This window comes from Macaca thibetana, chromosome 7 (assembly GCF_024542745.1).
Source record: "Macaca thibetana thibetana isolate TM-01 chromosome 7, ASM2454274v1, whole genome shotgun sequence".
Lineage (NCBI taxonomy): Eukaryota > Metazoa > Chordata > Mammalia > Primates > Cercopithecidae > Macaca > Macaca thibetana.
This window is the reverse complement of record NC_065584.1, coordinates 83,238,960-83,357,874: the sequence shown is the minus strand read 5'-3', so window position 1 is coordinate 83,357,874 and position 118,915 is coordinate 83,238,960. Positions and strand designations below refer to the sequence as shown.

Genomic DNA, 118,915 nt, shown 5'->3' with positions numbered 1-118,915 from the left:
CACATTGGCCAGAACTGAGGTTGGGGAGAAGAGATAAGCTCTTGAAAGGGGGAACTAACATATATTGGGTATCTACTCTGTGTCAGGCACTGTGCCTGGCGCTTTACCTGTGTGGTCTGATTTCTACCCTCTGCTGTATGTATTATCATCCCAGTTTTCATGAGTTAAGGAAATAGGGATGCAAGAGTTTAAATAAATTGTCTGCTTTTGTCCATTTATACATAACTTGACTCCTAAGCTTGACCTCTTCTGACCCTCAACATGGCCTCTTTAAACATAGAATTAAACCCCGGAGTTCTCCATGAAGATGGCCACCATGCTTGGGGTTCACGATCAGATAGAGGAGGGCAACAAGAGTTAAGTATTCATTCAGGGAAAGTGCAGGGAACAGGGGTATGTAACTCTCATCTTGCTTTGTAACAGAAACTGAAGCACAATCAGGCAGGAGCCTCTTTTGATAAAAGGAGAGCAGTCAGAGGTGGAAAGAGGGCCAGAGATGGAGATTCACCCCAAAGGCCTTCTGCTTCAAGGTACTGTAGAGGGGCAGGACAGGGGGACCAGGCAGGATAGAGTAGAAGGCTTTGGAGCCAGAAGTAACACAGATGACTTTTTCCTTTTCTGGATTCCAATCTAGGGAGAAGAATCAGGTGTGTGGGATGAAGCGTGGTCCGGTGAGACCAGGAGTAGCATGAGCCCCTCCCTGCCCCCAGTTGGGCCCCTTCCTTGCAGTGGGGTGCTCCTGGTCCCTTGCCTGCACACAAACATATGATGACCCTGCAGCCCAGATGTTCCAGGGCAGGCCTAATTTAAACTCTGATGCCTTTTGACCCCATAGGTATACTTGTGTCTATCAGACTGTGGCTCTTCGTTTTAATCTGGAAAATAAGGTCACTGAGGCCGAGACATAGGCCCTGCCCTCCAGAGGGCCAGGTTCTGTTCAGGCCCAGGGCTGTATAAGGTGTTCTTTGTGCTGGGGATGTGACCAGAGCCTGGGTGTTGAAGGTGGCCCCCTAGCCCAGGGCTAGTCCCAGAGCACTCATGCCAATTGGCTGGCTGGTCAGGTGTTGCAGGAGACCTCGGAGGTTACATTACTGCCTGGACCCTCTATCTCCTTCCCCTCACAGCATAACTCAAACGTGCTAAAAAGGGCTTTCATAAACAACTCAAGTCTGAAAACTCTGGCAGCTTTCCCGCCCCTCCAGCCCTGGGGGGCTTCAGGAGGGTCTGGGCTGCCCGCCAGCTCCAGGCTGTCCCTAGACTTCAGTGGGGGGTGGGGAGTCAGTGCTGTTACCCTTTCCTTCCTGCTTGGTCTCCAGCCCAGAGTTTCCTTAGGCCCCGGCCTCCCTGGGCTCCCCACCCTACTCTACCTTAACCCTTTCCTCCCAGGGAAGGAGTGGCCGAGGTCCCCGTTCTCTTGGGACGCCTGGGAGAGGCGATTAGGGGTTCGGGGGGGAAGGTGAGGGTAAAAGGGAGAGATCCCTGTTCCAAATCTCAAAAAAGGGTCCCGGAAACCAATCTTCCCCTCCTTCTTCTTCCCCCGTCCTTCCACTAGCAAGAGGGGAACGTGGAAGGAAACTAACTTTGACCCCTGGATTCTGGCTGTGGGCCCAAAACTTGGGTGGAAGGCAGAGGCCTCCGGGACCCTCCCCGCCCCCTCCTCCCCGCCCCGGCTCCCCCTCCCTCTTCTCCGCGCCCCTTTAAGCTATCCAGCAGACGCAGACAGAGTTGATCCAGGAGGGGCTGGCGGAGTGCTGGAGGGGGAAGGCTGGGGGCGGAGGAAAGGGCGGCAGGAGCCCGACCGGTCCCACCCCTCCTACAACCCCGGGCAGGAAGAGCTCGACGCGGGAGCGGCGGTCGAAGGGGACCAAGCTCCAGAGGGCGGGCGCCCGAGCCGTGCCGGGTGGGTCCGGCAGCCTGGAGGAAGGAGGCCGTGCGGGGGGCGCGCCGCGGGAGGAGGGGGCGTGGCTTAGGCGCCTGGGGCTGGGGGCTGGGGCGCCTGCGGCGCCGAGACCAGGGTGACACTATCTTCTCCTTCGTTCCAGGAGCAGGCGGGGCAGCCATGCTCCTGTCGGGGGGCGATCCTCCGGCGCAGGAATGGTTCATGGTGCAGACAAAATCGAAGCCTCGGGTGCAGCGGCAGCGGCTGCAAGTGCAGCGCATCTTTAGGGTCAAGCTGAACGCCTTCCAGAGCCGCCCGGACACCCCCTACTTCTGGCTACAGCTCGAGGGGCCCCGAGAGAACATGGGCAAAGCCAAGGTAAACAGCTTCTCCCCACCCCCACCCATCTCTTCCAGCCAGATCACTCTCTCCCCTTCCCCTGGGGAAATGGTGGTCCTCAGAGGCACCACCCACCCTGCCCCCGCCTGGATTTGGCAGTGTGGCGGGCAGGTACTGGGCCTTCCTCCTGCCTCGCCAGATCAGCCTGCTCTCCTTCCATGCCCTCTCTTTCCCTCTGGTTCCTTCCTTTCCTGCCCCACCCCTTCCCTACGTGTCACCTCTGTCCCTCAAGTGCACTGAGAGCACCTCCTCGGTGTGTGTCCCCCCATGAGACTTCCCTGGCTAGGGCCCCAGCATCCGCAGCCCCACTTTTCCATCTGGGCAGCAACTCAAGGCGCTGTATTTCTGTGGCCTCTGCAACACACCTCTTTGTTCTCCACCAGGACTGAAAGGCCCAGGTCCTTCTGTCTCCTCTTAAGTCTCCTTAAATCCTGGGCGGCCCCTTGGAGCCTCTGAGTATTAGGACTGGAGGGGCCTTCAGAGATCCTTCTAGAGTGATACTGGCATTTTACAGATGAGGTACTGGTGGCCAGAGAGGGTAAGGGGCCTGGCTGAGTGCTCAGCGTCAGGTAGGTGAGGTGGTGGGGGTTGGACCAGAAGCCAGGGCTCTGGGCTCCTTACCCCACACTCTTGATGCCACTCAGCCTCTTGCAGGGGTTCTGAGTGGCGTGCAGCCCTCTTCCCAGATTCCCACCCATCTCCAAGGGCTGGGAATCTGGGAGGAGGGCTGTGGGCTTTCAGATGAAAGGGCTTGCTATGTGGGGCTGGACCTTGGACAGGCCAGATCACAGCACACCTCTCTTGCAATCTCCCTGGCTTCTCTCACAAGCTTTTCCTCCCCTTGGGCCTGTTAGATTCCCCTGTCCCCCAAGGTTTACCTCTTCCCTTAGATTCCTTTATCTTACTTCTTTGTGGAAATTCGACAGTCTCCCTCTGCCCCAGACCACCACCACCTTCCCCTTCAACACACACACCTACTTAATTGGTCAAGGCCTTGGGTAGACAGGCCCAGAACTCAGCCAGCCAGGCTGGTAGGCATGCAGGCTGGGAAGTTCCTCCCTCAACCCCCCTGTGCAGCTGCTGGGTCAGCAGTTTTTCCAATTTTGACAGAGGTGCTAGGAGAGGGAAGTTCCGGGTGGGTGTCTTTCCAGAGAACAGATGTGCAGGAGGCCTTGAGAGGAAGATGTTTCAGAAGCCTGGGTAGGGTACGCTAACAAGAGGAGTGTTTTGGGTTCTTTGGGTTCTTAATCTTTTTGTTACTTTGAAAGGCAGCAGCTCACCCTCTTAGGGGACTCGCACTTTCTTTTTCTCTTTCTTTCTTTCCTTCTTTCTTTCTTTCTTTCTTTCTTTCTTTCTTTCTTTCTTTCTTCCTTCCTTCCTTCCTTCTTTTCTTCCTTCTTCCTTCCTTTTCCTTCCTTTCTTTCTTTCTTTCTTTCTTTCTTTCTTTCTTTCTTTCTTTCTTCCTTTCTTTCTTTCTTTCTTTCTTTCTTTCTTTCTTTCTTTCTCTTTTTTTTTGAGATGGAGTTTCACTCTGTTGCTCAGGCTGGAGTGCAATGATGTGGTCTTAGCTCACTGCAACCTCTACCTCCACCTCTCGTGTTCAAGTGATTCTCCTGCCTCAGCCTCCCGAGTAGCTGGGATTACAGGCACCTGCCACCATCCCCAGCTAAGTTTTGTATTTTAGTAGAGATGAGGTTTCACCATGTTGACCAGGCTGGTCTTGAACTCCTGACCTTAGGTGATCCACCCGTCTTGGCCTCCCAAAGTGCTGGGATTACAGGCATGAACCACTGTTCCGGGTCAGGACTCACACTTTCGGAGGTGCTCCACACCCCCCTCCTTGCTCAAATCCTGGATTGGCTTCTCCAGGCCTACCTGCTCCCTCTCCCTCCGCTGCTTCAGGGTTCTTCAGGCCACAGATCTCACACCTCAGGCTCCCACTGTAGGCCCTGGTAATGGAATCAGTGGCTCCCTTGATTCCTAGCCCTGTTCCTCCATTTCCCTTTGTCTTCCCTTTGGGAAAGGCATTGTTGAAAAGTGGGAACCTAGCATGTGGGGATTCTGGGTAGCTCCCTGACATATATATTTTTTTTTTTTTGAGACGGAGTCTCGCTCTGTCGCCCAGGCTGGAGTGCAGTGGCCAGATCTCGGCTCACTGCAAGCTCCGCCTCCCGGGTTTACGCCATTCTCCTGCCTCAGCCTCCTGAGTAGCTGGGACTACAGGCGCCCGCCACCTCGCCTGGCTAGTTTTTTGTATTTTTTAGTAGAGACAGGGTTTCACCATGTTAGCCAGGATGGTCTCGATCTGCTGACCTCGTGATCCGCCCGTCTCGGCCTCCCAAAGTGCTGGGATTACAGGCTTGAGCCACCGCGCCCGGCCTCCCTGACATATTGTACACAATGAGCAGAAAGGAAACTTTGTTGGCAATTTGGAGGAGGACGAAGGGAAGTTGGAGGGGGATAAAGTTTTGTCTCGGGGCTAGGGGATCTGGGTTTGATATGCTGTCACCAAGTTACAACCAAGATAGGAAGGGTATGGTGATTAGAGTATGAGACTGGGGTTTGCTACCTGTTAACTGGGTGACCAGATCAAATAATTTATCCTCTCTTGAGCCATTTCCCTCATCTGTGGAACAGACTATAATAATACCTGGTTCATGAAGAGGTTGTGACAGTCTGCGGAAATCATGCATGTTACAATACTTTCATAAAATGTGGAGAGCTATAGAGTATAGATGTTAGCTACTATTGTTTTTAACTAGCTGCGTAACTTTGAGCAAGTCCTTTTCCCTCTCTGAGTCTCGATCTCCCTGTTTGTAAAGTGGAAGTCTTGGATTAAATGCTAAGGTCCAGTGATCTGACACATGAACATTTCCCAAGTGTAAGGATCTCTTGTGGTTCTCATAGGGAGGTAGTGTGGCTGGCTCCAATCTCAGCTGTAGGGATGCAGAATTATGCACTTTGTTAATGGCCCATTGAACATAAGCCAACAGGCAGAGAGGACTCTGGGAGACCACAGGTTGCAGGATGCTGGGAGGGCTGACGGTGAGGGTGGCCTGCTGGGGTCTAAGGGAGGAGGGATCGAGAAGGATACAGGCTCATCTGGAGAAGGGCCTGAGTGTGTTTCTACGTGGTTGGTTTCTCAGGAAAATCTCTGTAAAACTTGAGTGCTTTAAATTGTTTTGTTTGGTGGGATTAAAAAACATTGAAGACATTACTGTGAAACACATTCCCAGGCAGCAAAACAAACACTGGGGAGGACTCTCTGAGGTGAAATCAGTGAGTGGGGAGGCGGGTTTTAGTAATGATCAGAAGAGGCCCAGGACAAGCCCTGCTCCGCCCTTCTGCCCTTTGGCAATGAGGTGAGGATGGGGTGGGCGGCAGAGAAGAGAGGTGACCACCGCGGGAGGTGATGGGGAGCCTAAAGGCAGTGGTAGTGGGCAAGAGTACCTTCTGGAGCCTGGGTTCTGGAGCTCTGGGACAGGGTGTGGCCTGCTGACATCTGGCTTGGCTGTCAGATGGAAGTTGAACTATCTTTGCTGCACACTAACTGTGAGAAGTACCGTGAGAGTTGGTTGTGGTCAGTGCCTGCAGTTGGCTCCTATGGACCCACTGTTAAAATTTCGGGAATTGTGCAAGCGAGTGGAGGAGTATTTGCAGCCATGGTGGGAGTATTTATGCCACAAAAATTGGCAAACGTGACAAATCAAGGTTATCCCACACCCCCAGCTGATTGTTAAACATTTACCAGGACACCTACTTGTGTTTGGGCACTGAATGCTTCTTTTTCTTTAAACTTAAATTTTCTTTTATCAAAGTCATACACATTTGGAAAGTCCAATTATTACCAAAAGGCTTAGAAGAGCACACAGTGGTTCCCTGCCCTGGCCCTCCCAATTCCTCCTTCAACAACTGTCCCCATTGACAGTATTTGCTCTGGCATTTACGCATCTCCACATTTCTAAAAGAATATGTAGACACTGTTGTCTTTTAATTAATCGATTTTTGGTGTTACCTTTTTTTGGTCCCATTATTGTATGTGAGGATTTAGCTCCCTTTCCCTGCCAGTCCCTCTTCTCAAGATAGTTCTATTTCAATTATCTGCTAAATCTACATTTAGCATTGCCTCATTATGCCTGTGCACATAGCGTTCACATTGAAGCACTGAAGTGTACTATGATTTTGTTTTCCTTCTTACTTTTTGGTTTCACTGAGGTCATTGAGGTTAAGTACTCCTTGTTTTTCAATTTGCCTTTCTTTGTACCTATTGTTAATTCTTGCCACTTCCAGTAGCCTCTCAGTACAGTTTTCTACAAGGTCAGTCTATCAGTTCAAGGTGTTCTTTTGGTTCTACATTTTTTCTTGGCGCCATCTCTCCTGTCTGGTCAGTTGCTTTCCAGGCTGACACAGCTGTCGTTCTTGGCATCCTTTGCCTTTTTTCTTTGCTAAATACTCATGTCCTGGACCTTGAAACTTTTTCTTTCTTGGGTTGATGGAACACATCCATCTATAGCCTCAAGTTAAAAAGATGGCGCAGCAGCAAAGTGTATGCAGATGCCTGCTTTCAACATGCCTGCTTTCAACATGCCTGTTTCTTGAGTCATACCCTCCAATCTGAACTAGTTGTCCTGTGTAATGACCATTGTCACCCTAAAACAGTGCCTGGCATGTAGTGAAGAATGATTTATCAAATGGATGAATAAATTCTGAGATTTCTCTTCACTGTCATCCTGGAGATGGTCTTTGCTTCTTTCCTATTTGGTTTGCTGGAAAACTGCTCTCCAGTGGCTTCCTGGGAAAGGTTTTACAGGAGGAAAAATGCTGAGGTTGCATGTCTACGTTGCATAGCCAAAGGATACTTGATTGATAGCTTGGCTGATATCGAATTATAAAAGGAAAATTATTTTCCTTCAGAAATGTGAGGGTTGTGCTCCATTTGGAGGAGCCTGAAGCTATTCTGGTCCCTGGTCATTTGCGTCAGATGTTTTTTTCTCTCTGGAAGTTGTCAGTTTTCCCCGGTGTTCTGCAGTCTCCCAGTGAGGCCCCTTTGTGTGGGTCTGTTTTCCTCCATTGTCAGGCACTCTTGTTGTACTTAGGGGGCCTTCTATCTGGACGCTCATGTTCCTCAGATCTGGGAAATGTGGGGGAAATATTTAGTGGATGATTTCCTCTCCTATGCTATCTCTGTCCTCTCTTTCTGGAAGTCCTCTACTTTTCTTATGTTTTCTCCTCTTTTTCAACTTCTTGTTCTGCTTTCTGAAGATTTCCTTATTTTTATCTTTGAAGCCTTTTCTTGGGTCTTTCGTTTCTGCCATCAAATTTTTAATGTCTAGAAGTCACTTATATTCTGTCTGTTAAAAAGCAGTATCCTATGCTTTTTAAATAAAATTTGAAACTTATGTATTCTATTCTTGTTTAGTGTGTACCATATTCTCTGTTATCTCTCTGAGGAGAGAAATGACAGTAAGCTTTTTGAAGTTTTCTTCTCCCCACCTAGTTTCTCTTCTTTCAGGTTGCTTTTTTTTTTTTCCCCTGTATGGTTTGGTCTCTGTGTTTCACATTAGAAGTTTTTCTCATAAGCCTGATAATCCTTGCATGATAAAGAGTGAAGGACAAAAAGCTGATTGGGAGTGGAGGCTGTGGGCAAGACTTGTTGATTTTGAACTTGATTGTACAGAGATTTGCAGGTGTTGTCGGTTAGGGACCCTGTTTTGTGATCTTTAAGTCTTTGCTCTTGGGCTGGCCAGGTTTTCCAGAATGTATGCCTCTCTTCTCTGTCCTGGAGGGTCAGGGTCTGGCTGCCAAGCGAATCTCTGAGTGGGCAGAATGAGTTTCTCTGCATTTAGCTTGCACTGTATACATCATTCTTTGGCCGTCCTCAGTCCCTCCATGTTTTTTGTGTGGTACTCACACCTTTGATTATGCTGATCAACCTTTACTCCTAAGACCTTGTTTTGTACTCCCTGGAGAACAGCCCTCCAGTGAGTGGGAAGGTACTTGCCAAGCCTATGTGTGTGTGTGTCTGTGTGAGAATGTCAGTGTGTGTGAATGTGTGTGAATGTGTGTGTGTGTGTGCGTGTGTGTGGGGAGTGGTTGGGCTCCCAGGTCTAACTGCTCCTCAAAGAACCTGGTTTTTCATGTTCCCCTTCACTTCCAATTCCAGAGTTTCTTGTTGTTGTTTTCTGAGTCTTTTGAGTATCATGCAGTGTAAATTGGGGTGGTTCTGGAAGGTAGACAGTGAATGATAACTGACTTATGAGAAAGGAGAACCCTAAGTTAGGCGTTAAGTAATGAAGCACCTTGACAAGTATAGAATAGTATTAAAATAGGTCATATAAATGCTTTTATTTAACTTACAAGTTGACTAACGACCTGCCGGTATTGGACAATATATTCTTACAAATACAGTGCACTTTTTCTGTGCCCCTTTCTCTTCAGTCGTATCATCTTTCTACCTAGTTGTTAGTTGTTCCTGCCTCTTCTCTACTTTTTCTCCTCTTGGAGGAAGAAGGTCTGGGTTAGCTTTAGGCAGAAAAGCTGTTCAGGTATTTTCAGGCTGTAAATGCCTGTTGTTTCCTTATCTTCTCTCCCTCTACAGTGTAGACGGCATCATGGTGAAGACCCCTGACTATGGAGCTAGAGTGCCTGAGTATCCCAGCCTACCAACTGTGTGATCTGGGACATATGGCCTTCCTTGCTCATCTAAAATGGGGATAATAGTGTTTCCTTAAAGGGCAGAGAGAGGAATAAATAAGACAATGTGTGCAAAGTGCCTGACACATAATAAGCTCTCACTAAATATTAGTTCAGATTTATTATTTTAAAAATTATCACAGTTCCTATATATTTCTTAATTTTAAAATATCGGGCCGGGCACAGTAGCTCACACTTGTAATCCCAGCACTTTAGGAGGCCGAGGAGGGTGGATCACATGAGGCCAGGAGTTCGAGACCAGCCTGACCAACATGGCGAAACCCCATCTCTACTAAAAATACAAAAATTAGCAGGGTGTGGTGGTGCACGTCTGTAGTCCCAGCTACTCGGGAGGCTGAGGCAGGAGAATTGCTTGAACCTAGGAGGCAGAGGCTGCAGTGAGCCGAGATCGTGCCACTGTACTCCAGCCTGGGTGACAGAGTGAGACTCTGTCTCAAAAAATAAAATAAAAAAATAAAATAAAATAAAATATTGAACAATTGTTGGAACCATAACTATTCTAAGCTCTCTGCAGAAAGAGAAAGAAGCCTCCCATAATCTTCTTCCCCAGCACATCTCTCCATGTTTCATGTTGTTTTCAGGTCATTGAAATGGGGGTGCATGGGGTGGGGAATATTTGTTAAGGTCTGAGACAGCCCACACCTGCTCAGATTTAACCTTGCTAGGCAGTGGGACCAGATGAGGTTGGCATAGGAGGGGTTAGCTTGGGATGTCCATCAGGTTTTGAGCTGGTTTTGGACTGACTGAAAAGGGATTAGACATGTATTTCAGGCTCTGAGGAAGACGTTGCAGGTCTGTGGCCTTGGCCAGGTGGAAGAGGGACACGTAGGCCTGAGCAGGGAAGGATGGCCCAGGGACTGAGCAGAGGCACCTGGGTGGTCTTCAGGATGGCTGTTGGAGATCCAAAATGGAGTATGGGACTGCCAGGGGAAAGCAGGAAGAGGGATGAGAGGGATGACTGTCAAAGAAAGGAGATGTGGAGGGGCATGGGGGCATATGAAGTCTACATGGGGTGGCTGATCGGAGAGAGAGCTCATGGGACCACACTGATGGAACTCAGCCAGAGTGGAGGAACCCCAACCTCACCCACCCCAGCCACTGCTAAAGATGGCGAGTGTGTGCCTTGTGAGCTCTGTGAACTCTAGGACTTGGTCTGCCCAGAAAGCCAGAGGTCTTCCTTCTGGTTAGCTATTGCGTATATGTGCGGGTGCAGGGGTTCCCCTGGACACTGGCCCAGTGGCTTATCTCCTCCTCTGTCCCCTCTGGGCAACACAGTTACTATGATTGGGGGTACAGGTTGTGCTAGAGGCATTCTGGAGAGGGATGAAGCTCGAGTCTCACATGATTACCCTGTAGTCACTGTGGTCAGCCAGAGCAGGTGGAAAAAACTCTGGTATCAGAGCCTCTAGCTATGTGCCCTTGGACAAGCTGCACAGCTCTTCTCAGCCTGCAAAATGGGAACAGGTTGTGCCAGGTGTCATCCTCAGTACTTTCTGCATATTAATTCACTGAAGCTTCACAGTGGCCCAATGAGGCAGGAACTATTACTGTTCCCATTTTACAGATGAGGAACCGCAGGCATGGGGGCAGGCGTGTTGTGTGATTAATAACTTGCCCCACATTGCATCAGTTCTTAGCTTATGGAGGGTGCTCAGAAGTGTGCAGCCACTTTCCCCCCAGCTGTCACACTATTCAGGAATGCCAGACTGGGACTAGACCTCAGGAGCATCCAGTTCAATCTTCCTTTTTCTCGGTGAAGAGACTGAGATGCTGAGAAGGTGATAAATGCCCCACAATTAACCTAATCAGTTGAGGTTGAGTTGGAGCTGCAACCTGGGTTCTTTCCCTCCTCCCTCCCAGGCTTCCCTGTTCTGTTGGTGTTCCCTGGAAAGAAATGGGTGTGTGAGGGTGCAGGACCAGGGAAAGAGTGGCTGGCCATGGTGGAGTCATTTGGCTCATGATGGATGGGGGGTGGTAGTGGTGGGGCCACATGGTTAGTGAGGGACTGGCCTTTTGGGTGGCAAGGGCAGATCCCAGGACAGGCCCCTAACGGGCTGACTTCATTGTGTTCTCCCCGCTGTGCCCAGGAATACCTGAAGGGCCTGTGCAACCCGGAGCTGTGGAAGGAGGTTCGCTACCCACCGATCCTGCACTGTGCCTTCCTTGGGGCCCAAGGCCTCTTCCTGGACTGCCTCTGCTGGAGCACGCTGGCCTACCTGGTGCCGGGCCCCCCTGGCTCCCTGATGGTGGGCGGGCTGACTGAGTCTTTCATCATGACACAGAACTGGCTGGAGGAGCTGGTGGGGCGACTGCGCTGGGGCCCTGCCCCTCTGCTGACCCCCCGGGGGATCTGGGAGGCTGAGGTGACCCGGGCCTTTGGGGCCCTGGTTTGGATCCGTGGTGACCAGCATGCAGGGGACCTACTGCAGCTGCCCCCAGCAGTCCAGGAACTGCTGCTGAGCCTGGTGCGGGATGCTGCGGGCAAGGAAGACATCATCGAGTGGCTCAGCCGCTTCGGCATCTCTGACTCCCACTCTGATCCGGAGGTTCTAATCTGCCCTTCCCAGCAGCAGAAGGAAGCCCCAGCCATGGTGTCTGTGGGAGAGAGTCCTGGACCCTTTGTGGACATGGGGACCCTCCAGAACAGGGTCCCAGAAAATTCAAAGAGATTATCTAGCCTGGGAGCCACTGGGTCCCTGATCCCAGCCCAGAGTACACCGCAGGAGGCAGCAAACCAGCTGGTACGGTAAGTTCTGGAGAATGAGCCTGGCTTCTCTGATCCTACCCCTGCTCCCCTACCCCAAAGAAATAGTAGTAGTTTGGGACCAAACTGGCCTTCCACCTTTTCAATGAACTTGGGCTTCCTCCAGGGTCGGTTCCAACAGCCAAGGTGGTATGGACAGTGCTCAAGAGGAAGGGCCAGTGCAAGCCACCAGCAGCCAGGACTCCACGAACCACACACAAGCCTTGTTGAAGCAAAAACAGGTCCAGAGGATAGAAGATAAACTCCTCTTCCAACCTCCAGTATCAGCCCTGGGTGTGTGCCCATCCTGGAAGGCCTGGACCCCGGGGCCAGCCTTTGGGCCATTGTGGCCGGGGGCTATTGCTGCAACCTTCTGGAGGATCAATGAGCTGCATTCTCTCCATCTGGCCTGGCTCCTGTCCCAGGCATGCTTCAATTTCCCCTTCTGGCAGAGGCCTCTGGGCCCCATTCAGTTGAAGCTGCCAGGGCAGAATCCTTTGCCCTTAAATCTGGAGTGGAAGCAGAAGGAGCTGGCTCCTCTGCCCAGTGCAGAGAGCCCAGCTGGTAGACCAGATGGGGGGCTGGGAGGAGAAGCAGCCCTGCAGAATTGCCCAAGGCCAGAGATTCCCCCAAAAGTTACGAGTTTATTGGTGGTGCCTGGGAGCTCAGATGTAAAAGACAAAGTCAGCTCGGATCTTCCACAGATAGGGCCACCCTTGACCTCTACACCCCAACTACAGGCTGGAGGTGAGTCGGGAGATCAAGGGAGTATGCAGTTGGATTGTAAGGGACTGGAAGAGGGACCCGCTCCAGTCCTGCCAGCAGGGCAAGGGAAGCCCATGGCTCAAGGGGGACTGACAGATCAGTCAGTACCTGGAGCTCAAACAGTGCCTGAAACTCTCAAAGTGCCCATGGCTGCAGCAGTGCCCAAAGCTGAAAATCCCCCCAGAACTCAAGTGCCACCTGCAGCTCCCAAAGTGCCTACATCCCAAATGATGCCGGCAGCGCACACAGAGCCTGCAGCTCCCAAAGTGCCTTTGGCTCCTACAAAGCCAGCAGCTCAAATGATGGCCACAGCTCAAAAAACAGTTGTGAATCAGCCAGTGTTGGCAGCTCAAGTGGAACCCACAACTCCAAAAACTCCCCAGGCTCAGAAGATGCCTGTAGCGAAAACATCACCTGCAGGTCCCAAAACACCCAAAGCTCAAGCCGGGGCTGCAGCTACAGCTTCCAAAGCATCTGCAGCTTCCAAAGCACCTGCAGCTCCCAAAGTACCTGTGACCCCCAAAGTTTCCAGAGCTCCCAAAACGCCTGCAGCTCAGAAGGTGCCCATGGATGCAGGGCCAACCTTGGATGTAGCCAAACTTCTGAGTGAGGTCCAACCTACATCAAGGGCTAGTGCCTCCTTACCGAAGGGCCAGGGGCAGGCTGGAAGGCAGGGTCCCCAGCCCAGCGGCACCTTGGCCCTCAGCAGTAAGCACCAGTTTCAGATGGAGGGGCTCCTGGGGGCTTGGGAGGGGGCCCCAAGGCAGCCGCCTCGCCACCTGCAAGCGAACAACACAGTGACCAGCTTCCAGAGGTACCACGAGGCCCTGAATACACCCTTCGAGCTGAACCTGTCAGGGGAACCTGGAAACCAGGGGTTGCGGCGAGTGGTCATTGATGGCAGCAGCGTGGCCATGGTGTGAGTAGTGACGGGCGCGGGGCGGGCTGGGGATGCTGTGGAGCTGGGGCAGGACATCCCAGGGGGACAGAATGTGGGCATCCCTTCCCATCCTTCTGATGGGTGACATGGGGAAGAAATGGGAGGGAAGTGGTCCCTGTTGAATGGCTCCTGCATGCCAGGCAGTGTGCATGGAATCCTCACCGCAGCCCTCAAGGGCAGGTTTCTGGTTTCCCTCTCTGATAGATGCTGAAACAGGCTCAGAGGTGAGAAATCCTGCCCAAGGTCCCTGAGCCAGCAAGGGGTCCAGCTGGCCTTTTGGCTCAGATGTGTCCACTGCCAAGGTCTATGCCCTTCCCAGGCCAGCTTTTAAACTTTTAGCCCAAACTTCAAGGCCCAGCATAGATCTCTGGTGTGAAGCTTTTCCTGACCGTGCTGGCCCTTAGCGATTGCCCTTCCTGCACAGCACTTACTGCTGTAGAGGTGTTAGCATAAACACGTGCATGCCACTGAATTTGCCACATGATAGAGTAGTTATCTGTGCAGAGCACACTCCCAGCACACAGTCGGTGGCCAGGGAATTTTTGTTTGCTTTAAGCTCTCAACTGAGCGCTCTGAGTGGAGGGGCTGCCTTCTTCCTCTTGCCCTCAGTGTCCCTACACACATGCTTGCACACAAGTACATGCACACACACACACATGCACACACACATGCGTGCACACACACACATGCGTGCACACACACAGAGTTTCTGGCAGTGCCCCGCACCCAGTAGATGCTCACAGAATGAGTATGGAGGGAAGGGGAGAGGGCATCATTAGTGTCCTTGGTGCTGGCATTGCCTGCTTGCTGCCCCAGGGCTGGCTCTGAGGGAGGAGTGGTGAGGCAGGGTGTTTCCTTGTCCCGCAACCCCACAGGCACGGCCTCCAGCACTTCTTCTCCTGCCGAGGCATTGCCATGGCAGTGCAGTTTTTTTGGAACCGGGGACACCGAGAGGTCACTGTGTTTGTACCCACCTGGCAGCTGAAGAAGAACCGGAGGGTGAGAGGTGAGGTGTCCGCTGCCTGCCCAACCTCCGCAGTGTCACTACGCTTTCTTCTCTCTGCCCTGCTGCCCCCACCCTCCACCACTCCAGAGTGACCATTTCCACTTAGCCCTCCCTTGACCATTTCTGTCTTCTGCCTTTTGCCCCCAGAAAGCCACTTTCTGACGAAGCTACATTCGCTCAAGATGCTTTCAATCACGCCCTCCCAGCTGGAGAACGGCAAGAAGATCACCACCTACGATTATAGGTGTGCTGGTCCCCAGGCCTGCCCTCCTGGGCTCAGGGAGTTGGGTCTGGCTGGTGTGTCAGGTGGAGTCCGGCCTGTCTTCTCTGGGGAAGTGCAGGCAAATATGTTGGGGGTGCAGGTCGTGCAGAGGGGGGGGTGGAGCACGGGCCTCTGTTGGCAGAGGGATGGTCACAGTGAGGAAAGGGCTGGAGGTTGGCTCTCCCCAAGCCCGGAGTTGTTCCTGACTTTGGGACTCTGGAGTCCGTCTGCCTTAGCTAACAGCCATTCTTCCCCCATGACCTGTGAACATCAGAGGTTCCCCAGGGTTTTGGGTGCCCGTTTCGGTTGAGGCTCATGTCTCCAGACTGCTTTAATCTTTTCCTCCCTCGGTGCCCTGGCACTGGTGGAGGTCTATGCATGGCTGATGTGGATGGAGCCCTGGGCAGGGCTCTGAAAAAGGAGAGCCCTGAATGCGTAAACCCCGAATGCTTGCCTGCTTGTCAATCCTAAGCGCCCACTCTTCGGCATGGCTGCAGGACCACTGTACTCAGGGGAAGCCTGTGACCCCACCTCTCTTAGGGCAGGGAAGGCCCTGCCATAGTCACTGGTCCTGGGTTGGAGTTGATGCTGGGCAGACAGAGATCTTGGTTTCACATAGTCAACTCTCATGCCAGGCAGGGAGAAGTTCTGCTTCTCCACACTTTTCCCAAGACATGGCACCCAACCAGGCCTGGGAAGGGTTGGGCAGAGAGCCTGGCGCATCCCTCCTTGTAGAGCTAGTCCCCTCCCTAGTCTTTAAGTACCTCTAAGTTCAGGCGTAGGTTTGAGGGAAGATGCCTTTTCTGCGGACAGTCCCTCTGCTGGGCGCTTGTGGAATAGCATGCTCTGGGGAGCAGGAATGGAAAGTTTCAGGGAATACTGAGAAGTAGGTAGCCTTTGCTTTCTTTACTGGTCACAGCCCTCTTTAGAGGAGAGGTGATCCTTGGAAAAGTGGATTTGTTTATTCAGGTATGTGTGCTTATATGTGTTAGCGTATATATGTATGTATGTCTTGGCATGTATATGAATATTGTGCATTGGTGAAGCATTATAACGGAATATGTGTTTGCTATGTGGTGGGCACTTACCTAGACACTTAAAAGCATTATCTCCTTCAGTTTAATCCTCACAGCAACATGGGGTAGGTATTTTGTCTTTTTTTTTTTTTTTTTTTTTTTTGAGACGGAGTCTCGCTCTGTCGCCCAGGCTGGAGTGCAATGGTACGATCTCCTCTCACTGCAAGCTCCGCCTCCCGGGTTCACAACATTCTCCTGCCTCAGCCTCCTGAGTAGCTGGGACTACAGGTGCCCGCCACCACGCCCAGCTAATTTTTTGTATTTTTAGTAGAGACGGGGGTCTCTGTTTTACAGATGCAAAAACGGAAGAAGTAAAAATACATGTGTGAATGTGGATGAATGTGAGTTTCTGTGTCTGTGCACGTGTACGTGTGTGCCTATGTGTATAACAGGGGTGTGTGTTTGTGTATACAGCTGGGAGTGTGTGCATCCAAGGTCACCCTTGGATGACCTCGATCCCTATCAGTGATCTCACACGGCCGCATAGAGGAGGGGATGGGCTGGGGGGTCCTGGATTTCTGAGTAGGAAGGGCAGTGCCTTTGTCTGACACACCTCAATGTGAAGCTGCAAGTTCATTTTCCCAGATGACCCAGGAAGTAAAGGGGCTAGTTACTGGATCATTAGTGACTCCCCTCTCCCTGCAGGTTCATGGTAAAGCTGGCAGAGGAGACAGATGGCATCATTGTTACCAATGAGCAGATTCACATCCTGATGAATAATTCCAAGAAACTGATGGTCAAAGATCGGTAAGATGGCTCCCCAGAGACTTGAGCCATTCCTTCCCCTTGGATGTCAGGCAGCCCCTGGCATGGGAGAGGTTAGGGCAGGAAGAGAGGCCTTGGAGTAGTGCCCACCAGCACCTGCCAGGATGTGGGTCTCAGCCCCATGGAGAAGCCAGGCGACAACAGGGTGTGGGTGGGTCAAGGGCTCACAGTGACTGTGCCTCTTCTCCTCCTGGGCCCAGCTTGCTGCCTTTCACCTTTGCGGGGAATCTCTTCATGGTGCCTGATGACCCCCTGGGCCGTGATGGCCCCACCTTGGATGAATTTCTGAAGAAGCCAAACAGGTAATGGGTCAGGCCTCCCCAGCCTCCCAGGCCCTCCTGGGGCTGATCAGAAACTTCCCCTTAGTGTTGGCCAACATCTAGTGTGTAATAATGATTGGAGTGATCGGACTTTTTCATGTCTTTATACTTGTGCCACGTTTATGTGTTCATAAACCACTTACAGTAGGTTTTAATACAGACATGAAAGCACATATGTAGAATGTAGTTTTAACATTCTATGTGCATCCTTTAATACTATATGTATCTTTCCAAACTGGCATTTGTACTCAATGATTTATTAGTTTTTTCAGATGTATCCTATGCTAATTCATGTAGCTCTGTTTAATGGTCATATAGTATTCCATTACATGAGTACCCAATAGATTTTTCTGTTTTCTTGTTGAGGGCCATTTGGTCACTTCCATTATATGCTGTTGGGTCCAAGGCTGCGGTGAACAGCCTTGCTCTTATTCTTTGTATCCAAGGGAAGCTGCATCTAGAATATTCACCAAGTAGGATTTTTTCTATGTTTATTATCTCATTCAATCCTCACAACTTGAGTTATACGTAAATGACCACTGTCCTCATTTTATAGATGAGGAATCTGTGACTCAAGTGACTTTTCCAAGGTCACGTTGCTGATGCCAGCAGAACTGGTTTGCAGTAACTTGGATCCTCGGCTGCCCACCTGCCAGTTCCCTAGGCCCGGCAGGGGACCTTGGTCAGAATCTTCTGGGCAGAGCACTGCTTCCTGGGGCCAGATCCCCCAGTCTCACCTTGCCAGTTTGGAAAAAGTGATGTGGATGAGGTTTGTCTGCTGTGTCCTCACAAGTCCCTTGTCAGGCTCTCCTTTGCTTTGGTGACCCCTCCGCTCCCCTGCCTTTTCCAGGATTGCTCATCCTGGGTTAGGCTGGAAGCCACCAGTCATCTCTTATCAAACCGTTGGCTTACAGCTAGTTTAAATGTTACTTGGTCAGTGAAGTTTTGATTGGATGAGCCTTTAAGGCACAGATGAACTTCTAATATTGGGGGTCTGGCCCATGCAGGGGGTAGAGGAAGTGTTTATAGGCAGGGGCCCAATTGTGCCTATGCCATGCAAGTTGTTGGCACTTGGCCCAGCCTCAGGACACTTTGGAATGGGGTTTCCACAGAGGTGCTTTCCCTTTGGAGGATTGCTCAGAATGGGGCTGCCTTCCCTCTTCCATCTGTTTTGGTGTAGGTTGGACACTGACATTGGCAACTTCCTGAAGGTGTGGAAGACCCTTCCTCCCAGCTCAGCCAGTGTCACTGAGCTGAGTGAGGACGCTGACTCTGGGCCCCTGGAGAGTCCGCTGAATATGGAAGAAGTCAGGGAAGAGAAGGAGGAGAGGCAGGATGAGGAGCAGAGACAGGGGCGGGGCATGCAGAAGGCGGCTGAGGAAGACGACCTTGACTCTTCACTGGCATCAGTGTTCAGGGTGGAGTGCCCGTCCCTTTCAGAGGAGATCCTGCGGTGCCTCAGCCTTCATGATCCCCCCGATGGGGCCCTGGACATTGACCTTCTGCCGGGGGCAGCTTCTCCCTACCTGGGCATCCCCTGGGATGGACAGGCTCCCTGCCAGCAGGTTCTTGCCCACCTGGCCCAGCTCACCATCCCCAGCAACTTCACCGCACTCTCCTTCTTCGTGGGCTTCATGGACTCTCACAGGGATGCCATCCCTGACTATGAAGCCCTTGTGGGCCCCCTGCACAGCCTCCTCAAGCAGAAGCCTGACTGGCAGTGGGACCAGGAGCATGAGGAGGCCTTCCTGGCCCTGAAGCGAGCCCTGGTGTCTGCCCTCTGCCTGACGGCCCCCAACTCCCAGCTGCCCTTCCGCCTGGAGGTGACTGTGAGCCATGTGGCCCTGACGGCCATCCTCCATCAGGAGCACTCAGGGAGGAAGCACCCCATAGCCTATACCTCAAAACCCCTCCTCCCTGACGAGGAGAGCCAGGGCCCCCAGTCAGGGGGAGACAGCCCCTATGCCGTGGCCTGGGCCCTCAAGCATTTTTCCCGCTGCATCGGAGACACCCCCGTGGTCTTGGACCTTTCCTATGCCTCCCGGACCATGGTGGACCCTGAGGTGCGGGAGGGCCGCAGGTTTTCCAAAGCTTGGTTGATCCGATGGTCCCTCTTGGTTCAGGACAAAGGCAAGAGGGCCCTGGAATTGGCTCTCCTCCAGGGCCTGCTGGGGGAGAACCGCCTGCTGACCCCTGCGGCCTCCATGCCTCGCTTCTTCCAGGTTCTGCCGCCTTTCTCTGATCTGTCCACGTTTGTCTGCATCCACATGTCGGGCTACTGCTTCTACCGGGAGGATGAGTGGTGTGCTGGCTTTGGTCTCTATGTTCTATCGCCCACCAGTCCCCCTGTCTCCCTTTCCTTCTCCTGCTCCCCTTACACACCAACCTATGCCCACCTGGCAGCCGTGGCCTGTGGCCTGGAGCGCTTTGGCCAGTCCCCACTCCCAGTGGTTTTCCTCACTCACTGCAACTGGATCTTCAGCCTTCTGTGGGAGCTCCTGCCCCTTTGGAGGGCTCGGGGCTTCCTGTCCTCCGATGGGGCTCCACTCCCTCACCCAAGCCTGCTCTCCTACATTATATCCCTCACCTCTGGCCTCTCATCCCTTCCGTTTATCTACCGAACCTCCTACCGGGGCTCTCTGTTTGCTGTGACAGTGGACACCCTGGCCAAGCAGGGTGCCCAGGGGGGTGGGCAGTGGTGGAGTTTGCCAAAGGATGTGCCAGCCCCTACAGTGACTCCCCATGCCATGGGCAAGAGGCCCAATTTGCTGGCATTACAGCTGAACGACAGCACCCTGGCCGATATCATTGCCAGGCTGCAGGCTGGGCAGAAACTGTCCGGCTCCTCACCGTTTAGTTCTGCCTTTAACTCACTCAGCCTCGACAAGGAGAGTGGCCTGCTTATGTTCAAGGGAGATAAGAAGCCCAGGGTCTGGGTAGTCCCGACGCAACTCCGGAGGGATCTGATTTTCTCTGTGCATGACATTCCCTTGGGGGCCCACCAGAGGCCTGAAGAGACCTACAAGAAGTTGCGTTTGCTGGGGTGGTGGCCCGGGATGCAGGAGCATGTGAGAGATTACTGCAGGAGCTGCTTGTTCTGCATCCCTCGAAATCTCATAGGCAGCGAGTTGAAGGTTATTGAGTCTCCATGGCCACTCAGGTCGACTGCCCCCTGGTCGAACCTGCAGATCGAGGTGGTGGGCCCGGTCACCATAAGTGAGGAGGGCCATAAGCATGTGCTTATTGTGGCGGACCCGAACACCAGGTGGGTGGAGGCATTCCCCCTGAAGCCCTACACACACACGGCTGTGGCCCAGGTGCTGCTTCAGCATGTGTTTGCAAGGTGGGGTGTTCCTGTGAGGCTGGAGGCAGCCCAGGGGCCCCAATTTGCCCGGCATGTCCTTGTGAGCTGTGGGCTGGCCCTGGGAGCCCAAGTAGCCTCCCTGAGTAGGGACCTCCAGTTCCCCTGCCTGACGAGCTCAGGAGCCTACTGGGAATTCAAGAGGGCCCTCAAGGAGTTCATCTTCCTGCATGGGAAGAAGTGGGCGGCCTCCCTGCCCTTGCTGCACCTGGCCTTTAGGGCCTCCTCCACCGACGCCACACCATTCAAGGTCCTGACTGGGGGTGAGTCAAGGCTCACAGAGCCCCTGTGGTGGGAGATGAGCTCTGCAAACATTGAAGGGCTCAAGATGGACGTCTTCCTGCTACAGCTGATAGGGGAGCTGCTGGAGCTCCATTGGAGGGTGGCTGACAAGGCAAGTGAAAAGGCCGAGAACAGGCGTTTCAAGCGGGAGAGCCAGGAGAAGGAGTGGAATGTGGGTGACCAGGTGCTTTTGCTGTCCCTCCCCAGGAATGGCAGCAGTGCCAAATGGGTGGGTCCCTTCTATATTGGGGACCGTCTAAGCCTGTCACTCTATAGGATATGGGGCTTCCCAACCCCAGAGAAGCTGGGGTGCATCTATCCCAGCAGTCTGATGAAGGCCTTTGCCAAGAGTGGCACCCCCCTGTCCTTCAAGGTCTTGGAGCAGTGAGTGGGAACAGTGGGGGTGCCCCTGCCCCAGGGCCCTGGGTTTCTGCTGCTATGCCTCCCCCGTCCCAGCAGTTCTCTCAGTCCACCGGGAGCCCTCAGTTGTGCCTTTTGTAGAGAAGTTGCTTCGTAAAGCTTTGCTGAATTGCCTTGAACTAGGGACCAACATCCCCATGGAAACATCCCTAGTTTGGGGTACTTGGAGAATTTGCCAAAGGCTGTCAGATATGAGTCCCTGGCAGTTTTACACTGGGAAGTAGAGTGCTCCTCTAGGATATACCAGGCTCTGTGTCTTTTCCCCAAGTATCTTCTTTCCCCTTCACATGTCGGTGTGTGGTGGTGTGCACACACACTCACTCCAGAATCTTACTATCTTGGCCATGAAACTGTGACTGTGGGCCTCAGAATTGGAACCACAGCCCTTTCCCATACAGAAACCCCAAATGAGGGCTCCTCCCTCCAACCTGTTCTTTTGGGGACCCTTTGCCCTTAAAGCTGTCACAGCTGACATAAACCTGGGCAGGCTGTGGGGAGGCCACTGCCTCCTAGCCTCACAGCTTTCTTAAGCCAAGTGTGGCCTGCTCAGCTGTTAGGGCAGGGCTGGCCATCCTCCCAGGCCTCGAGGACAGTGTCATGGAGTGGGAGAAGCAACCGGCTTGTCAGCACGGGAAGGGCAAGAGGGAAATGAGTTGGCCTACCTCATTTGACTCCAGCCAATGGAGACAATTCCTGACCCCTGCTTTGATGGTGTTGACCCCACAGGAATCAAGGATATTGATGCCAAGTGTGGCAACTCTACCTGAAGAGCTGCTTCTGTTAGACCCAGGGGCCCCGGCCTCTGTTTTAAGCGAGGAGGGCGTCTGCAACGAGAGTGGCACACGGCGAAGTGCTGGCGTGGCTCTACCTCCCAACCTCTCCCAACCCCATCCCAAAGCCCACAGCCCTCTGCTCCTTCCACCTCCACTGTATCCTGCATCTCAGACCCTACAGATTGTGTGATTGCTTCATCTGTATCACCCCCCAGTCATGTGGACCTGCTTTCTGTGTAGAGCAAAACCCAGGCTCCCTCACAGCCATTCTTTGCAGAGAGCACCCTTGCAGTGAGAGTGAGTTCCTCGCAGGTGTGTGCGTGTGCACTCACCCTCTGAATTGCTGCCACTGCCAAAGAAGTGGGCTCCAGGTGAAGGCCAGTGCCACGTCACTCTGGCTGGCCTTCTGAGTAGTTTCATTTCTCTGGAAGCTGAGCCAGTCTCCTGGTGTAGCCCAGGTTGCCAGAAGGCTTGGCGTTGCAGAGTGCTAGAGCCAGTACGGAACTTGCCGACTTGATTGTTTTACAGCAGAGGAGAGAGGATCACAGAGGGAAAGTGATTCACCCAAAGTCACACAGCGAGTTCATGGCTGAGCTGAGACCAGGACTAAGCTTCCTGACCCCCAGTTCACCATGAAAAGGGTTCTGGCAATAGGTTCAAGCTGGAGAATCCTTCAAAATCCTACACCCACATTCCCTGCAACTCCTCATCTCCCTGATCTTCCAGACAAACTACCTGGATGTTGCCCTTAAACCATTTCTAGCTGTTAACCCTGTCCAGAAAAATGATTGAGTGATAGCTGAGAAGTGGAAAGTGTGGGATTTTTGGCAGGTGCTCTCTTTCCTCTGCTCCCCGTGCCATTCTTTCTCTTCCTCCTCTCTGTGATGGTATGTCCAGCCTCACTCTCCCTCCCTGGTGCTGTATGCGTTTCCCCTGTTAGCTACATTTGTGATCACATACCCTTCTTTTAAGTGAATTTTTTTCATTTGATTTGTCAATAAACGAATCAAACTGGAGCTGATGTCCAGTGTTTTGTTTAGCTTCAGTCTCAATTGTGGAAATGAGGAGTGTGGGGCAGACATGGGGTATGGCTGCTATATGTTTCCCAGATAGACTTGCAGATTTGAAGACCTGGATAGTAGCTTTTCCAGATCATCTGCCCTAAGCTCCTACTGTACAGATGAGGAGACCAGGGCCCAGAGTGTGATATGCTTAAGGCCCCATAGCTGGTTCATGGCAGGGATAGAAGGAGAGCCCCACCTTTGGCCTTCCAAGCTGGTACCCTTGGCAGTTAATATCTTGGAAGTGGGCAGGGTGGGAATGAAAACAAATGATGAGGCAGGGCACGGTGGCTCATGCCTGTTATCCCAGCACTTTGGGAGGCCAAGGCGGGTGGATCGCTTGAGGCCAGGAGTTCAAGACCAGCCTGGCCAATGTGGCGAAATCCGTCTCTACTAAAAATACAAAAATCAGCTGGGTGTGGTGTCAGCAGTCTGTAATCCCAGCTACTCGGGAGGCTGAGGCAGGAGCACTGCTTGAACCCAGGAGGCAGAGGTTGCAGTGAGCCGAGATCACACCACTGCACTCCAGCGAGACTCCATCTCAAAAAGAAAAGAAAAGAAGAAAAGAAAATTTATAAATGAATGATGAGAGAATGGTGTTAGTGCTGAACCAGCTTCATTGTACTGGAAAAATTATAGACCTAGGTTTGTGTCTATATTTGCTACCTATGGCAGGCTGTTTCCTGGGGCCTCGGTTTCCCCATCTGTAAAACACAGGGTTAACAATTCCTAATTTATGAGATGGTTCAAGGATTACATGAAATAATCTGTTTGAAGAGGCCAGTATGGCTTGGGATGGAATAGCATTCATCACATGTAGCTAACATTACTCTTCTTGCTGCCCTGGGAACTCTTGCTGTTCTCTCCCCTTAGGGTCAGAGACCTTCTTAACCCAGGTCAAGCTTCGTGACTTTAGACCTTTGCTTTTTGCTGCCTTTCTCACCTGCGCAGGGTTCTGCTCAGCACTGGCTGGCATATGGGTAGGGGTGGGGACCATCCTTCCTGGGAACTCCCCAGCTCATGTGCATACCATTGTTCATTCAGTATTTATAGGACACCTACTATATGCCAGGCTCCGCCTAGGTGTGGGATGACTAACAGGTAACAGGAGTGACACGGTCTCTGCCTCTTTGCCGCCTACAGTCAGGTGAGGGAGACAGACAATCCAACAAACAAATACAGTTCAGGGTGGTAAGGGAAACAATGTGGCTCAGGAGCCCATGGTGCAGGGGCCTGGGGCCTTCAGCCCGCATGACAGTCAGAGAGGTCTTGCCTGAGCCCCTTCGTCAAAAGTAATAAATTGTTTGCAGCACAGGTCAGCAATGGAAAGGGTCAGCACTCTAAAAGTGGAAGGCTGACTGGAAAGGTGGCTTGGCAAAATCCTATTATTTTTTACTCTAGATGACTTTAAGCAAGAATCAGATTTTACTCACACTGACTTCTAAGTCCTCTGACAGTGAGGTTTTTCTTCTTTGCTGTTCAACAATCTACCAGGTCTGAACAGAAGTTTGAGATTCCTCCTATTTTTGGAGGGGTGAATTAAGGAGTTTTGTCCATAGTAAAGAACCACGGATACTCTAGGCAACCAGTCAGTGCTTCTCTGGTTTACACCATCACAATTATTCCTTCTTATTTGGGCCCTGGCAGGAGGGCTTCCCTAAGTCTCTAACAGAGAAATTACAAAGTTGCCAGTATCCAGACAATCCCATGACATAAGCAAACAATAAAAATAAAGAATATCCCTATCTCGTGCCCTTGTTAAAACTTACATAAACTATCTGGTGAGGTTGGGACCACCTAAGACTTGCAATACCATGCTTTCCTAGCAACTATTTACTAAGTCCGTGCGTTCATGAATGAAAGTGAACACACTTGGAAGACAAAATCCTTGTAACAGGTAAATGGCTACAATAAATAAAAAATCCTACCTGCTTTTAAAAGATTGTCCAAGAATCCCTGGGACAGGCCCAAGTTTTAACTTGTTTACTAAGTCATCTGGTAACAGTAACTTACATATACTGAGTACTTGCTTTGTGTTGGGTACTGTTCTAAATGCTTTCCAACCCTGTGGGGTGCCTACAATTAATATCTCCATTTTATAGATGAAGAAAATGAGGCGCGGAGAGGTGAAGTAACTCACTGAAAGTCATGTACAGCCACTGAGAGGCTGGATTTGAGCACTGACCCCTGTGCTGACCATCTTTTTCTTTTCTTTTTCTTTCTTTCTTTCTTTTTTTTTTTTGCAACAGAGTTTTGCTCGTGTTGCCCAGGCTGGAGTGCAATGGTGCAATCTCGGCTCACTGCAACCTCCACCTCCTGGGTTCAAGCGATTCTCATGCCTCAGCCTCCTGTATAGCTGGGATTATAGGCGCCCGCCACCATGCCTGGCTAATTTTTGTACTTTTAGTAGAGACGGGGTTTCACCATGTTGGCCAGGCTGGTCTCGCACTCCTGACCTCAGGTGATCCACCTGCCTCGGTCTCCCAAAGTGCTGAGATTACAGGCATGAGCCACTGTGCCCGGCCTCTGTGCTTACCATCTTAACCACTATACTACTGCCTCTGACACAAGTACATTCATTTTGTTGTTAGAATTAGTCTCCCCTCACTTAATTTATGGTCTCTCCATCTGTTATTAATGCACTACATAGTGTCCGCTAAGATGCCTCCATTAAAGTTTGGTTCTCAGTAAGATGATTCATAAACTAAAACGGATTTACCTCCGTTGAGTCCAAGATCTATTCTCTTGGTCCTGATAAGTTTTGACTGAAACGCTGTACTCTCTTTTTCCAAAGAGGGCCGTTTCCCCTCAGCTAATAAGTGGCACTATTTCTTAGGTCTGTACATTCTTGTAGATGGTGAAAAATGAAGTAGTGGAGATTCTGGGAGATGAATTGTGAGGGATCTTGAAAACCATGGTAAGAAATATGGATTTCATTCTGAGGCCCACCTGGAGCCCCCAAAGGGCCTTAGGCAGTGAGGTTTATTTACACAGATCACTAAGGCAACCGCAGTCTGGAGAATTGAAGGGAAAAACCAGAGACCACAGGACCAGTTAAGAGGTTTTCATAGAAATCTAGCTAAAAGATTGTTAGTTTGAGCCAGGGCAGATGGAAAGAAATGAATGGAACCGATGGATGTGAATGACTAGATATGAGGGTTATGGGAAAGGGAAGAATTAAGGATAATGGCCATTTTTGGTTTGGGCAACAGGGAAGTTCCATTTACAGATATAGAAAACAAGGGCAAGAGAACAGATTTAGGGCGGAAAGACTATAATTTCAGGTTTCAGCATGTAGACTTGAAAGTGGAATATTCAATGTATGAGTCTGAGTTTTAGAAAGGGCGATCCTGGATAGAGACAACATTGTCAGCATATGGATGGTCATTTGTGCCTTTGAGAGGGTCTTAGGACCAAAGAATGCTAGGGCAGAACCTTGACGAAAATCAACACTTAAGAGACGCAGGGCACAGGAAGAGAGGTGGAGGAAAACCAGGGAGCGCACAGTCAGGGAAGTCAGGGCAGAGAGTGCTTTTAGAAGGAGGGCATAGTCAGCAGGGTCAAGTTAGGGAGAGTCTGAGTGACAGGAGGACTAGGAAGTGTTCACCAGCTTCAGTAACACGGAAGTTATGAGCCATGGCTGAGGGCAGTTCAGGTGGAGCAGTGGAGGCCATAGTTCACTGGTGATTACGAGGTGTAATGGAGAGTGTAGGCATTTGTACTACGATATTTTGCTTTAAAGAGGAGATGAGCTGACGCTAACTACCTGCAGGAATAGATAGAGCTGAGGATAGCTATATCTGTATCTACAACTACTCCATGCCTATCTTCTCTTTTAGATTTAAGAGACTTGAGCTCTTAAACTTTAAAGCTGCTGAAGGGAAGGAGTGAGTAGAAAGGAGAGTGATAGATGGCAGGATGTCTGCAGGAAACTGGATCCAAGACTGGTGGATAAGGATAGCAGCCTTGACAGGAGGAAGAACTCGTCTCCCATCAAGACAGACAGGAGGAAGCAGAGATGGGGAGGAAGGTGAGTTTATAAGTGTGGTGGTGGGCAGGGTCCTGCTTGGAGTTTCTGTGTGCTCAGTGAGGTGGAAGGTGAGGCTGTCTGCCGCTGACCATGGGCCATAGGAGCAGAACCGGTGGGGCAAAAGGCTTAAAGAGTGAACAGAAGTCGGCAGTGGATTCTGGGGAAGATGAGGGGCAGCAGGCAAAGGAAACCAGTAAAGAGTCAGAGGACTGAGGATTACAGGATTGAGGACCAGATGTGGCTGGAGGCCATGGATTTAGATCCACACTGAATCCTTCATCAGTGGGACTTCTCTGTAGGAATCAGCTGCCAGGCCATGGGCATAGGGAAGGTGAACAGTTGGAGTCTGCTGTTAGGATCCTTAAAGTCTGAGGAGCTTTTGGTACCTGAAGAGGAGCACTCACCATCACCTGTGCTTTATTTATTGTTTAATCTATTCACAAACCTACTGAAGGAAAAATGGTCTAAATATTTGAACACAATTTCTATAACCAGCAAATCAAAATCTCTACATTTAACAAGTAAAATTATTTAAACATTGATTAAAAACAATCAAATCCTCCTAAATATTTCAATTGAATCACGAATACATCAGTTTCTCTAAAAGCTTCATTTTGATAAAGGACACACACCATTATAAGGATTATAAAGTTTATGACACCTATACTTAAATCCACTATAAAAATGGGCTGTAGACCTGAGAGATATTATTTCAGCTCAGGCCAATTTTTGAATTTAGATATCTAAAATTAAAATATATCTCAATGTAGATCAAGTTTTGGATTATTAATTAAAGAATTTTTGGTTGGGACCTGGGAATTGGTTCACCTTCTAAAATGATTAAAATCTGAACTGATATTTATCTTGTACACATCATGGGAAATTTTCAAGCCCATACATTTTCCATGCAGTGGTATTGTAGCTAGATGCCTTTTCTCTACATGATGCCATCTTTAAGTTTAGTGACTCTGATATGCAGATGTCCCTAAAGATGTCTATGTCTATGTCTTAGTCTTATGTCTTAATCCCTGGAACCTATGAATATGTTATGTTACATGGCAAAACAAACTTCAAATATGCAATTCAGGTTGTGGACCTTAAAATAGGGAGATTATCCTGGCTTATCTGGGTGGGCCCAATCTAATCACATGAGTCCTTTAACTCAGAGAACTTTCTCCACTGAAGTCAGAGAGAGAGATGGTAGAAAGGTAGGCCTGAGAGATTCAAAGCGTGAGAAGCACTTGGCTTGCCATTGTCGGCTTGAGAATGGAGGGGGCCAGGACCTAAGTCCTACAACCATAAGGAACTGAACTTTAAATGAGTTTAGAAGTGAATTCCTCCCCTCCAGTAAGGAAGGCCGCCCTGCTTATACTTTGCTTTTGACCTTGTGAAACCCTGAGCAGAGAAGCCAGTCACGTTTTGTTGGACTTCTGACCCACAGAGACTGTGAGATAATAAATAGTTGCTTTAAGCCACCAAGTTGGTAGTACTTTGTGGCCGGATGTGGTAGCTCACACCTGTAATTGGATCACGTGAGGCCAGGAGTTTGAGACCAGCCTGGACAACATGGCGAAACCCCATCTTTACTGAAAATACAAAAAATTAGCTGGGCCTGGTGGCGCACAACTGTAATCCCAGCTACTCGGGAGGCTGAGGCATGAGAATTGCTTGAACCCGGGAGGCGGAGGTTGCAGTGAGCTGAAATTGCGCCCCTGCACTCCGGCCTGGTCGAAGGAGCATGACTGTCTCAAAAAACGACAACAAAAAACAACTTCCAGTTGTCTTCCCTGATAGCTAATCTCCCCTTCTTCTTTATTATAAAACTCCCAACTTCTAGCTGGACATGGCTGCCTGGAATAAACCCTATAGCTCCTAGCCTCTCTCCCTGGCTTGGTGAGCCCAGGCGACTAAATTCTACTGAGACACAATCAGACATATTGGTGCACCTTTCAGAAAGCTTCTTTCAAGGAAAGAGATGTGCTGTTTCTTCCTTCCTCCTTCCTGTTAGGCTGATGTAATGGCTGGAGCTCAGGGAGCCGTCTTGGGTCATGAGGTGGCAAGCTAAGGATGGTAGAACAGCAAGACAGGAGACTGGGCTTTCAAATCATCATAAGGCTGCCATCCATCCCTGGACCCTTATTTACAGATTCTTCTATGTGAGACAGAAATGAATTCCTATTTTGTTTAAGCTATTCTTATTTTGGGTTTTACTGTTACAGCCAAACCTACTCTTAATTATTTTGCCTAATTAATATCTCATTATAATAAGTGGGGTAATACAGAGGATCCATTTTCCAGGAGATGAACAATCAAGCCTGAGCAGTGAACAGTTGTCTTGGACATTTGACTAATCCATTGTCTTATAACACACCATTGGACTGTTTTTCTTCTTAGTTGCAAAATATGCCCAAATAGTTCCATCAGTATCTTTCATTCTTGGCACAGTGCCAGATCTTCCTGGAATTACTCACAGTTCTCTGTACTCACCCCTCCCTACTTACACAGATAAAGAAAAACAAACGTACCTTGCAAATAGACAAAATGTCTACTATATTTATGTTCTACTTATCGTGACTCACTAAAAATAGCCTATTACGTTCACTCTTTTTCACTTAGTATATTAACTACCTTTGGGCACACTTTATAGTGACTTCTTTCTTTTTGAATATCATTATAGATGCATGGATTTTAAAAAATTCACCTTGCTCCAATTAGCTATATTATTTTCCTTTTGATAATCAAATTGTCAAAGCATGTTAAGTGGGAGCCTCTTTAAATTGATTCCTTTGCCTTTCAGCTTTACTTTATACATTTAAAAAGCATCTTTGCTTTCTGTCATCAACAACATTTTTCTGGGCCTGGAGTTACTTAAGGTGTGCAGCTATTCTTCAAGGAAACTGAGGTTTTTTTGATATATTTTTTTTAATGGTGATTAATATTTGAAGAAAAGATCCAGTTTCTAAGAATGGATATCAGATTGTTCCTGATGTTGTTTTTAGTGTTAGTGACAGTTCAAAAAGTTATTTCTTTTTAAAACCACAAATTCACCTTGGTATTTCCTATTTAACTCAAACATTATTCAACTTTTAAAATGTAACTTTAGTATACAGTTTAATATTTATTTTCCTCTGCAACATACCTACTTGTACCTGTAACACCCGATCCAAACTCCAGAGGCATCTTCTCTTTAATGATCCTATAGTGTCTCACTGACCACCATTCTCTAGCTGTTTTATTGATAGATTCATCCAGGCTGGGCCAATGGGACAGCAGGATAAGAAAGAGAGAGGGAGGGTTTAGCATACTGGCAGGAGACGGTCTGAAGGAATGAATCATGGAATCCCAGGTAATAGGAGGCCTAAGGAGGAGAATAAGACAGCACAGATCAGGAGAAAGAGAGATGGTGTAGATAGCTGGAACAGGTACAGTGAAGATAACTCAGTGAGAGAGCTGGGAGGAGGGAGGCAGCAGTCAGAATGTGGAGGGACCGACGTTCAAACTTCAAAGGTGGAGCAGTTTCAGGAGGTGGCCAAACAAGAGGATGTATGGTTATCGATGTTTTCCATGGTCCACCTCCAGCTCTGTATACCTGCTCTCAGCTCTGCTCTCAGCCAGAGCAAACACACTCACCCTAGTCTCAGGTGGGGAGGTAAGGGCCAGAGTCTATCTGGGATCTGGCATAGAAGGACAGCCAGGATTGCTGTCTGCTGGCTGCTCTGCTATACATGCAGAATGTGTACCATGTTCAGACTAGACAATACACCCTCCTTCCTTCCTCACCAGCTACAGACTCCAGGCCCTTCCCACACTTCTGCCTGTGGCTGAGCTTTCCACCCTAGCCCATACGGTGCTGGTTCAGCTTCTGACGGTGCTGGCTGAGATCTGTGATGCTGGCATTCCTCACAGGAAGAAGCCTGCAGGGTATGCTGAGGCTTGTCCATCTGGGCTCCTGTGGGGGCCTGTGAGGCTCACCTGTGCCACCTGTTCCTGAACAGCATTGAGCAGGAAGCTGGGGTGGGGGAACAGGAGGAGCAGAGGCTGCAACGTAGTGCAGATCTTCCTTCTTGCCAAACCTTGCCCTGATTCTAGGGCTGCAGGCAGGAACAGATGCAGCAGGTGGCTGGGAGGGGAACTGGTGGTGGGTGGGTGGAAAGACCAGGTCTGGAGATGCCACAGCTCTACTCTTTTCTTAAACTTGGGTGTTTGGCACAGGGTCCCATGCAAGGAGGTGGGATATGGGCAGCCAGAGGGGAGTCTCTCTCCTGCCTCTGCTGTTTCTGGGGCAAGGAGGGCAGAAGAAAGTCGTCGGGGGCTGGATTCTTGTGCTTGAAAGGCTTGGGTCCTCAGAGAGGGAAGATGAGGAAGCCAGAGAAACTTGAGTATTTCCAGCCACCCAGTAGATTTCCCCGACGAAGGCGCAGAGACACTCGGTCCCCGGGGTCCAAGGGCAGTAGCACAGAGCTGGTGGCTGCCTCCCGGGTCACATCAGGGTCATTGGCAAAGGCTGAGATGACAGGCCACGTGTTCAGCATCAGGCTCACCTGGGGAGGGGAGCCCAGTTAGCCTCCATTCCCCAGTCCTTAGCTCAGGACCCCCACTTTCCCAGGGGCTTCCTCTTGGGAAGCTGGGTCTTAATGGGCTCTCCTGGGAGGGCTGAGGGGTGGCCAGCATTGGACTCTGCACATCCTCCACACTCAATGCAAGGCAGGCCCATTCCTCCCCTGGTCCTGGCTTCCAGGACACAGGTCAGTGGAGGGTCCACCTGGAGGTCAGCTGGGCTCCACTTCTTCCCCCTCCCTCCCCTCCTGAGCCAGGGATGGGGACCAGTGCTGAGGTCACCTGGACAGTTTGGCGGTTGTACACTTTCACCACATGGAACCGGAAGCTGTAGACACCCCGGACAGGGGCTACGAAGGAGCCGGAGGCCCGGTCAAAGCCACCGCCCTCATTCACCAGGACCTGGGGGAAGCAGAGCCTGCTGAGTGGGGCTCAGGAAATGCCCATGGCTCAGGGGTACCATGGGGACTGGGCAGGGGCAGTGAGTAATGAATAGAAGGAGTGGCAAGTAGGAGTTAATAGGCATGAACAGATTCAAAAGAAATGGTGAGAAGGGGCAAGGAGGGGCTGCGTATGGGTGGAGGGAGGGGAAATCATTGGTGGGGTGGAGCAGCAACAGGCCAGATTAGGGAAAGATGTAGGAAGCTGTTTTCTTAAAGCCTCAGGGACAGCAAAGTGGGCTTGGACAGTTGCTTCCAGGTCCTTGCAGGGTCCTTCCAGGTCCCATGGACAGGGGTAGGGGGATTACCTGGTCGAAGTAGATGGCCCCACTGGTGCCATTGCCGGTTTCCCCTGCTGGCTCATGGTGGTGGCTTCGGACTGCAGCAAATGCCACTCGCCCAGGGGGCGCCTCTCCCAGGGCTGCTCCTCCGGGCCCCCCTGCGGCAGCTCGCCCAGGCTCACAGACCACAAGGCACTCCCCCTCCAGCAGGACGGGCTCTGACCCCTCCTGGGCCCACCCGGCCCCCAGGGCCAGAAGCACCAGAGCCAAGGGAAGCCCGGGACTGTGTAGGGGACCTGGTAGCCAGTGTGGCTTGGCTCCCAACATGGCTGAGGGGCTCTGCAACCCACAAGTGCCCCTGTCTTCTGCTCCTCTTCTGTTTCCGCTCCTCTCCCTGGACTCTCACCGCCAGCACCCTGATCGTCTGCCCTCTCTAGGCTCGCTACACCCCCTCTCCATACCTGTGTCCCGGCTCCGTCCTGCCTCCCACTCTTACTCCTGCTGTCACTGCAGTTCCCTCCTCCTTGGCAGAGCATGCAGTGACAGCAGTTGGGCTTTGGGAGAGAGAGGAGGGATGAAGCCGCCCGCCCGCTGGACGGGAGGGCTGCAGCCAGAGCTTCAGGGCAGCCCTGCTGGACGGGACTGCACTGAAGGCTGGACCTGGGGGGATGGAGAACACGGTATGTGTGTGTGTGAGGGGTGTGAGAGAATGTGTGAGTGTGTGCATATGCCAGAGGCAGCCCCCTTAACCCCCTCCTCCTATTCCTCCTCTCTTCAAAATCCCCCACAAATCAACAGCCCTTCTTCGTGGCATCTTTCCATTTGTTGGAAGAAAGGGGTACTCCACCCGGGTTACCCCCTCCCTCGCCTCCGCCACGATTGCTTTGGTGGAAAGTGCTTGGGCCTAGAGCACCAGTGGAGCCAGTCACGCTGCCTCTTTGGTTGGCCACATCTTTATTCGCGGGAAACAACTTTCAACGCATGGTTTCACTTTCCGAGAAATAACTGCGCAGAATGCGCGAGGACCCCGAGGGCGGGGAGACAGAGTGGAGAAGCGCGAGGAGCGAGCCCTGGAGCCGCCGAGGGGACTAGGCCGAGTGGGCCCGTCGGGGCCGCTGGGCGCGGCGGCGGGGTTGGGAGGAGGGCGCGCAGCCGGGAGGAGCTGGGCTGACTCCGCCCCAGGCCAGGAAGTGACTCAAGAAACAGTTTGCGTGCGATGTGGACAAGAGAGGTCCCCGTTGGGTGAGGAACCCGGGAAGGACCGCCCAGATTCGGGCCCCCTGCCCTTGTCCCCTGGGCTAGGGGCGCGGGCAAGGCGGGGGCCCGGCGGGCGCTGAGAGGACCCGAGGCCGGCGCGGGCGGCGGAGGCGGTAGGCGCGCCCCTCCCCCGCGCCCGGGAGAGGGGAGAGGGGCCATGGTGCGGAGTAGGCCTGGCCCGGGGTGGCTGTCCCAGTCCGCGGTGGGCGGGCCCGGCCCGGCCCGGCCCCTGGGCCCTGGGCGGTGCTCGTGGCGTGACGGAGAGGGGCAGCGGACGGCTGGGGGAGGGGTGGGAGTGGCTTGAACCTTGGAAATGGCAGACCAGGGCCCCCAGAGGACAGCCTAGTTCAAACCCCTGCTGAGGATTCGTCTTTAAGAAGCTGCAGAGTCCCCCAGGAGACTCCTTCTGGCCTCCAGGCCGAGAGCTGAAGCCCCCCACCCTTCTTGCTCAGGACTGTGGTCTTCGTTTTCCAAAGCCCAGACGCCCACCCTCGGTAGACAGCCTTGTTTACCGGGACTTCCTCTCCGGAAAGGCCTGCATGACATACTCCCTACCTCCAGTGGACTCAGATGCTTGTCACCTACTGGGGCTGTTTACCAGAGCCTTAACTAGGTGCGACCTGTTGATAGCTGGTGTAGTCCCACAAACCAGGATTTGGATTGAGGGTGCAGTGAGGCTCTGAGCTGCCTTCTTCCCTTCCAGGGCTGGGGGCAGCAGCCATGCCTACCTGGGAGGCCCGCCCCGCGTCCCCAGACCGCTTTGCGGTGTCTGCGGAGGCTGAGAACAAGGTTCGGGAACAGCAGCCTCATGTGGAGCGCATCTTCAGCGTGGGGGTGAGTGTCCTTCCGAAGGACTGTCCGGACAACCCCCACATCTGGCTGCAGCTGGAGGGCCCTAAGGAAAACACCAGCAGAGCCAAGGTGAACTCCTTCTCTCCCCCATCCCTCCAGGCACCAAGGACGCTTTCCCCCGGGGCGGAGGAGAGCAGGGAAGAGGAGGGGCCTGGGGAGGATCTCGACTTCTTGGTTGTCTCACTGGCAACCTCAGTGCCCCTGAGTTTTGAGGGACTTTCCAACTCTGTATTTGTTTTCAGTTTCAGCTTAATTTCTTCTGTGATAGCCCAGGCTCGCAAAAATCATTCTGTGCTCTTTGGTAGAGTAGAGAGATCTGGCTGAACAAGTTGGCCCCACCAAGGAATGCACTGTGAGGTGGGAGGCTGGGCCACATTGCTTCCTTTGGGATTAGGCTGGGGTTCCAGGATGGCTCAGTTTTGTGATAGAAGTCTCAGTTTCCTTATTTCTAAAATGGGAATAACATCATGTGGATACTTCAGACATCCTGGAGCTCAGGAGCGAGCAAGGAGCCAGGAGAGGTGACCCAGGCCAGTTAGGATTCCAGCAGTTTACTTTTCCTGACCTTCCCTTCCTCCCAACCAGGAGTACCTGAAGGGCCTTTGCAGCCCAGAACTGCAGGATGAAATCCATTACCCGCCCAAACTGCACTGCATCTTTCTGGGAGCCCAGGGCTTCTTCCTTGACTGTCTGGCCTGGAGCACATCAGCCCATCTGGTGCCCAGGGCGCCCGGCACACTGATGATCAGTGGCCTGACTGAGGCTTTTGTCATGGCTCAGAGCCGGGTAGAAGAGCTGACAGAGCGGCTGAGCTGGGACTTCACGCCAGGACCATCTTCCGGAGCCTCTCAGTGTACTGGAGTGCTGAGAGACTTCTCTGCCCTGCTGCAGTCGCCGGGGGATGCCCATAGAGAGGCTCTGCTGCAGTTGCCCCTGGCTGTCCAGGAGGAGCTGCTGAGTCTGGTGCAGGAGGCGTCCAGTGGGCAGGGGCCAGGAGCGCTGGCTTCTTGGGAGGGGCGGAGCTCAGGCTTGCTCCGTGCTCAGTGCCAAGAAGAGAGAGCTCCCCCTAGTGACGGCAGGGAGTCCCTGGACACTGGATCTGTGGGACCCAGAGATTCCAGGGGAGCAAGGGGAGACAATTATGCTGTGGAAAAGGAGGGAGGGAAACAGGGTGGTCCCAGGGAGATGGATTTGGGGTGGAAGGAATTGCCTGGGGAAGAGGCCTGGGAGAGAGAAGTGGCCCTCAGGCCACAGTCAGTGGGTGGAGGGTTAAGGGAGTCAGCACCCCTGAAAGGGAAGGCCCTGGGGAAGGAGGAGGTAACTCAAGGAGGAGGAGGGGTCTGTGTCCACCGTGAGCCTCCCGGTGCCCATGGCTCCTGTCACAGGGCAGCTCAGTCCCGAGGAGCCTCCCTCCTCCAGCGGCTCCACAATGGGAATGCCTCTCCTCCAAGGGTGCCCAGCCCTCCGCCTGCACCAGAACCCCCATGGCACTGTGGAGACCGGGGTGACTGGGGAGACCGGGGAGATGGTGGGGACAGGGGAGACAAGCAGCAGGGCATGGCACGGGGTCGGGGGCCTCAATGGAAACGAGGTGCCCGAGGGGGCAACTTGGTGACTGGCACACAGCGTTTCAAGGAGGCCCTGCAGGATCCTTTCACACTGTGCCTTGCCAATGTGCCTGGCCAGCCAGACCTCCGCCATATTGTCATTGACGGCAGCAACGTGGCCATGGTGTGAGTACCTGGTGGGGCTGAGGGCCTAGGGGAGGGAGGATATGTCCTGAGGGGCTGGCATTGTAGCCAGGGTGCCAAGCCCCTCCTCTGGCCGACCCCCTCCCACTGCAGGCATGGCCTTCAGCACTACTTCTCCAGCCGGGGCATTGCCATTGCTGTGCAGTACTTCTGGGACCGTGGCCACCGTGACATAACTGTCTTTGTGCCTCAGTGGCGCTTCAGTAAGGATTCCAAAGTCAGAGGTGAGTTGGGCCTGGTCTTCAGTGTCCCAGGGTAGGCTCTGTTTCCACCTTGAGGAGAACCCTATTATGTTCTTTTTTAATAGAGAGTCACTTCCTGCAAAAGCTGTATTCCCTCAGCCTGCTCTCCCTCACACCCTCACGAGTCATGGATGGCAAGAGGATCTCCTCCTATGATGACAGGTACTTGCTCCTCTCCTGGCCCCAGGCTTGATATTCAAGGAGCCGTGTGGAAGATTGAGGGAGAGAGAAAAGCTCCTGGTGGTTTACACTGTTTCCAAGCCTTGGTGGTGGGTAAGGGCCAGTTACTCCTCTGTGTGCCTTATGATCGGGTAGGTAAACCTGCCTTGCAGGTGTGATGAGACGAACTGTAGACAACCATGTTTGCCTATTCATCATTCATCAAACAAAATGATACCTCATATTTGTATAGTGCCTTACTGTCTAGAAAATACTGGTTTAGTGGAAAGGTGGGAAAGCTGGTTACATAAATAGCTGACACGATGTCTTCTTATAACCTGAATTTCCAAACATGCAGAGAAACTTCCCTAACATTCTGGAAAAACCAGAGTAAAGATCAAAATAACAAGTAAAATGAAGAAACAACCCACGAATAATAGGACTGTACAAAACATGGTATAATAGAAAGATCACTGGATTTAGAATTGGAAGATCTGAATTTGAGCCTCATGTAGCACTACTCATTGACTTTGACTGTGCAACTTTTCTTAGTGAATTAACCTCTTTGTCTCAGGGTCCTCCTCCATTCATTTACCCTCCTTGTGAATATACGAAAAAGATGAGGTATGTGCTTGCCTTGCTCAAGGTGCTGGGCAAGAGTACAGTGACATTCCTTCGTAACTTTGCACAGACCTACTCCAGTGTAGCAGTGGGTATATCTCCAATCTACAGTTGTGGAGACAGAGCGTCAGAATGGTTACCTGTCTTAGCAAAGGGAAATTAGACCTCAAAGCTGCCAGATGGTTTTAATGAAAATACAAGGCACACTTCTACCATAGTCTGCATAGGTGGTGTGAGAAATGAGCAGATTTTAGAGAGCCAAGTTAAAAAATTTACAAGTTCTTTATTCTCTAGGGCATTATTCAGTTTTTAAAAATTAGTTTCCAAACCATAGTGATATATACTTTGTCTTTTCAAACACTTACCTTCTATTCCTTAACAAGTAAATGGTATTCTACCCAAAAGCAGTTTACTTTCTCCCAATGTTATTCTATTTATGTCTAGATTTCACAGATTACCCAAGATATGGAACCTTCTTTCCACACCTGCATTGAAACAGAATTGAAACTGAAGATTGAGTTCGTTTTAATGAATGTTAAAGGCATGTGTCTGCCCAGTTGTGTGGGACCTGGTTGGCAGATAACATAATATAAATTGGGAATTTGCCCAATAACAGTGAATAAACACAGTGGTGCACAGCATAGGCATACTGAATGAATGTTGCTGAACAACATACTGTGTAATGCGATCATAGTAAAATATGCTTAACTGGAAAATACCATTTGCATACCATAAGTGTACCATATACTTTTTGTTTTTGTTTTTTTGAGACAGAGCCTTACTCTGTCCGCATACTGGAGTGCAGTGGCATGATCTCGGCTCACTGCAACCTCCGCCTCCTGGGTTCAAGTGATTCCCCTACCTCAGCCTCCCGAGTAGCTGGGACTTCAGGTGCATGCCACTATGCCTGGCTAATTTTTAGCATTTTAGTAGAGACGGGGTTTCACCATGTTGGCCAGGGTGGTCTTGATTTCCTGACCTCATGATCCGCCCACGTCAGCCTCCCAAAGTGCTGGGATTACAGGCGTGAGCCACCAAGTCTGGCCAAGTGTACCATAGACATTTGTATGTCATTCTCTGAATTTGTTTCCCAGACAGAAGCTCAGAGCCTGATATCTGTCACATCTAATCCTGACTCCCAGTTCCCCCTATACCACACTATCTTTCAAATACTGACTGCTCACTTAGTACTAGGTGCATGGCCTGCAGGAGGAGGTGGGAACACTGGGAACAAGATCTGATTCTTGACTAGAGAGCTGAAAGAAACCATAAACCAAACACTACAGGAATGCGCCCTTCTGGCTGGGGTTTTGTGGGAAAGGAGAGATTTGTGAGTTTTTGTGTTGAGAAGACTGGGATGGTTGGGATCTCTTGGTTTCTAAATCTGTTAAAAAGACCACCACCCACCACCTCATGAGTCCTATCCTGTCTTGTGGAATCAGAATTACTGAAGTGGAGCCCAGGCATTTTTTTAAAAAGTTTCCTTGGTGATTGTTTTCCTTAGCAAGTCTTGGGAAGTGCCTTTCAGATAGAGGAAATAGTTGGAGAAATATGGAAGTCAGCATAAGACATATGTGGAGAGCAGAGTGTAATCTGATTATTGATTTTAGCTGGAGTTGGGAGTGGATTAGGGAATATTGGGAGAGAGAAGGCTGTAAGGGTGATTTGAGCTGGCCTGTAGAAGGCCTTAGCTGCCAGGCCTGGGTGTGTAGACTTTATTTGGTAAATAAAGGGCAAGTGTGGAAGAGTTTTGTGTAGGGGATAAGCATGCTTTCTTGTGGCAGGGCAGGGGAGACTTGAGGGTGGGTGAGTGGTCAGAGGTGGGGACCCCCTTGTTGGGAAGTGATGCATGATCTCAGTTGCAGTATTTGAATTACTAGGGTGCTAATGGTGGTCCTGGGAAGGAAGGGAGCAGAGCACAAAGGCTTTTCAAAGGAAGGGCATGTTGGATTTGCGAGGGATTGGTTGGGCAGGGTGGAAGACAGTCAGAGCTAGATCTTACTGTTCACTAATGTGGCACAAAGTGTTGGGTAAAGGACTATGGTGAGCAGATAGGATACTACTGGGAGACCACCTTGGATTCATCTTTGTTTCCTCTCTAGCCCATGGCACTTATATCTAGTCAGTTGCCTGTAGCTGGGTCAAGTGAGGTAGGGGGCCAGATCTCCATCATCAGAAGTGACGCATGGGAGTCAGTAAAACTTCTGGGGTTGGGGCCTTGGAGAGTCTCAAATGGTTGCTGTGGTTTTTCCTTTTATTTTTATAGATTTGGGGGATACCAGTACAGTTTTGCTACATGGATATAATGCATAGTGGTGAAGTCTAGGCTTTTAATGTAACCATGATCCAAATAGTGAACATTGTACCCAGTAGGTAATTTTTCAACCCTCTCTTGGTTGCTGTGGTTTTGGAGACAGGTTCATGGTGAAGCTGGCTGAAGAGACAGATGGGATAATTGTCTCCAATGACCAGTTCCGGGACCTGGCGGAGGAGTCTGAGAAGTGGATGGCAATCATCAGAGAACGGTGAGGGAGCCCTCCTGCTGAGAATTGGGCACAGATGCAGATGTTTTTCTAAAGCCAGCTCTGCTCTGGCCATGGGGTGAAAACTCTGGGAAGCAGGTGAAGTTTTCTTGAAGGATGGAGCCAGCAGCTTCTGGTGATACTGGTCTCAGTCGTCTGGGAGGTAGGCCAGGGCCCCCTCTGTGACCACATATCTTTCACCATCCAGCCTGCTGCCCTTTACCTTTGTGGGAAACCTCTTCATGGTACCTGATGACCCACTGGGACGAAACGGCCCCACCCTGGATGAATTTCTGAAGAAGCCAGCCAGGTAATCCTTCCCCTAGACTACTTGCGGGCAGCCCCCACCCCTGGCCCTCTCTCAGCAGGCCCAGAGACTTGGGTGGAAGTGTGATCTCAGTTTGGGCAAAATTAAGTGTAATCTTAATTTTGCAGTGGTTTGAGTTGCCTTGGCCTTTATAAGCTTCCCAGGGGATCCTGACATAGAACCTCCTTGCTGGTAGGGAAACACCTGCTTCCTGTTTCTCTTAATCAGCATGTTTGATGGAGTTATTTGGAAAACGGTTGCTTATACTGAGATCCAGTTGTATTCAGCATGCCTTCTACTGACCATTACATAAGTGATTCATTTAGGACTAGAACTAGATCATAATAGTGGCAGAGTTCACCCTGGTTCCAAAAGAACGGCCCAGCTCCCCTTCAGAAGTGGGTTGATACTGCCACTCAGTGGTCAGCTTCAGGAACTTCAGGGTTTCTCCCCCAAAGCCAAGAATAGGCAGGACAATTAAGAGAGGGGTAGCCCACTAAGATCTAATTTCCCCCCAGGATGCTCATCAGCTCTTTTTGGTCTGTTTCTTCCTAGGACACAAGGGTCTTCTAAGGCTCAGCATCCTTCCAGGGGCTTTGCAGAACATGGTAAACAGCAGCACGGGAGAGAAGAGGAAAAAGGTAGTGGTGGCATTCGGAAGACCCGGGAAACAGAGCGGCTCCGGCGGCAGCTGCTGGAGGTGTTTTGGGGTCAGGATCACAAGGTGGACTTCATCCTGCAGCGGGAGCCATACTGCCGGGACATTAACCAACTGTCTGAGGCCCTGCTCAGTCTTAACTTTTGAGCCTCACCTGCTTGAGTGGTTGCTGCCCCGTCAGCTCCAGCCGCCTCCAGCTCAGCCCTTTCTGTGAGAGTCCCTCTGCTGCTCACACTCTGATCCAGAGGCACCCTGAGTTGATGCTTTGGATCAGGGAAGCCACTTTGGGACAGGTCCATAAAGTGACCTGATCTTACCGAGTGAGGACCTCAGCCAGCTCTCAAGAGGTTCTGCTCAGCCTTAACTTCTCAACTTTGCCTTAGCACAGGGTTTCTGTAGGGAGTAGGGGCTGCTGGAGAGGATTAGTTCTGGACACTGAGACTGTTGGCTCCACCTCCAAGCTGAGCTGGGGTGGAGGGCAGGGTGGGCGGGAACTGACAGGAAGTTAAGCTGTTCCTCTCTTTGGCTGCTGCTGTGGATGGCCAGAGGACAGGATACTCCCTGGCTGAGCTCCTGGGAGTGTGGAAGGAGACGCTGGGCCCTGGAAGGGCCACAGCGTTATGTGGATGGGGCCACGATAGAATGGAGTGAGCTAGTGAAGAAGGCAGAGGGAGACTTGGCTTCTGGTCTCAGCTATGCCTGTTTGTGACCTTGATTGAGTTGCTTGGGCTTTACTTCCGCCTACAAATCAGTGGTAAAAATACCTGTTGGGAGGAGAAATGAGAACATAGAGGAAAGCTTCTTGGAGAAAAGGTGCTTGGACCAAGTCTCAGGTGTGTCTGCCTGTGGCTGCACAGGCTCTCTAACCAAAACCTCACTTTCAGAGAGATGTGGGTCCTTTGTCTTCAGGGTCCACACCCTAGATTTTAACACTGCATTCTCACTATAACATGCCCTATAATGGCTGCATCCCTTTTGAGCAACCTCCAAAATCCACATTTATACAATAGGTAAATTAGGGATGACTGCATTATCAGAATACTCTCAGGGTTCCTATAAATGGCAGCTCTCCTGTTGTATTCAAGTGTTTGTTTACAGACTAACAAATTTGTTGGCAAATCCCTGGTTAGATGCACTTGCTGGTGTTGAGATGAACACGTCGATTTTTCACCAAATCGATGAAGCCATGCTCTGCAATGACAATATTAATGTGATCCAACCCTAACATTTTCTCTATGGAAGATATATGTTGCATAAAGTGAGGCACACTTCTGCTTTATGTATGTGTGTATGGGGATGGGAAGACTTAACGGAAGTTGAACCAGTTGGTTCTAGATGAACCAATTATCTGGAAAATGAAATAACCAGAGTTGGAAGGCACTTGACTGGCCACCAGACCAACTCTGCTGTCACTAACATGCTCTCTCCACCCTGATTCCTACAGGTCATTGCCCTTGGTCTGCTTGAAGTCCTCCTGTGCCAGGGAATTTACTATCTCCAAGGTAGCACATTCCCTGTGTAGACGGTATTAATCAGTACTCCTTCCTTTAGTGCAGCCTAAAGTATGCTTTTCTGTTACGTCTACCTTTGAGGCTGGTCATACCCCCAGGAACAATACAGAGCCAGTCAACTTCCTGGAATCCAAGACCAGATAAAGAAGTAGGATGGGTGCCCCTGGATTCTGTTCTATGTGGGCCCTGTGGTGAGTCTCTGGATAAGATCTTTTCCAGGCCGTGACTTTTGCCTCCCTCTGAATGGCACAGGGAGTTGAATACTGCATGGAGAATGTAATGATGATGGGGAGGGTCCTTGGGTCCTTGTGTCCTCACCCCTCCCTTTTTGGTGATTTACACCACTGTACCATACTGACCCAGGCTGGGGGCAGGTGTGTTGGAGACAGGCTGGTCAAGGAGGTGACAGTGATTCAGAGATAACCCAGAGGTCCCTGAGAAGAAGAGACTGGTTAATATGGCCTGAACTGGTGGCTGGGGGAACTGTGTCTGATCAAGTTATGGCAGATGTCACAGCTTTAGGTAGGTAAAAAGGGTCTTAGATGAAAACTTGGAGTTTTTTTTTTTTTTTTCTCCGGATAGGGTTGTTTATAGTTCTTGATTGGTATCTTGCCCTTTTCACTTTCAGTGATGGTGGGTGTACAGTAGACCAAAAGTATCTTTTGCCCTTTTGTGCTAACGGCGCTGGTTGACTTGAGTGGCCCCAGTCAGATGAGAGGCAAGTTCTAAGCTTCTTATAGACAGGGATGTTGGCTTTGTTCTGCTGCAGCCTGATAAACTGGGACCACTGTGTGGTTAGTAATGCACTTGCCATTTGGTGACACAGACTGAAGTCTATCCTACACCTGGGCCTCACCTCTTCCTCTACTGGCATTCTAATGGCACTCTGACAGCATCCAGGGTGACTACAGGGCCCACTGGAAATGGATCATCATTCTGTCTTCTAGTGCCTACCTTTATCATAACCAGATGTCCCAAACTTGTGACAAGCTCTTTTGGCAACTGAAGGACCAAGAAGGGAGAGGGTGATGAGAGAGACTGCCCATTATAACTTTCAAAACCCCGTCTTGGGGGAAGAATCATCTAGGGTGACATTCCTTGAAGTAAATCGTAGGCGAATCTAGGCCAGAGAGATGAGCCAAGGTTAGTGAGATAATTTATCTTTATTGCCTAAACTGCAGAGCATTCTCTACACAGCATAAAGGAGAAGTGGGGCAGCTGCAGGACATGTAGAGAAACCCAACTAGGAAATCTTGCAAGGAGTTGAAAAGATTAATGTCCCAACCTGATGAGATTACAGCCTTGAGACAATAAGGTGGAGCAACAGAACAATGGGAAAGAGGACTGGGGGAGAAATCTAAGAACCAGATGGCTTCAGCTCTCTAGAGGAGCTGAGCCTATTCACAGTGCCTAACCTGGAAGCCTATGAGGGACAGGCCTCAGGCCCTTGCCATGACCTACTTAGGCTACAATTTCCTTTAAGGCAGCCCCTAGCTCTGGGAAGGAGTACTGGTAGCCAGTAGCCAGTGTTCGCCGTGGGATCACCTTCTGGCCCTCCAGCAGCATGATGGCACGCTCTCGCCCAAAGACAGCTTGCACTATAGTGCTGGGGACAGGGATGAAGGCTCGGTGGCCCAGGGCAGCACCCAAAGCCTGGGCAAACTCAGCATTAGTGGCGGAGGATGGAGCCACTCCATTCAGGACCCCATGCACGTGGTTTGCTTCAAGAGCATGGGTCAGGATTCCTGCCAGGTCCCCGATGTGTATCCAGGGGAAGAATTGGTGGCCTGAGCCGATGGGGCCCCCCAGGCCCAGCCGAAAGGGCAGCAGCATGTGGCCGATGGCACCACCCCCACGGCCCAGTACAACCCCTACAGCAGGCAAGAGGGAAGGTACAGAGGTCCTCTCAGCCTTGAAGCAGCCCCACTGCTCCTCCTGGTTTCTGTTTCCCCTTCCTCACTCTCCCCATGCTGACTTGGCTCTGTAACAGAAGTGAGCAGTATGGCTCTCTAAGACTTCACACCTTCTCATCTGCAGGTTGGCTATGAGAAGTGGTAGCATCCTCTCACTCTGTAATCTCAGCTCTCCTAATCCCATCAGCTCTCCTAATCCCATCACTTCCCCAGCCCAGAGAAGACATTCCAACCCTGTCTGATACCCAGGCCCCTGTTTCTCACCTGAGCGCACCACCACCTGGCGTGTAGAATCTCCAGGAAGCCTGGCTGCAGCTTCCCATTTGGTTACGAGGTTGGAGAAAAAGTCAAAGTCCCCTCCTGGGCTGTCTTCATCATACTCCGCAGTCAGACTGGGCTGGTAGTAAGCTGCCGGTGGAACACACTCATTTGCCCTGGGTGTCCTTGGTCCTGCCTGGCTCTCTGTAGTGGAGGCTTCCCTTGGCCTCACCTCCTTTGGCCCTTAGGATCTCCCCATTTGGAGACAGAGCCATTTGGATATTTTCCCCTTGAACTTTTCCAGGACCTGAAGTGTTCCTTCCCTGGAGGAACTCTGGTTGCAGGGCCAAACTTAGAGGCTGCTAGAGTGTAGTGGTTAAGAACAGGAACTTGGGTACCAGGCTGCCTGAGTTTTAATCAGCTCCCTCATTTTTAACTCTGTGACTTGATGCAAGTTACTTAACCTCTCTGTATAGAATTTTCACATCTTTAAAATGGGAATAATAGTACCTACCTCATAGGGTTGTTGTAAGGAATAAATGATAATAAGCATAAAACACTTCAAATAGTGGCTGGTGTGTGCATTATAATTGTTTGCAATTACTTGGTCCCAGAGGTGACCATGAACTCTGTTCCTAAAGAACTATGGTGTGAGAAGTAAGGGACTTTGGAATAGGTGGACTTTTCCCTGGCACTAAGAGTGATGCCACTCCTCACTCTTTTTCAGGGTCTCAGTTTCTTAGTGAAAGTACACAAAGGTTAGGAGAAACATGCATGGATCAAGGGCCTAGGAAGTCATTTTGCCTGGAAAAAACCAGTGCTCGGGTGTGTGCACAGCTACAGAGGTCTGAGTTACCCCCTTCCCATGGCTAATATGAGGGGCTGGTGATTTAGGGGGCATACCTACACCTGTGACTAAGACCCAGGCCTTGGGGGGTTGTGGGGCTTTGGTGATGGCTTTAGCCAGCAATTGGGTGGTCTCTAGGCGGCTGCGGAGAACCTCTTTTTGGAAGGTTTCATTCCATCTGCAGGAGAAACATGGGAAATAAAAAGCCACTAAATACATAGGTGCACATATCCCTCTCTCTGTCTTTTCCTGGGAACTATTTCATACCCATTTCTAGTAAAGCCCTTAATTTTGGCTTAACAGAAACAGTCAACGTCTCCTGTAGAGGGAAAGGGCATACATTTTCTGGGCATCCTGAGTTATACCTGAGGACTTAAGCCAATTGGCTGACTGGGTGGAGAAGTGGAGCAGAATGAGTAGTCTGGGATATCGGTTTAGTTCAGAATCTGGGAGTTCCATTACCCTTAGCTCACAGGTTCTCATCAGTGGTACACTCTCCTCCCTGTGCTCTAGTGGGTATCAGCTTTAGGGCCCAGGCTGACCTTCGGAGAGGGTTGAGGATGTTCTCTCCGGCCAGGTTGACGGCGGCATCGCAGCTCGGCAGCCCAGATGCAGCCAGCTCATCCTGTTGGAGAAAGCACACAGTGCCCCTGCCCCGCCCTGCACCGCCCAACTCTGCCCTCCCACCCGCTTCCAGAGGATGGACTTACCCACGTGATCCGGCCGGGCCCGGGCTGTCGGGAGACCAACGTCACTTCGTGGCCTCTGGCATTCAGCAGCTGGCTTAGGGCTGTCCCAATGAAGCCAGTCCCGCCACCTGATCGGAAAATACAAATTGCTTATATTTCCGGGGAGTCGGGGTGGGGGCGCCTTTCGTCCCCGCTGTGGCCCCCCTCTTCCGGCGCCAGCCCATCTGACACCAGACTGCTCCCCACTTCTCCCCCTCCCCGCGATGCAGAGGTGACACAGGTCACAGGGATTAGGGAGATTCGGCTTCTCGGGCTAGGCGGCCAAGGCCAGGTTACCAGTGCACTAGACAGTGCCCTCCCGGAAGCGGATTCCCAGCCCTCAATCTCCGACTAAGCGCGCCCGGCACTCTCCCTTTCTGCAGTCCCTCACCCACAAGCACACGCATAGCGACTAGGACCTAACGCGCCTGCGTAAGGTTTAGAGTTTACCTCACTTCAAACGCGACCAGGACCTCTCTGCGCATGTCCCTTTCGGGAAGCGGGTTCCAATCGAGGTTGCAATCCTGTGCGTGGCCCTTCTCGGCGACCCGGAAAAGCTTGTAAATATAGGCTGTGTGTTTCTCTAGCAAGCGAGGTGGGAGGGATTAGACCGATGGACCCAGAAAAGGCGGAGGAGGGAAGGTTTTAGTGTAGAAAACCAGCCAAACCAAACTCAACCAACAAAACCCTTCACTTAAAACCCGAAGCTACCCAGACCTCAGAATTCTGGATATCTATTAAGTTGGCGGGTCAGTAATGCAAGAGAACCCTTCCACCGGTAGTCTGGATTTCTTTCCACTCGGCCAGTTTTTTCTTCTCTCTCTTTCCGCTGGCTCCTTTCTATCTGCATTTAAACATTCCAAAGGTCCCCTCATATTAAAATAACACTTTACGCCGGGGATGTATGCCTTGAATTCAGTTACCAGGCTTTAACAGAAGACATCCCAAATCTCCTATGCAACTCGGATCTCTCATCTGAGCTCCTAACCCCTATAAAAACTTTTCACTACAAATCTCTTCTTGGACATCCGAAACCCTATTGATTTTAAATACTGAATCTCTCTCAGGTTTATCTAAGAGGAGTCTTTGAAAAGTTCATGGAAAATGTGTATTATGCTAAAAACTACATAGGTTTCCAAATTTTTTTACACCAAAATAAACTTGTATTGACTTGTTATATAACATGTCTGAACAGGATCTGAGGCACTAAGAAGGCTAAGACAGTTTGAAAAGAGCCCCTATTAAAGCAATCTGAATTCTGTGAAAATTGAAGCAAGAACAAACACGGAATTTGTGGTGAAGAACGATGAAATTGATGCTTCATGAAAAATTTATGAGGACAATGCCCCAAATAAATCAGCAGTCTACAAATGCATAACTCATTTTAAGAAACGAGGAGACGTCCAAGCATGGTGGCTCATGCCTGTAATCCCAGTACTTTGGGAGGATTATGCACGAGGCTCTCTCAAGTCCAGGAGTTTGAGACCAGCCTGGGTAACATGGCAAGACCTCATCTGTACTAAAAATTTAAAAATTAGCCAGGTGTGGTGGCGCACACCTGTAGTCCCAGTGTCTTGGGAGGCTGAGGCAGGAGGATTGCTTAAGCCCAGTAGTTCAAAGTTGCAGTGAGCTATGATTGAGCCACTGTGGTCCAGCCTGGGCAACAGAGTGAGACCCCATCTCAACAAAATGGGGAGGAGATGATGTTGAAGATATAGATAGTGGCAGAGTATCCACATCACTTTGTGAGGAAAAAAATTCATCTTGTTTGTGCCCTAATTGAAGAGAACAGCAGAAACAATAGCCAACACAAGAAACATCTCAATTGGTTCAGTTTACACAATTCTGACTGAAAAATTACAGTGGAGCAAACTTTCCACTTGATGGGTGACAAAACTGTTGTACTCAGATCTGCTACAGATAAGAGCAAAGCTTTCAGTGGAAAGTTTAAACAAGTGGGGTCAAGATCCTTGATATGACTTTGTGATCTCACCCAAATCTCATCTTTAATTGTAATCCCCAGCTATTGAGGGAAAGACCTGGTGGGAGGTGATTGGATCACCGGGGCAGTTTCCCCCATGCTGTCTTCATGATAGTGAGGGTGTTCCCATGAGATCTGATGGTTTTATAAGCAGCAGTCTCCTCTGGGCTTTTCACTCACTCTTTCCTACCACCATGTGAAGAAGGGCTTTGCTTCCCCTTTGCCTTCCACCATGATTTTAAGTTTCCTGAGGCCTCCTGAGACATGCAGAACCGTGACTCAATTAAACCTATTTTGTTTATAAATTACTCAGTCCCCAGCAGTTCTTTATAGCAGTGTGAAAACAGACTAATACAATCCTGAAGCATTTCATCAAAGAATTGTAACAGGAGATGAAACATGGCTTCACCAGTATGATCCTGAAGAAAAAGCACAAGCAAAGCAATGGCTATCAAGAGGAGGAAGTCAAAGCAAAGCAGACCAGTCAAGAGCAAAGGTAGTGGCAACAGTTTTTTTGGGATACTCAAGGTATTTTTCTTGTTGACTTTGTGGAGGACCAAAGAATGATAACATTAATTTGCCTATTGAGAGTGTTTTGAGAAAGTTAGCCAAAGCTTTCGCAGAAAAACACCTGAGAAAGCTTCACCAGACAGTTCTTCTCCACTGTGACAATGCTTCTGCTCATGTCTCTCATAAAACAAGAACAATTTTGTTAGTGTTTCAATGGGAAATCATTAGGCATCCACCTGATTTGGCCCCTTCTGACTTCTTTTTGTTTCCTAATCTTGAAAACATCTGTCAAGGGCACACAGTTTTCTTCAGTTAATAATGTAAAAAGGACTGTTTTGACATGGTTAAGTCTCCAGGACTCTCAGTTCTTTAGGGTGTACTAAATGGCTGGTGTCATTTCTTAAAAAAGTGTCTTGAACTTGGTGGAATTTATGTTGAGAAATAAAGTTTATATTTTATATTTTTTATCTTTTAATTCATTTTTTCCACAAACATTTTGAAATTTCCTCATATTCCCTCTGTCTCTGCCATCACAATCCTCTTATGAGTTATTCTGTCTTGTGTAAATATCTGCAATAGTCTCCTAGTAGGTCTTCCTGCTTTTGCATGTTTCTCCTCTCCAAACTATTTCACACATTGCAAGCTGAGTGACCTTTGAAAACCATATGAGGGGAACATTATAGTGGCATGTATAGTTTAAAAAACTCCCAGTTTAAAATTCCTGGATATGCTGGATAAAATTAAACATACCTCTGTTTAAATGTGTTGCCAAGTTAGCTAGAAAAATAAAAAAATCCCAGAGGCCAAAAAATGAAATGTGTCTTGGGACTGAGGTTATGATAAAGATTATTTGCTTGGCCAAACTTTAGTCAAGCTTCTGAACCTTCTAGGCTTATTTGTACACCTCTTTGTAAAATCCAGTTTTCGCAAAGAGCCTTGCTAAGTCAGTTTAGCAAGAACCCCCTCACCTTTGATATCTGATCATTCTCAATCTCTGATCAGGCCCCTCATCCTTCCATCCGCTGGGTGATGTCTGATCACCTTGGCCTATCTTCACATGAATCCCATTAGTTTGTGTTAGCCAGAATCCCTCTTACCCTTGATATTTTTCTCTTATTTATTGTTCATCTACAGAGTTGAGCCCAATCTCTCCCACTGCAAGACCACATTGTAGTGGTACCTATACTTATTGTGATGGAAAATCTTCCTTACCTCACTTTATGAAATGTCACTGAATAATTGTCTTTAACAGGTGTTTTGTGGCTTTTAATTTCAGTAACCAAGAGGCTTGGGTGGCAGGAAACAATGCCTGAGATTGAAGCAAATTTGGAACTGAGACCCCTGCATAAAGCCCTTGGACTGTGTTCTCAGAGAAAAAGTAAACTTTAAAAGTCCACCTGGTATCAAAGAACATGGCTTGGAAACTTGTTTCTCTAGGCTTTGCTCTTGTCTAGGATTGGTTGTAAAAAAAAATTACTATTCTCTGAGAAGTTTTATCTGTTTTCCTGTCCTCCATCATATTTGTGGTTTGAATTAATTGTTACCTACTTGGCCTAGGAGGCTCTAACCCAATAATTTAAATTAAATGTCACAGATAGAAGACATAAATCTTCACTTGGTTTGGTTTCACAGGATTTCAATAGATAAAGTCTTGTCAAACAGAAACATACAATCCAAAATTACAAAACACACAAATAAACAAAGCACTCTGAAGAAGTGTCAAAACAACAACAACAACAACAACAACAAACAGCAGAATTAGACAATCAAGGATTTAAAATGTTAGAATTTAGAGATATAGAATATAAAATTACTAAGTTTCAAATGTTTAAGAAAGAAAAGAAATTAAAAACATGAGAAAGGGACAAGATGCTATCAAAAAATACCAGCAGAATTGATAAAGAACCAACCTGAACTTTGAAAAATTAAAATGTGATGATTCAAATTTTTTTTATTATACTTTAAGTTCTGGGGTACATGACCACAACGTGCAGGTTTGTTACATACGTGTACATGTGCCATGTTGGTGTGCTGCACCCATTAACTCGTCATTTACATTAGGTATTCCTTCTAATGCTATCCCTCCCCCCTCCCCCCACTCCACGACAGGCCCTGGTGTGTGATGTTCCCCACCCTGTGTCCAAGTGTTCTCATTGTTCAATTCCCACCTATGAGTGAGAACATGTGGTGTTTGGTTTTCTGTCCTTGTGGTAGTTTGCTCAGAATGATGGTTTCCAGCTTCATCCATGTCCCTACAAAGGACATGAACTCATCCTTTTTTGTGGCTGCATAGTATTCCATGGTGTATATGTGCCATATTTTCTTTCTTTTTTTGGGGGATGGAGTCTCACACTGTCGCCCAGGCTGGAGTGCAGTGGCGCGATCTCGGCTCACTGCAAGCTCTGTCCCCTGGGCTCATGCCATTCTCCTGCCTCAGCCTCCCGTGTAGCTGGGACTACAGGCACCCGCCACCATGCCTGGCTAAAGGGGTTATTGTATTTTTAGTAGAGACAGCATTTCACCGTGTTAGCCAGGATGGTCTTGATCTCCTGACCTCATGATCTGCCCGTCTCAGCTTCCCAAAGTGCTGGGATTACAGGCAGGAGCCACCGCGCCGGCCATGCCACATTTTCTTAATCCAGTCTATTGTTGATGGACATTTGGGTTGGTTCCAAGTTTTTGCTATTGTGAATAGTGCTGCAATAAACATACGTGTGCATGTGTCTTTATAGTAGCATGATTTATAATCCTTTGGGTATATACCCAGTAATGGGATGGCTGGGTCAAATGGTATTTCTGGTTCTAGATCCTTGAGGAATCACCACACCGTCTTCTACAATGATTGAACTAGTTTACACTCCCACTAACAGTGTAAAAGTGTTCCTATTTCTCCACATCCTCTCCAGCACCTGTTGTTTCCTGACTTTTTAATGATTGCCATTCTAACTGGTGTGAGATGGTATCTCATTGTGGTTTTGATTTGCATTTCTCTGATGGCCAGTGATGAGCATTTTTTCATGTGTCTGTTGGCTGCATAAATGTCTTCTTTTGAGAAGCGTCTGTTTATATCCTTTGCCCACTTTTTGATGGGGTTGTTTTTTTTCTTGTAAATTTGTTTTAGTTCTTTGTAGATTCTGGTGTCCCAGAAGAGAGGAGTCAGAGAAGAGGACAGAGAAAATATTTGATGAAACAATAGCTGATTGTTTTCTAGAATTAAAGAAAGATATGAATCCTCAAATTCAGTAAACAAAATAAGTTTCAAGTAGGATAAATAAAAACAAAACTATACCTAGTTTCATCATAGTAAAACTAGAAAAAGAGAGCTATTAAAAGTAGTCAGAAAGAAAACAGATTATCTATAAAGAAATGCCCCTTTTTTTTTTTTTTTTGAGATGGAGTCTCTCTGTTGCTCAGGGTGGAGTGCAGTGGCAGGATCTCAGCTCACTGCAACCTCCACCTCCTGGATTCAAGCGATTGTCCTGCCTCAGCTTCCTGAGTACCTGGGATTATGGGCGTGTGCCACCATAGCCAGCTAATTTTTATATTTTTAGTAGAGATGGGTTTTGCCATGTTGGCCAGTATGGTCTCCAACTCCTGACCTCAATTGGCCCACCCACCTTGGCCTTCCAAAGTGCTGAGATTACAGGCATGAGCTACTGTGCCCGACCTAAGAAATGACAATTAGAAAGACACCTGACACCTCAGCTGCAACAACACAATCTAGTGGAATAATATCTCAAGCGTGAACAGAAAATAATTACCAACCTAGAACTGCTTATCAACAAATTATTCAAGAGTGAAGGTGTTGAGACCAGCTGGGTCGTGGAGACCCTAACCAAGGGGGCGCTAGAGGAATTAAAGACACACAGAAATAGTGGGAAATCAGGGGTCTCACAGCCTTCAGAGCTGAGAGCCCTGAACAGAGATTTACCCTCATATTTATTGACAGCAAGCCAGTGATAAGCATTGTTTCTATAGATTATAGATTTACTAAAAGTATTCCTTATGGGAAACAAAGGGATGGGCCGAAACAAAGGGATGGGCTCTGGCTAGTTATCTGGCTAGTTATGCAGCAGGAACATGTCCTTAAGGCACAGATCACTCATGCTGTTTTTTGTGGTTTAGGAATGCCTTTAAGAGGTTTTCTGCCCTGGGTGGGCCAGGGGTTCCTTGCCCTCATTCCGGTAAACCCACAACCTGCAGCGTGGGTGTCATGGCCCTCACGAACAGTTTATGACCAGATTTGGAAGGCTGTTCCCAACATGAAGGTAAAACAAGGATACTTTTTAGACAAGCAAAAACTGAGAGCATTTGCCGTCATCAGACTTAATATACTTTGTCAGGAAAAAAGAAAATGATCTCAAAAGGAAAATGTAAGATACAGGAAAATAGTGATCAATGGAATTGATAAAGTTGATAAATATAAATATTTACTATGTTAAGCAACAACAATAATGTTTAATTTGTGGGTAAAAATTAAAAATATTAGTCACAAGTAATAGGTAGTAAGAGAAATATTTGACTGGAGTTGAATTGTTATGAAAAATATATCAATACTGAATAATGTTAAACTTTGTTAAACGTAAATTTAAAAAGGCTAAATCTTGCGTATTAGAAGTAAAGTGTGCACTTCTAAATCAGTAGAGGGAAACAATTGAATAAGATAATCTAATCAATTTAAAAGTTATCAGGAAAAGATAAAAAGAGGATGCTTAGGAAAAACTAGAAAGGCCAAAATAAGATAATAGAAATAATCAGTAACCATAATAAATTTAAATGGAGTAAGAAATTAAATTAACTAGATGTAACTGGAATTACAAATTTCAAGAGAAGTGAATCTCACAACTATAATGTTAAACAAAAAAGAAGTTGCAGAAAAGTACCTACAATGTAATGCTATTTACCTAGAGATTAAAAGTATGCAAAATAATACTTTTTTTAAATTGAGGGGCTAAATATATTTGTAGTTAAAGTAAAAAGAAATGCAAGGGAATGATGATGATAATACTACTGTGATCAGGGAGGAGTAACCAGGGAAATTTAACTTCTCATTTCTTAGGCTGTATTCATTTTATCTTTTGTGTATCTGAAATATTTCACAATATGCAAAAATGTGTAGTGGATTTAAGATGTGCTGTCATATTTCAGATGTATAGAAAGATAACTATTTTCTGTAATTGAATAGAACTTGCTCATAAACATTTCTCCTTGGAAGTGGTATAAACTTAAACTCACCCAACGAAGTTAATTATCATTTCTAGTTTAAAACTGCTCATATACTCAATTTTCCTTGGGTAAATTCTTAGTCTTTCAGCGTGCCTTGTCCCTTTTCTCCTTTCCTTCTCCTAGCTAGACATCCGGGTGTAGCAGGCCCTTTGGCAGGCACTATTATCTAGTCCTCAGTGCCTGCTTGGAAGGGTCTCATCTCCTTTGGCCTTTGGATCTTGCCTGCTGAGGTCGGCTAAGGTGCAGCTGGTTAGGCCAGACCTCTGGGCAGTATTTTGGTCACTGCTTCTGATACCCATGGCTCTTGCCTTGATATCAGGTTCCACAGCATCTGCTGGAGGATGAAGAAACACTTGGCTTGCCCCTGGCCAACAGAATGGAATGCATGGGCCTTGCTGAGTGTCCCCTCAGGCTCATCTCTTGGTAATTTTTCACAGTCATTACTGCTCAATCACTTTATTGTGATCTAGCTCTGAGTCAGTTATATGTTGCTGTTAACAAATTATCTCAAAACTTAGTGGTTTGAAACAACAATAGTGTTTATTATCTTATATAGTCTTGTGGGTTAGGAATATGGTAGCAGTTTAGCTCGGTGATTGTGGGGTGTGGCTCAGGGTCTCTCCTGAGGTTATGCTCGAGATATCACCTAGGGCTGCAATCATCTGAAGACTGGGGCTGGAAGATCCTCTTTCAAGAAGGCTCATACACACTGTTGCAGGAGGCTTCATTCCTTGCTGATTGTTTCTTGCCATGTGGACCTCTTCACATTGCTGCTTGAGTATCCTTATGACATGGCAGCTGGCTTCCCTGGAGTGAGTGATTCAAGAGAGTGAGAATGAGGAGAAAGCTTCAATACCTTTAATGACTAATCTAATCTCAGTGTAACATACAGTTACTTTTATCACAATCTATTTGTTAGATGTGAGTCACTGAGTCCAAGGGGAGAGAAATTTAGCTCTAAAACTTTTAAAGGGAAGAGAGTTAAATAATTTGTTCACACATTTTAAAACCAACACAAGCTCTGTGTTGAATTTAGGGCGGCTTCTCTGAGATCCTTGTAGACTCTCTCAGTTGTGCCTGGGAATTGTGGTACAATCCCTGTTATTTTCAGATGCCTCTTTTACCTCTCTAGGTTTTCAAGCATCTCTCCTTACCTCCCTAGCTAGGCTCCTTCTCAGAGGGTTCAGGCAGCATTTATAATCTAGTTATGTTCTCTCCAAATCTTTTAGCTCCTTCCCTAAGCCCAGGGAAAGCTAGGTAATGGGCAACTCCTCTGACATCATAGCCAGTTTCTTTCCTACCCTCTGATTTATAGAACAAATTCCATGCTTGGACTTCTCTGAACAAAACCTTTGCTCTTGAATTTCCTCCTTTCCAGGCTATTAGATATGTAATAAAACAACTTGCTTTTGAGAGTCAAAACTAAGGCTTGCTGGATTTGTTCGCTTACACAGCAAAGAGAAAAGGAAGCACTGAGAGGGAAAATACATTGGGTAATATTGCAAAGCAAACTGGCTTCATACATGGCTAGATCCAGGTGCTTACATAATGTCATCAAGAATCCACATCTTTTCAATTCTCAGCTTTTATTTTTTGATGGTTGACTTCATTCTTAGGAAGATTTTCTCCTTTTAGAGTGAGGGTGAATTCTTGGCTTCTATTTCCAGCAAAAAAACTGTTTCTCTTAGTTCCATAAAGAATGTCAGAACTAACTATCCTTGGACTGTTATGGGTCTTGTGCCATCTCCGAACCAACTATTGTGGCCAAGTGTGGAGTGTTCTGCCTGGCCAGGCCTGAGTTATGTGTCTACTGCTGGACCAGGGGTGGGGTAGCCCCACTCACTGTCCTCCACTGTGGAAACCCAGCTGAGCCCCTGAGGTGTTAAGGAACTCCTCATCTCTTCAACAACGTTGACAATCCTTCCTTTCTCTCCTGGCTATGTCTTTCCTTCCAGTGAGCTGAGGGTTGCAGTGTAGAAGGTGAGAGGTGAATGGGAGGGTTCCACTACATTAGGTACCTTTTAGTGTATAGATTTAGGAGGGTGGCTGTCCATCAATATCCTCAAGGAGGTGAGATGGAAACCTCCTGCAGAGCTTTACACCCCTTGTGAAGAGGAGGTACACAGGGGCAGAGCTCTGATTGCAGCAGCCAGCCCCTCATCTCCAGGGAGGCTGATGGAGAGCAGGCTCTGTCTGAGTGTGTTCCATCTTTCCCTCCAACCTCCTTAAAGTTGTTGTTCTTCTGGGTTCTGGGGATGGGTGGGTCAACTTCTCTTATCCTCCGTAGCCTCTCCTTTAGCAACTGAACTATTTCAGGTAAACTTTTTGCAGCTCTCAGCATCCATCTGTCACTTTGGAGATAAAACATTCAAACCTTAGACAACAAGACATTAGAAATATTCATCTGCACATCTGGGCATAGGGGTGAGTGCAGCTGGCTTTCCCTTTGGGAAGAAAAGACTTCTTCCTGGGTCTGCAGTAATCACAAGGACTTTGTTCATTGAAACAGGACTGTTTTCCTCACAGCTGCTTCCTGAAACAACAAAAGGAGCTGAGCTCAGTCAACCTCTGGGACATCAGGCCAGCCCTGCAGGGCAGGATAAAAAGTCAGAGAGGGATCCTGGCTGCTTTCTCAGCTTGGGCAGAGGCAGAGCGGGATGGGGGATTTGCTGGTGACAAGTGCCTCTGCTCCTTCCCAATGCCACCTGTGTGAATGTTCCCTGCTTCATTTTGTTTGAATAGATTTTTGTGACTTCTCTTGGGCTCTGAGATGTTACTTGCTAAATGCTATTCACATAACCATTTTATGCATTTCTATTACTACATGGTAGAACCAATCAACCAACCAACCAACCAACCAACCAAAGTCCTAATTCTGGAGACACATTAGATAAAGGATCCTAGAACTCTCCCTTCCTTTTTATAAGATAGTCTGTTCTGACCTCAGAGTCTGGGGCCATAGGAACAGCATTCCTGAGCCTCGGTGTCTGTGGAGATGCCAGGTCTTCTCCAGGGGTTGCACCTTGTCTTCTGCTTTCTCCCTTCCACTAAGACTTTTAGATGCCCCCATCCCTAGTCTGCACCCTAACCAGACATCTGTTCCCAGTAGGACCTTTTGTAGGTACTGAGAGACCTGACCAGCCTCCAGCATCAGCTCCATACCCTCCATTGTTGGCCAGGACCTGCGGTGGAGAACAAGTACCCTTGAGATCTCTCTGCTCTTAGTTTCCACGGCAGTGAATGAGAAATACCCTCTTACACACTCTGACAGTGTTGGGTAGAGAAAGATAGATGGAGAGATAGATAGAGAATGATATTAGATTTTGGCGAGGCCAGACCTGAGGGGAACTGTTTAGCATGAGCAGCTCTTCTTGCACCACCAGAGGCTTCACCAGCCCAGAAATTCCATTTCCTACTCACTCAGAGGAAAGGCTACTGGCTGCAGGCCCTTGCCACTGTCTGGCTCTGTGCTGTAAAATGGCCATTGGGAGGCTTTTCCTGGGTCTGTTTTCCCCTGGCCCCAGCACAGGCCCCTCTGAAATTGATCTATGGTGAATGTATTTCCCCATCTCTAGTGTGGCTGTGGCCCTTTCCCTACAGTCTACTCAGCACTACATGAGATGGGGGTAGTGGGAGGCTGGGCCCTAGGGAAGGGACCCAGGGAGACATGATCAGGTACTTGCAGGGAAGGTCAGTTTTCTCCAGCTCCTTTCTTACGGCAGACACTCAATTAGAGGGCCTCCCAGGTACTGGATAGCTCTGTGCTGGCAGAATGCTACTTCTCATACCCCTCTCCACAGCAGAGATGATGAGGGCTGGGCCTGCTTTTCTCCCTGCACTCTGATATAATAAAGGTGTTGTCACTAGGACCTATTAAATAAGACACTCCTGGTAGTAAATGTGGAGAACAGGCAGCTTGGAAATCCTCAGGCACATGTGCATGTGGATGCGTGTGTGTGTCATGAGGATACAGGATAAAGTCTGTTGTCTATGGCCCTGGGGGGTTGAGGCAGTGATCACCAGAGCTGGCTTTATCTTTGTGCTCGTGCGTCTTCTGCCCATTCAGCTCACATTTCGTTATACAATTCAGCAGTTGGCAACCTGAGGGGTTTCTAGCGACGGAGATGTAGGCTAGTCTATCTTCTCCTCCATGGATCAACATAGGCCAGACCCAGCTACAGGAGGCTGGACCATAACCAACATGGAATTTTTACTGAGTTTAGAGAGAAGGTCACTATGTCACTGAGGTATCTCACTGAAGACTTGATTAGCTAGAGGAGATGATGGAGAAGAAAGATGACAGGAGAAGAGAAGGGGGTGGCCATGACAACAGAGGAAGAGAGAGGACTCAGAGGGTGTTCCCAAAGCTTAGACTCTAAATAATTAAGAGACAGCCCTGGGCTCAGTATCCAGTTTAGATCTGTGTAGGATCCCTAGGGCACTGAAGTTGAGGATGTAACTAGTGGCTTGAAGGTGGAGTTGAGAGGTTCAGGGTGCCTGGTGTGGATTGTGGGGAAGAAGGTTACAACTAGGACCTTTTATGGACTGTTCACGGGACTCCACATCCAGGCAAAGGCCAGAGTGTTGATTCTTAGATGAAATGCTGTTACACAGCATGGGGACTTCATTTTTTTGAGATTGAAGAACTTTGAGGGGAAATAAAATCTCTCTAAAGAAGCTAGGTTCCATCTACAGAGGTAGCATGGCTTAGTGCCTCTCCTCCATTCTGTTGAAGCAGCTCTTGTCAGTGACCTCTATGTTGCTAAATTCATTGATCTCAGATCACCACATACTTTGCCTCTCTGCAACATTTGTTTCAGTGAAAACACTTTCTCCACCGGTTTTCAGGACATGATTTGTCCTCCTCTTACCTCACTAGCCACTGCTCAGTCCCCTTGGCTGGCTTTGACTGCCACCTAATCTCTGAACATTGGCACACTGCAGTCTTTGTCTTTGGGCCTCTTCTCCATGTAGGCTCTCTCCTTAGTATGAATCTCAGGTTTTTGAATAGTATCTAATGAATCCCAAGTTTCTGACTCCAGCCTGAACATTTTTCCTGAATTCTAGGTTTAAATATCAAACTACGTACTCAATGTTTGTATGTGGATGACTAATAGCCATCTAAACTTAACATGCCCCATACCACTCTCTTGATTTCCATGGCCCCAAACTTGTCCCTTTGCTGGTTCTCCCAGTCTCATCTAATGGCAGTGTAGTTTTCCCATTTGCTCAGGTCAAAATAAAAAACTTGAAGTCATCATTAACTCCCCTAATCCATGAGCAGGAATGGTTGGATTTATCTCTAGAAGAAATCCATACATGCAATAAACCCATAATTAGGTATCTCACCATGTCCACCACAGCTACCATCTGGTTCAAGTTAATTTCATCTTTGGATCATCATAAGGGCCTCCTTACTGGTTTTTCTGCTCTCATTCTTACTCCCTTACAATTTATTCTTCACTTGGTAGACGGAGTTATCCCTATAAAAACTTAAATCAATCATGCCACTCCTCTGCTCAAAGTCTTCCAATGGATTCTGGTTTCAGAGTAAAAGCCAAAGATCTTTCAAGATCTTGGGGACCCTTGAGACCCCCAGTGATTTGGTCCTCACTTGTCTATATGACTTCACCTCCTGCCTGTCCTGCCCAAGTCACACTGGCTTCTCAGTATAGCGTGACAAACTTGCTTCTGCCCCAGGGCCTTTCTGCTATTCCCCTGCTTGAAATGCCATGCCTTCAAATAGCCACATGGCTCTCCTAGACCTCACTTCCTTCAGGTCTCGAATCAAATATCTTATTAGACATTATTTCACCAGCATATTTAAAATCAATTTTCTTCCTCACGTTTGGAACTTCCTTTTGCCTTCATGCTGTCTTATGTTTCATATCACTTATGACCATCTGATGTATTGTATATTTACTTGTTTGTTTCTCACCTGTCTCCTCTTACCAGAATGCAGACTCCACAAGAGCAGGGATTTTATCTGCTTTATTCACTCTTCACCCCTGAATTTTGGAGAGTACCTTCATTTTGTAGATGCTCAATTAGTATTTATTGAATAAATGAAACAATGTGGTTGAGAGTGTAGGTCCTGGAAAAAGATTCCCTGAGTTCAAATTCCAGATCTTCTCTTTAACAACTGTGTGACTTTGGGGAAGTTTCTTAACCTCTCTGTACCTTAGTTTCCTTACAGTAATTGAGGATAACAAGTACCTGCCTCATATAATTGCTGTGAAGACTAAGTTAATACATTTAAATCTCAGATCAGTCCACAGCACATAGATCTGATAGATGTCAATCATCATCACCATCATCATCATCATCGTCATCATCATCACATGAAATTATTGGCTGGGGCGTTAGAAATATAAGAAAAGACAGAATTTTGAAAATCTGGGAGAAGTGAGAGAATGCAGAGCATACAGATGGGATTGGTGGAAGCTTTGTGTGGCAGATTGTATTTTTCAAAGATGGCCACAACAATATCTCAGTTTCACATGCTATTCTGGAAAGTTTTCACTCCCCATCAAAAGGTAAAGTGTATGTACTTTCCCTTCAAGTCCAGATGGATATTTATGACTGCCTCAAGTGATGTAACTTCCAAGACTAGGTTATAAAACTTCCACACACTTCGACCTTATTTTCTTGAAATGTTCACTTTTAGAACCACCCATCATGCTATGAGAAAGTCCAAACTAGCCCACGTAGACAGACTACATAGAGAGGCCATATAGGTGTTCCTGCTGATAGCCCAGCTGAGGTCCTTGCCAACAGCCAGCAACAACTTTCAGATGTGTGAATGAAGATGCCTCTAGATGGCTCCAGTCCCTGTTGAGTCACCCCCAGCCTTCAAGTATTCCCACATGAAGCACCAGGCTTCATGGAGCATAGACCAGGTGTCTCTGCTGTGCTCTGAAATTCCTGGACCAGGCAATCCATAAGAATAATCCTATGGTTGTTTTATGGCACTAAATTATGGAGCAGTTTGTAGTGCAGCAACAGCAATAGGGTACACAGGTTCAACTGTCAAGAGACCAGTCAACAGTGTAGCAAATAGATAACAGGCAAGAAAGCCACACAAAAGCAGGTGCGAGAAGTGGTCCTATTTCATTGCTGGGTCACAGATTACTAAACAGGAGATTTGAAACCCTTACCGGCATATCTGATCAGCAGGGGTTTAATGGGGAGAAGATGATTGGAACGTAATTCCAGAGTAAAAGAAAGATATATGAACATGCAGATGAGGGTAAAGTGGTCCCGTATGTGAGGAAGGCATAAGTAATTTTAAAACAAAACTTTATAAAATATCTGTGGGAGGAAATTACATTTTCATGTGAATCTGAAAATCACACTCACATATAATAAAACATTTGTGACTTTATGATGCAATATACTCTTGGAGGTTGCTTGAGAAGGCAGATTGTCAGATGAATTAAACTTATGTATTTATTGGCTTACTAGAACATATTTGGCATCCTTTTTTGGGAACCACTGAGTGAGTGAATGGGGTGGTAAAGTATACTTTTATTTTTCAAGATTGAGTGGATAAAACAGTGAAACACGAGTGTAAAAAACTGGAGGCACTCTTTTTTTCTTTTTTCTCTTCATATATATGTATCTTTTTTTTTCTTTTTCTTTTTCACACCTGGTGAACAGGAGTAGAGGTACTCCTTCTTGTAGATCACCTGACTTGTCTAAAAGACTGAGTAAAAAATGAGATTTTAGAAGCTGTTAATTGAATACAAACAGTACTACTTGATGAAACAAATGGTGGAAAATGCCTTATTATGATGGAAATTAAAGGTGACGTTTTTAAGATTTGGGGATATAAAAATAGACTGGCATATAAACCAGGTCAGGTGTTGGCTATAATTCTTTGTTTTTTTTTTTGAGGCGGAGTCTCGCTCTGTGGCCCAGGCTGGAGGGCAGTGGCGCAATCTCGGCTCACTGCAAGCTCCGCCTCCCGGGTTCACGCCATTCTCCTGCCTCAGCCTCCCAAGTAGCTGGGACTACGGGCGCCCACCACCACCACGCCCAGCTAATTTTTTTGTATTTTTAGTAGAGACGGGGTTTCACCGTGTCAGCCAGGATGGTCTCAATCTCCTGACCTCGTGATCCACCTGCCTCGGCCTTCCAAAGTGCTGGGATTACAGGCGTGAGCCACTGCGCCCGGCCTGGCTATAATTCTTTTAGCAATAGTGTTTATGCCCAATTAAATTCAATATCCTCATGGGAAAAGGGAGAAAACTGAGATAAAATAGGAAAATTAGTTAATGAAAAATTGAAAGATAGAATATGAAAAGGTAATAACCTCTAAGAGCCAGGTAAATTAGAGACACAGTGGAAGTTCAAGAAATAACAATTTCTGGATCAATATTTTCGTGTATTTAATATTTTTTCCTTGGTGATTAATAGCGTAATCAAAGAGGCTGTTATGGATAAAAATATGCCTCTTAATATATGGTAAAATTGAGAAGGTGAGGGAAAAATGAGGTCACTGAAAAGTGATAATTATAAATTAGGAAACCAAAAATTCTCACAGGGACTGAAAGCCAACTTAAAACAAAAACAGACCCAACACACCAAACTTTTTTATTTTTATTTTTTTTTGAGACAGGGTCTCTATTGCCTAGGCTGGAGTGCAGTGGCAAGATCACAGCTCACTGCAACCTTGACCTCCTGGGCTGAATCGACCCTCCCACCTCAGCCTTCTGAGTATCTGGGACTACAGATGCACCCCAGCACGGCCGGCTAATTTTTGTATTATTTTTTGTAGACATGGAGTTTCGCCATGTTGCCCAGGCTGGTCTCAAACACCTGGTCTCAAACAATCTATCCTCTTCGGCCTGGCAAGGTGCTGGAACTCCGAGCATGAGCTACCATGCCCAGCCCAAACCAAACTTTTAATTGCAGCATGGTGCTCTACTAATATAACTCAGCAATCACAAAGTGAACACGTCCATGTTACCACCACCCTAATCAGGAAATAGGATATCACCAACACTTCAGAGGCCCCCCAACAACCATGTGCCTCATCCTAATTCTTGCCATCTCCACCCTCACCAAATGTGACTGCCATCTTGACTTTTAACACCAAAGATTGATTTTGTTTGTTTCTGTTCTTTTTATAGGTGTACTGACACAATAGGTCTCTTTTTAAATTTAGCTTTTGCTCCCCTTAACATTATACTTGTGAGATTCATCAATGTCATTGTAATAGCAGTTAATTTTTGTTGCTGGGGAGTATCCCATTGTATAACTATTCCATAATTGTATTTATTCTTTCTGCTGTTGAAGGACTTTTGGGCTGTTTCACATATCACGTTGTAATGAACATTATTGTTCATGCTTTATGATGCAGAGATTTCTTTTGGGTGTATTCTTAGGCATTGAATTGATGTCATAGGATATGTGCATTTTCAGTTTCTCAGCTGATACTGAGAAAGTGAAAAGTGATGGAGCTGTTAACTGGCACTTCCTCTAATAGTGTAGGAGAGTTCCAGTTGCTCTCCTTGTCAATATTTGATATTATCAATCTTTCTAATTTTAGCTATTCTAATGAGTGCATGCGGCTCTTGCTCTGTGGTTTTAATTTGTATTTTTCTACTTACTAATGAGGTTAGTACCTTTCATATATTTATAGGTCAGTTGGTTATCTTACTTTTGTTAACTTTCTGTTCAAGTCTCTTATCTGTGTGTCATTGAGTTGTCTGATTTTTTTTCTTATTGATTGATAGGTACAACCTGTAAGTTCTGCATGTGAACCCTTTGTTGATATATGTGATGCAAGGATCTTCTCTTATTCTACAGTTTGCTTTTTCGCTCTCTTAAAGGTGTCTTTTCGTGAGCAAAAGTCCTTCTTGTAGTCTCATTTTTTAAAATCATTTTTCCTTTAAGGCAATGATTCTCAACGATGGGCTGAGTATTTTTCAGGCAATATTTGGGACATACTGAGTATCTATCATCTATCTATCTATGATATCTGCCTATCTATCTAATCTATCTGAGATATCTATCTATTTATATGGTTTTTTCCTTGTTGTTTATCTGAGATTCTAATTGAATTTGGCATCTTGCTTTTTTCCTCCTAAATCTGGTAACCATACCCCCAGGGCACATTGGTGAATGTATTGCAGAAACTTTGGTTGTCATAACTGGAGAGTGGTGGTGGGGAATCTTTTGGCATCTCGTGGGTAGAGGTCAGGGATGCTACTGAACATCCTACAATGCACAGAATAGCTCCCCACAACAAAATTGTATTCAGTTTGAGATGTCAAAAGTGCGAGGTTGAGAAGCTTGCTTTAAAATTAGTGCTTTTTTATGTGTCTTGAAGAAATCTATCTGAACTCCAAAATATTAAATATATTTTTCTATTGTATCATCTCAAAGTTTTATTTTTTTGCCTTTCCCATGTGGATCACCTGGAATTAATTTTTGTGTGTCTGTGAGATGGGGGTCAAATTTGATTTTTCCTTCTAGATATTCACTTGACCCAGCAATACTGATTGAAATGACCATCCTTCCCACTTCTCTACAGTTCCTCCTTTGTCATAAACCAAGTGTTTGTGGATAAAGGTGTTTATTTCTGATCTCTGTTCTGTTCTATTGCTTTAATTGATTGTGTTTGCATTCACACCATATTTTACTGATTATAGTAGTTTTAAATAAATCTTGGTATCTGGAAGTATCGTTTTTTTGGTCTTTAAAACATTTATATAAATGTCTGGGGTGCAAGTGCATTTCATTACACGCATAAATTGCATAAGGGCCAACTCAGAGCTTTTAGGGTATCCAGTACCCTAATAACCTACCTTGTACCCATTAAGTAATTTATCATCACGGGAGTATCTTGACTGGATTTCCTCAGAAACAGACCCTGATACAAAAATTGAGTGTAAATAGTTTATTTGTGATGTGATTCCTGGAAACACTGATGGGCGAGTGAAGAAGTGAAACAGAGAAGGAAAGAAGGAAAGAAAATACAGGGTGTTTTAATGAGCAAATTACCTCTGTGGGCACCTGGGAATTTATCTCATCCAGGACTTTTGGAAGATGGTGTGGTACATGTCTCAGCACTGTTCCACCAGAAGGAACATGAATGAAATAATGAAAATGGGTTATTTATCCAGCAATTCTCATCCACAATGGGTTAAGGCAACTTTAGAGTCATTAACTCCCTGACATTTCTGGTCTGCTGTTGTACTCTGGCTGAGCATGCTCCTGTGGTCTGAGAAAGCTTTTGGGGAGAGTTGTGGATGATTGGCATAAGAAGCCTTCTGTAGAGGCTCACTTTGGTGAGCATTGATGATACATTAGCAGGATACCAACAGTATCAGCTACCCTCCACCTTTTAAAATGGTCTGATCCAGTACCTCACATTGAGTTCATTTCATCTTGTCACTGATTGTTCAAGGGAGTAGCCATTTCAATTTATAATAAAAAAGTCTTATAAAGGGAAGTGTATTACTCAGGGTTCTCTAGAGAAACCGACCCAATAAGATAGATATTATTTGTAATCGAGAGACAGAGAGACTGAGAGAGAGAGAGAGAGAGGAGAGAGAGAGAGAGAGGAAGAGAGAGAGATTAAAGAATTGGCTTATGCTGTGGAAGCTAGGAAGTCTGAAATCTGTAGGGCAAGCCAGCAGGCTGGAAATTCAGATAAGAGTTCAAGAGTTGATGCTGGAGTCTTGAGTCTGAATTCCTCAAGGCAGCAGGCTGGAAACTCAGGAAGTATTTCTATGTTTCGGTCTTGAGGAGAATTCTTTCTACTTTGGGGAACCTCAGTCTTTGCTTTTCAGGTCCTCAACGATTGGATAAGGCCCACTTACACTGTGGAGGATAATTTGCTTTACTTAAAGTCTACCGATTTAAATGTTAATCACACAGTTTCAACGCAATCCCTATAAAAATACCAGTGACCTTTTTCACAGAAATAGAAAAAAATCCTAAAATTTGTATGGAACCACAAAAGACCTCAAATAGCCAAAGTAATCCTGAACAAAAGCACAAAGGTGGAGGCGTCACACTACTAGACTTCAAAGTATACTGCAAAGTTGAAGCAACCAAAATAGCATGGTACTGGCATAAACAACAGACACATTGACTGATGGAACAGAAATGAGAGCCAAGAAATTAATCCACATAACTACAGCCAACTAATTTTTGACAAAGGCACCAAGAACACTCATTAGTGAAAGGACAGCCTCTTCAATAAATGGTGCTCAAAAACCCCAATATTCATATGCAGAAGAATGAAACTAGACTCCCACCTCTCACCCTATACAAAAATCAACTCAGAGTGGATCAAAGATCTAAATATAAGACACGAAACTGCAAAACTACTAGAAGAAAACATAGTGGAAACACTTCAGGACATTGGTCTGTGAAAAGATTTTATGAATAAGACCTCAAAAGCACAGACAACAAAAGCAAAATAAACAAGTGGGATTATATCAAACTAAAAAGCTTCTGTACAGCAAAGGGAATCCTACACAAAAGGAAAAGACAACAGAGTAAAAATTCATCCTACAGCATGGGGGGAAATTTTTGTAAACAATTCATCTGACAGAGAAGTAATATCCAGAATATACAAGGAACTAAAAAGCTCAACAGCATAAAAAAAAAAAACCCACCCAAAAATTATTAAAACATGGGCAAATGATCTGAACAGACATTTCTTAAAAGAAGACAAACAAATGGTCAATAAATATTTAAAAAATAGTCAACATTACTGGTCACCAGGGAAAGGCAAATCAAAACCACAAAGAGGTATCATCTCACCCCAGTTAGAATGGCTGTTACCAGGAAGACAAAAAATAACAAATGCTGGCGAGGATGTGGAGAAAAGGGAACTCATACACTGTCTGTGGGAATGTGAACTAGTACAGCCACTATGGAGAAAAGTATGGAGGTTCCTCAAGAAACTACAAACAGAGCTACCACATGATCTAACAATCCCACTACTGGGCATTTATCCAAGGAAAGGAAATCAATATATTGAAGAAACATGTGCACCCCCAAGTTTATTGCAGCACTATTCACAATAAGCCAAAATATATAATCAACCTAGGTGTCCAACAACAGATGAATGGATAAAGAAAATGTGGTGTATGTACACAATGGCATAAATTCATCCAGCCACACTCAGCCATAACAAAGAATGAAATTCTTTCATTTGCAATGGCATGGATGGAACTAGAGGACATTATGTTAAGTGAAATAAGCCAGGAATAGAAAATTAAACACCACACGTTCTCACTCATATGGGAAATTAAAGAAAAGTTGATCTCAAAGAAGTAAAAAGTAGAACGAGAGGATACTAGATACTAGAGAAGGGGGTGGGGAGAGGAGGAGATTTGTTAAAGGATACAAAATTAGAGCTAGATAGCAAGAATGAGTTCTAGGGTTCTATAGCACTGTAGGATGACTATAATAATATATAGTTTCAAACAACTAGAAGGAAGATATTGACTGTCCTCGACACAAAGAAATGATGTTTTAGATGATGGGTATGCTAATTATCCTGACCTGATCACTATACATTTTATGTATCAAAACATCACTATGTATGTACTCCATAAATATGTACAATTTTATATCAATAGCAAAATTTAAAAATGAAAATGTCATACAAATATTAATAACCTCTTAAAATATTTTTATAGGGACAAGCTATAGTCCATACTTTTTTCATAATTTTATTTTATTTTTATTATACTTTAAGTTCTAGGGTACATGTGCACAATGTGTAGGTTTGTTACATAGGTATACATGCGCCATGTTGGTTTGCTGCACCAATTAACTGATCATTTACATTAGTTATTTCTCCTAATCCTATCCCTCCCCATGCCCCTCACCCCATGACAGGCCCCCATGTGTGATGTTCCCTGTCCTGTGTCCAAGTGTTCTCATTGTTCAATTCCCACCTATGAGTGAGAACATGCGGTGTTTGGTTTTCTGTCCTTGTGATAGTTTGCTGAGAATGACGGTTTCCAGCTTCATCCATGTCCCTGCAAAAGGACACGAACTCATCCTTTTTTATGGCTGTGTAGTATTCCACGGTGTATATGTGCCACATTTTCTTAATTCAGTCTATCATTGATGGACATTTGGATTGGTTCCATGTTTTTGCTATTATGAATAGTGCTGCAATAAACACATGTGTGCATGTGTCTTTATAGCAGCATGATTTATAATCCTTTGGGTATATACCCAGTAATGGGATCACTGGGTCAAATGGTATTTCTGGTTCTAGATCCTTGAGGAATCGCCACACTATCTTCCACAAAGGTTGAACTAGTTTTCACTCCCACCAACAGTGTAAAAGCGTTCCTATTTCTCCACATCCTCTCCAGCATCTGTTGTTTCCTGACTTTTTAATGATTGCCATTCTAATCGGTGTGAGATGGAATCTCATTGTGGTTTTGATTTGCATTTTTCTGATGACCAGTGATGATGAGCATTTTTTCATGTGTCGACTGCATAAATGTCTTCTTTTGAGAAGTGTCTGTTCATATCCTTTGCCCACTTTTTTGATGGAGTTGTTTGTTTTTTTCTTGTAAATTTGTTTAAGTTCTTTGTAGATTCTGGATATTAGCTCTTTGTCAGATGTGTAGATTGCAGACATTTTCTTACATTCGCTACGGTCCATACTTTTACAGTCACTCCTGAGGTCATTATTAACAGTCATTATCTTCCTTTAGCACATTTTCTACTTTCCCCACCCTAACTCCCTGGCAAGCACTTCTGATGGTTTAGGTTGTTTATTCAATAAGGCAACTCAGATCTTTATCTCTAAGGTTACCATGCCATTTTTAAAGTAGGATTGCTGCAATTGTGTGTTATAGTTATCACTGGGTAGAAGCATTGAAAAGTGTATTGTACTGCTTCCTGGGCCACAATTGCACTGTTGTGCGGCAACAACTTGATCTCTTCATGATAACCAGGGTCATTTTGTAACTTTACTATTGCCTAGAGATCTACTGTCAAGGGAAGCTTGACTTGACAGTTGGCAGCCATAACTCTATTTTTTAGTGAAACCCTTATTATATCCCTGGCCCTGGTGAAAGCAAATCCCCCACTCTGTGCTTGGAAACAAGGACCTGTAATTAAGTGGCACCTAAAGTTGTGGGGACAGAAAAGCCAAACTCACCAGGTTGGTCAATAGGAGTGCTTGCCTTATACTATGACTTGGTGGTTCTGATATGATTCAGCTCATGATGGACAGCTGTGATCACACAGTCACCCTTATGTCCCATGGTCAGATACTCATTATCTGCTAGGGCCCAGTAGCACCCTGGCAGCTACTTTTCATATGGTAAATAGTTCTCTGCTACATATGGCATGACCTTACTATGGAACCCTAGAGGTCTGTGCTATAATTCATTTATGAGGGCTTGTCAGTCATTTCACAGGTGCCCACCCTTATCTGTCATGGCTACCTTTAGCACCCATGGGATCTGCTGGGTCATATGATTAAGTGCCAGGGCTGCTCATACAGCAGTCTGAACGTGCTGCAGGACTCTCTTGTTTTGGGAGATCCTCTAAAAAGCTGACAGCAGCCTTCTGAGAAACCCAATAAATGGGCTAGAGCAGTATTCCCAAGAGTGTTATATGCTATCTGCAAAATCCAAAGAGGCCTGCCTGGCACTGCGCCTCTTTGTGGTCCATGTTATCAATATAGTGGATCTGTCTGATGTTCTGTAGAATGTCCAGATGCAAAGGTCTCTGGACTGTGTTGAGAGAGAACCAGAGGTTTAATATAGTGCTGAGATGAGACTGCTTTCCATCCTGGGTGAATGCAAACTGTTCTGATCCTTCCTCCTGACGAGAACTAAAAGAACATATTTGCCTTATCAAAAGTCACATATCAAATACTAGAGGCTGTGTTGCTCCATTCTAATGAAGACACAACATACAAAACTGCGATAACCGCTGGGCCACCACTTGGTAGAGTAGTCTGCTATTATCTGCCAGGGTGTATTTGGTTTTCCAGGTGACCATATCTGCATCATTTAAATCTTTGAGGCTACCACCAAATTCTGCCATTTTACCTGGAATGTTGTATTGTTTCTGATTTGTCATCTTGGCTAGGTTGTGGACAACTACAGCTTTTTTTTTTTTTTTTTTTTTTTTACCATAATACCTCTTATTTTATAAGTCAGGGAATCATGAGAGTTCCATCAGCGTTTAAGTGCTGCCTATACATTAAAAGTATGCACTCAGGGACCATGGTATTTACCAAAGGGTAGGTTCAAGGATCCAACTGGCCCACTGCGGGATGGATTTAGGATAGGGCTTCCTTTATCATTTGGCGCCTTTCAAGTGCAACTCTAACAGATGGACCACAACATATTTTGGGTTCCCTAGTATTAGTACCAGCTCAGATCCTATACACAAGACCCCTCAAAAGTGCTGCATATTTTGTAGGTTCCTTTGGCAAAGGACTGGAACAGTATCTTCTGAAGGTCAGATGAAGTGTAATGGAAGGACCCAAAGTCACCAGTTCTCTCAGATGCAACTGGGGCAGTGAGAAACTAAAGAAAATATTTATAAAATGGTATACAAATGGGGGCAACACACAAGGCAGAAGAGATGTCAAATGTTTGCTCTCCTGAAGCTGTTGGCTGAGCTTTGATGAGTGTCACTCCATGTCTTCTTGTGTAGGTGAGGGTTCCCTCTCTGTGAAAGGATGGTGGGATCCAGGTTACATCCCTGTTCCTAGGAGCCAGGGTTAGGAGTTAATTGTTATGGAGTGATCAAAAGATGTTTGTCTGGCTCCTGCAATACCTCCGACCCCCTTGGTGGCCTCTGTTACATAGGGATTGGAAGACTCCCTCTTGAGGGGTGTGACTTCAAAAAAGAACATTTCCTATCTCCAGAAACTGGAGACATAACAGTATACTTTTTGGCCTACTTGTTTTTGTTTACCAAATATTATTTTAGAGAAAGCTTGAGAATATCTAAGGCTCAGTGATTTGACTTTTTCCTTTTGCTTCTGTCCTTGAAGAGGAAGAGTTGAGGAACCTCCTTGGATAGAAGGGGTATAGCTTATTTTAGGACTTCAACCAAAGACACGGGAGAGGAGAACAGGCCAAAGGACTGTAAGGAAGGTTACCTCAGGACTGGGATCTGGCAGGAAAAAGGCTCCAGGTCGTTATTCTCCACTTACCCCTCCAGGACAGCTCCTCACCCTGCTCTGGGTCCTACTTTTGTGGGCGGCTTCAAAAGCCATTCTGTGCTCTGGCTGGCAGTTGGAGTTGGCCAGTGGAAGCACTGGCAGGAGATGGAGGCAGGAGGAGAGTGAGGTGATGGAATTTGTTCACAGTCTCTTCCTGCCAGACCACCAGTTGGCTGTGGGTCCTTCCTCTATTGCAGCCCACAGCTCCTGCCTTATAGCTGCAACTGGCACCATAGAGGTAGAACTTCAACTCTCTTCCCAGGTTTCAAGAACCAATTTTTCTCTAGGCCCCTTCCTGCTGCTAGGCAGTGGTGGCTTCTCACTCTTGCTAGCTTTGGGGCACATCACCATGCCCTACTGTTTTCCTGTAACTCTGTTTCTTTTGTAAATATTCCCTCTGTTGAACTTTCCCTACATTACCCTGTGTGACTGTGCCATTGGCTACTACTGGGATGTGACAGAAAGGCCATTTGAAGATAAAGGACCAAAGAACGGGTCAGTGTGATTATTTCAGAGCCTGAGGTGGGGTTGATTACAGAAAATTCACAGCTGGTCGTGGTGCACTTTTCAGAGCTGGGGGCCCAGCAAAGATACGGTCATATACTAGATGAAAATCAGAGAAGATTTTCATCAGGAAAACTACCATGAAAATTAGCAAAGATCTTAGCTTCCTGGCTACCCCTACCTAATGATATTAGTGATGAGAAAATGAACCCAAAGTAATGCTGCCAACTCCTCTTCTGGGGAGTGGGAGCATTTAATTGCACTAAAGCCACGTAACAAAAACAACAGCAAAACCCCCAAACACTTAAACTATCCAAACAAATTGAAAGTGTTGAAAAGTTGAGCGAGGACAGAAGCCTCTCATCATTTAATCCAAAACATAGAATCACTGAATAATAACCCCAGCCACAAATCATGTAATCTAGAGAGATCTATGAACTTTTTCTCTGTCTCTCTCTGGCCTGGCAGACTGAGAGATCCAGTGCACAGAAGGGCAGCCTCAGATGGTTTGTGTGGGGAGTGCTTAGTCTTGGGATATTCAAAAGGAGAAGAGGAAAAGTCCAGGGCTTTTCCCAGAAAAACCAGGCTTGCCTTAGAACCCTCATACTGACACACCCTTTAATTACACGTATTGTGCTGTGTATTGACATGTAGTCAGTATTCAGTGTTTTTATGGAGTTGTTTTTTGCTTTTTTTGTCTTTAGAGACAGAGTCTCGCTCTGTTGCCCAGGCTGGAATACAGTGGCACAATCACAGCTCACTGTAGCCTCAAAATCCTGGGCTCAAGCCATCCTCCTGCCTTGGCCTCCTGTGTATCTAGGATTACAGACCCACACTACTGGGCCTGACCAGCAGCGTGTTTTGACTTGAGCAGTGTTGGCTTCTTTCTCTTTCCCTCAGCAGAGGGGACTCAACTTGGCCAGTGCTTGTGTTGGGCAAACCTGGGGCATCCCCTTCTCATGGGCTAGGTGAAGCCTCTATGCTGAACGACAAAGCTCACACAACTCTCCACTTTTGGCTCTTAGCACCAGCCAGACAGGAGCAAGCACCGGGAACAACTCCCAGCATCTCAGAATCAAATCTCCACTGCTGGATGCTCTAGTCTTTCCTGATTACAGGCCCACATAGAGCTTATTTGAAGGGGTCGCTGCCATGGGCTGAGTCAGGGCATTGAGGCCTGGATGTCAGGGCTCAGCAGTGTCCATTTTCCAGGCCTCATTTCAGCTGCTCCCATGAAGGGTTCCCCTAGCACTGAGCCTGGAGAGTTATGAGTCTCTCCTGTACTCTTTGCTCTGGGGACCTGTTTCCACAATCTTCTGGGAAGGTCTTTCTGCTGTATGTGCTCTGTCTGACTTTCATTCTGGACTCCTATGAAGATGTTTCAGCAAAGTCTTTTGCTCCTTTGTGTTTTATGTTTACTTATGTCTATTGTAAAAAGTCAAGGTAATAACTTTAAAATTAATTAAAAAAAACCCAGTCACTTCTAATCTCACAAACAAGTGTGCACCTATTATCATATTGTTGGAGATATGGTACATATGCATTTTTTTTCTTTGCCTCAACATTGCATTATATTAAGACTAAAGGCTGGACAATGGCTCCATGTGGAGTTGGGGAGGAGTTTCAGAAGCCTGGCCCTCATCTTGTCTTTTTTTTTTTTTTTTTTTTGAGACCAGGTCTTGGTTTGTTACTCAGACTGGAATTCAGCGGTGTGAACACAGCTCACTGCAGCCTCAATCTCCTGGGTTTAGCAATTCTCCCACCTCAGCCTCCTGAGTAGGGTAGCCGAGACTACAGGCATGTGCCACCATGCCCAGCTAGTTTTTGTATTTTTTGTAGAGATGGCATCTCATCATGTTACCCAGGTTGGTCTCAAACTCCTGAGCTCAAATGATCCTCCTGCCTCAGCCTCCTAAAGTGCTGGATTACAGGCATGAGTCACTGTACCAGCTTCCTCTTGTTTTATACAAGGGAAGAATCCTATTTCAAAGTGAAAGGAGGAGTTCATCTTCTTGTACTGGATCCTGTGTCAGAAATATTTAAAGAATATTTTATTATAAAAGTTTTTGAATGCATACAAAAGTAGGAAGGATTGTATAGTGAACTCAATGTATCTGTTCCTCAGCTTGCATCATAATCAATACATGGCCAATTTAATTTCCTTTACACCTTCCATTCCTTGCCTTATGCCAACCTCCCCAACCCCTCAGATTATTTTGAAGCAAATGCAAGACATCAACAAATACTTTTGTCAGCTACACCGTGAGTATGGGTCTCGAGTTAGGCAAGTGATCTGGTTCTAATTTGTGTACTTGGCTTGCCCCCCTCCTCCAGGGGCCTGAAGAGTCATGGGTAGGGCAGGGGGCCTTGCCTCCTGCTCTTGCATGTGGTCTTTCACAACAGCTGAACATATGGGAGACCTGTCCCAGGAAAGCATCAACCCTGGACCTTGAGGGATATGTCCAGAGAAGTGAGGAGGTTGGAGGAATGAGAGCTATTAGTCTGAGAAAGAAAAGACCTGGAGAGGTATGACCATTGTCTTTAAACGATTGGAGGGTGGTCTTGGATTTGAAGTGTTAGATTTGTTTGACTTGTTCTGGTGTGAACACAGAATGCAAATGAAGGCCCTCTGGGCAGAAATAACCGGGAAGCAGATTTTTAGTTCAAGAACTTTCTAATCATTCGAGTGGTCAAAAAGTGAAGCAGGTCACCCAGGCTTGGGGATCACGAGGTGAGGATGAGGTAGGAGAATTTAAGCAATGGGTTAAGGTGGTACATGAGTAAATTAAGTTCCTTTAAATGAATTTTCCAGTTTCTAAGAGAATCAATGACACACTTCATTAAGAGTTAAGAACTTTGTGTGACCACAGAAGTCCTTTTACCTTATTGGGTCCTACTCATACAATTAGGGTTTTGGATTATGTGATAGCAATAATAGCTAACTATGTTGAGCCCTTATGTGTTTTAAGCAAGTATTAACTTGCTTTCAATAACTACATAAGATAGTATATTAGTCCAATCTCACACTGCTAATAAAGACATCCCCAAGATTGGGTAATTTATAAAGGAGAAAGTTTTAATTGACTCAAAGCTCAGCATGACTGGGCAGGCCTCAGGAAACTTAACAATCAATGCAGAAGGGGAAGCAAACATGCCCTCTTCACATGGTGGCAGGAAGGAGATGTGCCAAGCAAAAGTGGGAAAAGCCTCTTATAAAAACATCAGGTCTCTTGAGAACTCATTCACTTTCACAGGAACAGCAGCATAGGGGTAACTGCCCCCATGATTCAATTACTTCCCACTGGGTTCCTCCCATGACATGTGGGAATTATGGGAACTACAATTCAAGATGAGATTGGGTGGGGACACGGCCAAACCTTATAATTCCACCACTGGCTCCACCCAAATCTCATGTCCTCACATTTCAGATCACAATCATGCCCTCCCAACAGTCCCCCAAAGGCTTAACTCATTCCAGCATTAACTCAAAAGTCTAAGTCTAAAGTCTCATCTGAAAAAGGCAAGTCCCGCCTGCCTATGAGCCTGTAAAATCAAAAGTAAGTTACTTCCTAGATACAGTGGGGGTACAGACATTGGGTAAATACACCCATTTCAAATGGGAGAAATTGGCCAAAATGAAGGGGCTACAAGCCCCATGCAAGTCCAAATTCCAATAGAGCAGTCATTAAAACTTAAAGTTCCAAAATGATCTCTTTTGACCCCATGTCTCACATCCAGGTCACACTGATGCATGAGGTTGGTTTTCACAGTCTTGGGGAGCCCTGCCCCTTGGCTTTGCAGGGTACAGCCCCAACTTCTAGCTGCTTTCACAGGCTAACATTGAGTGTTTGTCGCTGCACATGATGCAAGCTGCTGCTGGGTCTACCATTCTGGGGTCTGAGGACAGTGGCCCTCTTCTCACAACTCCACTAGGCGGTGCTCCAGTGTGGACTCTGTGTGGGGCTCCCATCCCACATTTCCTTTCCGCACTGCCCTAGCAGAGATTCTCCATGAGGGCTCTGCCCCTGCAGAAAACTTCTGCCTGAGCATCCAGACATTTCCATACATCCTTTGAAATCTAAGCAGAGGTTCCCAAATCTCACTTCTTGATTTCTCTGCACCTGCAGGCCCAATGCCATGTGTAAACCACCAAGGCTTGGGGCTTGCACCCTCTGAAGCAAAGGCCTGAGCTATACATTGGCCTCTTTTGGCCATAGCTGGGACTCAGGGCACCAAGTCCCAAGACTGCACAAAGCAGCAAGGCCCTGGGCACAGCCCATGAAGCTATTTTTTTCTCCTAAGCCTCCAAGCCTGTGATGGGAGGGACTGCTGTAAAGACCTCTGACATACCCTGGAGACATTTTCCCCATTGTCTTCAGAATTAACATTTGGCTCCTCATTACTTATGCAAATTTCTGCAGCTGGCTTGAATTTCTCCTCAGAAAATGGGTTTTTCTTTTCTAGCACATCACCAGGCTGCAAATTTTCTGAACTTTCATGCTCTGCTTCCCTGTTAAACATGAGTTCCAATTCCAAACCATATCTTCATGAAAGAATAAAACTGTGTGTTTTTAAGAGCACCTAAGTCACATCTTGAAGGCTTTGCTGCTTAGAAATTTCTTCTGCCAGATACCCTGAATCATCTCTCTCAAGTTCAAAGTTCCACTGATCTCTAGGGTAGGGGCAAAAAGCCACCAGTCTCTGTGCTAAAGCATAACAAGAGTTACCTTTGCTTTATTTCCCAACAAGTTCCTCATCTCCATCTGAGACCATCTCAGCCTGGACTTTATTGTCCATATCATTATCAGCATTTTGGTCAAAGCCATTTGACAAGTCTACAGGAATTTCCAAACTTTCCCACATTTTCCTGTCTTCTTCTGAGCCCTCCAAACTGTTCCAGCCTCTGCCTGGTACCCAGTTCCAAGGTCGCTTCCACGTTTTTGGGTATCTTTACAGCATTGCCTCACTACCTGGTACCAATTTACTGTATTAGTCCATTCTCACACTGCTAATCAAGACATACCCAAGACTGGGTAATTTATAAAGGAAAGATGTTTAATTGATTCACAGTTCTGCAGGGCTGGGGAGACCTCAGGAAACTTACAATCATGGCACAAGGGGAAACAAACACGTCCTTTTTCCTTCTTCACATGGTGGCAAGAAGGAGAAGTGCCAAGCAAAAGAGGGAAAAGCCCCTTATAAAACCATCAGATTTTGTGAGAATTCACTCACTATCATGAGAACAGCAGCATGAGGTAACCGCCTCCATGATTCAATTACCTCCCACTGGGTTCCTCCCATGACATGTGGGGATTATGAGAACTACAATTCAAGATGAGATTTGGGTGGGGACACAGCAAAACTATATCAGATAGGTACTATAATTATCTGTATTTTGGATATGGAGAAACTGAGGCACAGAAACAGTATATATTTTGCTCAAAGTCACACAGCTATCATATGATAGAGCTGGGATTTGAACCCAGGCAGTTGGTTTCAGTGCTAGCATGCTTAACCACTATGGCACAGTACATTTCAAAGATAAGTTTGAGTGTTTCAGCTCTAATCATACAGTGATTCTAGGATGAAATGAGATAATATATGTGACCTTGTATTATTCTATACAAATGACATCCCTTCACATCTTATATTTTTCTCAAAACAAGGTTATTACACTTTTTTTTCCCCAACCAGATCTTGGACAAGCTGTGCTCCTCTGAGACAGTAACATCAGGCACAAGTCTCATACACCGTGGTCTCTGATAGGGCGAGTACTGAACCAGGCATATTCACTTTTGTAAGCCTGGGACGATGTTGGCCCTCAGGAGGATTTGTTTATTGATTGATGGCAGGGCTGTGGCCCAGGAACATTTTCACTCGAAAGATGCTATGCTCCAGGTGGCCAGCTGGGGGAGCCTTAGCCCAAAGGCAGGGCAGGCTGAGAGTAGCAGGCTTAGCCCAAAGGCAGGGCAGGCTGCGTTGTGATTGGCGGTCAGCGGTCCGGAGTCCACCGAGTGCTGGGCTGGATGTGAAGGGTTGAGTTTCCTGTGAGGAGAGGTCTTGCCTGCTCCAGAGGCCTGGTCCCGCTCAGCTAGGGCATGGGACAGTGGAAAGGCCCCGCTGGAACCTGGGAGGAAGTTGCGCAGGTCAAGACGGTCTTAGGGGACAGGAGCTGGTGGCGGGAGGGGAGACAGCACTCTGAACAACCTCAGCGTGCCTGGAGGGGGACAGGCATCCGGGACGCAAGCGGCTGAGCTGGGTTCTGGGCCCTGGCAGGTCAGCAGGGCAGGGAAGAGAGGGGCATGGACAGTGGGCCTGGGGGCTTCCCAGCAGCCAGCCCCTGTGACTGGGAGAAAGTCCTGCCCCTGGGCGGACTTTCTCACCCTAGGGGTGAGAGGGTAGTACCCCAACGGGGCCCCAAGCTGTGCCTCTCAGTGTGCGCCTCCTTCAGGCGATTTCCCACCCCATCCCCGTCTTCTCTGCCATTCAGAGGGGTAAGGGTATGTAGGAGACGAGGTAGGGAGATTCCTCTCTCCTGAGGAGCCCTGGCAGAGGGGCCTGGCACTGCAGGGGTGCATGCAAGAAGTGGGTGCACGTCCGCAGAACTTGGGTGGGCAGCAACGAGGGGGCTTGGTTGGGCGAGAAGAGAAGGCAGGGGGCCGCTTGCACTCGTCTTGTTTCAACCCCACAGAATGCGACTCAACCACGAGGTGAGTTGCTGAGGCTGGGCGAATGCTCTGCTCCCATTTTACCCAGGGAAGCCAGATGGAGACCTGAGAGAAGATAGGAGGAAGAACCCAGAACCCCACTCTCATGGGAAGTGAACTCGGACCACAGACCTTCCTCTTCTTTATGTTTTATTTTATTTTATGTTTTTAGAGACAGGGTCTCACTCTGTTGCCCACGCTGGAGTGTACTAGCACCATCACAGCTCACTGCAGCCTCAACCTCCTGGGCTCAAGCAATCTTCCTGCCTCAGCCTCCTGAGTAGCTGGGACCACAGGTGTGCACCACCATGCCCCACTAATTAATTTTTTTTTGATGGAGGTGGGGTCTAACCATGTTGCCCAGACTGGTCTCAAACTCCTGGCCTTAAGTGATCCTCCCAGTTCAACCTCCCAAAGTGCTGGGATTACAGGTGTGAACCACTGTGCCTAGTTCCTCCTTTTTTGACTCTATTTCCTCTTCCCCAAGGAAGGGGCTGAAGGAGAGGCCTCTGTTAGCTGCTAGCGTGAGGTTAAGCTGGGAGGATGGCCAGAGGCTGAGTCACAACTCTCGAGGCCCCTTTAGGTGCTGTGGTTCCAGTAGTCCAGCCTCCTACCCTCTTTAGGCCACTTAAGCCCCAGGTACTAGCACCTTCACCCTGGTGCTTTTCCCTCCCAGGGAGTCTCATTAACTATTTCCTTTGGGGAAGGTGAAGAAAGTCCACAGTTTAGCTTGGAGGGGACCATCTCTACTACTCAATGCCCCAATAGAGGACTTCCCAGCTTCATCTCAAAATTTCTCATTTTTGGCTCTTGTGGGTAAAGTCTAATTCTAGAGCTCCCCAGAGTCACTTTATCTCCTGGGGCAGTAAAAATGGCACTGATCTTGGAGGAGACCTCTTATCTTCAGGGACACCGCATCTGCTGGAGGTAGAAGAGGCCTTTCTGCCTTTCCTTTCCGCCTGTGAGCCGCGGCACCTTTTTCTCGGCTGGTCTGGAGAACCCCTCTACCCACACTGCAGGCTGGAGGTTGCCTTGCATGCTCCAGCTCCTAGGCTGGGTGAGCGTTAGAGCCTTTGGGCGAACTCCTGCTTTAGCAGCTTAGAAAGGCAAATCCTGGCTCCTCTTTCTCCCCTCACTTGCTAGGACTCAGAGCAGAGAGAGGATGGCTTTTCTCCAGTCCTTCTCCCTTTTCGGACAGTCGGGACAGCTGGAGAAATTTGTAAAGATCAGGGGAAGCCTGTTTTGCATAGTGAGAGTCTTGCATGCTTGGGACATCAGGACAGCCTCCAGGGGTTCTAAGAGTGTGCGGACTAATCTCAGGGAAGAAATGCTGGAGGGCCTTGGGCTGACATTCTAGCTCCTCCACACTGCTCTTGACATCCTAGAATAAAGAGGGAAGGCCAAGGTCACCTTTAGGGCATTCTTTGAACGTGACTGGCCTGGGACTGGAATGGGAGAATATAGTGCGGTCCTGGCTCTGAAAAACCACAGTTACTCTGGGTCTGTGCCTTAAAACTGTGGTTTCATGAGGTCAGATTTCCCCTCAACAGCCATGAGTAATCAAGATAAAGAACATTTAGGCTTGTTCCTTCCTAGATGTCAACAGCTATTCTGTCCCAGGGCTCAGGATTTAGAGCTAGTGTCCTGTTCCCTTTAGCAGAACTGACTCCTCTCTCCTCCGTGCCTCTGTGTGATTGCTGACCTGGCCTTAAGCACCGCCTCAGTGGTTAAGTTTTGCAGAGAGGGCTGATTACTTCCCTGGTACCTCTCTTTTGTTATTGAACCCTAGTTTCCTGTTGCATATCTATCTTTTCTTCATTTACTCCTTATTTTGTCATGTCTAGCTCCCAGCAGCTTTCTGAGAAAGGGTACTTGGAAAGCCATTTTTTTGAGACTTTCAAAGATGGAAATAGATTTTTTTTCATTCCTCACAGTTGATTGATAAACTGGCTGCTTAAGCATTTCAAGGGTCAAATTATGTTTTCTGGTATCAGTAGTAACTGTGAGCTGTGAGAGATCTTTTTGTTTCATGATAAACAGGTACAATATGATGGACTCTTGGAGAAATAGCTGGTCACAAGGGGAGTAGGTGAGGTCTCTGATGACCCTCCCGAAGTACACATAACCAATAAGCCAAATCATATCTGAGCCCAGTATACTGGAGCTGTGGATTGGGGTGGCCAAGAGCTTTGTCACATGTATGGTAATAGCTTATTAGTATTTATTCCCAAATGGCTAAGAAATTAACCCAGCACCATTTATTTTACCACGGTTTCTGTGTTTACTATATACCAAATGTTTTCTATAGGCTAAAGCCATTATCTGAGCTCTCTAGTCATTTTCATGGATCTATCTGGTCAATTCTTGTAGCATCATATATATTTTAAAGTTTCTCTTCTCTTTATGTATTTATTTTATTTATCAGGTGTCTTAAGAAGCAATCTCAAACTGTCAAAAGGCTCTGATTTTGTTCTTGGGCTACCTAGTGCTTTCGACAGCCTTTGAGATGCAATGGAAAGCATACACACACACACACACACACACACACACACACACACACACACAGAGTCTCATTGGGATTACAGGGATTACAGGCACCTGCCACCATGCCCAGCTAATTTTTGTATTTTTAGTAGAGATGGGATTTCACCACATTGGCCAGGCTGGTCTCGAACTCCTGACCTCAGGCAATCCGCCTGCTTTGGACTCCCAAAGTGCTGGGATTACAGGCATGAGCCACTGCACCCGGCCTATATGTATATACTTAAAGGATATATATAGAGTCTCTCATTTGGTTTAAAGACCAACTGCACAAGAATAAAAGTGAGTAAGGATGCCTTAACAGTTGCATATGTCAAGAACACACGGGGTTTCACTTGGATGCAAAGTCAGCTTGAGGCTGCTCTACTCTGATCAGGTAAAATACCTACAGGAACCAGGATGGTAACTGCACTAGTGCAGTGAGCTGTTAATTTAACTGTATTACATTATATTTAATTTAATATGTACACATTAAACTAATGTGTAACTTTGTTTACATATTAAACATTAAACCCATAGGAAGAATCTTTATTTCTACAAAGCCGTGTGTGCTCTCCCCACTTTTTTTGAAGCACATGGCCAGCTCTCTCAATCTATATTTATCATTCTCCATGTTCAATACAGAAAAATGTCAAGAAAAATTTCATTTTTCTCCTAACTGCAAGAAAAGCAACAGCATAACAGCAATGATACATGGAAACTGACACTCTGTGCTGGGGAAGCAAATAAGGGGAGGTTGGATTTCCTGTGTGGGAAATAGATGGTTGCGTGTTCCTTCTAAACTGAGCAGCCTTCAGCTCCAACTGATTCTTGCTATACAGGAATATGGGTCAATGATTGCCAGACCTGAAGTTCAGGAGATGCCAGCAATCTGGATTTTCCCATGAGATTTCCTGATTTTAAAAATTTTGGCAACCATGTTCTTAAAACCTTGTGCAGGACAGGCTCAATGAGCAGGATGCTGGATTGTGCTGTCTTAAACATTGTAGCCAGCTCTAAGTACTTTATTTTATTTTATTTTTTTTAAGGTGGAGTCTTGCTCTGTCACCTAGGCTGGAGTGCAGTGGGGTGATCTCAACTCCCTGCAACCTCTGCCTCCTAGGTTCAAGCAGTTCTGCCTCAGCCTCCTGAGCAGCTGGGATTACAGGCATGCAACTCCGTGGCCAGTTAATTTTTGTATTTTTCATGGAGATGGTGTTTCACTGTGTTGACCAGGCTGGTCTTGAACTCCTGACCTCAGATGCTCCACTTGCCTTGGCCTCCCAAAGTGCTGGGATTATAGGCCTGAGCCACCATGTCTGGCCAGCCCTGAGTACTTCAAAGTAACAGTGACAAACTAGAGCACATTAAAATTGTGAGAGAAACTAGAAGCTTGGGAAAAGGGTGGAAGACCCAGGGATGATGCTTCTGAGAAAAGAAAGCTCAGCTGAGATTTGATACCAGACTTCTGGTTGTGTATGAACTTCTCTGTGAGGGACAGAACATGTTTTTTTTACTGGAGACAAGAGGAGGGATGGGATCAGGTCTAGGGTTGGAAGGTATTTTGGAAGCAGCTGTGAGATCTATATAAGCAGAACTAACAATCAGCTACTTTACGACATCAGGACACATCTGCCTAGGGAAAAGCAGTGAGTTTCCATCATTGGAGATGTTCAAGCAGAGTCTTCAACCAGTTGGGGACATCATAAAGAGTACTGAAACACTGGAGGAGGGCATCATGCTCAGTCTTGATGGTCCTGTCCATCCCCAAGGGATTATGATTCCAATCTTCTTTAGCTACTGTGGAGCATTTGGGCTTTTCCTTTCCCTAAGCTCCCATGCAAGTTGTACCATTCTTTTGGCCATTTAAGGCATGCGGTAGGCAATAATTCAATGTATAGGGCTCCAATCCTGGGTGCCCTGGCTTTTGCCCTTGGCAAAGCTTTATAGCCTCTCTTAGCCTTACTTTATTTATAAAAATATGAGTGAATACAAAATATCAGTGTGAAGATTCATATGGCCCATGCAGCTCTTGTGAGAGGTCATGGAGACTGTGACTGTCCAATGGCCTTTTAAAAAAATTAATCCAATGGCCTTTTAAAAAGTAGGTCTTCAAAAAAAATTTAGCTCTGCTGAAGGGGGAGGTTCCAAAATGGCTGAATAGGAACAGCTCCAGTCTACAGCTCCCAGTATGAGTGACACAGAAGACTGGTGATTTCTGCATTTCCAACTGAGGTACCAGGTTCATCTCACTGGAGCTTGTCAGACAGTGGGTGCAGGACAGTGGGTACAGGACAGTGGGTGCAGCTCACGGACTGTGAGCCAAAGCAGGGTGAGGCATTGCCTCACCCAGGAAGCACAAGGGGTCAGGGAATTCCCTTTCCTAGCCAAGGGAAGTCGTAACAGATGGCACCTGGAAAATCAGGGTCACTCTCACCCTAATACTGAGCTTTTCTTTTCTTCTTCTTTTTTTTTTTTTGAGATGGCGTCTCGCTTTGTCACCCAGGCTGGAGTGCAGTAGCGTGATCTTGGCTCACTGCAAGCTCCGCCTCCTGGGTTCACGCCATTCTCCTGCCTCAGCCTCCAAGTAGCTGGGACTACAGGTGTGCACCATGAGGCCCCGCTAATTTTTTCTATTTTTAGTAGAGACAGGGTTTCACTGTGTTAGCCAGGATGGTCTCGATCTCCTGACCTCGTGGTCCACCCGCCTCGGCCTCCCAAAGTGCTGGGATTACAGGCGTGAGCCACCGCACCTGGTGTAATATTGCACTTTTCAAATGGTCTTAGCAAATGGCACACCAGGAGATTATATCCTACGCCTGGCTCAGAAGGTCCCATGCCCAGGAAGCCTTGTTCACTGCTAGCACAACACTCTGAGATCAAACTGCAAGGCAGCAGCGAGGCTGGGGGAGTCACACCCCCCATTGCTGAGGCTTGAGTAGGTAAACAAAGCAGCCGGGAAACTCGAACTGGGTGGAGCCCACCGCAGCTCAAGGAGGCCTGCCTGCCTCTGTAGACTCCACCTCTGGGGGCAGGGCATAGCTGAACAAAAGGTAGCAGAAACTTCTGCAGACTTAAACGTCCCTGTCTGACAACTTTAAAGAGAGTAGTGGTTCTCCCAGCATGGAGCTTGAGATCTGAGAACAGACAGACTGCCTCCTCAAGTGGGTCTCTGACCCCCCAGTAGCCAAACTGGGAGGCACCTCCCAGATGGGGCTGACCGACACCTCATATGGCTGGGTGCCTCTCTGAGATGGAGCTTCCAGAGGAACAATCAGGCAGCAACAGTTGCTGTTCTGCAATATTTGCAGTTCTGCAGCCTCCGGTGGTGATACCCAGGCAAACAGGTTTGGAATGGACCTCCAGGAAACTCCAATGGACCTGCAGCTGAGGGTCCTGACTGTTAGAAGGAAAACTAACAAACAGAAAGGACATCCACAACAAAACCCTGTCTGTACGTTACCATCATCAAAGACCAAAGGTAGATAAAACCACAAAGATGGGGAGAAAGCAGAGCAGAAAAGCTGAAAATTCTAAAAATCAGAGCACCTCTTCTCCAAAGGAATGCAGCTCCTCGCCTGCAATGGAACAAAGCTGAACGGAGAATGACTTTGACGAGTTGAGAGAAGAAGACTTCAGAAGATCAGTAATAACAAACTTCTCTGAGCTAAAGGAGGATGTTTGAACCGATCTCAAAGAAGCTAAAAACCTTGTAAAAAGATTAGACAAATGGCTAACTAGAATAAACAGCATAGAGAAGACGTTAAATGACGTGATGGAGCTGAAAACCATGGCATGAGAACTACGTGACGCATGCACAAGCTTCAGTAGCTGATTTGATCAAGTGGAAGAAAGGGTATCAGTGATTGAAGATCAAATGAATGAAATGAAGCGAGAAGAGAAATTTAGAGAAAAAAGAGTTAAAAAAAGCCTCCAAGAAGTATGGGACTATGTGAAAAGACCAAATCTAGGTCTGATTTGTGTACCTGAAAATGATGGGGAGAATGGAACCAAGTTGGAAAACACTCTGCAGGATATTATCCAGGAGAACTTCCCCAACCTAGCAAGGCAGGCCAACATTCAAATTAAGGAAATACAGAGAATGCCACAAAGATACTCCTCAAGAAGAGCAACTCTAAGACACATAATTGTCAGATTCACCAAAGTTAAAATGAAGGAAAAAATGTTAAGGGCAGCCAGAGAGAAAGGTTGGGTTACCCACAAAAGGAAGCCCATCAGATTAACAGCGGATCTCTCAGCAGAAACTCTCCAAGCCAGAAGAGAGTGGGGGCTGATATTCAACATTCTTAAAGAAAAGAATTTTAAACCCAGAATTTCATATCCAGCCAAACTAAGTTTCATAAGTGAAGGAGAAATAAAATCCTTTACAGACAAGCAAATGCTGAGAGATTTTGTCACCACCAGGCCTGCCTTACAAGAGCTCCTGAAGGAAGCACTAAACATGGAAAGGAACAACCAGTACCAGCCACTGCAAAAACATGCCAAATTGTAAAGACCATCGATGCTAGGAAGAAACTGCATCAACTAATGAGCAAAATAACCAGCTAACATCATAATGATGGGATCAAATTCACACATAACAATATTAACCTTAAATGTAAATGGGCTAAATGCCTCAATTAAAAGACACAGACTGGCAAATTGGATAAAGAGTCAAGATCCATCAGTGTGCTGTATTCAAGAGACCATCTCATGTGCAGAGACACACATAGGCTCAAAATAAAGGGATAGAGGAAGATCTACCAAGCAAATGGAAAACAAAAACAAGCGGGGTTGCAATCCTAGTCTCTGATAAAATAGACTTTAAACCAACAAAGATCAAAAGAGATAACGAAGGCCACTACATAACGGTAAAGTGATCAATTCAACAAGAAGAGCTAACTATCCTAAATATATATGCACCCAACACAGGAGCACCCAGATTGATAAAGTGAGTCCTTAGAGACCTACAAAGAGACTTAGACTCCCACACAATAATAATGGGAGACTTTAACACCCCACTATCAACATTAGACAGATCAATGAGACAGAAAGTTAACAAGGACATCCAGGACTTGAACTGAGCTCTGCACAAAGTGGACCTAATAGACATCTACAGAACTCTACACCCCAAATCAACAGAATATACATTCTTCTCAGCACCACATCACACTTATTCCAAAATTGACCACATAGTTAGAAGTAAAGCACTTCTCAGCAAAAGTAAAAGAAGAGAAATTATTATAAACTGTGTCAGACCACAGTGCAACCAAACTAGAACTCAGGATTAAGAAACTCACTCAAAACTGCTCAACTACATGGAAACTGAACAACCTGTTCCTGAATGACTATTGGGTATGTAACGAAATGAAGGCAGAAATAAAGATGTTCTTTGAAACCGGTGAGAACAAAGACACAACATGCCAGAATCTCTGGGAAACATTTAAAGCAATGTGTAGAGGGAAATTTGTAGCACTAAGTGCCCACAAGAGAAAGCAGGAAAGATCTAAAATTGGCACCCTAACATCACAATTAAAAGAACTAGAGAAGCAAGAGCAAACACATTCAAAAGCTAGCAGAAGGCAAGAAATAACTAAGATCAGAGCAGAACTGAAGGAAATAGAGACACAAAAAACCCTTCAAAAAATCAATGACTCCAGGAGCTGGTTTTTTGAAAAGATCAACAAAATACATAGACCACTAGCAAGACTAATAAAGAAGAAAAGAGAGAAGAATCAAATAGATGCAATAAAAAATGATAAAGGGGATATCACCCCTGATCCCACAGAGATACAAACTATCATCAGAGAATACTATAAACACCTCTATGCAAATAAACTAGAAAATCTAGAAGAAACGGATAAATTCCAGAACACATACACCCTCCCAAGTCTAAACAGGAAGTTGAATCCATGAATAGACCAATAACAGGCTCTGAAATTGAGGCAATAATTAAGAGCCTACCAACCAAAAAAAGTCCAGGACCAGATCGATTCACAGTCGAATTCTAACAGAGATACAAAAAGGAGCTGCTACCATTCCTTCTGAAACTAGTCCAATCCATAGAAAAAGAGGGAATCTTCCCAACTCATTTTGTGAGGCCAGCATCATCCTAATACCAAAGCCTGGCAGAGACACAACAAAAAAAGAGAATTTTAGACCAATATCCCTGATGAACATCAATGCAAAAATCCTCAATAAAATATCAGCAAACCAAATCCAGCAGCACATCAAAAAGCTTGTCTACCATGATCAAGTTGGTTTCACCCCTGGGATGCAAGGTTGGTTCAACATACGCAAATCAGTAAATGTAATCCATCATATAAACAGAACCAAAGACAAAAACAACATGATTATCTCAATAGATGCAGAAAAGACCTTCTAAAAAATTCAACAGCCCTTCATGCTGCAAACTCCCAATAAATTAGATATTGATGGGATGTATCTCAAGATAATAATAAGAGCTATTTATGACAAACCCACAGCCAATATCATACTGAATGGGCAAAAACGGGAAGGATTCCCTTTGAAAACTCACACAAGACAGGGATACCCTCTCTCACCACTCCTATTCAGCATAGTGTTGGAAGTTCTGGCCAGGGCAATCAGTTAGGAGAAAGAAATAAAGGGTATTCAATTAGGAAAAGAAGAAGTCAAATTGTCCCTGTTTGCAGATGACATGATTGTATATTTAGAAAACCCCATTGTCTCAGTCCCAAATCTCCTTAAGCTGTAAGCAACTTCAGCAAAGTCTCAGGATACAAAATCAATGTGCAAAAATCACAAGCATTCCGATACACCAATAACAGACAAACAGAGAGCCAAATTATGAATGAACTCCCATTCACAATTGCTTCAAAGAGAATAAAATACCTAGGAATCCAACTTACAAGGGATGTGAAGGACCTCTTCAAGGAGAATTACAAACCACTGCTCAATGAAATAAAAGAGGACAGAAATAAATGGAAGAACATTCCATGTTCATGGATAGGGAGAATCAATATCACAAAAATGGCCATACTGCCCAAGGTAATTTATAGATTCAATACCATCCCCATCAAGCTACCAATGACTTTGTTCACAGAATCGGAAAAAACTACTTTAAAGTTCATATGGGACCAAAAAAGACCCCGCATTTTCAAGACAATCCTAAGCCAAAAGAACAAAGCTGGAGTCATCACACTACCTGACTTCAAACTATATTACAAGGTTATATTAACCAAAACAGCATGGTACTGGTATCAAAACAGAGATATAGACCAATGGAACAGAACAGAGCCCTCAGAAATAATACCACACATCTACAACCATCTGATCTTTGACAAACCTGACAAAAACAAGCAAAGGGGAAAGGATTCCCTATTTAATAAATGATGCTGGGAAAACTGGCTAGCCATATGTAGAAAGCTGAAACTGAATCTGTTCCTTACACTTTATACAAAAATTAATTCAAGATGCATTAAAGACTTAAATGTCAGACCTAAAACCATAAAAACCCTAGGTGAAAACCTAGGCAATATCATTCAAGATATAGGCATCGGCAAGGACTTCATCTCTAAGACACCAAAAGCAACAGCAACAGAAGCCGAAATTGAGAAATGGGATCTAATTAAACTAAAGAGCTTCTGCACAGCAAAAGAAACAATCATCAGAGTGAACAGGCAACCTACAGTATGGGAGAAAGTTTTTACAATCTATCCATCTGACAAATATCCAGAATCTACAAAGAACTTAAACAAATTTACAAGAAAAAATCAAACAACCCCATCAAAAAGTGGGCAAAGGATATGAACAGACACTTCTCAAAAGAAGACATTTATGCAGCCAACAGACACATGAAAAAATGCTCATCTTCACTGGCCATGGGGTGGAGTGGGGTGAGGGGGGAGGGATAGCATTAGGAGATATGCCTACATAAATGACGAGTTAATGGGTGCAGCACACCAACATGGCACATGTATACATAAGTAACAAACCTGCACATTGTGCACATGTACCCTAGAACTTAAAGTATAATAAAAAAAGAAAAAAATTTAAAAAGTTTTTTCAAATTTTAATTTTTCCAGTTTTATTTATTTATTACTATCACTATTTATTTATCTATTTATTTATTTATTTTTTGAGACTGAATCTCGCCCTTTTGTCCAGGCTGGAGTGCAGTGGCACAATCTCGGCTCACTGCAGCCTTCAATTCCTGCGTTCAAGTGATTCTCGTGCCTCAGCCTCCCAAGTAGCTGGGACCGCAGGCACACGACACCATGTCCGGCTAATTTTTGTATTTTTAATGGAGACAGGATTTCACCATGTTGGCTAGGCTGGTCTCGAAATCCTGACCTCAAGTGATCTGCCAGCCTCGGCCTCCCAAAGTGCTGAGATTACAGGCATGAGCCACTGCACCCAGCCAATATTAATTTTTAAATTGACAAATACAAATTGTACATATTTACAGTGTACAACATGATGTTTTGATATACATATGTGTTGGGGAATGACTAAATCAAGCTAATGAACATATTCAATGCCTCACATGCTTATCTTTTTTTGTGCTGAGAACACTTAGAATTTATTCTCTTCATGATTTTCAGTTCTCAAAATGCATTGTTATTAACCGTAACCAGCATGTTGTACAATAGGTCTCTTGAAATAGACCTTTAGTGTTGTTAAATTCCTTCCTTTAATTATGTTTTGCTCATAAAACTTTTTCACAGGTAAATGATGAGTTTGCCCATTGGGTCGAAACCCTTGTCAGGGAAGGTCAGGAGTGCACATATCACATGTTTTGGACCTCTGCCATGACACCAGTGAATTACAGGTGTGCTGTTTGCAGGCCCTCGCTATGTCCTGTTTTACACAGAGGTGGTTTTCATCCTGATTTTATTCTGCTTCACCCACAAGTTTGCTGATCTCTCTTTACCTAGGTTGTTGAAGACTAGATAAATCATTTTTGATTTGACTATCAAATGGCCATGAGGAGACAAATCTCCGTTTATAAGAACGTATATGTTTGCAAGAACTTTTCTTAGGGAGGGGCAGAGGCTGAGAAGAATTCAAGTGTGTTGGGCAGTGTGCGGAGAGAAGAGTGCTATGAAGCTGTCAGAGCACAATATTTACAAGCATCAGATGTTCCTGAACATTCTGGAGCTGTACTCTGTACAAGCTCTTACAGTAGGATAAGCCTTCTTTGTTTCTCTTTTCAATTTTTTTTGTTATCATTTACTATATAACCACTTTAAAATAATTTGACACGTATAAGGGAAATCTATTTCTCTATTACCCCTTGCTCTATATCAAGTGGGATTGTGAGTGTACAAAATAGTTAAGGGAATGGTGGAATGGAGGGAGGGGAACAGTTTGCAGTATCTTAGGTGAAGGCTCAGCTTTGGGTCAGGGTCAGGGTCGGGAGTTGGGGGTGTCCGTGTTTGGCCTCCTTGCTTCTGTCTCTGCCCTTTCTGCAGAACCCAGGGAAACTGGGCTGTTTTGGACTATAATTGTCCAGTGTTTGTGTTGGGCAGGTCCCTTCCCATTGCATGGAGGAAAAACCCCTCATATCTAGGCTAAATCTGCAGATGCTGGAACATTTTTCTTCCCCTTATCAGATCCTAGCCTCCGTTAACACAGTCAGTGTGTCACTCTCTGAATCACTGAATCAAATCTGCAATGATGGTTGACCTTGTCTTTTATGGATGGGCTGGCTGAAGAGGCCAGTGTGCCACCAACGGCTCTTTCCACACTCCTTGCCCAAGAGAGACTTGTCTTCTTTGGGTTCACACTACAGGGCAGACCCAGCCACTGGCCTCAGGGCATTCTTAAAGATTTTCCTAGGTAGTTTCTCCCAGCTCAGGCTCTGGATGATCCTGAGTATGTCCTCCTCACTCCCCATCTTCTGCCCCAGGCGACAGGGTACCATGTTCTGTGGTTTCCCTGCTTCCTGGGGAATGTGCTGTGTATGGGAAAAACAGAAAATAAGACCATTTGCTGAGCATCTAAGCAAATGTTTGAGAAAGCCCCTCTGCATTTTTGTGTTTCTTCATTTTTTTTGCAATTTGTGAAAATAAAAACAATTTTAAGGAGAATAAAAATAAGAATAAATAAATAAATAAGCCATCCTTTAAGTTACAATTCTGAGAAAACTACCTCTATATTTGAAGGATACTTTCCACTTTTCCCTAAAATGTATAGTTTTCCATACTGTTGCAATCAAAGCATATGTACATTTTTGAAGATTCTTTTTCTTCAATTCACACTATATTGCACTTACAACTAGATTTGGAGTTGGAATTCCCAAGCTCTGAGGCAAGCAGGGAGAGCTGTTGGAGGCCCCTTGATGTTTGTACCTTTGGAGTAGGATGGTTGTGACAGCAGTAGAAGGACTTCAGAACCAGGAAGGTCGTCTCCTCCTGTACCTCTCCCATACCCCAGGCTCTGGTAACCACCATTCTACTTATTTCTATGAGTTTGGCTTTTAAGAGTATATGACCGAGATTATGCAGCATTTCTCTTTCTGTGCCTGGTTTATTTCACTTAGCATAATGTCCTCCTGGTTCATCCATGTTGTTGCAAATGACACCATTTCTTCTTTTTAAGGATGGATAATAGTATTCCACTCTGTGTGTGTGTGTGTGTGTGTGTGTGTGTGTGTGTATGTATGTATTCTTTATCCATTCATCCAGTGATGGACACCTAGGTTGATTCCATATCTTAGTTATTATGAATAAACATGGGAGTGCAGATATCTCTTGGACATACTGATTTCAGTTCCTTTAAATATATATCCAGTAATGGGATTGCTTGATCTTATGGCAATTGTATTTTTAATTTTTGGGTAAAACTCCATATTCTTTTTGTAATGGCTATACTAATTTACATTGCCATCAACAGTGTACAAGTGTTCTCTTTTCTCTACATCTTCTTTATCAGTTATCTTTTATTTTTTGATAATTGCCATTTTAATAGGTGGTATCTCATTGTGGCTTAATTTGCATTTCCATGGTGATCAGTGATGTTGAGCATTTTTTCATATACCTATTGGCTATTTGTATTTCTTTTTTTGAGAGATGTCATTAGGTTCTTTGCCCATTTTAAAATTGGGTTATTTGCTTTCTTGCTATTGAGGTGACTTCTTTATTTATTTTGAATATTAACCCCTTATTAGATGTGTGATTTGCAAATATTTTCTCCCATTCTATTGATTGTTTCTTCACTCTGTTGATTGTTTCCTTGGTTGTGCAGAAGACTTTTAGTTAGATGCAATCCCATTTGTCTATTTTTGCTTTGTTGCCTGTGTTTTTGGGATATATCCAAAAATTTATTGCCCAGAGCAATGTCATGGAGTTTTCCCCTATGTTTTCTCCTAGTAGTTTTACAATTTCAGGATTTATATGTAAGTCTTTAATCCATTTTGAGTTTATTTTTGTATAGGGTGTGAGACAAGGGTCTAATTTCATTCTTTTGAATGTGGACATCCAGTTTTCCCAACACCACCTATTGAATAGACTGTCCTTGCCCTATTGTGTGTCCTTGGCAGCCATGTCAAAAATCAATTTGGGCATCTATTTTGTGTGGAGAGAAGTGGCTCAGGGAAAGGATATATATGAACTCATGGACATGGATATTGGTTGATGGCTATCACTCACAACAGCTGGGGAATGGGTGCATCACCTGCTTAAGAGGTCCTGGGAAGGGCATCAACAATGTCTACTAAAATCCATTCCTTGCACTGTTCAGATTCACTTGTTTCTGGCTTTCAGGTGGGCAGTTTTTATTTTCTCATCCACCATTGGTGTTACCTCCTCAACCCCCTCCTTCACTCACTCTAATAGATGATATTTATATACATAATTAGGTCCACTGTTTGACAATATACTTTGCTCAGAATGATCTAATTATCAGCAGAATAAAGGTGAGCTTGTTTTTGGAGGGTCCCAACTATATCTCTAGGTAAGGACCAGTGCACCTGGTCCAGTTTATACACCATCCCAGCTCCCCTGGATTCCACTTGCGTTGACTGCTTGCTTTGCTTTTAGATTGGAGTGACTCTAGTGACAACTCACTCTGTTCTCATGGTCATAAATCCCTGCTCATTGCTGCCACTGCTGCTGCCACCACAGACTGAGAACTCCACTTGCACAGTGCTGTCTGCTAAGGAGAAGTTGCTGTGCCTGAGCACCGGACCACATGGACTCACAGAGACTCCCAACCAGGTAAAGAGGTGATATGGCTTGTGGAAGTCAGCCACATTCTCTTCTTGATCACCTCGCTGCTGGAACAATGGGCCATGATCAGAGTAGAGTGGGTCATGGCACTTGCCACTATTAATCACCTAACTTGCCAGCAGCAGAGACTATCGCTGAGTCTTTGAGATGGCACTGCTTTTGGAGAGATCAGGTGGCTATCCAGTGAGAGATTGACCCCTCTACTTTGGAGGGGATGGACATTCATCTTTATCACCATTGATACCTGCTCTAGACATGAGTTTTCCTTCTCTGTCTGAAATCCCTCTGCCACTACCACCATATGAGGGCTTACAGATTTCCCAATCCATCAACCTGGTTCTCACACATATTACCTCAGAGCAAAGGACTCATTTTATGGCAAATAATGTAAAATGATGGGCTCATTGGTCTTATTATATACCATGCCACCCAGAAGCAGTCAACCTAGTGGAATTATGAGCTGGCCTGTTGAAAGCTCAGCTAAGGTGCCAGCTCAGAGATGACACCCTGTAGGGTTGGAAGTTGGAGCACTGCTTTCCAGGATGTGATACATATGCTGAATCAATAACCAATTTATGGTTCAGTGTCCCACATAGCTAGAATATATGAGTCCAGGAATCAAGGGATAGAAGTGGAATTGATCCCTTTAGTTATCACTCCCAGGCACTTACTTGTGGAATTTGTATCTTCCTGTTCCTGCAAACTCAAATTCTGCCAGTTTAGAGGTCTAAGTTTCCAGGAAGAAAACGCTTTTTCCAGTGCAGGTGGGAAAGGCTCCAGTGAACTGGAAGTTGTGACTATCACTCAGCCGTTTGGGACTCCTCATAACAGTGGACCAGCAGCCAAAGGAAAGAGTTGCCTTATGGCTAGAATAATTGGCCTTAATTACCATGAGAAGCTAGGGTTGCTGCAATGCAATGGGAGAAGATAAGAGTATGACTGCAACCAAGGGGATTCCCTGGAAGTATCCCCTATACTTTTGTGCTCACTGATAATTGTAAATGGGCAGTTACAACAACCCAAACCTAACAAGTGCAAAGCAACTAACAACTCAGTCCCCTCAGGGTAGAGCTCTGGGTCACTCCATCAGACTACAGCTCAGACTTACTGAACTGCTAGATGGTTGTGGGAGGGCACCTAGAGTGGGTGGTGGAAGTGAGATGCAAAATATCAATTAGGACTCTGGGACCAGCTGTGGCAGTGGAGATTTTCAGGAGATTGCAATTGACCATTGACACCAATTACCAGAAAAGGCTACTCACTAACCTGAGGGAACCTGTAGGACTTAGCTTCTGTGGTAGCTTCCTGAATGGGCTGAGTGACGCACCTGGAAATGGAAGGATGCTTTGTTCCCATGCAGAAAACCCTGACCAATGGGATTCTGAAGATGGTTATATGCATTTATCCACTGGTGGAGCCATGAGTGGTGCTGCATCCTCAATAGTTAGAATACAAGGATGGGACCTGGAGCCAGCATAAAGACAAAATCAGAATAGCTATTAATCCCATCATGTAGAGATAACCCCCATAATTATTTTGATGTAATTACTTCCAATTTTTTCCTGTGCATATATAAAACATATAGCTACAAAACTGAGATTCTACTATAGGAAGATTTTTCATATTGCTTTGTAAAAACATTACATTATATTGAATATATTGAATTTTCTTGAATTTTTCCATATTAAATGTTTTTAACACAAAGCTTGTGAATTTAAAATATTCATTCATACAAGTTTGTCATAGAAGCTTTCCTCCATGTCTGGGATTCCAGATTTTTGTTATTAAAAATGCTGCGATTAAAATTTTTATGAATGAATCTTTGTGTATGTCTTTGATTTTTTCTTAAAGAAAATTCCTAGCAATAATTCACTTGGCCAAAGGTGTTGAGCACACCTTCAGAAGTGATGGGTGTTGCCAGCCTCAGGCTCTGGCTGTTGTGTCCCTGTCCTGCCCTGTTTTCTCTCCTCCAGTCAGTCTCCCGTGACAAGGGTTTGTGTTGAGCAGGCTCTAGGTTGTGGACTTCCTGCTGGTTTGGGTGAAGCCATTTGTGGATGGGTGTTGCTCATACAGACCTTGTGATGCTGTCTCTCCTCTAATCTGTTCTCAGTATCTGTTTTGTAACAATAAGTAAGTGGAAGGCAATCTTCTCTGCATATCAGATGAAAGCTTCACAGAGGGAGGCTCTTTTCTTATCAATGTGGGCTATGAGGAGGGCCCTGTGTGGTATCAACTGCCTTCTTTATATCATGTATCTAAACCAGCGGTCTTCAACGAAAGAGAGTGATCTTTCTTTCCTCCTCCCTCCCTCTCCTGGGGATATTTAGCAATGCCTGGAGACATTTTGGTTGTCACAACTTTGCAGTGGAGAAGGGGGTGTTGCAACTGGCATCTAGTAGGAAGATGCCAGGGATGCTGTAAACATCTTATATCTTGTTTATAATTCAAAATGTTCTTAGTGATTCTGAGTATTACTAAAGATAAATCAGAACTGGTATAGCGGTGATAATTAAGGCAAGGAAGGATTTGGTGGCATTTCTCATGCTGGAAATGTGGATCCCGCCTTTCCAGGGAAAATCTCTTTTTTTTCCTCAATTTTTTCTTCATTATTTCCTATTTTTTTTTTCTCTCTCTCTCTTTCTTTCTCTTTCTGTCTCTCTCTCTCTCTCATACACACACACATACACACACACACACACAGACACACCCCTTCCAAATCCTTGTGTGCTTGGGCTGGGAATCAGGTCGCTATGTGCAAGAAGAGAGCAGCAGAGAGGGGACACACACTCATGACTAGAAGCTGTGTCTTCACTGAGGTTTATTGAGAGTTCTGTGACCTGTAGGATACTTCTGGAGGCTCAGGGTTGTGGCTGAGGGACCAAGGGCAGGCCAGAATGAGTGGCACACACTTTACTGGTCAGGTCCAGTTCCAGGTTCCCTTTAAGGCTGGCTCAGGATCCAGGGTTAATTTGCCTGCAGGATCTTGTTGATCCAGGGCCGGTAATGGGAGATTCGGGTGAAGACAGCAGGGGGCTTTGCATCCAACCGTCCATAGGATACGATGCCCTGGGCCACCCCAGCACACAGAAGAGGGCCCCCAGAGTCTCCCTGGAGGGGGAGGAGAGAGAGAGAGAGAAGAAAGTAAGCCCAGGAAGTCCTCCACTCCTGTCTGCCAGCCAGCTTGGAGTCACAGTGAGACCTAAAGTCAAATCAGACCCGGGAGCTGGGGCTCCTCACTTACACATCTAGTTCTGATACCCCTTCTTCCTTTCTTGGGACAGTCACCCACATTCTTCATGTCACCCCATGCCCCCAGTGCAGTAGACTGGAATGGATGGTCAGAGGCTGTCTTGGGCCATGGGAGGACAGACAATCCCTGTGATGCCAACTCTGTCACTGGCTGACAACCTTCTGACCCAATCTCCTTCTAAGAGCATTCTGGTCCCTGAACAGTGAGTTTTGGAGAAGAAACCTAGTTGGAGGATCACCTTAAATGCAGATTTTGTCTTCCTGGGATTGCCCACACACAGCTGAAGATTGTGGTCAAAGTATCTGAAGTGGCTGCAGGCCTGGGGATCCATGAGTCTCAGCTTCACCTCTTGCAGAGTGTCTGAGCCCGGCTTCAACACACCTGTTCTTCCCCAGCCAGCCACCCGGCACATTCTCCCAGGTGGGACAAAGTTGAATTGGGATGGGAAGGGGAGTGTCCCCACAGCCAGGGTCAGGCTGGCTTTCTCCTTCAACTGTGAAGGGAATGAAGGACTGTCAGTCCTCGAAATGGGTTCTGGGCAGTTGAAGGTGATCAGGGAGGGGCAGGGTGAGTAGCTTCACGTTAGAGTCAAGTCCTAAGAAAAATTCAGGGCAACGAGGACCTGAAGGAGAAGCTTAGGAGAATGGGAAGGGGAAAAGGAGAAGAGAGGTGTTGTCACCTTTAGTAACATGATATCGTGGTGAAGAGTAGAAGTGTTATATTTTGGATGACGGAATTGCTTTATAACCTCAAGCTTCTGCCATGTGTCTTCTTTCTCTGTTATGTTATGGGCTCCAAGGGTGACTGTTATAGACCTGTTGTGAGGAAGAAGGAAGGAAAAGGAGTGACAGGGATGGCTTGGGGTTTCTCCTGAGGTGAGCTCATTCTGAGAAAAGGGGACTAAAGTCTCTCACTGGGTCCCCGGACTCTACCCATCTCCCTTTTCATGGGCCACTTGTGGCGTTTAGGGGCTCAGGTTTTACTCATGAAAGAGCTTTCTCAGGGAAGAGACACAATTTCTAGGACCCCTGGAATTACTGGGGAATGAACAGACCATGGAGGACTCAGGGGACAGGGTTCACACTTCCTGATTCAGGGAACCCTGAATGAGGGCCAGCCCCCTGAAGCAGGAGATATCAGTTAAAGGGAAAAGTGAGGGTCTCATGTGGACCCTGTTCTCTGCCTCCCATAAAATGATGGGTTCAGGACCCTGAGAACTAGAGGTCAGTGTTCTTGAAAAGGCCATAGAGGAAGTGGCCCTGAGACTGGGTGGGGCCCTGAAAAGTGAACCGTGTGCCTTGAGTTCGGTAGGGGTGAGGGGTGCTACTGCTACAAGAGGGACCTTGGACAGGGCCTCCTTCTCCTCCGAAGGGGAGCTTAGCTCACAGTGACTGAGGCTCAAGGAAGCTATTCAATCACAGACTAAAGTCTTTCAGCCCAAGTCTTCCCTCTCCTGAAAGTTGACCAGACCCAGGACCCCCTCTTCAGGCCCCAGTGCAGGTGTATCCCTGGTTGCTACTCTGGTTGTTCACCTCCCATTTGGAGATAAATGGACCCTGTTTTCTCACCTTCCTGCACAATGAGCGGCTGTCAGCACAAAGTTCCGTCTTATCAGGAAACCACCACAAGATTTTGAGGGACCGTTGGAGGTGACAATTTCCAGGTAGGCCATGTAGGGGCGGGAGTGTGGCTTGCATTCTGTGCCCCCGATGATCTCCCCTGGAACAGAGCACCCCAGGGTTTAAACACGGGTTTTAATACTCTCTCCAATGAATGGACAAATTGGGTTAAAGCTGAGCAAGGCTTCCCTGGAATCTCATTCTTACCCTGTGTTCTGCCCACCTTCCCTCTCCAGTCTCCTATATTTCGTATCTTTCCCACTCATAACCTTCCAGGTGAAATCCATTCTTTCCTCCAGGTGCAACAGCTGGTCCTGCCTCTGCTCCATTCAGATGTTTTCACCTCAGATTTCCCCCACTCCCACCTTGCCCTGGCCCACCCTCCTCTCTCTCTGTGTAGGACCCGCTGTCCAGGTTCCTGTTTTAGATTTCTCCACAGCTCGTGAGCGTGGCCACAGATTCAGCAAATAACAAGGTAATGGGTAGCCCTGATGCTCAGAAGATTAAGAGGACATGTCTGTTTTCCTGGGGATACCCCTTTTCCTTCCACTTGCTCTGGGTTTTTCCACAATTGAGGTAAAATTCCTTGTTCCTGGGAGCTGTCCTAGGCTGTAGAGAATGGCAGTGGGTGGGGTGGCGTGCATCCTAAGTGGAAATTTCCCTTTGGGACTCTTGAAGAGAGATCTTGGAATGCTGTTCAAGAGTCAGCTATTTTCAGACTAAACATATTTGTTTCAGGAGCTGATACTGCAGATTTCAGAGGGAAGAACCCCGATACTCACCAGCTTCAGCTCTGGAGCACAAAAAAAAGAGCAGCAGGGGGAGAGGAAGAAGCAGCATCTTCCCAGAGAGGTTGCCTGAGCAAATGCTGGTTTTCCTTTCCAGTCTTGGGTTTTATAATACCCAGCAGGCAAGAGAGGGGCAGGGCTGGTAACCACAGGAACTGCGTGGTCATGTTTTCTTTTCTCACTCTGAATTGACTGTGTTTATGATCAGAAGTTCCCCCAGAATCACCCTGTGTTTTTCTAGAGAGGAACTTGAGCCCTGAACTCCCAAGTGCTGGCTTCTCAGATGTACCCTCAGCCATGGTGCTTTTTCTGGAGTTGGGGGCAGGAAATGGAGGGGCCATGTTTTTCTTTCCCAGTTAGGGCAGCTTGTGAAAGGCCCACTGAATGTTCAGTGCAAAGATTTTTATGGCTATGATCCATAGTCAGAAATGCATATTGCAGAGTCCCAATGCATGCACATATGTATGTGTGAGTACGTAAGCAAAAATCAAAGGTTTCAGAAAACAATCTTTATCTTAACCTTCTGCGATGTTCTGTTAGTTTCCATTCCACTCCACTCCACTCCACTCCACTACATGTCAAAACTTGAGCAACAATGCCACTTAAAGGGATAATTCCTTGTAATTTGAAAAACATTGACCTGGATCTCTCTCCTCTGAACCACGTGTTTTTGGCAGAAGAGAGATCCAAGGAGGCTAGATGTGGAAAAGGAACAGACCCTAGGACAGAAATTTATGCAAAGAGCAATTGAGATTGGAATTAGCATTTTCTGAGAGTCTAGGCATATCATATATTGTCACAACTCTTAGATATATTATTACTTTCATAGCAACCCTATCAATATGTATTACCGTTATGATCATTATCATGTCATGATAGTCAAATTTTTAGATCAGCTATCATAGCTTATGGTTCAGATTAGGTTTTTCTGATTCCAAATCAAGGGCCCTTTCTGCTCTAGCACTAGAGAGAAATAGAGGAATAGAGTCCTGCCAATGTAGAGGGGAAGTAAAGATATAGAAGGGTTTTTGCTCCAGAGAGGTTGGGGTTTCCTACTGTCACATTAAGAATCAAGCTTTCCACAACAACCTGGGGACACACCATTACTGTCACTTTACAATTGTAGAATTGAGACTCAGACACATTAACATGACCAAGACCACACACCTTATAATATCAGAAGTGGGTTTCAAGCACATAGCCGTTATTTTCCCCTGACTTAGAGAAGGCAGTCCACATGGTGGACTGTCATTTCTCTTGGAGATTTACAAGGCATTTAGTTCAAAAGATGGGGATGTGTACTATATAAGTGCCTTTTCCAAATCATCTTGCTATGCCCTTGGTCTCAGCTTGGGCTTGTGACCAGAGTGATCCACTCCTTAGTATATATTGGCCAGGCCCTCTGTTGCTTTTAACTTAATTTCCCAAGTTCTACCTACAGCTCTAACTCTCTCTAGAATAAGACATTTACACACATTCCTAATGTCTTTTCAAATCTGGTCTTCTTAGGTGTCCTTATACCACTTTCTTCACTCTTTCAAGTGTTGCCAGAGAATATTCAGAATGCCCAGTTAAATTTGTATTTCAGATGAACAAATCATTTTTTAGTTAAGTATGTCCAAATATTGAATGAGACATACTAATATTACAAAATTGTTGTTTATCTAAAATTTGAATTTAGCTGGGAATCCTGTATTTTTTATTTGCTAAAGTTGGCAACCCTACTCTGGGCATTCCACCGTTAGCAGAACAGAAGAGAATCCAGAGCTGGAGATGTCTTGTCCTGTGGTCTTACATCAATTAGACCAAAAAAGCAGAGGCTTAAACAAATCAAAGGTGTTTGTTTTCACTGATATAATGAGAAATTGAGAGGTAGGTAGTCTGGGACTAGTATGACAGCTCCACAGCATCAAGATTCAGATCCACCAAGACTTAAGTTTTGTTCCACCTGCCTGGCTGAGGGTCAGGAAATGGAATAGGTATAGCCCCAGTCAGGGGACCAATTTCAGAAATGAGGACTGCACTATCTGCTCACATTTTCTTCTTTTCTCTGTCATATGTATACCTGTGTATTTTAAGGTATTTCCTTTTTCTCATTCTTCTTCGAAGCCCCTTTGGTTATTTTATATATAGCATGTTGGTAGTGAACTTTATGGATTAGTGTACAGTTATCAAGTTGGGAGACTAGAGAATATCAAATTGAAAATGTGATCAAACTATTGTTGGAGCATGTATCACCTCTCTAGGTACCCTAGGTACTTCACAGTACTTGAAGTTAAAAGCAGTAACTGTTGACACTGGGTTATTTCAGTTCTGCTGAGTCAAGCCTAATTTTCCTTTATATAAAAGATAGTAAAGATTACGTTCAGTGGGATAATTTTTGTTCTTGGAAACTTTAAGTATGGCAAAAGAATGAATGTTGATGTTGGGCAGCCAAGTGATTGATTGTAGTAGACATTTTCCATTTATGTGGCTCCTTAATGTCTCTGGAACACCCTTCTTGTATTAGAGGAATTCCCAATGATAATTTTTGCCTTACTAAGGTAGAATCCACAAACTTCCATTCCCAGTTTCTCTTGCATTTAGGTCATGTGACTTAGACTCTGTTTATCAGATAAAGGGGTGTACAATTTGACTTAGAAGGGAGTAACATGAGGGAGCTATTATCATGTAGAATTAATTCTTCTAGTGAGGGTGAGTGGCAGAGGGGTAAGGGTTTGTGGAAATAATTGATGATTCAGATGTCCAGTGCTGCCTAGAATGTTTGGGCCAACCAAGGGGTAGTGGGACCTTTGCTGCACAGTGCAATGGTGTATTTTGGAAATTGCTTCCGGCTAGTTCGACTCTAGACATAATCCTACAGCATCTTGGGAAGCAGCTGTTGAGTATGTATAGAAAGAACTTACTAACAATCTGTTGTTACAAAATAAATGTGTGGTCAGTGGAGGTAAGTGATTTCTCATCGCGGCAGATACTCAAGTAGAGGTTGAATCGAGTCTTGATTAACAGTTAGTAGGACAGAAAATTTGGGCCTGATGTAGAAGCACTGGCATTTAAATAATGGCAATGATTCCTTAGTAACTATAATGCAGAGGGATCATCCTTTGTCTGAGTTCCCAAAGCATGTATTAACTGTGCTATTATTCACTTTGACATTTAAGGCATGCAGTTTGCTCTGCGGTTAGATGGGGTGAGTTTGAATCTTGGTTCTGCCACTTAGCTATGTGTCTGAACTTAGGAAAATTTTTAAAGTTCTCAACCTTAGTTACTGCCTCCATAAAATATGAAGAATGATACAGTACAAGGCTTTTTTTGAGAATTAAATATGATGCTCAATATGAAATGCCACATGATTGGTTCTTAATAAATGTTGGTTTTGTTCCTTTGGGTTTTGCCTTGTGCTGCCATATCACCACTTGATGGATAATTGATAGATGTGCCCTCATTGGCTGTATTTTTTTTGATGAAAGAATAAATCTTATACTTCCTCTAAATTCTCCTAAACACATTACAGATTAACATCCGTTATGGACTTTGGTTATTCCATGCTTTGCATATAACATCTTTTTTCTATTCATTCATGTGCTGCCAGGCTGTTTATTGTTCTTTGAGTAATGACTGTGTCTTTCTTGATTGAAAATTTCTATGCAAATTGTTTTAACCCTCGAGGTGGCAGGTATAAAACACCTAGAAATTTTCATGAATTTTGCAGTCTCTTGTAAAGAACTCCTGTGGGTCAGGGACAGCTGATGGCATGGGCTCAGACCGAGCAGTAGTGCGGTGGAGCAGACAGAGTACATTCTTTATGGTATTGGCAGATTTTCCTGAAGCAGGCTGGAGCTCACTCTGTGTTTGCCCTTGCAATAAGTCCTGCCTGTTTCTATAGTTTCTGAATGACCAAGTTTTTCTGAATTTAAGGTTTACATTTAACAGCTACTAGCTTACATTAAACATCTATAAAGCAATTTAAGAGAATTACTTTCAAATTGATTTATTTTACTATATTGCCTTCACTCTTAACACAATAGTTCACTTTTGAATTACTGCACTCTGCACAATATTTCTGAGTGAACAGAGTATCCAGGAGAATGAGATATGGAGAGATCCTGGGAGATTATTCCCAGTGTTGGGGCAGGTGGAAGATTTCTCAGTGTGTGTGTCCTTATTTCTTTTCCAGGCTCTTTAGCACAAACCTAAAAACATTTTTCTCTTTTGGGGTGTTCTTCGTAAGATTTCTCTTTCCATTCACCATTTCTGAAATGGGCTAGTATTAAAGTACGGAGAATCTGAGGGTGTCCTTTATCATAAGTTTGGGCAAAACTCTTTTATGTGGATGGCTTCTGCTGTAGTCTCTGAGATGCTACCGCTCCCCTTATCACTCTCAGTTTCAGTTAAGCAGGCCTACTTCTTGGGCCATCATCTTCTGTAACATTGTAGCCATGATGACTTTATCTTTTCTGGGTGCGCTGTGGGGGACACTGATAAGGCAACAGCTATTCTTTCCATCCCAGGGGTCCACATGATGCTTGTTTAATCTGTGGTTGGTGGCAGGGGTGGAGCTGGTGCTCACAGGCTCAGCCCTGATCCTCATCATCTTCACTTCTGCTTCCTGTGAGCCAAGATGTTAGAGTATTGTTCCTGGATTGAAAGGAACTATACTCTAGTTGTATTCTAGATGGTCCTGCAATGGCTTGATAGCTCCTTATTGAGATTACTATATTGTGGGATTTTTATATTGTGCTGGGGCCTTAAAGGGTGTCTCATTGGTCTAGTCATTTTTGGTTGCAAGGAGATTCCTTAGTTTCTTGAAGGGCAGATGCTGCCCAGGATGCAGGTATGGTTTTGGTAAGGCTAATGGGGTAGATAGTGTGAAAGGGCAAGTTATGTGAGACTCACGAGACAGGTGGTATCAACAGCATGTGTCCACGGCCACAGGGTAGAGCCTGCAGGGGTCGTTTAGGGATTTTTCAATGGTGCTTCTTTCCAACCACAGTTGGAAGGAAAGGCAGAGGGAGCAAATCAGGACAACAGACAGCTTCCAGCCCTTCACTTTTTTTTTTCTGGGAAATGCCAGGTTGTTCAAAGAAAATGAGTTGTCCTCTGGGGAAGGTAAGGAGGATGGAAATGCAGGTCAAGAATGGCAAGATACAGATGGAGTGGACATGGAGAGATGTATAAATAAACTTGCATATTGATTATGTATTAACTGGGATCCCTGTTAGGAAACTCCTCTCCCCCAACCTTTTTTCCCCCCTGAAACTTGAAGTTCTTTTTCATAATTTCAAACATTCCCTTTAATGATCTTTAATACTACCAAAGGTGGAGAAATCAATATTTCACTATCAGTTAATGATTGAAGTAAGGAAGGGGCACTGGCTGCTCAGGGAATGGGTCAGTGGGCAGTAGAAATGGCAGTCACAAACAGGCCTTCAATGTGTGTTTTTAAGGGGATTTTCTGGACACACCCCATCACCTAAGTGCATCCCTAAAGGCTGGTGAGGAGCACAGTTCTGTATGACCTGGCTACAGAAAAAAATGGCTTCTCTCTGGTTATGGTTCATGTTAATTTTTTTTAAAACTGAGAATCATAACATACATACTTAAGAGTGCAAAAAATATTTTTTCTTTAAATCAATAATTATAAATTAAACATTCATGGAATCATTACCCAGCTTGATTTGTCATTTCCTTTAGACATTTCATCATGTCCTTATCCTGCCCTCCTCAATACGAGAGAAAGGCCGTGGATAAGAATCGGGGGCATTTTGAACAAAGTAGGTTAAGGGAAACTTCCAAAGCCAGTTTCTAATTCTTTCTCCACCCTAGTCTTCTTGTCCCTGGGACACTCGAATCAACTGCAGGAAAGAATATGACTCTTCTAGGTAGAGATCTCCCTTTGGAACACAAGCAAAGATATCCTGCAGCATTATTTTAGGCTCTTTTCTGACCCAGGTTAAAGATTTTGGAATAGGGGCTGAGGACCTAGAGGAGAGGAAGTTACACCCTAGACTCACTAGATCTGGCTTCAGGAGGCAAGAGGAAGACCAGCAAAATGATCAGGGCCTGCATTTTCTCTGTGACACTGCCCATGCTGACCATGGTTAGTTCTTCTGTCACCCATTCACTGGGCCCTGCTTTTATAGCCCTAGAAGTAGAAGAAAGGGGAGGGCTTGAAGCCACAGAAACCGCCTGATCTCGTTTCTGCCTTTCATGCTGGCATGGTTATCTTCCTCATCAGAAATTCTTATGACTCTACTCTCTGCTCTGGTGGTGTAGAAGTTGCGGTCAGTTCCCAAGAGTACTAGGATGAGGGATGCATGCTTGTCATTCAGAGCAGCTCTCTAGAAGTAGATAGTGGAACACATGGAGGCGGGAGTTTTAGGTGCTGTAGTGCCCATTTTAAGCAGGGATTAGGGACCTTTTCTGTAGATCACCAGGTAGGAAGTACTTTCAACTTTGAGAGCCAAATGGTCTCTGTGGCAACTATTCAACTCTGCTGTGTAGCACAAAAGCAAACACAGACAATTTGTAAACTCTGGATATGAACGTGTTGCAGTAAAACTTCATTTACAAAAGAAAGTGGGAGGCTGATTTGGCCTGCAGACCATAGTTTGCCAGACCCTAATCTAGGTATCAGCCCTTCTTTCAATTCTAACAATCAGAAGAAAGGAATGTGGTGGTGTGAGGAGGAAGGAAAAAGGGAGAATTTATTTTTTATTTTTTTCTTTCTTTCTATATTTTTATTGAAACGTAATTCACATACCATAAAATCACCCTTTGAAAATATACAATTCAGTGCCTTTTAGTAAACTCACAAGGTTGTGCAATCATCAACACCATTTACTCTAGGACATTTTCATCACCCCATAAAGAAACCTGTATTCATGAGTAGTCACTCCCATTGTCCACCTCCCCACAACCCCTGGCAACAAATAATCTACTTTCTGTCTCTATGTATTTTGCCTATTCTGGACATAAATGGAATTATATAATATTTAGCTTATTATGTTTGGATTCTTTTACCAAAAGTAAAGGGTGAATTTACAATGTGTTTGGCACTGCTAGGACTTTCCATGTATCTTCTCATTTAATCTTTATTAACAGTCTTTTGGGGTTAGTATTATTATACACAATTATGTGGCACTCAGTGGAAGTTCAGAATGTCACATAGCGGCAGAGCCAAAACTTAATTTGTCTGGTTCTGAAGCTCATACTTTTTCCATTCCACTAATATGAGTAACAGGGGTTGTGGGAGGAAGAGTTAGTCCAATGAATGGAGAAAAAAATGGAATGTATAAAGGAGAACAGTTGTGTTCTCTGGAGGGGTTGGGGTTACCACTTGCGCATTGAGAGTCACACTTGGCTTGAGAATAAATTGATATCTGCAGCTGTCGTTATTTGAAGTTACCCTGGACTCTCATTATTTTATGTGCCACTGAGGAAGAATAAAATTTTTTCTAAATTAAACAATAATGTGTCATTAATTACCGGGTTCATTTCTGTTGTGAAGAAATTAAAACGAGAAATATTGTGCATCTTTTAACCTATGACGTATGGGAGAGTTCAGGTGTGTGCTTTATCTCATTCACCCTCAAATCAACCCTGAGTATTATTGTTTTTATTTTACAGATGAAGAAACTAAGTCTTAGATAATTTCAATCACTTGACAAAATTTTGTAAGCGTAAACATAATTAGGTATCGAACTTATATCCAATTGCATGATCTTTCCTTACATCATCCTGCTGTCCTGGACTGTAGAAGCAGAGCAAAACCAAAAACAAACCATTTCTCTCAATTTTATAAGGCATGATCTGTATTATTATGATTTTTAACATTATTTTAATTTCATTTTAGATTCAGTGGGTACATGTGCAGGTTTGTTACATGGATATATTGTGTAATGGTGAGGTTTGGGCTTCTAGTGAAATATTGTACTCAATATGAAATTTTTCAATCCCTCTGCTTTGGAGTTCCTGGTGTCTCTTATTTTCATCTCCATGTCCATGTGTACCCATTGTTTAGCTCCCACTTATGAAAGGGAACATGCAGAATTTGATTTTCTGTTTCTGAGTTACTACACTCAGGATAATGGCTTCTAGGCCCATCCATATTGTTACAATGGGCATGATTTCATTCTTTGTTATGGCTGCATAGTATTCCATGGGTTGTGTGTGTGTGTGTGTGTGTGTGTATGTGTGTGTGGTTAGATATTTTCTTTATCCAGTCAGCCACTGATGGACACTTAGGTTGATTTTATGACTTTGCTATTGTGAATAGTGTTGTGATAACCATACAAGTGCAGGAATCTTTGAGATATTATATCTTTTCCTTTGGGTAGATATCTAGTAGTGAGATTGCTGGGTTGAATGCTAGTTCTATTTTTTGTTCTTTCAGAAACTCCATACTGTTTTTCGTAGGAAATTTACACTCCTACCAACAGTGAATAAGCATTCCCTTTTCTCTGCATCCTTGCCAGCATTGGCTTTTTTTTTTTTTTTTTTTGACTTTTTTTTAATAGCCTTTCTGACTGGTGTGAGATGGTAACTCATTTTGGTTTTGATTTGCATTTCTCTCATGATTAGTGATGAGTTTTTAAAATATGTTTTTTGGCTGTTTGTCTTCTTTTCAGAAATGTCTGTTAATGTCCTTTGCTCTTTTTTTTTTTTTGAGACAAAGTCTCACTCTTTCGCCCAGGCTGGAGTGCAGTGGCGCTATCTTGGCTCACTGCAGCCTCTGCCTCCCAGGTTCAAGTGATTTTCCTGCCTTGGCCTCCCAAGTGGCTGGGATTACCGGCACCCACAATCACTCCCAGCTATTTTTTGTATTTTTTGTAGAAACAGGGTTTCACCACGTTGACCAGGCTGGTCTCAAACTCCTGATCTCAAGTGATCCACTCACCTCAGCCTCCTAAAATACTGGGATTACAGGCGTGAGCCACTGTGCATGGTTTTTGCCTACTTTTAAAATGAGGTTATTTGTATTTTTTTCTTGTTGATTTGTTTGGGTTTCTTATATATTAGTCCTTTATTGAATGTATAGTTTGCAAGTATTTTCTCTCACTCTATATGTTGTCTGTACGTAGGTCTGTCTCATTCTGTAGGTTCTCTCATTCTGTAGGTTGATTGTTTTGCTGTGCTGAAGCTCTTTAGTTTAATTAAGTCCCATTTTTCTAATTTTGTTTTTGTTGCATTTGTTTTTGAGGTCTTATTCATAAATTCTTTACCTAGGCCAATGTCCAAAAGAGTTTTTTCTAGATTTTCTTCTAGGATTTTTATAGTCTCAGGCCTCACAGGCGAGTATAGGTGTAGTAGCTGGGAGTATAGGTGCGCACCACCACGCCTGGCTAGTTTTTTGAACTTTTAATAGAGACTGGGTTTTGCCACATTGGTCAGGCTGGTCTCAAACTCCTGACCTCAAGTGATCTGCCCACCTAGGCTTCCCAAAGTGGTGGGATTACAGGAGTGAGCCACTGCACCCGACCCTTTTGCTTTCTTGCTTCCGTTGCAGATTCATTGCAGACCCGAGAACAGTTGGGTTTATGTTGTTTCCTGTTCTGTCTTACTTCCTTTCACCAGTATCCTTCAGTGTTCATTCTAAGCAGTCCTTAAACCATCCCTTTCCCATGGGTTTGGGTAGAAACCCTTAAATCTGGGATGCTTCTCTCATTAAACCTTGTGATGCTGCCCTTCCTTCTATCAGCTTTCAGCACTGGCAAGGCCAGCAACGGAAAGTTCTCTGCATCTTAGAATCAAATCTATCAATGGTGATCTCATATCTGGTGAGATTTAGAAGAGGTCTGTAATGTCACAAACTCTCCTTTTCACATGCCTACATGAAACTCATTTGATTTGTGGTTGTTGCCAAGAATGGAGGCAGCCTACTCAGGAGTTCTGAGTAGTCGTGGATTTAGCCCTCCAGGATCTGAAATCAGTGTTGTCCCAGATAATGATTCTGCCTTTCATTTGCTCTTTATTCCGGTATTTCCTTATCTCTTAACACATACATCCAGGAAAAACTTTCTCCTTCCCTTAGCAGTTATGCATGACTGACACAGTTCTGAACATTTGGCTAGTCTATTGATGCTGCCATAGGGAAGTGCTCTAAATATGAAGACCTCTTCTGAAAGACTGACTTTTCAGTGCCTGTAAGAGGAATGTCATAAGGAGAAAGGAGCGGTGAATTTCTCAGGACAAATGTTCTTGATTAACAGCAAAGATCACATTGTCGAGACTTGGGAAAGGGTACATCTTTTTCCTACAAAAGCCTTATTCACACCATGCATTTGGGAATGAGGTAAAGTAAGTATTAAATACATAGTTAAGAGCTCTGGAATCAGACTGCATTGGAATCCTGGTAGCACCCTTTACTAGCTTTGTGACTTTGGGTGCGTTTCTTTATCTCTCTTAGCTCTCCACTTCCACATCTATAAAATGGGCTTAATGATAGTGAGGATTAAAATTGTTTTGGGAAAGTATCAGGCATAGTAAGTACTCAAAGTTAGTTATCAGTATTGACATTATTGGCCCCAAGATCACTAACCTCTTCCAAGAGTTTGTGAACCAGAATTGTCTTCCTTTAAGTTACGCCAGTACTCTAAAAGGCCAAAGAAATAAAAAGAGGACCTCTCAACACTTGGAACAGTCTTCCACCTGCCCCAATCCTATCACAGCATCTGAGGGATTCTGGGAGCCACCACTCTGTTCCCAGGCCCTACTCTGAGGAGCAGTGGTTCTGTGTCCTGGGGTTTCCCAGCCTTGTGAGAATGATAACATCCTTTCTATGTTATGCTGGGGCGGTTAGGTGCATCCTCATTTTGTGTTGTGGGACCTCACGTGCCACTATTTCCATGCATTCTTGCAGTTGCTTCAGCTTCCCCTAATTTTTATAACCTTTTCTGTATGGCCTGGGTTCCTTGAGAACCACCTGATACATGACTGGCACTATCTCACCCAGCCTCAACCTTCTATTCTTTTTCTTCTGCTGTCTTATGAGTTCTTTCAATGACAATATTTGTGTTAGCCTGGCTATCAAAATTCTCTATTCCTCCCAAGCTCTGGGGTTCTAATAAAATGCCACTCACTCACTCACTGACTCACTTTACCGTGAGAAAGTAGATGGATGAGCAGTTCCTAGATACCAGACCCTGGTGAGACAAAGGAGATCATAATCTGCAAGCTCATAACTACAGCACAAATAGCCATGTGCTTCAGTGAGAGATGTATAATGTGCTGTGGGGTGGTTAGAGAAGCTCTTGAGTCTGTCCTGGGAAAGCAGTGACAGCCTCATTTGAGCTGAGATCTCAAGGATAGGTTAGATTTATCATTGGCCACATTGAGATGGGGCTTTCTGTGCAGAGTAACCTATGCAAAGAGGGCAAGAGAAAGGATGGGTGTTTGTAGAACTACATAAAGTATCCAGCAGAAAGTTGAGTGAAAAAGGGCAGGAATGGCGGAAGATGAGGCTGGAGAAGAGCTGGGTTAGGAAGGGCTTATGTGCCATGAAAATGTAGAGTTTGTCTTATAGGTCAGTTTTTAAAAATTGTGGTAAAAAACACATAAAATCATGGTAAAAACCATATAATTTACAAACCTAACCATGTTTAAATGTACAGTACAGTAGTGTTAACTATATGCACCCTGCTGTGCAGCAGATCTCTAGAGCTCTCTCATCTTGCACAATTGAAACTCTATACCCATTGAATAATTCCCCATTTCCCCCTTCCCCAGCCACCATTCTGCTTTCTGTTTCTATGAGTATTGGCTACTTGAAATACCTGATGTAAGAGGAACTATGCAGTTTAAAAATTTTTTTGCTTGTGTGTGATTGGCTTACGTCACCTAACACAACATCTTCAAGTTTCATCCATGCTTTAACATATGACAGGATTTCCTCATTTTTTAAGGCTGAATAATATTTCATAGTATGTATATAGCACATTTGCTTTATTCATTCATCCATGGTCATTTAGATTGCTCCTCCCTCCTGTCTTTTTTTTTTTTGGGCGGGGGACAGCGTCTTACTCTGTCACTCAGGCTGGAGTGTAGTGGCACATTCATAGCACACTGCAACCTTGAACTCCTGGGGTTAAGCAATCCTCCTCCCTCAGCCTCCTGAGTAGCTAGGACTACAGGTGTTCATCACTATGCCTGGCTTATTTTTTGTTTTTAAATTGTGAAATATATCACCTATACAGAAAGGACTTACAGTGTACCTGTCAGTTTAAAGAATGATTATAGAGCAGATGCTTGTATTACCATTACCTAGGTTAAGAAATAGTAGGGACTTGGATGCAGCTGGAATCCATCATTCTTAGCAAACTATCACAAGAACAGAAAACCAAACACCGCATGTTCTCACTCATAGGTGGGAACTGAACAATGAGATCACTCGGACTCAGGAAGGGGAACATCACACACCGGGGCCTATCATGGGGGAGGGGGGGAGGGGGGAGGGATTGCATTGGGAGTTATACCTGATGTAAATGACGAGTTGATGGGTGCAGCACAGCAACATGGCACAAGTATACATATGTAACAAACCTGCACATTATGCACATGTACCCTACAACTTAAAGTATAATAATAATAAATAAATTAAAAAAAAAAAAAAGAAATAGAAACATAGACAGCTCTCAGAAGCCCTGTATGCTTCCCAATCACAATTCTATACCTCCACTAGAGGTAACTGTTAGCCTGACTGACTTCTGTGATAATTTCTTACTTTTTTGAATCTATTTGGCTCCTGAGTTTGGAAAAGTAGTTATATTTTTACCATCTATATATGTACCTCTATAAAATATAGTTTGGTCTATTTTGAATACTATATAAATGGGATAATATGCATGTATTATTTTGTAACTAGCTTCTTTCACTTAATATTATGTATGTGGGATCTACTTATGTTGTCGTGTGTAGGTCATTGTTTCCATTGTGTGAATACTACAATTTAACTATCAATTTTACAGATGATGGACATTTTCTTCTGTCTCGTTTCTTTAAATTATGCATCTAATACCGGGAAAAGCATTCTTGAACATGTATCCTGGTGCACATTTGAACATGTCTTTATGGCCTGTTATCTAGGAATACAATCAGTTGGTCAAAGCATACACATAGCTTCAACTTTAATAGGGAATCCCAAACTGTTTCCAAAATCATTGTACCAATTTATGCTCTTTCCAGCAGCTTATGAGACTTCTTTTTGCACTACAGCTACACAAACATATGGTGTTTTCAGGCAGTTTAAAACGAACTTTTTATTGAAGAATGACACAAGCATACCAAAGTGTACAAATCTTAGGTGTAGTCCCAACGTTTTGTTACAAAGTGACACACTTATGAAACTGCAACGTAGATCAGACAATAGACCATTGCCAGCATCTCAGAATTCCTTCTCAGACACTGCCTTTCTTTTCCTGAAATGTAACCTCTACTTTGACTCCCGTTACATTAGATTAATTTTACCTGTTTGTTTTAAAACTTTATGTAAATAGGATCAATCAGTCAGTTTTGTGTCTGGTTCCTTTTGTTTAACATTATTATTGTAAAGATTCATCCATGTGTTTGTGTGAAATGTTGTTCCTTAATTCTGATTGATGATTATTCTTCCATTAAATGATTATACTATAATTTATATATTAATCCTACTGGATATTGAAATTTGTCTTATTTCTAATTTAGTTGTTGCTATTGGGAATGGATCGGCTCTGAACTTTGTTATTCGTATCTTTGGTACGTAGATGTACGCATTTCTGTTGCATGTATCTTTAGAAAGGAATTGCCGTGCTCAACATAAGCATACATTGAACAAAACATTTTTTCTTCAAAGTGATTGTGCCACTCCCATCAGTAGTGTCCAAAAGTTTTGGTATTGTTGGTTTACTTTGCTGACACTTAGGATGTCAAAACTTTTTATGGTAGGCACTCCGGAGGTTGGGTAATGGCATCTTATTGTGGTTTTAAATTTGCATTTATCTAAAGACCAATAGGGTTGAAAGATGTTTTACATATATATTGGCCATCTCAATATCTATTGTGCTAAGTGTGTATTTAAAATTTTGTTCATTAAAAATTGCATTGTCTGGATTTTTCTTACTGATTTGTAGTTCTTTGTATATTCTGGATATGAGTCTTTTGTCAAATACATGCATTGCAAATGTTTTCTTCAATGTTGTGGTTTGCCTTTTCACCCTCTTATCTTTTGATGAACAAAAATTCTTAATTTTAAGATTAATTCGCTTGTACATATAGATTTTGTGCATATATCAAAATAAATGAGAACATTTTTGCAAGTGCTCCATATAGAGGCAGCAGAGACATTCCAGGTCAGAAAGTGGGAGATGCATAATGCAGTGGAGGCAAGGTGCCATCCAGTTGCATTGTGGGGAGCTGATTGCTATGGCAATGACTGGAGTAAAAATGTGGGCCAAGAGAATGTGAGACAGGGCACAAGAGGTGTTCAATATGCATGTAGATATTTTAATCTGCCTGTATATCAATAGAGATGCCTGTTGTACAAATAGAGATGTGTTAAAACATTCCACTATGTTTGAGGATTTGTTTTGTTGATTATTGCTTTATATATTCCGAAGTTATGTTATTAGATGCACATGGTTTAGAATTATTATGTCTTCTCAACGAGTTGACCTTTTGACATGATTAAATGTCTTCTAAAATCTCTAGTAATATTCCTGTCTTTAAAGTTTTCTTTGTGAAGTTAGATCAGCTTTACTTTTTGGTTAGTGTTTGCAAGTGATCTATTTTTTCATCTTTTTACTTTCAACTTTTCTGTATTATTATATTTAAGGCATTTTCCTAGTAAGTAGTGTATAGCTGTTTTTCAATCCAATATGATCATTTTGTCTTTTAATTAGATTATTTTTGGGGTGCATTTTAGGTGCATTTAAAAAATGATATCTAGTATTCATTGAGCACTTACTATACATTGTACTAGGCACTGCATTAAATGCTTTTCATATGCTTTGCCATTCATTTCTTACCACAGCTCTATTTAGGTAGTAATTGATATAGTTGATGTAAAATCTACTACCTTACTACCTGTTTTCTATTTGTTCCATCTGTTATATGTCCTTTTTCTTTCTATTCTTCCTCTGGATTAATTTCTTAATCATTTAATTTGGCTTCTGTTTCCACTTACTAATTATATGTTATTTTTCTATTCTTTTAATAGTTACCCTGGAGATGAAAAAATAAAGTCTTGACTTATTAAATGTAGTCTAAGTTAGTACTCTTTCCACTTCCTGGAGAATTCAAGAACATTAAAAGATTTTAACTTAATCAGTTTCCTTTAATCCCTTATGTTATCATTGCCACATATTTAAAACCTTACTAAGACATTATTGTTATTGCTTTATATAGATAATATTTATTTAGATTTACTCATATATTTATCATTTCTTTGCATTTGATTCATTCTTACATTTGAGTAATTTAGCTGAAAACATATTTTATTAGTTCGAATAACTTTGTATAAATATTTTTCTAGTTTTTTTTTGGCAAATAATTCTGTTAGTTTTCTATATATTTGGAAATATTATTTCACATTCAGCATTAAAGAATATGTTCTTTAGATATAGAATATTAAGTTGGTAACTATTTTAAAAAAACTTTATACATATATGTTCAGCACCTTAAAGTATATTATATTGTCTTATGGCTTCCATTTTTTTTATAATAAGAAGCCAGGTGCCAGTCTTATTGTTCCTTTTTTACTTTACTAAAATGTTTTCAGCATTTTACTATAATATGGCAAGGTGTGTTTTTCATTTTCTTTTTAAAATTTATACTTTAAAAATTCTGTAGCTTGATATATTTTACCAGTTTGAAAATTTCTTGGTCTTCAGAACTTCAAATATTGTTTCTGTTTTATATTCTCTTTCTTCCCCTTTTAAGACTCGAATTTCATTTTACATTAGAACTTCTTACTATTTTCCACGTGGCTCTTACACATCTTTTTCTATTTTATATATTTTTCTTTCTATGATTTCTCAACCATAATAAGTTCAGAAGAAAAATGGGAAACATAGTAATTGCTGGTCCATAACAATGATGAAATCCCACTGGTCAAATGTTACAAGGATAAATCTATTAGCTCCTGTATCTTCACCCAGGGAAGGGCTTCCCAATGTATTGTTCTACAGGATCAGATTCAGATGCCTTAGCCTGCCCTGTAAAGGGCTTCACAAAATAAATCCAGCCCCTTTCTCCAGTCTCATCTTCAGTCTCTTTCCTTCAGGTCCTTCAGTGCACTTCCTCTTCCTCTCCCACATCACGCTCTTCTGTCATTTTTGGACCAAGGCTCGTACTCTTTCTTCTGTCTGAAAGGGCCCTCCCCTCTTGAGGATTTTGGAAAGCTCTTCATCATTCTGCACAACTCAGCTCGACTATAACTTTCCCCTAACATTCATCTGCCCTCTTCCTTCACTAAGACAGAGTAAATTTCTTTCTTATGTACGTTCTAACAGCAATTTACACCTACATCTATTGTACCTTTTACTGTATTGTCATAGATAACCCTCTGTGTATCCACTGCTTCTACGATAATTTGGGTGTCTCAATCAAGGACTTTATCTTGTTTATCTTTGAATCTCTAGAACCTAGCAGAGTAATTTATACATGGGGAGCCCTCTCTGACTGTGGCTGAATTACACTGCTGAGTTTATACCTATAGAAGCTGCCTCTGACCATGCAATGTAGGACCCCTGCACAATCTTCTCATGACCTGAACTGGATTGTGTGAGGTTGAGAGGTGATGAGAGTTAGTAAGAAAATCATTCCTGAAGACTTAGGAGATTAATATGGCTGCTGAGGTGTGTTAACTGTATTTTGCCAAGTTCAGAACATAAGGATGGGAAATACAGAGGAAGGCAGTAGGGCTATGGTAAGAGGTTAGGAACCAGGCCCCAGTTCTCCAAAAGAATGTCCAGAATATGTTGGGTAATGGGGACATATGGTGATATAAACAAGACATAGACAGGAGTTCTAGCTTTCAGGGTTCCTGAGCAGACCCATACCCAGGTAAAAGAAGGCTTTGTGAAGGCTTTGTTAAGGGAGCTACTGTGATGGTAGTGGAGTAACTCATTTAACTCCACATCTCCTTTTCTTTTCTGTTGTTTTGGGCTTCCACAATGTAAATGATATACTCTTTAAACGTGCCTCTAAGCTGCGTAGCCAGTGGGGATGGATGTGTGAAGTCTGGACATCGTTTAAGGTGCAGTTTTTGAGGAGTTCTCAGTTCTGGTGAGCCTTGGGGGAAATCGTTACTAGTCTTATTTGCATTTAACACATTTCTGGGTGGAAGTCATCAGCTTTCTCCAGGGTTCTTCTGGAAGTGGGGGAAATCCTGGGAGTCACTTGGAATTAGATGAAAACCCGATAGGGATGTTGGTTGTTTCAAGTTCATCACTTTGTATTTATCAGCTTCATGAAGGTCATGGAAGGTTCTAAATTGGATGGAAGTGATCCTTTTTCTATCCTGTCAGTCAGCTGTTTCAGAGAACTGATAAAAGAAGTCATGCTTTCCCCCAAAGGAAACATAAAACAGTCCCAAGATAAGGATGACACCCCAGGCCTGAGACTCCTGTGTCTACCCTTTTTTTAAAATACAGAGTTCGCTGCATAAGAAGAATGGTGGCCATATTAGGAAGATTGGCCCCTAGCTCATTCTTGGGCTGGATCCTCATTTGAGCTCCCACTGGGGTATAGAACATGCCTTTCTCCCAGTGATGATCTTTGCTACATTGCTTGTCATGTTATGTCAGTATCACCTGCACAAAATCCAAGAGGATCGCATCCTAGAACTTCGTCCGTAAGTTCTGGGGAGAGTTTCCAGAGGAGAAGGTCTTGTGTGGTAAATGTACTCCCAACTGTCTCATAGTGGGGACCAGTGAAAAACTGAGAGGGGTGGAGAGTAGAGGTGTTTAACTTAGAACTCAGTAGAATTTCCCTGCATTGGGGATGGGGGAAAGTGTGTGTGACAACTGTCTTTAAGCATTATACAGACCATTAGATGGCACATGTGTTCCTTGTACACATGGTTTTATGTAGGGTGTAAAAGGAAAATGGTTGAATTCTGTATATTATCTGTCCAGGTTCGCATCTGAGTAGCCAGATGTTTGCTTGACCAGGGTGGTTGGGATGAAAGCTATTGGGGAAGGAGGTGGCTAAGTGAGTTTGAAGGCCACTTGCTCCTCTAAAAAGTCACATCTCTGGGCTGGAAGAGCACTGGCATTGCAGTTGGGAGACCAAGGTTTCAAACCTGGCTTTGTGGGTAACTCAATAAATGGCCGTCTGGGGTCACTTTCCTTTCTCTGCCTTGGCTTCTTTATATCCCAAAGGAGGAAGTTGTTCTCCATCAGTGGGTTTCAAAGCTTTTTCCTTTTTTAAAAAGTAAAAGGGATCTCCTTTTCAAAGGAAATTTCACACTATGCCTATACCTAAAAGAGACAGAGATATGCTCTTCTGATTGAAGTGAAGGACTGTGGGGCTGGGAATAGTTAACTGGTTGCTTTTCTCTTCCTTCCCACTTCCTGTAGCTCCACAGAGCACAGTAGTGGAAGAAGGTGATAACTAAGCAAACAATCCTTTATTCTAGTGCCAACAAGATATATTTCTAGGATCAATGAGGTGATTTAAGCTTTAAGTATAGTGTTCTTTACAAATGAGAGGCATAGTAATTATTCTGAAATTAGAAGGTTTTAAATTTGATAGACATCTAATGAGGTCTAGGCCATATAGGACTCAGAAGATGGGACACGAAACTGTGGCTCTCAGATCCAGGACACCTTAAATGTTAACTGTTAGTGAGAGCAGTGAGTGTTTACTCTGTGCACCACTGGATTTCTGTGCCTAGCACAGTGCTGGGCATATGCTAGTTGCATATAAAATTTATTTGATAACTAATGGTAGAAGCATAGCCTTTCTGTTATTCCACAGAAAGAATCTCCTGTAACTCAAGAGGGGCTGGCAAGAGAGTCTTATTCTGGGAGCCAGGCTGTGGGCTAAGACTAAGGAAGAATAGGCTGTAAGGGGCTGAGGCCACTGAGTGGCCAGGAAGCCAGCAGTCCCCGATCCCGTGGGGAATGCTGGGCTGGACATGAGAGCTGAGTTGACTGTGCTTCAGTGGACAGTGTGTCTGGGGCTCTAGGGACATTTCTCCTGCTCAATTGTCCAGGGACTTCTTGGTACAGGCAGTGGGCTCCTTTAGGGTAGCCCTGGTCTAAGGGGAGTAAGGGACGGGCCTTAAGAATTTTCTGGTAGAGACAAGGCCCTGAGGGTCCCATGCCTTGGCCTTCAATCTCCAGGGCTCCTCAGGTCCTTCTCTCATCCAAGTTATTATGGCCCTTTGGTTGGCAGTGATGATGGGGGAGAGGAGATACTCTGGACTGACCTAATGTAGGAGGCACAGACTTTTTTGGCAGGAGCATCTAATGGTTTCAGCTTCCTCTGGAAAGAATGATTAATGTGTACCTGTATCTTTTAAAATTATTAATAGTTTGCTGTAGAGTAAGATTTGATTTGTGCAGGTCTGTTTTATAAATTCAACTTTTTCTGTTATCACACTGACCTCATTCTGTCACCGCAAACTAACAGAATTTGACAGTAAAAAAGTTAAGTATATTCCACCCCTCCCACATCATACATTCATAAATTTTATCTTATTCTTATTATGTGTTCACTGTTCTTTTGTTGCTTCTGTATGAAATATTTTGGTCTTGTGGCAGAGTGAAAAACAAACAGGCAAGTCATGTGGTGGCTGACAGAGCTGCTTTGCAGAAGTGGAATAAGTCACTATGCTCACATGGCAATGGTCAAAATGAGTCACATGCCCCAGCGTGGCATTACTGCTGTGGGGACATACAATCTTTTCTTAAGGAGGTGTACTGTGGAGAGGAGCAGGACATATTTTGAAATATAATGTAATCTACTAAAATAATTTGATTGTTTTTGTGGGTTTATAAGACATGTGTTGATTTTTATATTTTGACCTTTTATCCATCAGTTTTGCTGAGCTCTCTTATATGTGGATTGCTATCTAAAGACAGCAGTTGTTTCTACTTGAAATAGCAACTTATGTCTTCCTTTTCAACTTCCAAATCCTTATTTTTGTTGTCACATTACTTAGGACATCCGTACAATATCAAATAGAAATAGTAATAGACATTTAAAAATGTTTCTTACTGAACGTAAATGCTTTAAAATATTACGCTTATGGAAGATACAATTGATATGATTTAGACAGTTTCCTTTTAATTTTGTCTTCCAAAAGACTTAAAAAATTAATCATTGAGTGTTAAACATATAGAAGTCACCATGCTACAATGTGGTTGTCAGTCAGCTTTCCCTAGCTTATGCTGTGGGGAAGAAACAACTCCCAAATTACAGTGCTTTCGACAACAATAAAAATATTTATTTCTTGCTTCGATTATATGTTGACTGCAGATCTGCTGAGGCTACATTCTAGCTGGGTTTCTACTCTATGACTTCATAATTTTGGGACTTAGGGAATTATTTTATTTATAAAGTGAAGTCTTTTTCTTCCAGTGTGACAATCATAGCCTTTTAATTGGAGTATTTAGACTATTTGTAACATAATTATTAATATCATTGTGTTTAAATCTACCATATTATTATTTTTTTTCTATTGTCTCATATGCTCTTTGTTCCACCTCCTCATTTTCTTGACTTTTTGGAATTT

The 118,915-nt window shown here is 45.3% G+C and overlaps 5 protein-coding genes across 13 annotated transcripts; 2 read left to right on the top strand and 3 right to left on the bottom strand.

The window, feature by feature from the left end:
- The first annotated feature begins 1,602 nt into the window (after positions 1-1,602).
- On the top strand, positions 1,603-22,721 carry NYNRIN (NYN domain and retroviral integrase containing). Of its 2 annotated transcripts, none has more exons than XM_050798602.1 (9): positions 1,603-1,900; positions 2,043-2,257; positions 11,080-11,738; positions 11,863-13,419; positions 14,316-14,446; positions 14,594-14,690; positions 16,430-16,531; positions 16,750-16,851; positions 18,050-22,721. In XM_050798602.1, the coding sequence occupies exons 2-9, from the start codon at positions 2,060-2,062 to the stop codon at positions 20,898-20,900; spliced, it is 5,697 nt and encodes a 1,898-aa protein (XP_050654559.1). In that variant the 5' UTR covers positions 1,603-1,900; positions 2,043-2,059; the 3' UTR covers positions 20,901-22,721. The 2 variants fall into 2 exon arrangements, with proteins under 2 accessions (XP_050654559.1, XP_050654560.1); XM_050798603.1 differs by having other exon boundaries at positions 1,792-1,900; positions 2,049-2,257.
- Positions 22,722-29,880: 7,159 nt separating this feature from the next.
- Positions 29,881-33,092, bottom strand: CBLN3 (cerebellin 3 precursor). Of its 2 annotated transcripts, XM_050798625.1 has the most exons (3): positions 32,102-33,092; positions 31,636-31,755; positions 29,881-31,337 (listed from the first exon to the last, which is right to left on the bottom strand). In XM_050798625.1, the coding sequence occupies exons 1-3, from the start codon at positions 32,399-32,401 to the stop codon at positions 31,140-31,142; spliced, it is 618 nt and encodes a 205-aa protein (XP_050654582.1). In that variant the 5' UTR covers positions 32,402-33,092; the 3' UTR covers positions 29,881-31,139. The 2 variants fall into 2 exon arrangements, with proteins under 2 accessions (XP_050654582.1, XP_050654583.1); XM_050798626.1 differs by lacking the exon at positions 31,636-31,755 and having other exon boundaries at positions 32,102-32,705.
- Positions 32,633-44,691, top strand: KHNYN (KH and NYN domain containing). 4 transcript variants are annotated; one of them, XM_050798605.1, is made up of 8 exons: positions 32,633-32,754; positions 34,035-34,252; positions 34,769-35,916; positions 36,028-36,158; positions 36,242-36,338; positions 39,374-39,481; positions 39,687-39,788; positions 40,341-44,691. In XM_050798605.1, exons 1-8 carry the CDS (start codon positions 32,649-32,651, stop codon positions 40,588-40,590), a joined length of 2,160 nt encoding a protein of 719 aa, XP_050654562.1. In that variant the 5' UTR covers positions 32,633-32,648; the 3' UTR covers positions 40,591-44,691. The 4 variants fall into 4 exon arrangements, with proteins under 4 accessions (XP_050654562.1, XP_050654564.1, XP_050654563.1 ...); XM_050798607.1 differs by lacking the exon at positions 32,633-32,754 and adding an exon at positions 33,265-33,316; XM_050798606.1 differs by lacking the exon at positions 32,633-32,754 and adding an exon at positions 33,347-33,444 and having other exon boundaries at positions 40,341-41,722.
- SDR39U1 (short chain dehydrogenase/reductase family 39U member 1) lies at positions 43,099-46,153 on the bottom strand. 4 transcript variants are annotated; one of them, XM_050798611.1, is made up of 7 exons: positions 46,092-46,128; positions 45,683-45,789; positions 45,515-45,597; positions 45,126-45,150; positions 44,358-44,487; positions 44,132-44,275; positions 43,099-43,825 (listed from the first exon to the last, which is right to left on the bottom strand). In XM_050798611.1, exons 1-7 carry the CDS (start codon positions 46,105-46,107, stop codon positions 43,416-43,418), a joined length of 915 nt encoding a protein of 304 aa, XP_050654568.1. In that variant the 5' UTR covers positions 46,108-46,128; the 3' UTR covers positions 43,099-43,415. The 4 variants fall into 4 exon arrangements, with proteins under 4 accessions (XP_050654568.1, XP_050654566.1, XP_050654567.1 ...); XM_050798609.1 differs by lacking the exon at positions 44,358-44,487 and having other exon boundaries at positions 45,029-45,150; positions 46,092-46,153; XM_050798610.1 differs by lacking the exon at positions 44,358-44,487 and having other exon boundaries at positions 45,029-45,150; positions 45,446-45,597.
- Positions 46,154-95,348: 49,195 nt separating this feature from the next.
- Positions 95,349-98,281, bottom strand: CMA1 (chymase 1). The gene is made up of 5 exons (XM_050798616.1): positions 98,194-98,281; positions 97,361-97,511; positions 96,472-96,607; positions 96,031-96,285; positions 95,349-95,650 (listed from the first exon to the last, which is right to left on the bottom strand). The coding sequence occupies exons 1-5, from the start codon at positions 98,249-98,251 to the stop codon at positions 95,507-95,509; spliced, it is 744 nt and encodes a 247-aa protein (XP_050654573.1). The 5' UTR covers positions 98,252-98,281; the 3' UTR covers positions 95,349-95,506.
- Between the last annotated feature and the right edge of the window lie 20,634 nt (positions 98,282-118,915).

Coding starts and splice junctions, on each gene's coding strand:
- CMA1 (XM_050798616.1), bottom strand. CDS start 98,251: ATGCTGCTTCTTCCTCTCCCCCTGCTGCTCTTTTTTTTGTGCTCCAGA. Junction 96,286..96,471: donor ACGATATCATGTTACTAAAG/GTGACAACACCT, acceptor TTCCCTTCACAG/TTGAAGGAGAAAGCCAGCCT. Junction 95,651..96,030: donor AGACAAAATCTGCATTTAAG/GTGATCCTCCAA, acceptor CTCCCCCTCCAG/GGAGACTCTGGGGGCCCTCT.
- KHNYN (XM_050798605.1), top strand. CDS start 32,649: ATGAAGCCGCCCGCCCGCTGGACGGGAGGGCTGCAGCCAGAGCTTCAG. Junction 32,755..34,034: donor CTGGGGGGATGGAGAACACG/GTATGTGTGTGT, acceptor CTTCCCTTCCAG/GGCTGGGGGCAGCAGCCATG. Junction 39,789..40,340: donor TTTCTGAAGAAGCCAGCCAG/GTAATCCTTCCC, acceptor GTTTCTTCCTAG/GACACAAGGGTCTTCTAAGG.
- SDR39U1 (XM_050798610.1), bottom strand. Junction 45,598..45,682: donor GGCCCGGCCGGATCACGTGG/GTAAGTCCATCC, acceptor TTTCTCCAACAG/GATGAGCTGGCTGCATCTGG. Junction 44,276..45,028: donor GGTCTTAGTCACAGGTGTAG/GTATGCCCCCTA, acceptor TTCCACCGGCAG/CTTACTACCAGCCCAGTCTG.
- CBLN3 (XM_050798625.1), bottom strand. CDS start 32,401: ATGTTGGGAGCCAAGCCACACTGGCTACCAGGTCCCCTACACAGTCCC. Junction 31,756..32,101: donor GGGCCATCTACTTCGACCAG/GTAATCCCCCTA, acceptor TGCTTCCCCCAG/GTCCTGGTGAATGAGGGCGG. Junction 31,338..31,635: donor ACAACCGCCAAACTGTCCAG/GTGACCTCAGCA, acceptor TCCCCTCCCCAG/GTGAGCCTGATGCTGAACAC.
- NYNRIN (XM_050798602.1), top strand. CDS start 2,060: ATGCTCCTGTCGGGGGGCGATCCTCCGGCGCAGGAATGGTTCATGGTG. Junction 13,420..14,315: donor GGCAGCAGCGTGGCCATGGT/GTGAGTAGTGAC, acceptor GCAACCCCACAG/GCACGGCCTCCAGCACTTCT. Junction 14,447..14,593: donor GAAGAACCGGAGGGTGAGAG/GTGAGGTGTCCG, acceptor TTTTGCCCCCAG/AAAGCCACTTTCTGACGAAG.